General features: G+C 37.8%; 10 protein-coding genes across 13 annotated transcripts; 1 reads left to right on the top strand and 9 right to left on the bottom strand.

The window, feature by feature from the left end:
• Positions 1–3766: 3766 nt before the first annotated feature.
• Positions 3767–10945, bottom strand: LOC143884892 (floral homeotic protein AGAMOUS-like). The gene is made up of 2 exons (XM_077388737.1): positions 10722–10945; positions 3767–4981 (listed from the first exon to the last, which is right to left on the bottom strand). The coding sequence occupies exons 1-2, from the start codon at positions 10771–10773 to the stop codon at positions 4062–4064; spliced, it is 972 nt and encodes a 323-aa protein (XP_077244852.1). The 5' UTR covers positions 10774–10945; the 3' UTR covers positions 3767–4061.
• Positions 10946–15769: 4824 nt separating this feature from the next.
• LOC143884891 (floral homeotic protein AGAMOUS-like) lies at positions 15770–22948 on the bottom strand. Its single transcript, XM_077388736.1, has 2 exons — positions 22725–22948; positions 15770–16984 (listed from the first exon to the last, which is right to left on the bottom strand). The coding sequence occupies exons 1-2, from the start codon at positions 22774–22776 to the stop codon at positions 16065–16067; spliced, it is 972 nt and encodes a 323-aa protein (XP_077244851.1). The 5' UTR covers positions 22777–22948; the 3' UTR covers positions 15770–16064.
• Positions 22949–27770: 4822 nt separating this feature from the next.
• LOC143884889 (agamous-like MADS-box protein AGL11) lies at positions 27771–35859 on the bottom strand. The gene is made up of 2 exons (XM_077388733.1): positions 35702–35859; positions 27771–28985 (listed from the first exon to the last, which is right to left on the bottom strand). The coding sequence occupies exon 2, from the start codon at positions 28972–28974 to the stop codon at positions 28066–28068; it is 909 nt and encodes a 302-aa protein (XP_077244848.1). The 5' UTR covers positions 28975–28985; positions 35702–35859; the 3' UTR covers positions 27771–28065.
• LOC143884890 (cyclin-U4-1-like) lies at positions 32133–48990 on the bottom strand. 2 transcript variants are annotated; one of them, XM_077388735.1, is made up of 2 exons: positions 48614–48990; positions 32133–32633 (listed from the first exon to the last, which is right to left on the bottom strand). In XM_077388735.1, the coding sequence occupies exons 1-2, from the start codon at positions 48949–48951 to the stop codon at positions 32393–32395; spliced, it is 579 nt and encodes a 192-aa protein (XP_077244850.1). In that variant the 5' UTR covers positions 48952–48990; the 3' UTR covers positions 32133–32392. The 2 variants fall into 2 exon arrangements, with proteins under 2 accessions (XP_077244850.1, XP_077244849.1); XM_077388734.1 differs by lacking the exon at positions 32133–32633 and adding an exon at positions 46246–46803.
• Positions 36670–41245, bottom strand: LOC143883455 (MADS-box protein FBP24-like). The gene is made up of 2 exons (XM_077386806.1): positions 41147–41245; positions 36670–37869 (listed from the first exon to the last, which is right to left on the bottom strand). Exon 2 carries the CDS (start codon positions 37856–37858, stop codon positions 36950–36952), a length of 909 nt encoding a protein of 302 aa, XP_077242921.1. The 5' UTR covers positions 37859–37869; positions 41147–41245; the 3' UTR covers positions 36670–36949.
• A 5830-nt stretch (positions 48991–54820) lies between the features above and the next one.
• On the bottom strand, positions 54821–60397 carry LOC143884887 (Tetratricopeptide repeat (TPR)-like superfamily protein). Of its 2 annotated transcripts, none has more exons than XM_077388730.1 (2): positions 59923–60397; positions 54821–56799 (listed from the first exon to the last, which is right to left on the bottom strand). In XM_077388730.1, the coding sequence occupies exons 1-2, from the start codon at positions 60304–60306 to the stop codon at positions 55540–55542; spliced, it is 1644 nt and encodes a 547-aa protein (XP_077244845.1). In that variant the 5' UTR covers positions 60307–60397; the 3' UTR covers positions 54821–55539. The 2 variants fall into 2 exon arrangements, with proteins under 2 accessions (XP_077244845.1, XP_077244846.1); XM_077388731.1 differs by lacking the exon at positions 59923–60397 and adding an exon at positions 57810–58735.
• Positions 60398–61480: 1083 nt separating this feature from the next.
• LOC143884888 (GATA transcription factor 27-like) lies at positions 61481–71405 on the bottom strand. Its single transcript, XM_077388732.1, has 9 exons — positions 71292–71405; positions 70935–70993; positions 66951–67316; positions 63798–64173; positions 63479–63566; positions 63181–63284; positions 62819–63005; positions 62560–62671; positions 61481–62022 (listed from the first exon to the last, which is right to left on the bottom strand). The coding sequence occupies exons 2-9, from the start codon at positions 70972–70974 to the stop codon at positions 61742–61744; spliced, it is 1554 nt and encodes a 517-aa protein (XP_077244847.1). The 5' UTR covers positions 70975–70993; positions 71292–71405; the 3' UTR covers positions 61481–61741.
• Positions 71406–78699: 7294 nt separating this feature from the next.
• Positions 78700–83318, top strand: LOC143884886 (nucleoside diphosphate kinase 1-like). The gene is made up of 4 exons (XM_077388728.1): positions 78700–78834; positions 80666–80714; positions 80828–81059; positions 83022–83318. Exons 1-4 carry the CDS (start codon positions 78784–78786, stop codon positions 83134–83136), a joined length of 447 nt encoding a protein of 148 aa, XP_077244843.1. The 5' UTR covers positions 78700–78783; the 3' UTR covers positions 83137–83318.
• A 3964-nt stretch (positions 83319–87282) lies between these two features.
• On the bottom strand, positions 87283–93448 carry LOC143884885 (bax inhibitor 1-like). Its single transcript, XM_077388727.1, has 6 exons — positions 93241–93448; positions 92327–92470; positions 92130–92221; positions 88031–88217; positions 87754–87909; positions 87283–87579 (listed from the first exon to the last, which is right to left on the bottom strand). Exons 1-6 carry the CDS (start codon positions 93355–93357, stop codon positions 87526–87528), a joined length of 750 nt encoding a protein of 249 aa, XP_077244842.1. The 5' UTR covers positions 93358–93448; the 3' UTR covers positions 87283–87525.
• A 2600-nt stretch (positions 93449–96048) lies between these two features.
• Positions 96049–112347, bottom strand: LOC143884883 (vesicle-associated protein 2-1-like). 2 transcript variants are annotated; one of them, XM_077388726.1, is made up of 9 exons: positions 112139–112347; positions 111963–112039; positions 110874–110944; positions 110683–110764; positions 110441–110556; positions 110174–110326; positions 110017–110043; positions 98267–98341; positions 96049–96514 (listed from the first exon to the last, which is right to left on the bottom strand). In XM_077388726.1, exons 2-9 carry the CDS (start codon positions 112012–112014, stop codon positions 96380–96382), a joined length of 711 nt encoding a protein of 236 aa, XP_077244841.1. In that variant the 5' UTR covers positions 112015–112039; positions 112139–112347; the 3' UTR covers positions 96049–96379. The 2 variants fall into 2 exon arrangements, with proteins under 2 accessions (XP_077244841.1, XP_077244840.1); XM_077388725.1 differs by having other exon boundaries at positions 112145–112345.
• Positions 112348–114507: the final 2160 nt, after the last annotated feature.

Below are 114507 nucleotides of genomic sequence, written 5' to 3'. Positions count from 1 at the left end.
ATCTTAGGACCATTTGAAGCTTAGGAAAGTGATGGTGGGTTTAGAGTTTAAAGGAGGGGTTTGAATTTAAAATAGGAGGGAAGTAGACCAAAATTCCCTTAGGCACAAAATTACATATTTTGTCCTCACTACCTCTTTCAAAAATAAAATAAAATAAAATCAAGATAAACAAAATTGCTTCCAAAAAATGCACTTTAAAATTTAAACATGCTAGACTCAAAATTAAACGTAAATTTGGGTCAGTATTTGGTTTTGGGCTCAGAATTGGTTCTCAAAATCCAAAATAAATAGTTTCTAAGAGTTTTTATTTGGCGTTCACACGTGCACACAAGTATTTTAAAGCAAAGGGTAAATTACTGTTACGTGCTATAGTGTTGAAAAAATGAACAAAAAATGTTAGTTGTTTCAAAAACCCTTATAAATGTTAATTTTAAAGAAAAAGGGAATTCAAGGACAAAAAAACCCCTTTGATACCCTTTAGCATTCGTTTTACTTTTTACATTTACCTTTTACCTTCTTGAAAGCATACGAGGAAGATGGTTTTTCGGTGAAATCTTCTCTTCTAAAGGCAGTACAATCTCTCTCTCTCTCTCTCTCTCTCTCTCTCTCTCTCTCTCTCTCTCTCTCTCTCTCTCTCAATGTTGAAGGGAAGTAATGGAATAAATTAGGGTTGCATAAATTTATCTTCCATTACAGTTAGGGTTTCCCTCTTACTGTTGAAAAACGGTTTGGAGCTCTCCCTCCCTCTCAATCTTGAAGCCAAAAAACCTAGTTGAAGCCAAAAATAGTTACTTGAAGCGAAAACAGTGTAATCGAAGCAAAAAAACGGACTAGTTGAAGCCAAAAATACGTTGCTTGAAGCCAAAAAATAAGTTTCGGACTACTTTTTATTTTGGCTTCGAATACTTATTATTGGCTTCGACTAACTTGTTTTTTGCTTCAAGTAACTTTTTTTTGGCTTCGACTAGGTTTTTTGGCTTCAAGTAAATTTTTTTTTGGCTTTAAGTAAACTTTTGGCTTCGAGTCAGCTTTTTTAGATTCAAGTAAATTTTTGTTTGGCTTCGACTAGCATTTTTTGGCTTCAACTATCATTTTTGGCTTCGAGTAACTTTTTTTGGCTTCGACTGTCATTTTTGGCTTCAAATAACTTACAGTTTGCTTCGAGTACCTAGTTTTGCCTTCGACTATGAATTTTTACTTCTTATTTTCGCTTTCAGTGACCCATTTTAGATTCAGATAACATGCCTCTTTTGGCTTCGACTAATCACTTTTTGGCTTTGACTAATCGATTATGAATCGAGTTACATATTTTTAGCTTCAAGTAACCTATTTTTTGGCTTCGAATGACCTGTGCGAGTACCATTTTGGCTTCCACTACCCTTTTGGCCAATGAGAGCTCTTTGGGTAACTTATTTTGGCTACAACCACCTATTTTTGGCTTCGATTAACTTTTTTTTGGATTCGAGTAATATAGATTTTTTGCTTCGACTATTTTGGATTCGAGTGACATATGTTGCCTTTGATTAAACTATTTTAGCCCTAAGCAAGAAAATTTGGAATTCAACTAATCTATTTTTGAATGGATTAACAACTATTTTTTCTTCCAATAAGTAAATTTGCCTGGAAGTAACCTAAGTGTAAATTTGTTACAGGTTTGATAGGTGTGGAAAATGGTAAATGGCTTCTTTTATATTGCACTATTACAGGTTTGACTCGAAGCCAAAAAAAGTTACTCGAAGCTAAAAATAATAATTTACTTGAAGCCAAAAAAAATTTACTTGAAGTCAAAAAAGGTAGTCGAAGCCCAAAAAAGGTGACTTGAAGCTAAAAATATATATAAGTCGAATCCAATAATAATAACTCCAAGCGAGAAAAAAAAAAGTAGCCCGATGCTAATTTTTGGCTTAGAGCAACTTATTTTTGATTTCAAGTAGTACTCTTTCGCTTCGATTACGCTATTTTTGGCTTCGAGTAACTATTTTTGGCTTCAACCATTATTTTTTTCACTTCGATTACACTCTTTTGGCTTTGATTACCTATTCTCTTTTGGAGAATGAGAGGGAGAGAGAGCTACAAACCGTTTTTCAACAGCAAGAGGGAAACCCTAATTTTAATGGAAGATTGGAGGAGGAAGAGGCATAGAAAGCAACCCTAGTGTTTATAAAATGAGCAATGATAGGTACAAGGGAGCCCTTGCATAAAGAGCTAAAAAGGGCTCTTCATTGAATCCACGTCATTTTCAGTTATAATTTAAAATTGGTTGAAAAAGTAAAATCAGTTACATTTGATGACGTGGATCCAATCCGCCCTTTTTTGGCTCTTTATGCAAGGGCTCCCTTGTATCTATCATTGCTCTTATAAAATAAATTTCCATTACTTCCCTTAAAAAAGTAACAGAGAGAGAGAGAGAGAGCTTGTATCGGAGAAGATTTCGCCGGAGAGGAGAATATCTCGCCGGAGAGAAGAAGAAAACGTTGGAAAATCCTCTTTCTCGTTTGCTAAAGTAAAAGGTAAAGGTAAAATGTAAAATGAAAGGTTAAAGCTTGAAGGTATTAAAGGGGAATTTTCGTCCTTGAGTTCCTCTTTTCTTTAAAAATAACATTTATAAGGGTTTTTGAAACAACCAACATTTTTTGGTCATTTTTTCAACACTACAACACGTAACAGTAATTTACCCTAAAGCAAATGTTGTGGGGCACATATTATTCGATGATCCAATTCTTCATTTGTCGGGCACCAACTTAAATACTCAAAAATCATCTCCATCCTAACCCTCTGATCTGTGGAGGGACGGTGACACAATATAAAAAGCTTAACAGATCGGAGGGTTAGGATAATTATATGGAGGATTATCAGGAAACAACCTATGTGAGTTGGTGCCACTATTTTTTTATGTGAGAGATCTAATTCGGGAATCACCATAAATTAAGGTTGATTTAGAGGGACATCACCATAAATTAAGGTCCCTCTAAGTAAAAGTCGAATAGGGTTGGTTCAAGTTATCTTTTATCATGTGTCAAAAGGTAAGAAATTTTAAAAATAATTTTCCTTTTCAAACATTTCCAAAAATTCTTGCAATCCAAATGGGAAGTTTGCTTGTCGAGAATTCAAAATACATGAAAAGTGGATTTTAATGCTGGTATTCCATAGCCTCTTGATTTTACAAACTTTGGGACTTGTGTTGACTGCATTAAAGGAAAGCAAAATAATTAGAAATTATAGATATGAGGGGTCATTTGCAACTCTTTGTGTGAATGGTCAGAGGTATTTCATGTTCATTATCATTTAATATCCATTGGCATAACATTTACCGGATCAAAATCCGCGGCTAGATGTGTCCTCTTTTCCCCGGGAAAAGGTATGATTTTTACGGTGGTCCAAACCGCTGCTAGAACTACATTTAATTTTTTTTTTATTGTTTTTCTTTAAAAAAAAAAAAAAAAAGGTCTTAACAGGTAGACATTCATGATCGCTGGACCGCCAGGCAATTTCGTGGAAAGCCATTTTGCATCTCATATTAAGTAAACAAACAACCCAATGCATTAAATGAATAAGACAAAATCTGCTAAAAGGTGAGCCTGTGTGGCTGTCCTCTCCTGCAAAAGTGAGCTGCGAAATGGCTTTCCACAAAATTGCCTAGTAAATCACTAACAATAAATAGTATTGCAACTAAACCTTCTATTTAGAAACTGCTAGTCAAAGTAATAATCAATATAGCAAAAGAGGGGGAGAGCCCTTGAGTAAATCCCTAATAATAATCAATATGGATTTGGAACCCTGCTCTTTATTTCACACTTTTCTAACTAGCTAGCAGCCTCTACAAGGTAAATAGAATAGTATACCACCGAGAGAGGTGTGGCATTAAAAAAGACAAGGCCAATATCAATTTACAGAATTAAACCCTATTATAATGAGAGTCAGGGTTGCCTTAATAATCAAAATATCAAATTCCTAAACATTCCTTCCATAAAATAGAACGAACCCATGTACATAAAATCCTGCATTAATAGTTAAAAACGTGGCTCTATAGTAAAATTATCAAATCCTCAACTCTACCTTCCTCACGGGTTAATGTAAGAATCAGGATCCAACGAAGCCGAAGAAAAAGCCCCCATATTATTAAAAAAGGGTAGAGAATTCATGGCTTCATGAGGGTTCCTGACATGGCAAAATTCTCCCCTTTTATGAAGCAAGTTGTTGTAAGTAATTTCCTCATTATCCCACATCCCAAGTGGAGGCATTGGCAATGGAGGACAATTGTTATAATGAGTGAAGTGGCCATAACTTGACATGTTTCCCATCAATCTGCTCGCATCGAAGACAGACGAATTGTAAGAATAATCCAATGGAATGTATTGTTGATCCGATGGTTTGTAAGAAATGGGGAATGGTTGATTCAGAAATTCACACAACTCAGTGTTGTTCCAGTCCATATTCATGTAATGCAAGTGATTTTGGTTTGGCTGTGAATAAATCTCAATCTCTTTCCCTTTCATGCTATTTTGTACCTTAATCAATTCCAATCTGTTATTCACAATCTCCAATTTCGAGTCCAATTTGCGCAATAATTCTCTCAATTGTTGGTTTTGCAACCCATTTAATCGATTGTCCCAAGATGGGAAGAGCAATTCAGCATTTTGTCTTTGCCTTTGATCGAGCTCGTGTTCCATCTTCTTCTTTTTGTCCTCTAAAAAGCTTGAGAGATCGAGCTTTCTTCGATCTTGATCTTCTTTGCTGAGACCTCTATAGAGGTTGATAATTTTGCAAACTTCGTCTCGATTTTTAGGATATGTTTCAGTCTCGAAAGGTTGATTGCCTTCCGGTCCGAAACATATTAAGCACACATCGACGCCGCATAGAGTTGCAAGCTCATAAGTTTTCTTGATGAGCCCTTTTCTTCTCTTCTTGAATGTCTCATTGCGAGATCTCTCACGATTGATCGGTTTTATGGGAAGTTTGGCACGGCCCATGTTATAATGATCTACAGGAGAAAAAAAAGAAAGCAAGATCAAACCGTCAAAACAACTGTGAAAATCACTATTAACTACTCAATCAAATTACCTAGTCAGTGTTTGGATGCAGATAGTTACCTACTAGATTAGTGCTATAAGTAGTCAATAGGGAGGAGACAAACATTTGATTTACCTTGTACAGTAGTGATAAGTAATGTTTGGTTGCAAACCTCGTATAGCAGTGGGAGAAGGTGACATTACCAGTATAGAAAGAGAAGAGAAGAACGGGGGGGGGGGGAGAGAGAGATTTACCAAGCCACATTCTTTATTTTTTGAGAAATTTGGCTTGGAAAGTATAAGGAGCTGACATTGATGCCACGTCACCAGACAAGAAGTTATTAACTCTGACACTTGTTTGATAGTCTCTAGGGATTTCGATGCTAAATTGGCAACCAAACACTATAAAGTTACCAAAAGGTTCATTGTTTTTTCTTGGGAAATACTTGAGGATGCTAGACATGTGGCAACCAAACAGGCAGGTCATGGGTCAAAACCTGGCAACTCCTTAATATAAAAAATTCATGTGTATGGCCAACCCAAAAGGGGGGCCACATGTACAGTAACCTCAAAAAATAGGGATCACACGGGAAGTGTTGAAATATAAATTATTATACAATACCAACTCTAAAAGCTTAAGCTTTTGGGGTAATTGGTTGTTTCACAGTCAGATCAGATAAAAATTGGCATTTTAAAATTTAGCAAGATGTTATAATAAGCCATGTAGTTAATGAACTAAATACTTAAAAAAATCTCTGATTATGATCTGAAAAAATCAGATATATCATTTGATTTCTGTTAACAAAATTGAATCATTCTTCGATTTGAGGAGTAAAAACGACAAAAACAATGGATGGAGCCACGAATTCCTCTAGTGTGGGCGAATAATGGTTGTCATATAGTAATTAATATTTTTTTATAAAGCAAAACGAAAAAAAGATAGATTATACAGGCAAAGATAAACACAACAAAACCATAATCATATATAACTCAAACTCGACAGAACAGAAGAGATTTTAAATTCTGAATTGCTTATCTATTAAATTTTGGAAAAACTTAGGCAAATGATAAATGCGCCCCATCACTTGGGACACCCACCAGGAATGTATCAATGACTGCAGAGGGGATGATGTACTTCACGTAGAAGGATTCAACGGATTTGATTGCCATGTACACTGCAGTTGGGTGCCCATTGTGATTATTTTGAGCCCAATAATTGATTTTGGACCCATATAAGATTTTTGTCACTGTATGGATCTGATTTTTTGTATGGATCATCAATTATTGGGCTCAAAATAATCACAATGGGCTTCCACAATCCCAAACGAACAGGGCCTTAAATTGGAAGCTGAATTATTATTTTTTGATTGGCAGACGCTGAAATTGATATGATCAATTGAGTAAATGGATTACATGCATCTAATTAGTGCAATTAGCATGTAATATTTCTATTTTTATATCTAAGATTGATTCAAAATCGATTAGATTTATTTCTAATTTTATATATAAGATCCATTCAAAATAGATTAGATTTAAATATATTGAAGATCTTAAAAAGATTCAAATTGACGTAATAAATATGACAGGTTACTATTCTTAGAAGATTTTCTAATTTTTCTGCATATCCATGCTCGACCTTTTTAGAAGGTTATTGTAATTATCAGAAAATCACACAACATCAATCCTTATTTATTCATGTTTTCATGAGCCAAAACCCAAAAAAGAGCAGCAGTGAATTCGTGAATCTAAGGTATGTTTTGTTCTCTTTCCTTTCTGTATTTCAGTTCTTGTTTGGAAAAGATGACTTGGGTTGCTTTCTTTAATTCAGTTCATGTTAGGGAAGAGTTTAGAACGGGTAATTTGTTTATTTAAGTTACTGTTTAGAAAAGATGGGATGGATTGCTTTCTTTGTCTGTTTCAGTCCCTATTAGAAAAGATGAGATGGTTTGCTGTTACACAGGTCGTTTTTCCATTAAAAGAGAGAGAGAGAGAGAGAGGTGAAAAAAAGGGATAAAAACATAAGTTTTAAGATAGTTGTTGATGCATACTGGTGCGTACTTCTTGGTTGTCTGATTTGTTTGCTACAATAGACTCGTCTCCATTCTTGTTCTCAACATTAATAAATGATTTCAATCCCATTTTTTTTCTGTTTTCTCTTGGTATTTTGATGGGTGTTTTCTTTTTAGTTCTCAAAGTCTATTATAATCATCAAAATCCAACTCACATTCCTCATTTCGTTTTTAGCAATTTGGTAGTTTCTGTTTGATTTTTCTTCATTTTGGTTGTAATGGTTGGGATTTTGATTACTGATTTTGATTTGGAGGAGGAGCTGTCATAGATCTAGTTGAATTCAATAATGCTCCGTTTCTTTTGACGTAAAAATGGATGTAAATTTTGTTTTATGCTGTAAGAATGAACATAAAACAAATTTTACATAGAAAGAAACGGAGCCTGGTTTTTTTTTTTTGCTGCGCTTTGTTCCTTTGTCTTCTTCCTTTCTGTATGTGTTGCTGAAAGATTTATTTCAATGCCAATATTGTTTGCTGCCTCGTTAGAGAGTGTTACGGTGCTGAGTGGTGGTCTGCTTAGGTATGGGGCTGGGCGGGACCGAGCCTGGTATGGGTCATGTTTAAAGGCTTAGCTTAGCATGTTCCATCTAGGCCCTTTAAACCTGTCCCATACCAGGCTGGATCCCACCCAGTCACTTACCTAGATGGACCCTCACTCAAGACCGTAACAGCATGTATCAAACCCACAAATTCCAAATCGAATGTTTTTTTTTTATTGAAACCCAGTTTCTTGTTTTCGATCCTTGATTATTTGATCTATAAATCTTAATGAGCAAAAGCACAGGATGTATCAAAGCCACAAATTCCAAATCTAATGTTTTTTTATTGAACTCCAATGTCTTGTTTTCTGACCTTGATTATTTGACCTTCATTTGTCTGATCTTAAGTTTTGGGAAATGATAAATGCACCCCTTTTCATCACAAAGGACACCCAACTGCAGTGTACATGGCAATCAAATCCGTTGAATCCTTCTACGTGAAGTACATTATCCCCTCTGCAGTCATTGATACATTCCTGGTGGGTGTCCCAAGTGATGGGGCGCATTTATCATTTGCCTAAGTTTTTCCAAAATTTAATAGATAAGCAATTCAGAATTTAAAATCTCTTCTGTTCTGTCGAGTTTGAGTTATATATGATTATGGTTTTGTTTTGTTTATCTTTGCCTGTATAATCTATCTTTTTTTCGTTTTGCTTTATAAAAAAATATTAATTACTATATGACAACCACTATTCGCCCACACTAGAGGAATTCGTGGCTCCATCCATTGTTTTTGTCGTTTTTACTCCTCAAATCGAAGAATGATTCAATTTTGTTAACAGAAATCAAATGATATATCTGATTTTTTCGGATCATAATCAGAGATTTTTTTAATTATTTAGTTCATTAACTGCACTTAGGGTTGTTGAAGAAGGCCGAGGACTTTCTTGCCCACGTGCGTGAAATAGGAGGCAAGCCGAACCCAAACACATGGGAAATCCTAGCAGAAGGGTACATTAGAGACCAGCAAATTTCCAATGCCTTGTCTTGTATGAAGGAAGCTGCCACCATCAAGAGATTGGAGATCTGGCGACCAAGACCCGCAAATATAGCTTCCTTTCTGGCGCTTTGTGAGGAGCAAGCTGACATGGAAAGTGTGGATATGATATTGGAGGTCCTTGAGAAGGGGAGATGCCTCGACATAGAGCCATACAAGTCATTGATTAAAACACACGTCAGAGGCGATATGAAAGCTGAAAGATTCGAGTCGTCCATAGATAGAGATGAGATTGATGGTGATGATGAAACTGAAATGCTTCTCAACCAAACCCATTGGGTACCAGATGCCCCCACATGCTAGTGTTTCTCGTCTTCTCTGGTAGGTTTTAGGACCATATTCCCATATGGGTCACTGAAGTTCAACTCACACGTGCTCTTCTATACTGTGAGAATCTCCAGATATTGATTGAAGTTGAAAATGACAGAGATATCCAACAACTACAAGGAATGTGGCATTTGGCTACTAATCGTTATTGCAATACTTACACAGGAAGAAGACCCCCAAAAAAAAAAGAATAAAAAAAACTCCTGTAACTGATTTACAGTGACCTCAATATTATCTGGTTCAAGAACATCTGTTAAGGTGAGTTCCTTCTAAAAAAAATTCTCTTGAGATGCGTCTGCGTTTATGTGATTTTATAGGTGGCTTAGGGCAATGCAAATATAGTGATAAAGCACTGTAAGTAGAGATCACTAATCACTAGTGACAAAGAATAAAATGGAGTTGCTGTTCTTAGAAAAAAAAAGGGGGGGTTCAAGAGAAGACATCTAAGGCTGTCTACTTCAGGGAAATGTCAAAAACGATATGAACCCTGTAAATTGCCAGAAGAGTTCAAGGGCAAAAAAGAAAACCCCATCTTCTCTTACAAATCAAATGTCTCTTTCATTATCTTCAGATCTTCAGTGGGAGGCCTATTTTGTTTATTTTTTCTTAGTTACAAGTATCTGTCATTTTCTATGGGATATGAATATATTATCATTTTCTATGAGATATAGATATTTTTTACTGTGCCACTCTAAAATCTCTAATAGTCCCGAAAAGTCCACGCAAATGTAGCTGTCTTGCTTGTGCTTTAAAGGGCAAGCTTACATAGAGGCATCCTAGAAAGATATGTTAGAGCTGCTATGACTCTCGAAGGCTTGGTCTTTCACATGGTAAAGAGATGATTGATAGGGATGAAGAAAGTGAAATGGCTGTGAACCAGAACTATGGAAGTCTTTGATATTCTTTTGCTGTTTCTAAATGTGGAACCAAACCCAAATGGGTCCATTTAACCACATTTGCTTGGATTCTTAGTCTCTTGGGTTGGTTTTTCCGGACCATAAGCCCATGAGGGACGTTGAATCTCACGAGCATTACTGGATTGTTTGAATTGCCATTAATGGGAGTTTCAAATGACTTAGGTTTAACTACTACTAAGAAACCTGGCATTTTGGGATTTCAGATTAAGGAACTTGCATGTGCATTCTGGTAAGTGAGTTTTACTGCCCAAAGGGCTTTTCTCATGTGTTGGGTCTCATATTGGCCACTCCCAATTTGGAACCATCGGAACCTTCTGTCACCTTGTAATATTAAAGATAAATTTCAATTTCACATTTGTGAGAAATTAGGGATTTTGTAGCAGCTCCTTAACATCCCCATCTCTAAGCGCATTGGGTTTTCTATTCTTATACTTAATTGGATCTCCATTGTTTTCCAAACTTAGTTTCCACGAAGATTCGTCCTTACAATCATCGTCACTGAGAGAATCAGCATAATTGGTAATACACGGAGTCTGAGTTTCCATTTTTTTTTTTTTGTTTGTTTCAAATCAAACAAAGACAAGAGAAAAAGAAACAGATGCAGGAATCAAACAATAAAGTAATAGCAAAAAAGCATACAGTCTGTGACAACAAAAACCCTAGAATGGAATAAAATCGGATCTAACAAAAATATTTCCTATCCATGGAGAAATGGTTCCGAATTCAACAGAAACTAACAACAAAACAGATTTACAAGAAAAAAGGAGAATAGAAGAAGAGATCTTAGGGTTTGGAGATTAGGATTCGAATGAGAAAAACAAATGAGAGAGAGAAAAGAAACCCTAGGGTTTGGAGAAGCAGACCTGTTCTGGTGGGAAAATCCCCGCTTGGATTTCGAAGTTCGTCCCGTGTCATTGCAAATCCAAATTCTTCGGCAAATTCAGATTCCTTTTCTGGCCGTTTGTATCATATTCTTCATCCTATAAAATCTCTATCTATATATAGATTTTGGGAGGTTGTTTTTAGTTTTCCCTCCGTCGCGACTAATTACGTTGCAGACAATATACGCTACATACGCATCTCTAATGGGCGACGCCTCCTTTTCAGCGTGATTTGACGTCAAAAAGCATTAAAGTCTGGCCACAACTCACGTTAGGTGCGTGGCTGGGTGGCATAATCTTACATGCGGGGCGAAAAAATGAAATATAGATAACTTATCCAAGGATAGCTAATCCTGGGATTTGTCAAATCCCCAATCCTATTCCCACAATACCTCAAACCCAAGTCTTAGTTTAAGCTCATTAGGTTCCCTTGCATTAGTTCTAAGTTCATTCAAGCACCAGCATTCTATACATGTAGGAACTAGCTCTCACTAGCTCTTAGCACCCAGAATATCCAATCTCAATTCTCAGGCATAGTCAAACACTCAAACCACACTCAGGCACTTAGGTCTCTTGTTAGACTGTTAGGCATTCTAGGTAGGCATCTTAGGACCATTTGAAGCTTAGTAAAGTGATGGTGGGTTTAGAGTTTAAAGGAGGGGTTTGAATTTAAAATAGGAGGGAAGTAGACAAAAATTCCCTTAGGCACAAAATTACATATTTTGTCCTCACTACCTCTTTCAAAAATAAAATAAAATAAAATCAAGATAAACAAAATTAGCTTCCAAAAAATGCACTTTAAAATTTAAACATGTTGGACTCAAAATTAAACGTAAATTTGGGCCAGTATTTGGTTTTGGGCTCACAATTGGTTCTCAAAATCCAAAATAAATAGTGTCTAAGAGTTTTTATTTGGCGTTCACACGTGCACACAAGTATTTTAATGCAAAGGGTAAATTACTATTACGTGCTATAGTGTTGAAAAAATGACCAAAAAATGTTAGTTGTTTCAAAAACCCTTATAAATGTTATTTTTAAAGAAAAAGGGAATTCAAGGACAAAAAAACCCCTTTGATACCCTTTAGCATTCGTTTTACTTTTTACATTTACCTTTTACCTTCTTGAAAGCATACGAGGAAGATGGTTTTCCGGTGAAATCTTCTCTACTAAAGTCGGTACAAGCTCTCTCTCTCTCTCTCTCTCTCTCTCTCTCTCTCTCTCTCTCTCATTGTTGAAGGGAAGTAATGGAATAAATTAGGGTTGCATAAATTTATCTTCCATTACAGTTAGGGTTTCCCTCTTACTGTTGAAAAACGGTTTGGAGCTCTCCCTCCCTCTCAATCTTGAAGCCAAAAATAGTTACTTGAAGCGAAAACAGTGTAATCGAAGCAAAAAAACGGACTAGTTGAAGCCAAAAATACGTTGCTTGAAGCCAAAAAATAAGTTTCGGACTACTTTTTATTTTGGCTTCGAATACTTATTATTGGCTTCGACTAACTTGTTTTTTGCTTCAAGTAACTTTTTTTTGGCTTCGACTAGGTTTTCTGGCTTCAAGTAAATTTTTTTTGGCTTTAAGTAAACTTTTGGCTTCGAGTCAGCTTTTTTAGCTTCAAGTAAATTTTTGTTTGGCTTCGACTAGCATTTTTTGGCTTCAACTATCATTTTTGGCTTCGAGTAACTTTTTTTGGCTTCGACTGTCATTTTTGGCTTCAAATAACTGACAGTTTGCTTCGAGTACCTAGTTTTGCCTTCGACTACAAATTTTTACTTCTTATTTTAGCTTTCAGTGACCCATTTTAGATTCGGATAACATGCCTCTTTTGGCTTCGACTAATCACTTTTTGGCTTTGACTAATCGATTATGAATCGAGTTACATATTTTTAGCTTCAAGTAACCTATTTTTTGGCTTCGAATGACCTGTGCGAGTACCATTTTGGCTTCCACTACCCTTTTGGCCAATGAGAGCTCTATGGGTAACTTATTTTGGCTACAACCACCTATTTTTGGCTTCGACTAACTTTTTTTTGGATTCGAGTAATATAGATTTTTCGCTTCGACTATTTTGGATTCGAGTGACATATGTTGCCTTTGATTAAACTATTTTAGCCCTAAGCAAGAAAATTTGGAATTCAACTAATCTATTTTTGAATGGATTAACAACTATTTTCTCTTCCAATAAGTAAATTTGCCTGGAAGTAACCTAAGTGTAAATTTGTTACAGGTTTGATAGGTGTGGAAAATGGTAAATGGCTTCTTTTATATTGCACTATTACAGGTTTGACTCGAAGCCAAAAAAAGTTACTCGAAGCTAAAAATAATAATTTACTTGAAGCGAAAAAAATTTTACTTGAAGTCAAAAAAGGTAGTCGAAGCCCAAAAAAGGTGACTTGAAGCTAAAAATATATATAAGTGGAATCCAATAATAATAACTCGAAGCGAGAAAAAAAAAGTAGCCCGATGCTAATTTTTGGCTTAGAGCAACTTATTTATGACTTCAAGTAGTACTCTTTCGCTTCGATTACGCTATTTTTAGCTTCAAGTAACTTATTTTTAGGCTTCGAATGACGTGTGCAAGTACCATTTTGGCTTCCACTACCCTTTTGGCCAATGAGAGCTCTTTGGGTAACTTATTTTGGCTACAACCACCTATTTTTTGCTTCGATTAACTTTTTTTTGGATTCGAGTAATATAGATTTTTTGCTTCGACTCACTATTTTGGATTCGAGTGACATATGTTGCCTTTGATTAAACTATTTTGGCCCTAAGCAAGAAAATTTGGAATTCAACTAATCTATTTTGAAATGGATTAACAACTATTTTCTCTTCCAATAAGTAAATTTGCCTGGGAGTAACCTAAGTGTAAATTTGTTACAGGTTTGATAGGTGTGGAAAATGGTAAATGGCTTCTTTTATATTACACTATTACAGGTTTGACTCGATGCCAAAAAAAGTTACTCGAAGCCAAAAAAAGTTACTCGAAGCTAAAAATAATAAGTTACTTGAAGCCAAAAAAATTTACTTGAAGCAAAAAAAATTTTACTTGAAGCCAAAAGAGGTAGTCAAAGCCCAAAAAAGCTGACTTGAAGCTAAAAAAAAAAAAAAAGTCGAAGCCAATAATAATAACTCGAAGCGAAAATAAAAATTAGCCCAATGCTAATTTTTGGCTTCAAGCAACTTATTTTTGACTTCGAGTAGTACTTTTTCGCTTCGATTACGCTATTTTTGGCTTCGAGTAACTATTTTTGGCTTCAACAATTATTTTTTTCGCTTCGATTATACTCTTTTGGCTTTGATTACCTATTCTCTTTTGGAGAATGAGAGGGAGAGAGAGCTCCAAACCGTTTTTCAATAGCAAGAGGGAAACCCTAATTTTAATGGAAGATTGGAGGAGGAAGAGGCATAGAAAGCAACCCTAGTGTTTATAAAATGAGCAATGATAGGTACAAGGGAGCCCATGCATAAAGAGCTAAAAAAGGGCTCTTCATTGGATCCACGTCATTTTCAGTTATAATTTAAAATTGGTTGAAAAAGTAAAGTCAGTTACATTTGATGACGTGGATCCAATCTAGAGCCCTTTTTTGGCTCTTTATGCAAGGGCTCCCTTGTATCTATCATTGCTCTTATAAAATAAATTTCCATTACTTCCCTTAAAAAAGTAACAGAGAGAGAGAGAGAGCTTGTATCGGAGAAGATTTCGCCGGAGAGGAGAATATCTCGCCGGAGAGAAGAAGAAAACGTTGGAAAATCCTCTTTCTCGTTTGCTAAAGTAAAAGGTAAAGGTAAAATGTAAAATGAAAGGTTAAAGCTTGAAGGTATTAAAGGGGAATTTTCGTCCTTGAGTTCCTCTTTTCTTTAAAAATAACATTTATAAGGGTTTTTGAAACAACCAACATTTTTTGGTCATTTTTTCAACACTACAACACGTAACAGTAATTTACCCTAAAGCAAATGTTGTGGGGCACATATTATTCGATGATCCAATTCTTCATTTGTCGGGCACCAACTTAAATACTCAAAAATCATCTCCATCCTAACCCTCTGATCTGTGGAGGGACGGTGACACAATATAAAAAGCTTAACAGATCGGAGGGTTAGGATAATTATATGGAGGATTATCAGGAAACAACCTATGTGAGTTGGTGCCACTATTTTTTTATGTGAGAGATCTAATTCGGGAATCACCATAAATTAAGGTTGATTTAGAGGGACATCACCATAAATTAAGGTCCCTCTAAGTAAAAGTCGAATAGGGTTGGTTCAAGTTATCTTTTATCAAGTGTCAAAAGGTAAGAAATTTTAAAAATAATTTTCCTTTTCAAACATTTCCAAAAATTCTTGCAATCCAAATGGGAAGTTTGCTTGTCGAGAATTCAAAATACATGAAAAGTGGATTTTAATGCTGGTATTCCATAGCCTCTTGATTTTACAAACTTTGGGACTTGTGTTGACTGCATTAAAGGAAAGCAAAATAATTAGAAATTATAGATATGAGGGGTCATTTGCAACTCTTTGTGTGAATGGTCAGAGGTATTTCATGTTCATTATCATTTAATATCCATTGGCATAACATTTACCGGATCAAAATCCGCGGCTAGATGTGTCCTCTTTTCCCCGGGAAAAGGTATGATTTTTACGGTGGTCCAAACCGCTGCTAGAACTACATTTAATTTTTTTTTTATTGTTTTTCTTTAAAAAAAAAAAAAAAAAGGTCTTAACAGGTAGACATTCATGATCGCTGGACCGCCAGGCAATTTCGTGGAAAGCCATTTTGCATCTCATATTAAGTAAACAAACAACCCAATGCATTAAATGAATAAGACAAAATCTGCTAAAAGGTGAGCCTGTGTGGCTGTCCTCTCCTGCAAAAGTGAGCTGCGAAATGGCTTTCCACAAAATTGCCTAGTAAATCACTAACAATAAATAGTATTGCAACTAAACCTTCTATTTAGAAACTGCTAGTCAAAGTAATAATCAATATAGCAAAAGAGGGGGAGAGCCCTTGAGTAAATCCCTAATAATAATCAATATGGATTTGGAACCCTGCTCTTTATTTCACACTTTTCTAACTAGCTAGCAGCCTCTACAAGGTAAATAGAATAGTATACCACCGAGAGAGGTGTGGCATTAAAAAAGACAAGGCCAATATCAATTTACAGAATTAAACCCTATTATAATGAGAGTCAGGGTTGCCTTAATAATCAAAATATCAAATTCCTAAACATTCCTTCCATAAAATAGAACGAACCCATGTACATAAAATCCTGCATTAATAGTTAAAAACGTGGCTCTATAGTAAAATTATCAAATCCTCAACTCTACCTTCCTCACGGGTTAATGTAAGAATCAGGATCCAACGAAGCCGAAGAAAAAGCCCCCATATTATTAAAAAAGGGTAGAGAATTCATGGCTTCATGAGGGTTCCTGACATGGCAAAATTCTCCCCTTTTATGAAGCAAGTTGTTGTAAGTAATTTCCTCATTATCCCACATCCCAAGTGGAGGCATTGGCAATGGAGGACAATTGTTATAATGAGTGAAGTGGCCATAACTTGACATGTTTCCCATCAATCTGCTCGCATCGAAGACAGACGAATTGTAAGAATAATCCAATGGAATGTATTGTTGATCCGATGGTTTGTAAGAAATGGGGAATGGTTGATTCAGAAATTCACACAACTCAGTGTTGTTCCAGTCCATATTCATGTAATGCAAGTGATTTTGGTTTGGCTGTGAATAAATCTCAATCTCTTTCCCTTTCATGCTATTTTGTACCTTAATCAATTCCAATCTGTTATTCACAATCTCCAATTTCGAGTCCAATTTGCGCAATAATTCTCTCAATTGTTGGTTTTGCAACCCATTTAATCGATTGTCCCAAGATGGGAAGAGCAATTCAGCATTTTGTCTTTGCCTTTGATCGAGCTCGTGTTCCATCTTCTTCTTTTTGTCCTCTAAAAAGCTTGAGAGATCGAGCTTTCTTCGATCTTGATCTTCTTTGCTGAGACCTCTATAGAGGTTGATAATTTTGCAAACTTCGTCTCGATTTTTAGGATATGTTTCAGTCTCGAAAGGTTGATTGCCTTCCGGTCCGAAACATATTAAGCACACATCGACGCCGCATAGAGTTGCAAGCTCATAAGTTTTCTTGATGAGCCCTTTTCTTCTCTTCTTGAATGTCTCATTGCGAGATCTCTCACGATTGATCGGTTTTATGGGAAGTTTGGCACGGCCCATGTTATAATGATCTACAGGAGAAAAAAAAGAAAGCAAGATCAAACCGTCAAAACAACTGTGAAAATCACTATTAACTACTCAATCAAATTACCTAGTCAGTGTTTGGATGCAGATAGTTACCTACTAGATTAGTGCTATAAGTAGTCAATAGGGAGGAGACAAACATTTGATTTACCTTGTACAGTAGTGATAAGTAATGTTTGGTTGCAAACCTCGTATAGCAGTGGGAGAAGGTGACATTACCAGTATAGAAAGAGAAGAGAAGAACGGGGGGGGGGGGAGAGAGAGATTTACCAAGCCACATTCTTTATTTTTTGAGAAATTTGGCTTGGAAAGTATAAGGAGCTGACATTGATGCCACGTCACCAGACAAGAAGTTATTAACTCTGACACTTGTTTGATAGTCTCTAGGGATTTCGATGCTAAATTGGCAACCAAACACTATAAAGTTACCAAAAGGTTCATTGTTTTTTCTTGGGAAATACTTGAGGATGCTAGACATGTGGCAACCAAACAGGCAGGTCATGGGTCAAAACCTGGCAACTCCTTAATATAAAAAATTCATGTGTATGGCCAACCCAAAAGGGGGGCCACATGTACAGTAACCTCAAAAAATAGGGATCACACGGGAAGTGTTGAAATATAAATTATTATACAATACCAACTCTAAAAGCTTAAGCTTTTGGGGTAATTGGTTGTTTCACAGTCAGATCAGATAAAAATTGGCATTTTAAAATTTAGCAAGATGTTATAATAAGCCATGTAGTTAATGAACTAAATACTTAAAAAAATCTCTGATTATGATCTGAAAAAATCAGATATATCATTTGATTTCTGTTAACAAAATTGAATCATTCTTCGATTTGAGGAGTAAAAACGACAAAAACAATGGATGGAGCCACGAATTCCTCTAGTGTGGGCGAATAATGGTTGTCATATAGTAATTAATATTTTTTTATAAAGCAAAACGAAAAAAAGATAGATTATACAGGCAAAGATAAACACAACAAAACCATAATCATATATAACTCAAACTCGACAGAACAGAAGAGATTTTAAATTCTGAATTGCTTATCTATTAAATTTTGGAAAAACTTAGGCAAATGATAAATGCGCCCCATCACTTGGGACACCCACCAGGAATGTATCAATGACTGCAGAGGGGATGATGTACTTCACGTAGAAGGATTCAACGGATTTGATTGCCATGTACACTGCAGTTGGGTGCCCATTGTGATTATTTTGAGCCCAATAATTGATTTTGGACCCATATAAGATTTTTGTCACTGTATGGATCTGATTTTTTGTATGGATCATCAATTATTGGGCTCAAAATAATCACAATGGGCTTCCACAATCCCAAACGAACAGGGCCTTAAATTGGAAGCTGAATTATTATTTTTTGATTGGCAGACGCTGAAATTGATATGATCAATTGAGTAAATGGATTACATGCATCTAATTAGTGCAATTAGCATGTAATATTTCTATTTTTATATCTAAGATTGATTCAAAATCGATTAGATTTATTTCTAATTTTATATATAAGATCCATTCAAAATAGATTAGATTTAAATATATTGAAGATCTTAAAAAGATTCAAATTGACGTAATAAATATGACAGGTTACTATTCTTAGAAGATTTTCTAATTTTTCTGCATATCCATGCTCGACCTTTTTAGAAGGTTATTGTAATTATCAGAAAATCACACAACATCAATCCTTATTTATTCATGTTTTCATGAGCCAAAACCCAAAAAAGAGCAGCAGTGAATTCGTGAATCTAAGGTATGTTTTGTTCTCTTTCCTTTCTGTATTTCAGTTCTTGTTTGGAAAAGATGACTTGGGTTGCTTTCTTTAATTCAGTTCATGTTAGGGAAGAGTTTAGAACGGGTAATTTGTTTATTTAAGTTACTGTTTAGAAAAGATGGGATGGATTGCTTTCTTTGTCTGTTTCAGTCCCTATTAGAAAAGATGAGATGGTTTGCTGTTACACAGGTCGTTTTTCCATTAAAAGAGAGAGAGAGAGAGAGAGGTGAAAAAAAGGGATAAAAACATAAGTTTTAAGATAGTTGTTGATGCATACTGGTGCGTACTTCTTGGTTGTCTGATTTGTTTGCTACAATAGACTCGTCTCCATTCTTGTTCTCAACATTAATAAATGATTTCAATCCCATTTTTTTTCTGTTTTCTCTTGGTATTTTGATGGGTGTTTTCTTTTTAGTTCTCAAAGTCTATTATAATCATCAAAATCCAACTCACATTCCTCATTTCGTTTTTAGCAATTTGGTAGTTTCTGTTTGATTTTTCTTCATTTTGGTTGTAATGGTTGGGATTTTGATTACTGATTTTGATTTGGAGGAGGAGCTGTCATAGATCTAGTTGAATTCAATAATGCTCCGTTTCTTTTGACGTAAAAATGGATGTAAATTTTGTTTTATGCTGTAAGAATGAACATAAAACAAATTTTACATAGAAAGAAACGGAGCCTGGTTTTTTTTTTTTGCTGCGCTTTGTTCCTTTGTCTTCTTCCTTTCTGTATGTGTTGCTGAAAGATTTATTTCAATGCCAATATTGTTTGCTGCCTCGTTAGAGAGTGTTACGGTGCTGAGTGGTGGTCTGCTTAGGTATGGGGCTGGGCGGGACCGAGCCTGGTATGGGTCATGTTTAAAGGCTTAGCTTAGCATGTTCCATCTAGGCCCTTTAAACCTGTCCCATACCAGGCTGGATCCCACCCAGTCACTTACCTAGATGGACCCTCACTCAAGACCGTAACAGCATGTATCAAACCCACAAATTCCAAATCGAATGTTTTTTTTTTATTGAAACCCAGTTTCTTGTTTTCGATCCTTGATTATTTGATCTATAAATCTTAATGAGCAAAAGCACAGGATGTATCAAAGCCACAAATTCCAAATCTAATGTTTTTTTATTGAACTCCAATGTCTTGTTTTCTGACCTTGATTATTTGACCTTCATTTGTCTGATCTTAAGTTTTGGGAAATGATAAATGCACCCCTTTTCATCACAAAGGACACCCAACTGCAGTGTACATGGCAATCAAATCCGTTGAATCCTTCTACGTGAAGTACATTATCCCCTCTGCAGTCATTGATACATTCCTGGTGGGTGTCCCAAGTGATGGGGCGCATTTATCATTTGCCTAAGTTTTTCCAAAATTTAATAGATAAGCAATTCAGAATTTAAAATCTCTTCTGTTCTGTCGAGTTTGAGTTATATATGATTATGGTTTTGTTTTGTTTATCTTTGCCTGTATAATCTATCTTTTTTTCGTTTTGCTTTATAAAAAAATATTAATTACTATATGACAACCACTATTCGCCCACACTAGAGGAATTCGTGGCTCCATCCATTGTTTTTGTCGTTTTTACTCCTCAAATCGAAGAATGATTCAATTTTGTTAACAGAAATCAAATGATATATCTGATTTTTTCGGATCATAATCAGAGATTTTTTTAATTATTTAGTTCATTAACTGCACTTAGGGTTGTTGAAGAAGGCCGAGGACTTTCTTGCCCACGTGCGTGAAATAGGAGGCAAGCCGAACCCAAACACATGGGAAATCCTAGCAGAAGGGTACATTAGAGACCAGCAAATTTCCAATGCCTTGTCTTGTATGAAGGAAGCTGCCACCATCAAGAGATTGGAGATCTGGCGACCAAGACCCGCAAATATAGCTTCCTTTCTGGCGCTTTGTGAGGAGCAAGCTGACATGGAAAGTGTGGATATGATATTGGAGGTCCTTGAGAAGGGGAGATGCCTCGACATAGAGCCATACAAGTCATTGATTAAAACACACGTCAGAGGCGATATGAAAGCTGAAAGATTCGAGTCGTCCATAGATAGAGATGAGATTGATGGTGATGATGAAACTGAAATGCTTCTCAACCAAACCCATTGGGTACCAGATGCCCCCACATGCTAGTGTTTCTCGTCTTCTCTGGTAGGTTTTAGGACCATATTCCCATATGGGTCACTGAAGTTCAACTCACACGTGCTCTTCTATACTGTGAGAATCTCCAGATATTGATTGAAGTTGAAAATGACAGAGATATCCAACAACTACAAGGAATGTGGCATTTGGCTACTAATCGTTATTGCAATACTTACACAGGAAGAAGACCCCCAAAAAAAAAAGAATAAAAAAAACTCCTGTAACTGATTTACAGTGACCTCAATATTATCTGGTTCAAGAACATCTGTTAAGGTGAGTTCCTTCTAAAAAAAATTCTCTTGAGATGCGTCTGCGTTTATGTGATTTTATAGGTGGCTTAGGGCAATGCAAATATAGTGATAAAGCACTGTAAGTAGAGATCACTAATCACTAGTGACAAAGAATAAAATGGAGTTGCTGTTCTTAGAAAAAAAAAGGGGGGGTTCAAGAGAAGACATCTAAGGCTGTCTACTTCAGGGAAATGTCAAAAACGATATGAACCCTGTAAATTGCCAGAAGAGTTCAAGGGCAAAAAAGAAAACCCCATCTTCTCTTACAAATCAAATGTCTCTTTCATTATCTTCAGATCTTCAGTGGGAGGCCTATTTTGTTTATTTTTTCTTAGTTACAAGTATCTGTCATTTTCTATGGGATATGAATATATTATCATTTTCTATGAGATATAGATATTTTTTACTGTGCCACTCTAAAATCTCTAATAGTCCCGAAAAGTCCACGCAAATGTAGCTGTCTTGCTTGTGCTTTAAAGGGCAAGCTTACATAGAGGCATCCTAGAAAGATATGTTAGAGCTGCTATGACTCTCGAAGGCTTGGTCTTTCACATGGTAAAGAGATGATTGATAGGGATGAAGAAAGTGAAATGGCTGTGAACCAGAACTATGGAAGTCTTTGATATTCTTTTGCTGTTTCTAAATGTGGAACCAAACCCAAATGGGTCCATTTAACCACATTTGCTTGGATTCTTAGTCTCTTGGGTTGGTTTTTCCGGACCATAAGCCCATGAGGGACGTTGAATCTCACGAGCATTACTGGATTGTTTGAATTGCCATTAATGGGAGTTTCAAATGACTTAGGTTTAACTACTACTAAGAAACCTGGCATTTTGGGATTTCAGATTAAGGAACTTGCATGTGCATTCTGGTAAGTGAGTTTTACTGCCCAAAGGGCTTTTCTCATGTGTTGGGTCTCATATTGGCCACTCCCAATTTGGAACCATCGGAACCTTCTGTCACCTTGTAATATTAAAGATAAATTTCAATTTCACATTTGTGAGAAATTAGGGATTTTGTAGCAGCTCCTTAACATCCCCATCTCTAAGCGCATTGGGTTTTCTATTCTTATACTTAATTGGATCTCCATTGTTTTCCAAACTTAGTTTCCACGAAGATTCGTCCTTACAATCATCGTCACTGAGAGAATCAGCATAATTGGTAATACACGGAGTCTGAGTTTCCATTTTTTTTTTTTTGTTTGTTTCAAATCAAACAAAGACAAGAGAAAAAGAAACAGATGCAGGAATCAAACAATAAAGTAATAGCAAAAAAGCATACAGTCTGTGACAACAAAAACCCTAGAATGGAATAAAATCGGATCTAACAAAAATATTTCCTATCCATGGAGAAATGGTTCCGAATTCAACAGAAACTAACAACAAAACAGATTTACAAGAAAAAAGGAGAATAGAAGAAGAGATCTTAGGGTTTGGAGATTAGGATTCGAATGAGAAAAACAAATGAGAGAGAGAAAAGAAACCCTAGGGTTTGGAGAAGCAGACCTGTTCTGGTGGGAAAATCCCCGCTTGGATTTCGAAGTTCGTCCCGTGTCATTGCAAATCCAAATTCTTCGGCAAATTCAGATTCCTTTTCTGGCCGTTTGTATCATATTCTTCATCCTATAAAATCTCTATCTATATATAGATTTTGGGAGGTTGTTTTTAGTTTTCCCTCCGTCGCGACTAATTACGTTGCAGACAATATACGCTACATACGCATCTCTAATGGGCGACGCCTCCTTTTCAGCGTGATTTGACGTCAAAAAGCATTAAAGTCTGGCCACAACTCACGTTAGGTGCGTGGCTGGGTGGCATAATCTTACATGCGGGGCGAAAAAATGAAATATAGATAACTTATCCAAGGATAGCTAATCCTGGGATTTGTCAAATCCCCAATCCTATTCCCACAATACCTCAAACCCAAGTCTTAGTTTAAGCTCATTAGGTTCCCTTGCATTAGTTCTAAGTTCATTCAAGCACCAGCATTCTATACATGTAGGAACTAGCTCTCACTAGCTCTTAGCACCCAGAATATCCAATCTCAATTCTCAGGCATAGTCAAACACTCAAACCACACTCAGGCACTTAGGTCTCTTGTTAGACTGTTAGGCATTCTAGGTAGGCATCTTAGGACCATTTGAAGCTTAGTAAAGTGATGGTGGGTTTAGAGTTTAAAGGAGGGGTTTGAATTTAAAATAGGAGGGAAGTAGACAAAAATTCCCTTAGGCACAAAATTACATATTTTGTCCTCACTACCTCTTTCAAAAATAAAATAAAATAAAATCAAGATAAACAAAATTAGCTTCCAAAAAATGCACTTTAAAATTTAAACATGTTGGACTCAAAATTAAACGTAAATTTGGGCCAGTATTTGGTTTTGGGCTCACAATTGGTTCTCAAAATCCAAAATAAATAGTGTCTAAGAGTTTTTATTTGGCGTTCACACGTGCACACAAGTATTTTAATGCAAAGGGTAAATTACTATTACGTGCTATAGTGTTGAAAAAATGACCAAAAAATGTTAGTTGTTTCAAAAACCCTTATAAATGTTATTTTTAAAGAAAAAGGGAATTCAAGGACAAAAAAACCCCTTTGATACCCTTTAGCATTCGTTTTACTTTTTACATTTACCTTTTACCTTCTTGAAAGCATACGAGGAAGATGGTTTTCCGGTGAAATCTTCTCTACTAAAGTCGGTACAAGCTCTCTCTCTCTCTCTCTCTCTCTCTCTCTCTCTCTCTCTCTCATTGTTGAAGGGAAGTAATGGAATAAATTAGGGTTGCATAAATTTATCTTCCATTACAGTTAGGGTTTCCCTCTTACTGTTGAAAAACGGTTTGGAGCTCTCCCTCCCTCTCAATCTTGAAGCCAAAAATAGTTACTTGAAGCGAAAACAGTGTAATCGAAGCAAAAAAACGGACTAGTTGAAGCCAAAAATACGTTGCTTGAAGCCAAAAAATAAGTTTCGGACTACTTTTTATTTTGGCTTCGAATACTTATTATTGGCTTCGACTAACTTGTTTTTTGCTTCAAGTAACTTTTTTTTGGCTTCGACTAGGTTTTCTGGCTTCAAGTAAATTTTTTTTGGCTTTAAGTAAACTTTTGGCTTCGAGTCAGCTTTTTTAGCTTCAAGTAAATTTTTGTTTGGCTTCGACTAGCATTTTTTGGCTTCAACTATCATTTTTGGCTTCGAGTAACTTTTTTTGGCTTCGACTGTCATTTTTGGCTTCAAATAACTGACAGTTTGCTTCGAGTACCTAGTTTTGCCTTCGACTACAAATTTTTACTTCTTATTTTAGCTTTCAGTGACCCATTTTAGATTCGGATAACATGCCTCTTTTGGCTTCGACTAATCACTTTTTGGCTTTGACTAATCGATTATGAATCGAGTTACATATTTTTAGCTTCAAGTAACCTATTTTTTGGCTTCGAATGACCTGTGCGAGTACCATTTTGGCTTCCACTACCCTTTTGGCCAATGAGAGCTCTATGGGTAACTTATTTTGGCTACAACCACCTATTTTTGGCTTCGACTAACTTTTTTTTGGATTCGAGTAATATAGATTTTTCGCTTCGACTATTTTGGATTCGAGTGACATATGTTGCCTTTGATTAAACTATTTTAGCCCTAAGCAAGAAAATTTGGAATTCAACTAATCTATTTTTGAATGGATTAACAACTATTTTCTCTTCCAATAAGTAAATTTGCCTGGAAGTAACCTAAGTGTAAATTTGTTACAGGTTTGATAGGTGTGGAAAATGGTAAATGGCTTCTTTTATATTGCACTATTACAGGTTTGACTCGAAGCCAAAAAAAGTTACTCGAAGCTAAAAATAATAATTTACTTGAAGCGAAAAAAATTTTACTTGAAGTCAAAAAAGGTAGTCGAAGCCCAAAAAAGGTGACTTGAAGCTAAAAATATATATAAGTGGAATCCAATAATAATAACTCGAAGCGAGAAAAAAAAAGTAGCCCGATGCTAATTTTTGGCTTAGAGCAACTTATTTATGACTTCAAGTAGTACTCTTTCGCTTCGATTACGCTATTTTTAGCTTCAAGTAACTTATTTTTAGGCTTCGAATGACGTGTGCAAGTACCATTTTGGCTTCCACTACCCTTTTGGCCAATGAGATCTCTTTGGGTAACTTATTTTGGCTACAACCACCTATTTTTTGCTTCGATTAACTTTTTTTTGGATTCGAGTAATATAGATTTTTTGCTTCGACTCACTATTTTGGATTCGAGTGACATATGTTGCCTTTGATTAAACTATTTTGGCCCTAAGCAAGAAAATTTGGAATTCAACTAATCTATTTTGAAATGGATTAACAACTATTTTCTCTTCCAATAAGTAAATTTGCCTGGGAGTAACCTAAGTGTAAATTTGTTACAGGTTTGATAGGTGTGGAAAATGGTAAATGGCTTCTTTTATATTACACTATTACAGGTTTGACTCGAAGCCAAAAAAAGTTACTCGAAGCCAAAAAAAGTTACTCGAAGCTAAAAATAATAAGTTACTTGAAGCCAAAAAAATTTACTTGAAGCAAAAAAAATTTTACTTGAAGCCAAAAGAGGTAGTCAAAGCCCAAAAAAGCTGACTTGAAGCTAAAAAAAAAAAAAAAGTCGAAGCCAATAATAATAACTCGAAGCGAAAATAAAAATTAGCCCAATGCTAATTTTTGGCTTCAAGCAACTTATTTTTGACTTCGAGTAGTACTTTTTCGCTTCGATTACGCTATTTTTGGCTTCGAGTAACTATTTTTGGCTTCAACAATTATTTTTTTCGCTTCGATTATACTCTTTTGGCTTTGATTACCTATTCTCTTTTGGAGAATGAGAGGGAGAGAGAGCTCCAAACCGTTTTTCAATAGCAAGAGGGAAACCCTAATTTTAATGGAAGATTGGAGGAGGAAGAGGCATAGAAAGCAACCCTAGTGTTTATAAAATGAGCAATGATAGGTACAAGGGAGCCCTTGCATAAAGAGCTAAAAAAGGGCTCTTCATTGGATCCACGTCATTTTCAGTTATAATTTAAAATTGGTTGAAAAAGTAAAGTCAGTTACATTTGATGACGTGGATCCAATCTAGAGCCCTTTTTTGGCTCTTTATGCAAGGGCTCCCTTGTATCTATCATTGCTCTTATAAAATAAATTTCCATTACTTCCCTTAAAAAAGTAACAGAGAGAGAGAGAGAGCTTGTATCGGAGAAGATTTCGCCGGAGAGGAGAATATCTCGCCGGAGAGAAGAAGAAAACGTTGGAAAATCCTCTTTCTCGTTTGCTAAAGTAAAAGGTAAAGGTAAAATGTAAAATGAAAGGTTAAAGCTTGAAGGTATTAAAGGGGAATTTTCGTCCTTGAGTTCCTCTTTTCTTTAAAAATAACATTTATAAGGGTTTTTGAAACAACCAACATTTTTTGGTCATTTTTTCAACACTACAACACGTAACAGTAATTTACCCTAAAGCAAATGTTGTGGGGCACATATTATTCGATGATCCAATTCTTCATTTGTCGGGCACCAACTTAAATACTCAAAAATCATCTCCATCCTAACCCTCTGATCTGTGGAGGGACGGTGACACAATATAAAAAGCTTAACAGATCGGAGGGTTAGGATAATTATATGGAGGATTATCAGGAAACAACCTATGTGAGTTGGTGCCACTATTTTTTTATGTGAGAGATCTAATTCGGGAATCACCATAAATTAAGGTTGATTTAGAGGGACATCACCATAAATTAAGGTCCCTCTAAGTAAAAGTCGAATAGGGTTGGTTCAAGTTATCTTTTATCAAGTGTCAAAAGGTAAGAAATTTTAAAAATAATTTTCCTTTTCAAACATTTCCAAAAATTCTTGCAATCCAAATGGGAAGTTTGCTTGTCGAGAATTCAAAATACATGAAAAGTGGATTTTAATGCTGGTATTCCATAGCCTCTTGATTTTACAAACTTTGGGACTTGTGTTGACTGCATTAAAGGAAAGCAAAATAATTAGAAATTATAGATATGAGGGGTCATTTGCAACTCTTTGTGTGAATGGTCAGAGGTATTTCATGTTCATTATCATTTAATATCCATTGGCATAACATTTACCGGATCAAAATCCGCGGCTAGATGTGTCCTCTTTTCCCCGGGAAAAGGTATGATTTTTACGGTGGTCCAAACCGCTGCTAGAACTACATTTAATTTTTTTTTTATTGTTTTTCTTTAAAAAAAAAAAAAAAAAGGTCTTAACAGGTAGACATTCATGATCGCTGGACCGCCAGGCAATTTCGTGGAAAGCCATTTTGCATCTCATATTAAGTAAACAAACAACCCAATGCATTAAATGAATAAGACAAAATCTGCTAAAAGGTGAGCCTGTGTGGCTGTCCTCTCCTGCAAAAGTGAGCTGCGAAATGGCTTTCCACAAAATTGCCTAGTAAATCACTAACAATAAATAGTATTGCAACTAAACCTTCTATTTAGAAACTGCTAGTCAAAGTAATAATCAATATAGCAAAAGAGGGGGAGAGCCCTTGAGTAAATCCCTAATAATAATCAATATGGATTTGGAACCCTGCTCTTTATTTCACACTTTTCTAACTAGCTAGCAGCCTCTACAAGGTAAATAGAATAGTATACCACCGAGAGAGGTGTGGCATTAAAAAAGACAAGGCCAATATCAATTTACAGAATTAAACCCTATTATAATGAGAGTCAGGGTTGCCTTAATAATCAAAATATCAAATTCCTAAACATTCCTTCCATAAAATAGAACGAACCCATGTACATAAAATCCTGCATTAATAGTTAAAAACGTGGCTCTATAGTAAAATTATCAAATCCTCAACTCTACCTTCCTCACGGGTTAATGTAAGAATCAGGATCCAACGAAGCCGAAGAAAAAGCCCCCATATTATTAAAAAAGGGTAGAGAATTCATGGCTTCATGAGGGTTCCTGACATGGCAAAATTCTCCCCTTTTATGAAGCAAGTTGTTGTAAGTAATTTCCTCATTATCCCACATCCCAAGTGGAGGCATTGGCAATGGAGGACAATTGTTATAATGAGTGAAGTGGCCATAACTTGACATGTTTCCCATCAATCTGCTCGCATCGAAGACAGACGAATTGTAAGAATAATCCAATGGAATGTATTGTTGATCCGACGGTTTGTAAGAAATGGGGAATGGTTGATTCGGAAATTCACACAACTCAGTGTTGTTCCAGTCCATATTCATGTAATGCAAGTGATTTTGGTTTGGCTGTGAATAAATCTCAATCTCTTTCCCTTTCATGCTATTTTGTACCTTAATCAATTCCAATCTGTTATTCACAATCTCCAATTTCGAGTCCAATTTGCTCAATAATTCTCTCAATTGTTGGTTTTGCAACCCATTTAATCGATTGTCCCAAGACGGGAAGAGCAATTCAGCATTTTGTCTTCGCCTTTGATCGAGCTCGCGTTCCATCTTCCTCTTTTTGTCCTCTAAAAAGCTTGAGAGATCGAGCTTTCTTCGATCTTGATCTTCTTTGCTGAGACCTCTATAGAGGTTGATAATTTTGCAAACTTCGTCTCGATTTTTAGGATATGTTTCAGTCTCGAAAGGTTGATTGCCTTCCGGTCCGAAACATATTAAGCACACATCGACACCGCATAGAGTTGCAAGCTCATAAGTTTTCTTGATGAGCCCTTTTCTTCTCTTCTTGAATGTCTCATTGCGAGATCTCTCACGATTGATCGGTTTTATGGGAAGTTTGGCACGGCCCATGTTATAATGATCTACAGGAGAGAAAAAAAAGATACCAAGATCAAACCTTCAAAACAACTGTGAAAATCACTATTACCTACTCAATCAAATTACCTAGTCAGTGTTTGGATGCAGGTAGCTACCTTGTAGATTAGTGCTATAAGTAGTCAACAGGGAAGAGACAAACATTTGATTTACCTAGGATTTACCTTGTACAGTAGTGATAAGTAATGTTTGGTTGCAAGCCTCGTATAGCAGTGGGAGAGGATGATATTACCAATATAAAAAGAGAAGAGAAGAAGGGGGGGGGGGGGGGGGAGAGAGAGAGATTTACCAAGCCACATTCTTTATTTTTTGAGAAATTTGGCTTGGAAAGTATAAGGAGCTGACATTGATGCCAGACAAGAAGTTATTACCTCTGAAACTTGTTTGATAGTCTCTAGGGATTTCGATGCTAAATTGGCAACCACACACTATAAAGTTACCAAAAGGTTCATTGTTTTTTCTTGGGAAATACTTGAGGATGCTAGACATGTGGCAACCAAACAGGCAGGTCATGGGTTCAAAACCTGGCAACTCCTTAATATAAAAAATTCATGTGTATGACCAACCCAAAAGGGGGGCCACATGTACAGTAACCTAAAAAAAGAGGGATCACACGGGAAGTGTTGAAATATAAATTATTATACAATACCAACTCTAAAAGCTTAAGCTTTTGGGGTAATTGGTTGTTTCACAGTCAGATCAGATAAAAAATTGGCATTTTAAAATTTAACAAGATGTTATAATAAGCCATGCAGTTAATGAACTAAATAATTAAAAAAATCTCTGATTATGATCCGAAAAAATCAGATATATCATTTGATTTCTGTTAACAAAATTGAATCATTCTTCGATTTGAGGAGTAAAAACGACAAAAACAATGGATGGAGCCACGAATTCCTCTAGTGTGGGCGAATAATGGTTGTCATATAGTAATAATATTTTTTTATAAAGCAAAACGAAAAAAAGATAGATTATACAGGCAAAGATAAACACAACAAAACCATAATCATATATAACTCAAACTCGACAGAACAGAAGAGATTTTAAATTCTGAATTGCTTATCTATTAAATTTTGGAAAAACTTAGGCAAATGATAAATGCGCCCCATCACTTGGGACACCCACCAGGAATGTATCAATGACTGCAGAGGGGATGATGTACTTCACGTAGAAGGATTCAACGGATTTGATTGCCATGTACACTGCAGTTGGGTGTCCTTTGTGATGAAAAGGGGTGCATTTATCATTTCCCAAAACTTAAGATCAGACAAATGAAGGTCAAATAATCAAGGTCAGAAAACAAGACATTGGAGTTCAATAAAAAAACATTAGATTTGGAATTTGTGGGTTTGATACATCCTGTGCTTTTGCTCATCAAGATTTATAGATCAAATAATCGAGGACCGAAAACAAGAAACTGGGTTTCAATAAAAAAAAACATTCGATTTGGAATTTGTGGGTTTGATACATGCTGTTACGGTCTTGAGTGGGGGTCCATCAAGGTAAGTGACTGGGTGGGACCCAGCCTGGTATCGGACAGGTTTAAAGAGCCTAGATGGAACATGCTAAGCTAAGCCTTTAAACATGACCCATACCAGGCTCGGTCCCGCCCAGCCCCATACCTAAGCAGACCACCACTCAGCACCGTAACACTCTCTAATGAGGCAGCAAACAATATTGGCATTGAAATAAATCTTTCAGCAACACATACAGAAAGGAAGAAGACAAAGGAACAAAGCGCAGCAAAAAAAAAAAACCAGGCTCCGTTTCTTTCTATGTAAAATTTGTTTTATGTTCATTCTTACAGCATAAAACAAATTTTACATCCATTTTTACGTCAAAAGAAACGTAGCATTATTGAATTCAACTAGATCTATGACAGCTCCTCCTCCAGATCAAAATCAGTAATCAAAATCCCAACCATTACAACCAAAATGAAGAAAAATCAAACAGAAACTACCAAATTGCTAAAAACGAAATGAGGAATGTGAGTTGGATTTTGATGATTATAATAGACTTTGAGAACTAAAAAGAAAACACCCATCAAAATACCAAGAGGCCATTTTGGGACAACCATGGATTCTAAGTTCTTTGTATAAGAACAGCTATACTATTCGAGCGCTTCAAAAGTTGGGGGATGGCACCATGGAAGGGAAAAGGGAAGATTCTCCAGCAAGAGTCCTTTTTAGCCACTATATGGAGACTACGAAAGGAAAGAAATGTAAGGATTTTCAAAGGTTATACGAAGGGAGGACAGTTTATCTTCAATAAAGCAATTGCTTTAACTATCTCGTGGGTGAAAACACTACCATCCTTTAGATTTGTTTGTGCATACGATCTATGGTATGGTTGGAGAGAGATATGTGGAGCGGATAGAAATGAGCCCAAAGTAATCATGGCTTGGGCGCCTCCTTCTCATGACATCCTAAAGTTGAATTTTGATGGATCTAGTATGGGCAATCGGGGCCCATAGGGTATTGATGGACTATTGAGGAACAATGAAGGAGGAATGATTTGGGCTTTTAGAGGACGCATTGGTGAAGCAGATGCAAATGAGGCGGAAGTTAGAGCAATCCATCAGGACATCATGTCCCTTCAAAATGTGGATTTAAACAAACTAGTGGTGGAAGGGGATTCACTAAATGTTATTAGATGGCTTTGTGGATCAAAAACAGTACCTTGGCGTTTTGTACCTTATTTTGATGAAATTAAGGATAATGTGGGGATGGCATCCATCTCTTATCCATCTCTTTTTAGCCAATGCTGAAGCAGAGAGACTTGCATGAGTTGGGTTGTTCAAAGGAAGCTAGGAAGGAACTCTCTGATTCTTTACCCCCACAGCTTTAATTAATTTGTTTTTTTTCTTTCTTTCTCTTCGGGTCTCTATTTGCTTTACTAGCCAATTTTCTGCAAAGGAATCTAGCGGCTCACTTTTGCGGGAGAGCACAGCCACATAGGTTCGCTTTTGCTGGAGAGAACAGCCACAAAGGCTCACTTTTAGATCTTGTCTTATTCATTTATTAGGTGCTTGGTCTCACCTGCGAAAGTGAGCTGTGAAATGGTTTTCTGCAAAATTGCCAAGCAAACCCACTAAACAAAAGGTACAAATTTTAGGAAAAATGGCACGAAAAGAGTGGGTCAGGAAGCAACAACAACATGTCCATCTGTAAACCAGAAGTCTCAATCTGTATTTACCACTGCTTAAGAAAAGGAAAAAAGGAAAAAAAAACAACAGAAACGAAAGAAGAGGAGAGGGGAGGAAGACAAGTTGGTTTAGTTGACAAGGTGTCATATATTTAAGTAAAAGGAGGAGAAGCTGAAGAAGTGATAAAAAAGGGTGGCCAGGCCATATAAGATTTTTGTCAAATAATAATCGTCTTCAAACGGCTAGTTGCTATGTCTGAGGGGTAGAATCGTCCTCAGAAAAGTTGCAATGTTGCATTAGAGATCTGTCTATGCTATTTAGAGGAGATTCAAGAAGCATCTCTCTTTGAAGATAGTTGCAGTAGGTGTGAAAGGTTGTGGGTGTCACATTTAAGTGGAAGCTCAGTCCGAATAAGAAATCCACTTCTAGAAAGTTAATCTCTATTGTGGTGATTCCTCCAACTTTGGCATAGTAGGCGTTGTTGTAAGACCTGCACATGAAAAAGGCCACACAGCCCTTAATAAGTGAATTATATTATTGAGTGGGTATTTTTATCTTTGTATGAGTTTTTGAAGTGTTTTGCCAACCATGGGAAGCTGTAGTAACAAACTAGAAATACTGCCAACTATAAGTTTGGCACTTTCACCTTTCCAATTTGTCTTATTTGATTTTTTTTATTTTTATTTTTTTTATGTTTTTTTTCTTCATTTTTATATACATGGTAAAATCCCTAATTTTAAGGGTGGCAATACCACAAGCCAAAAATGTAGAAGGAAAATTATGCTAGAAAATGTGATGATATTAAGTAAAAGGTAAATGGCATATTTTTAGTGGACTAAAATGCCGTTTGAATTAATGGTATTGACATCATTTTTTGTGTGACTCAATGCAAAATTTTCAAGTGAATAAGTGTGGAAGGGAGAAATGACAAGGAAAGGGTAAATGTCGGTTAGGGTCCCCCCTATTTTTTTTTTTTATAGGAACACCCACTTTAACATCTGTGTAAACTAAGAAGGGCGTGATAAGTGGTCTTGTTATGAGCAGTGATCTTTCAAAGACAGAAAATCTTAAGAAAATTTTCTCTTGAGTCTTTATAGTAGCATAGGTAAGAAAGAAGAGGTTTACCGCGTATGGAGCTGCTACAAATCAAGCTTCCCCAGCATTCTCAATTTGGGCTATTTCACAATGATTTGTTCTTTGGTCAGATTAGGAGATATTGATGGAGCGGAGATGATTTACAAAGAATGGTTGTCTGTGAAAACGAGCTATGATCCGAGAATATGCAACATTTTCATGGGTTGGTATGTTAGAGCAGGGTTGTTGAAGAAGGCCGAGGACTTTCTTGCCCACGTGCGTGAAATAGTAGGCAAGCCGAACCCAAACACATGGGAAATCCTAGCAGAAGGGTACATTAGAGACAAGCAAATTTCCAATGCCTTGTCTTGTATGAAGGAAGCTGCCACCATCAAGAGATCGGAGATCTGGCGACCAAGACCCGCAAATATAGCTTCCTTTCTGGCGCTTTGTGAGGAGCAAGCTGACATGGAAAGTGTGGATATGATATTGGAGGTCCTTGAGAAGGGGATATGCCTCGACATAGAGCCATACAAGTCATTGATTAAAACACACGTCAGAGGCGATATGAAAGCTGAAAGATTCGAGTCGTCCATAGATAGAGATGAGATTGATGGTGATGATGAAACTGAAATGCTTCTCAACCAAACCCATTGGGTACCAGATGCCCCCACATGCTAGTGTTTCTCGTCTTCTCTGGTAGGTTTTAGTACCATATTCCCATATGGGTCACTGAAGTTCAACTCACACGTGCTCTTCTATACTGTGAGAATCTCCAGATATTGATTGAAGTTGAAAATGACAGAGATATCCAACAACTACAAGGAATGTGGCATTTGGCTGCTAATCGTTATTGCAATACTTACACAGGAAGAAGACCCCCAAAAAAAAAAGAATAAAAAAAACTCCTGTAACTGATTTACAGTGACCTCAATATTATCTGGTTCAAGAACATCTGTTAAGGTGAGTTCCTTCTAAAAAAAATTCTCTTGAGATGCGTCTGCGTTTATGTGATTTTATAGGTGGCTTAGGGCAATGCAAATATAGTGATAAAGCACTGTAAGTAGAGATCACTAATCACTAGTGACAAAGAATAAAATGGAGTTGCTGTTCTTAGAAAAAAAAAGGGGGGGTTCAAGAGAAGACATCTAAGGCTGTCTACTTCAGGGAAATGTCAAAAACGATATGAACCCTGTAAATTGCCAGAAGAGTTCAAGGGCAAAAAAGAAAACCCCATCTTCTCTTACAAATCAAATGTCTCTTTCATTATCTTCAGATCTTCAGTGGGAGGCCTATTTTGTTTATTTTTTCTTAGTTACAAGTATCTGTCATTTTCTATGGGATATGAATATATTATCATTTTCTATGAGATATAGATATTTTTTACTGTGCCACTCTAAAATCTCTAATAGTCCCGAAAAGTCCACGCAAATGTAGCTGTCTTGCTTGTGCTTTAAAGGGCAAGCTTACATAGAGGCATCCTAGAAAGATATGTTAGAGCTGCTATGACTCTCGATGGCTTGGTCTTTCACATGGTAAAGAGATGATTGATAGGGATGAAGAAAGTGAAATGGCTGTGAACCAGAACTATGGAAGTCTTTGATATTCTTTTGCTGTTTCTAAATGTGGAACCAAACCCAAATGGGTCCATTTAACCACATTTGCTGGGATTCTTAGTCTCTTGGGTTGGTTTTTCTGGACCATAAGCCCATGAGGGACGTTGAATCTCACGAGCATTACTGGATTGTTTGAATTGCCATTAATGGGAGTTTCAAATGACTTAGGTTTAACTACTACTAAGAAACCTGGCATTTTGGGATTTCAGATTAAGGAACTTGCATGTGCATTCTGGTAAGTGAGTTTTACTGCCCAAAGGGCTTTTCTCATGTGTTGGGTCTCATATTGGCCACTCCCAATTTGGAACCATCGGAACCTTCTGTCACCTTGTAATATTAAAGATAAATTTCAATTTCACATTTGTGAGAAATTAGGGATTTTGTAGCAGCTCCTTAACATCCCCATCTCTAAGGGCATTGGGTTTTCTATTCTTATACTTAATTGGATCTCCATTGTTTTCCAAACTTAGTTTCCACGAAGATTCGTCCTTACAATCATCGTCACTGAGAGAATCAGCATAATTGGTAATACACGGAGTCTGAGTTTGCATTTTTTTTTTTGTTTGTTTCAAATCAAACAAAGACAAGAGAAAAAGAAACAGATGCAGGAATCAAACAATAAAGTAATAGCAAAAAAGCATACAGTCTGTGACAACAAAAACCCTAGAATGGAATAAAATCGGATCTAACAAAAATATTTCCTATCCATGGAGAAATGGTTCCGAATTCAACAGAAACTAACAACAAAACAGATTTACAAGAAAAAAGGAGAATAGAAGAAGAGATCTTAGGGTTTGGAGATTAGGATTCGAATGAGAAAAACAAATGAGAGAGAGGAAAAGAAACCCTAGGGTTTGGAGAAGCCGACCTGTTCTGGTGGGAAAATCCCCGCTTGGATTTCGAAGTTCGTCCCGTGTGAGAGATCTATTTGAGTTGGTGCCACTATTTTTTTATGTGAGAGATCTAATTTGGGAATCACCATAAATTAAGGTTGATTTAGAGGGACATCACCATAAATTAAGGTCCCTCTAAGTAAAAGTCGAATAGGGTTGGTTCAAGTTATCTTTTATCATGTGTCAAAAGGTAAGAAATTTTAAAAATAATTTTCCTTTTCAAACATTTCCAAAAATTCTTGCAATCCAAATGGGAAGTTTGCTTGTCGAGAATTCAAAATACATGAAAAGTGGATTTTAATGCTGGTATTCCATAGCCTCTTGATTTTACAAACTTTGGGACTTGTGTTGACTGCATTAAAGGAAAGCAAAAAAATTGGAAATTATAGATCTGAGGGGTCATTTGCAACTCTTTGTGTGAATGGTCAAAGGTATTTCATGTTCATTATCATTTAATATCCATTGGCATAACATTTACCGGATCAAAATCCGCGGCTAGATGTGTCCTCTTTTCCCCGGGAAAAGGTATGATTTTTACGGTGGTCCAAACCGCTGCTAGAACTACATTTAATTTTTTTATTGTTTTTCTTTAAGAAAAAAAAAAAGGGCCTTAACAGGTAGACATTCATGATCGCTGGACCGGCAGGCAATTTCGTGGAAAGCGATTTTGCATCTCATATTAAGGAAACAAACAACCCAATGCATTAAATGAATTAGACAAAATCTGCTAAAATGTGAGCCTGTGTGGCTGTCCTCTCCTGCAAAAGTGAGCTGCGAAATGGCTTTCCACAAAATTGCCTAGTAAATCCCTAATAATAAATAGTATTGCAACTAAACCTTCTATTTAGAAACTGCTAGTCAAAGTAATAATCAATATAGCAAAAGAGGGGGAGAGCCCTTGAGTAAATCCCTAATAATAATCAATATGGATTTGGAACCCTGCTCTTTATTTCACACTTTTCTAACTAGCTAGCAGCCTCTACAAGGTAAATAGAATAGTATACCACAGAGAGAGGTGTGGCATTAAAAAAAACAAGGCCAATATCAATTTACAGAATTAAACCCTATTATAATGAGAGTCAGAGTTGCCTTAATAATCAAAATATCAAATTCCTAAACATTCCTTCCATAAAATAGAACGAACCCATGTACATAAAATCCTGCACTAATAGTTAAAAACATGGCTCTATAGTAAAATTATCAAATCCTCAACTCTACCTTTCTCACGGGTTAATGTAAGAATCAGGATCCAACGAAGCCGAAGGAAAAGCCCCCATATTATTAAAAAAGGGTAGAGAATTCATGGCTTCATGAGGGTTCCTGACATGGCAAAATTCTCCCCTTTTATGAAGCAAGTTGTTGTAAGTAATTTCCTCATTATCCCACATCCCAAATGGAGGCATTGGCAATGGAGGACAATTGTTATAATGAGTGAAGTGGCCATAACTTGACATGTTTCCCATCAATCTGCTCGCATCGAAGACAGACGAATTGTAAGAATAATCCAATGGAATGTATTGTTGATCCGACGGTTTGTAAGAAATGGGGAATGGATGATTCAGAAATTCACACAACTCAGTGTTGTTCCAGTCCATATTCATGTAATGCAAGTGATTTTGGTTTGTCTTTGAATAAATCTCAATCTCTTTCCCTTTCATGCTATTTTGTACCTTAATCAATTCCAATCTGTTATTCACAATCTCCAATTTCGAGTCCAATTTGCTCAATAATTCCCTCAATTGTTGGTTTTGCAACCCATTTAATCGATTGTCCCAAGATGGGAAGAGCAATTCAGCATTTTGTCTTCGCCTCTGATCGAGCTCGCGTTCCTTCTTCCTCTTTTTGTCCTCTAAAAAGCTTGGGAGATCGAGCTTTCTTCGATCTTGATCTTCTTTGCTGAGACCTCTATAGAGGTTGATAATTTCGCCAACTTCGTCTCGATTTTTAGGATATGTTTCAGCCTCGAAAGGTTGATTGCCTTCCGGTCCGAAACATATTAAGCACACATCGACGCCGCATAGAGTTGCAAACTCGTAAGTTTTCTTGATGAGTCCTTTTCTTCTCTTCTTGAATGTCTCATTGCGAGATCTCTCACGATTGATCGGTTTTATGGGAAGTTTGGCACGGCCCATGTTATAATGATCTACAGGAGAAAAAAAGAAAGATAGCAAGATCAAACCTTCAAAACAACTGTGAAAATCACTATTACCTACTGAATCAAATTACCTAGTCAGTGTTTGGATGCAGGTAGTTACCTTGTAGATTAGTGCTATAAGTAGTCAATAGGGAGGAGACAAACATTTGATTTACCTAGGATTTACCTTGTACAGTAGTGATAAGTAATGTTTGGTTGCAAACCTCGTATAGCAGTGGGAGAGGGTGACATTACCAATATTGAAAGAGGAGAGAAGAGGAGGGGCGGGGGGGGGGGGGGGGAGAGTGAGAGAGAGAGAGATTTACCAAGCCACATTCTTTATTTTTTGAGAAATGTGGCTTGGAAAGTATAAGGAACTGACATTGATGCCACGTCACCAGACAAGAAGTTATTACCTCTGAAACTTGTTTGATAATCTCCAGGGATTTCGATGCTAAATTGGCAACCAAACACTATAAAGTTACCAAAAGGTTCATTGTTTTTCTTGGGAAATACCTGAGGATGCTAGACATGTGGCAACCAAACAGGCAGGTCATGTGTTCAAAACCTGGCAACTCCTTAGTATAAAAAATTCATGTGTATGACCGACCCAAAAGGGGGGCCACATGTACAGTAACCTCAAAAAAGAGGGATCACACGGGAAGTGTTGAAATATAAATGATTATACAATACCAACTCTAAAAGCTTAAGCTTTTGGGGTAATTGGTTGTTTCACAGTCAGATCATATAAAAAATTGGCATTTTAAAATTTAGCAAGATGTTATAATAAGCCATGCAATTAATGAACTAAATAATTAAAAAAAAACATTCGATTTGGAATTTGTGGGTTTGATACATGCTGTTACGGTCTTGAGTGGGGGTCCATCAAGGTAAGTGACTGGGTGGGACCCAGCCTGGTATCGGACAGGTTTAAAGAGCCTAGATGGAACATGCTAAGCTAAGCCTTTAAACATGACCCATACCAGGCTCGGTCCCGCCCAGCCCCATACCTAAGCAGACCACCACTCAGCACCGTAACACTATCTAATGAGGCAGCAAACAATATTGGCATTGAAATAAATCTTTCAACAACACATACAGAAAGGAAGAAGACAAAGGAACAAAGCGTAGCAAAAAAAAAAACCTGGCTCCGTTTCTTTCTATGTAAAATTTGTTTTATGTTCATTCTCATAGCATAAAACAAATTGCACAAACAAATCTAAAGGATGATAGTGTTTTCACCCACGAGATAGTTAAAGCAATTGCTTTATTGAAGATAAACTGTCCTCCCTTTGTATAACCTTTGAAAATCCTTACATTTCTTTCCTTCCATAGTCCCCATATAGTGGCTAAAAAGGACTCTTGCTGGAGAATCTTCCCTTTTCCCTTCCATGGTGCTATCCCCCAACTTTTGAAGAGCTCGAATAGTTTAGCTGTTCTTATACAAAGAACTTAGAATCCATGGTTGTCCCAAAATGGCCTTGTTTTTATAGTTTTGGTAACATGAAATAATTAGCAGATGGGGTTGAGCCTCTACCTCAGTTGGTAAAGACTATGCTTTTTCGCCCTGAGGTTGGGGAGGCCGGGGTTCCGATCCCATCTTGCCTATAAAAAAAAATGCAGACTGTGAAAGTTGGTAGTTGAGGGAATTTTATGTCATTGTCCCAAACTGCCGTTGTTTATAAAAACGAATTGGTTGTAAGACTTATTGCTTGGGAAGGATTTGAATCCAAGTCCATTTGGATTCGGACCCGCCAAGTTTCGCTATTTTTTCTCCGAATTAAAATATGTCGTACCTCGTTTTCTAATGTAGGACTAAACTTTTTGGGGGGAAAGAAAGCAAATTCAAATATTTGAACTTGGGTGGCAAAACTGTAAATAAGAGAAATCTTTAAAAAAAAAGCAAAGAGAATTTTGTATTAAAATGATCCACAAACAAAATGAGGAATGCTAGACTGAAGGGAGACCTCGCAAAAATGAGATGAAAGTGCTCTCCCATTGACGGCACGTCACCAAAGTGCATTTAACATTGGTTAACTTTTACATTTTTGAGTGATGTTCAGCTAATGGGGGAAGCCCTTTCATCTCATTTTTGCAAGGGCTCCCTTGCCAAGAATTCCTCCAACAAAATACAAACCTACGTATGGTTGCTCATTTTGGGGAGGGATTGGAGGAGTTTCAAATGCTTGAGATCTTCCAAAGATCTCTCCAAAGTATGTTTGGTTGTCATTTAGACCTTTGACCACTAGACAACTTCTAGACATTATTATTGCATTTTATCATAGGTGGCGCCTACGTGGCGATGAGTGGGGGTCCATCAAGGTAAGTGATTGGGTGGGACCCAACCTGGTCTGGGACAGGTTTAAAGGGCCTAGATGGAACATGATAAGCTAAGCCTTTAAACATGACCCATACCAGGCTCGGTCTCGCCCAGTCCCATACCTAAGCAGACCACCACTCAGCACCGTAACACTCTCTAATGAGGCAGCAAACAATATTGGCATTGAAATAAATCTTTCAGCAACACATACAGAAAGGAAGAAGACAAAGGAACAAAGCGCAGTAAAAAAAAAACCAGGCTTCGTTTCTTTCTATGTAAAATTTGTTTTATGTTCATTCTCACAGCATAAAAAAAATTTTACATCCATTTTTACGTCGAAAGAACCGGGGCATTCTTGAATTCAACTAGATCTATGACAGCTCCTCTTCCAAATCAAAATCAGTAATCAAAATCCCAACCATTACAACCAAAATGAAGAAAAATCAAACAGAAACTACCAAATTGCTAAAAACGAAATGAGGAATGTGAGTTGGATTTTGATGATTATAATAGACTTTGAGAACTAAAAAGAAAACACCCATCAAAATACCAAGAAAAAACAGAAAAAAAATGGCATTGAAATCATTTATTAATGTTGAGAACAAGAATGGAGACGAGGCCATTATCAATATGTATCAAACAAATCAGACAACCAAGAGGTACGCACCAATATGCATCAACAACTATCTTAAAATTTATGTTTTTATCCCTTTTTTTCACCTCTCTCTCTCTCTCTCTCTCTCTCTCTCTCTCTCTCTTTTAATGGAAAAACCATCTCATCTTTTCTAATAGGGACTGGAACAAACAAAGAAAGCAATCCATCCTATCTTTTCCAAACAGTAACTTAAATAAACAAATTACCCGTTCTAAACTCTTCCCTAACATGAACTGAATTAAAGAAAGCAACCCATGTCATCTTTTCGAAACAAGAACTGAAATAAACAAAGGAAAGAGAACAAAACATACCTTAGATTCACGAATTCACTGCTGCTCTTTTTTGGGTTTTGGCTCATGAAAACATGAATAAATAAGGATTGATGTTGTGTGATTTTCCGATAATTACAATAACCTTCTAAAAAGTTCGAGTACAGATATGCAGAAAAATTAGAAAATCTTGTAAGAATAGTAACCTGACATATTTATTACATCAATTAGAATCTTTTTAAGATCTTCAATATATTTAAATCTAATCTATTTTGAATGGGTCTTGTATATAAAATTAGAAATAAATCTAATCCATTTTGAATGAATCTTATATATAAAAATAGAAGTATTACATTCTAATTGCATTGATTAGATGCATGTAATCAATTTACTCAATTGATCATATCAATTTCAGCTTCTGCCAATCAAAAAATAATAATTCAGCTTCCAATTTAAGGCCCTGTTCGTTTGGGATTGTGGAAGCCGATTGTGATTATTTTGAGCCCAATAATTGATTTTGGACCCACAATCAGTTGTCATAATTTTAAACGAACATGGCCGAATTTTGAGTACAATAATCACAATCAGCTGTCACAATTCCAAACGAACAGCTTACAGCGCTAAGATTATGAAAACCGATTGTGAGGGCTAAACTGATTATTGGACTCAAATTTAAACGTGATTTTGAGTCTAATAATCAGTTTGGGACACAATAGTTTGTTATGATCTCAATCGAACAGGCCTTTAGTCTCGTGATGATCACCAGATTAACAGTTTTAATTACACTGGAGCCCAATGTGGGTCCCACAAACGACAAAATGCTCTCACATGTATGGATTATTATATGGTGGCCGAGAGTGAAGTTCAGTATATTTTCAAAAAGTTCAGTGGGGCCACTTCAGAGGATGATCAAAACCGTTCGTTTGTTACACCACAATGTAAGTAGGCTGTACCCCCAGCATATCAACTCCATAGGATGATTCTAACCCTCCAATCTATGTGAGGTTTCTATAATGTGTACTCCCTGTAGAGATCGAAGGTTTAGGATCATCCTATGGAGATGATATGCGGGGTACAATGTATTTACGTGGTGGATCATCTTTTGAAGTAGAGCCCACTGTACTTTTTCAAAAAATACTGGACTTCACGCTCGTCCACCATATAATAATGGTATTTTAGTAATTTTACTCTAGGGATTTGCTAGGGACCATCGCAGAATGCGCATTTCGCGGCTGGCTGTTGCATGTAAGGGCGCAACTCGGGGCCGGGTTGGGTCGGATTGAGGCCAACCCTAACCCAACCCGAGATAGCATTCCCTCAACCCTAACCCGACCCTCGGGTTGAGAATTGTCAACCCTAACCCAACCCCCCTCCAAATTGGGTCGGTTTGACTCGGGTTGGTTTCGGGTTCATCTAGGGCCAAACAGAAAAGTACAAGAAAAAAAAACATAATCCTAAGAAAATCATGATACAATTAGAGGACAGAGGTCGGGTCGGGTTGCCAAGGCCTCAACTCTAACCCAACCTGAAATTAAATCGGTTTGGCTTTTTCCAACCCTAACCCAACCCAACTCGGGAAAATGCCAACCCAAGCCAAGCCAAAATCGGGTTGAACCCGACCCAAGTTGCACCCCTAGTTGCATGTGAGGGCAGCCACACAGGCTCACTTTTCAACAGGTTTTGTCGTATTTGTTTAATTCATCCAAAGTGGCCGCTCTCACATGCAAAAGCCAGCCGCAAAATGTCTTTCCACGATGGTCCCTAGCAAATCCCTTTATTATAATAGGTTTATTATAAGTTGTTGCTCTTATAAGTTCCAAACCGTCCATATGATGGGCCATAATGTAAATAGGTTGTTCCTTAAAAATCATTTCTATAGGATGATCCAAACCCTCAGCGTATTATGGAAACTTCTATAGATCGGAGGGCTAGGATCATAATATGGAAATGATTTTCTTGGGACACAGCCTATTTACGTTGGGTTCCATCACATGGATGGTTTGGATAGTCCTATGATGTGGTCCGTACAGTGCTTTCTGAAAAATAGGGGACTATAAGGGCTTACACCATATAAAATCTCATACTTAAGCTCTGTTTGGTTGCTTGTAGATGGCTGGGAGATTAGGAGAAGAAGAAGTCAAAGAGAAATAGACAAGCATGGAAGATGAGGAGAAGATTAGGAGGAAGATTTGTGAGTAGTATTTGGTTGCGCGAGAAGATTAGCAGAAGATGTAGGGTGTTGTTATCAAAATAGAAAGGGTGGAATAGAGAGAAAGAATAAGACAAGAATCTTCTCTGAATTCCCCACACAAATTTCACCATTTTGGTGAAAAGATGGGAGAAGATTATGGGGGCATCTTCGCCAAGTAGGTGCCACCTAGGATAAAGTGCAATAATAATGTCTAGAAGTTGTCTAGTGGTCAACAGTCTAAATGACAACCAAACATGCTTTGGGGAGATCTTTCGAAGATCTCAAGCATTTGAAACTCCTACAATCCCTCCAAAATGAGCAACCATGCGTATGTTTTTATTTTGTTGGAGGAATTCTTGGCTGAAGGGAGCCCTTGCAAAAATAAGATGAAAGGGCTCCCCCATTAGATGAACATCACTCAAAAATGTAATAGTCGACCAAAGTTAAATGCACTTTGGTGACGTGCAGCCAATAGGGGAGCCCTTTCATCTCATTTTTGCAAGGACTCCCTTCAGTCTAGCATTCCTTATTTTGTTGGTGGATCATTTTAATACAAAATTCTCTTTTGGTTTTTTTGAAAGATTTCTCTTATTTACAGTTTTGCCACCCAAATTTAAATATTTGAATTTGTTTTCTTTCCCCTCAAAAAGTTTAGTCCTACAATGGAAAATGAGGTACGGCGTATTTTAATTTGGAGAAAAAATAGCGAAACTTGGCAGGTCGGAATCCAAATGGTCTCGGATTCAAATCCTTCCCAAGTATAAGTCTTCGGGCTACAACCAATTCGTCTTTCTAAACAACGGCAGTTTGGAACAATGACATAAAACTCCCTCAACTACCGACTTTCACAGTCTGCATTTTTTTTTTATAGGCAAGATGGAATTTCACCCCGGCCTCCCCAACCTCAGGGTGAAAAAGCATAGTATTTACCAACTGAGGTAGAGGCTCAACCCCATGTGCTAATTATTTCAGAAAAATGAGTCTTTCTTGGCTACTCTCGCACACAGAAAGGGTATAAGTATTACAATCCTACCCTTCAACGATCCTTTGTCTATACTGACGTCACCTTCTTTTGATGACACCTCATATTTTTCTGACTGTGACACTGATCCTTTTCCTACATCTGGTTTGCCTCTCCCTATACCTGTTTATGTTGGGAATAAAAATTTGTAGTAGGTTAGCCCTAATTGGGGTTTCTAGTAAAATGGGGTTTTTTCTTTGTAAAAGAGGGTTTCTAATTGGGATTTTTCACCCAAATTTGTTGAAAAGACATGCAAGTTGGATCGGAAGGTGCAAATCTGCCATGGAAAATGCAACTTGTTGGATCGTGCTTTTATTTGAGTTTTGATGATCATTTTCTCTTCTAATTCTTCTTCTGTAAGAGACCTTCAGAGTTGGACTTTTCATATCATTTTCTACAAGAGAACTTTAGAATGGCTGGTCGAGTTGTGATTAATGGAGGTAAATCAATGTTCTTGAGTTGCTTGTTGAAATTCAAGAGAATTGAACTCTAGATCCGTGAGTTTTGCAAATATCTCTCAGATCTGGAACTCGATCCCTAATTTCTTGATCGATGTGGAAAAGTCACAATATGTAGAATTTGTGTCAATACTCCCCTTCTCTCTTCCCTCCACTACCTCAACTTATCACCATTAAACTCTTTCATGATAACATTTTCTTTGGAAAGGTCAAATTGTTCTAATTGGAAGTTCCTAGGGCATGCTTGATCATCTTGAGAATTAGTCATACCCCCTAAAGAAATTGTAAGGTAGAGAGGAACAATGGACAGAGTGGAAGGGATTCAAGCTCCCGCTGGTTTACATAATCCAAAATATGATTCTTAGTACACCACGGAGAAATTGATAGTTGCGTGCATTCTTTCCAACTTACCCAAGCCAAGAGCCAACTTATGAACAAAGCAAACACACCCAAAGACTCATGGAGGTAATGGAAAGGGCTGTTACCAAACTATAAAAACAAGGCCATTTTGGGACAACCATGGATTCTAAGTTCTTTGTATAAGAACAGCTAAACTATTCAAGCTCTTCAAAAGTTGGGGGATGGCCCCATGAAAGGGAAAAGGAAGATTCTCCAGCGAGCGTCCTTTTTAGCCACTATATGGGTACTATGGAAGGAAAGAAATGCAAGGATTTTCAAAGGTTATGCATTTGGAGGATAGTATATCTTCAATAAAGCAATTGCTTTAGGTATCTCCTGGGTGAAAACACTACCATCCTTTAGATTTGTTTGTGCATGCGATCTATGGTATGGTTGGAGAGAGATATGTGGAGCGGATAGAAGTGAGCCCAAAGTAATCACGGCTTGGGCGCCTCCTTCTCATGGCATCCTAAAGTTGAATTTTGATGGATCTAGTATGGGCAATCGGGGCTCATAGGGTGTTGGTGGACTATTGAGGAACGGTGAAGGAGGAATGATTGGGGCTTTTAGAGGATGCTTAGAGGATGCATTGGTGAAGCAGATGCAAATGAGGCGGAAGTTAGAGCAATCCATCACGACATCATGTCCCTTCAAAATGTGGATTTAAACAAACTAGTGGTGGAAGGGGATTCACTAAATGTTATTAGATGGCTTTGTGGATCAAAAACAGTACCTTGGCGTTTTGCACCTTATTTTGATGAAATTAAGGATAGGGTGGGGATGGCATCCATCTCTTTTTCACATGTTAGGCTCTCTGCCAATGCTGAAGCAGAGAGACTTGCATGAGTTGGGTTGTTCAAAGAAAGCTTGGAAGGAACTCTCTGATTCTTTACCCCCATAGCTTTAATTAATTTGTTTTTTTTCTTTCTTTCTCTTCAGGTCTCTATTTGCTTTACTAGCCAATTTTCTGCACAGGCATCTAGCGGCTCACTTTTGCGGGAGAGCACAGCCACATAGGTTCGCTTTTGCTGGAGAGAACAGCCACAAAGGCTCACTTTTAGATCTTGTCTTATTCATTTATGAGGTGCTTGTTAAGGTACAAATTTTAGGGAAAATGGCACGAAAAGAGTGGGTCAGGAAGCAACAAGAACATGTCCATCTGTAAACCAGAAGTCTCAATCTGTATTTACGACTGCTTAAGAAAAAGAAAAAAGGAAAAATAAACAACAGAAAAGAAAGAAGAGGAGAGGGGAGGAAGACAAGTTGGTTTAGTTGACAAGGTGTCATATATTTAAGTAAAAAGAGGAGAAGCTGAAGAAGTGATAAAAAAGGGTGGCCAGGCCATATAAGATTTTTGTCAAATAATAATAGTCTTCAAACGGCTAGTTGCTGTGTCTGAGGAGTAGAATCGTCCTCAGAAAAGTTGCAATGTAACATTAGAGATCTGTCTATGCTATTTAGAGGAGATTCAAGAAGCATCTCTCTTTGAAGATAGTTGCAGTAGGTGTGAAAGGTTGTGGGTCTCACATTTAAGTGGAAGCTCAGTCCGAATAAGAAATCCACTTCTAGAATGTTCATCTCTATTGTGGTGATTCCTCCAACTTTGGCATAGTAGGCGTTGTTGTAAGACCTGCACATGAAAAAGGCCACACAACCCTTAATAAATGAATTATATTATTGAGTGGGTATTTTTATCTTTGTATGAGTTTTTGAAGTGTTTTGCCAAGCATGGGAAGCTGTAGTAACAAACTAGAAATACTGCCAACTATAAGTTTGGCACTTTCACCTTTCCAATTTGTCTTATTTGATTTTTTTTATTTTTTTTTTCTTCATTTTTATATACATGGTAAAATCCCTAATTTTAAGGGTGGCAATACCACAAGCCAAAAATGTAGAAGGAAAAAATTATGCTAGAAAATGTGATGATATTAAGTAAAAGGTAAATGGCATATTTTTAGTGGACTAAAATGCCTTTTGAATTAATGGTATTGACATCATTTTTTGTGTGACTCGATGCAAAATTTTCAAGGGAATAAGTGTGGAAGGGAGAAATGACAAGGGTAAATTCGGTTAAGGGTCCCCCCTTCTTTTCTTTTCTTTTTTATAGGAACACCCACTTTAACATGTGTGTAAACTAAGAAGGGCGTGATAAGCGGTCTTGTTATGAGCAGTGATCTTTCAAAGACAGAAAATCTTAAGAAAATTTTGGAATTATGACCATTCCTAAAGCAGAAATTTCACAAGAAAAAGTTAAAGAAAGTGAACAGAATAAGAAGCTGTAAACAGCTAACAGAGAAGTTTTAAACTCACATTCACACCCCTTGTTCTATATCATTTTCCTTATTCTTAACTTCCATCTAGCTGTCAACTTCAAATGCAAGACTATCAAAGTTAAAGAGTGGTGTACTTCCATAAAAAAAACAAGAGAGTACGCAAATATAAGCTCCCTTCCAGAGAAGCGCTTTTAAGAAAACTCAAGAGAAATGACAAGCAAAACCAAGAAGAAAACTTCCTAAATGGGGTAGGGATACCCTATGTCATTACAAAAAAAAAAGAATGGAAAAGAAAAAATAATAGAAAGAAAGAAAAATACCCATTTAGGAAGTTCTCTACTTCTTTTGAGATTTTTAGAAACACGGAACAACGAAAAAGAGAAGCAAAAACCCTAGAAATGGACCAAGAAAGTGAGAACCTTATGAAACTCTTACCGGAATATAAAAACCATGAAGGATTCAAAATAAAAAATAAAAAACAATGTTAGAGGATTTTGGGAAATGATATCAGCACTGCAATATTTTGATAATTCTGTGGTCCTAGATTGTTTTTTCTTTTTTAATAGGTTTGTAGGAGCTTTCCCGAACTGTAATAACCTTTTGACAGCCCTTTAAATACTAAAAGACAAAAAAGCAACGGCGGAAATATCAAAACATGGCAGTGCTGATATCATTTCCCAGTATTTTTTATCTCTTTATAAACTTGAAATACCAAGAAGGGTCCCCTGTTCCCACATTAACCATGGAAATTCAAGTTATGATACTTAAGAGAAGAAATAAATTAAAATACTAAGATTTTTCAAGAACCCCATGAACCAAAACAAGAATTGAAGATTTGGGTACCCACTCTGAAATCACCAGCTACATCAGAAAATAACCCAAATAAAACAAACCCAGAGACTGAAATACCAAAATAAAAAAAAAGGAAAGAAAGGAAAAACAAGGCAAATGATATCGGCACTACCATGTGTTAATAATTACACTAACTCATATTGTCTTTTCTGTTTTAAACAGCTGTCAAAGGGTATTACAGTTCCCTAAAAGCTCTCAGAAGCCAATTAAAGCATAAAAGACAAACCTTAGTTTGTGCAATTATTAAAACATTGGCGTGTCTGCCAATTAAGTTAGAAAATGTAAAACCCATTTTAGAAAATCACTGATACTCACATATCATCCATGAATTTGGCAGATACCATGATGCTGGTGATGAGGAGCCGATGAATGCTGAACGAATTGATCACCACCGTTGGATTTCGCTCCGCAAATCGATCCAGATAAACATAAGAAACAACAAAGCAAGATGGGCTGCAATTCGCGTATTTGAATATCCTTTCCAAGTAGGTTTGGATTGAGATGGTGGGCCTGGTTAGGCCATGGAAGACAGAGATACTCTGCGTTTCTGACCGTTGGATCAAATCGTTCGTATCAGTGACCCTCTGTAGTAGAGAAGAGAGGAAGCTTATGACCTTTGGTATCATAAAATGAGCATTTTCAAGCTCTGCCATTGACGCCTGTAGAATAAGCTCTTAGAGCTCTGAAACTACATGTGCTATTAAAAACTGGGCTCAGATATAAGAACGGGCAATATACCCCAAATACCTAAGGACTTCAATATTACATACTTGTCCCTCAGCATTTGATTATTATTAAACAAAGCTAGATTCTAGTCTTAGTACTGATAATGATAATCCTGTCTAGTTGTTTTTTTTTTCCCTGGAATGTAAATTCACGGAAAATTAAAAATACGGTGCCTGTTAGGGTCCTTCCTAAGTCCTAACATACACCCTGTGGGCCCTTTCTGTGATCAAATCCGTTGGTCTGTGTATCTACTATCTATCACAAAAAACCCAATTACCAAACACTTTATAGTAAGGGATTTGCTAGGAAATTTGACACTTTATAGTAAGGGATTTGCTAGGAAATTTGACTTTTGCACGAGAGAACAGCCACACAGGCTCACTTTTCAGCACATTTTGTCTTTCCAGAATAATAATGTGAAAAATGTGAAATATACAGGATAATGTTAGAGTATGAAGATCCCACCGTTGGATCATCTTGATGGAAGATTAGGAAAGTTGATTGGATGGAGCAAACTTAATAAATTAGGATTTAAGATTTGATTTGATTTGGTGGTAAATTGAGGTAGGTAAGCTTATTAGGTAACTAGATTAGATTTAAATTATCTCTTTCTCTTCTCACTTAATCTCTTTCCATGTTTATTATATTCTTCTTTATATGTTCATCATGTAAGTGCTCTATATAAGCACCATCGATTCTCTTTGTAATGTATCCAAGTTTAGTGAAATTACTAGAAAATTTTATAGATAATGTCATCAGATGAATGATATAGATCATTTGAAGACAATTTTCTAAATATTTAGGATTTGTATTACAAAGTGTTGGTTATTGGATTTTTTGTGGCATCGTTACCAACTCTATTAGACATTTTAATTATTTACTATTGAAGGATTAGACGATCCTAATGAGAAAAGGAAAATAATATAGACCGATGAGCCAATTTTGTGATCAAACCATTCATTTGATGCCCCTTCAATATATGGGTCGCTCGAATTCAAATAGAAAAAAAACCCAATACGTTGTGTTCTTCATAAGTTTTCATTTTCGGCTTTTGTAGAGTGGGCGAAACAGGCGAAACAAAATCAAGTGGAGCGATTCCTAGTTGCTCCAAAATGTGCAGAAGTGCTGCGGGGAACGGAAATGATAAGTTCACCCCTATTTTATTTTAGACACCATTAATTTACAGAAAAATTTCAATGGCTGGAATTTTCAGTGAGATTTTGTTGGCACATTGAGCACCAAAAATAATTAATTTTAATTATTACAATAATTGTTTTTTTATTTTTTAGAGGAAAGTGTTCCTGAGCTATAGCTTATCTAAGCTTATCTAAGTTATAGCTCAAAAACACATTTGTGGCCCCACATTTTTTGGGGGATCCTAAGCATTCATTTGGAATGCCCTTCTATGGATAGGATGTGTACTAAAAACCAGCACTATAGGATCATCCTAACCCAATCAAAGGTGGAGTGAAAAATGAACAGACACTTTGTGTCTATGTTTCTGCCCATTTTTTGCCTCAACATATGGCCGGGTTATTATAATAATTGTTTTTTTTTTTTTTTATCCTATTTTTTTTAGAAATGGTTATTGGGAGGGGTGGTTGTGAATTGGTTATTGGGTAACCAACCTAATTATTGTAATTTTTTTACCTTGACGCCTAAGAAAAGATTTACTAAAGGTCACATTAATGATAGAGGGGTAAATTCGGAATTTTAAAACTTAAGAAGGCCATAATGAGAAGAAAAAGGACGATAACTTTACAGCAAAAGGTTAATCTGTACTGGGACAATAACATGCTGGCAATGTACACATCATCCTCCTTACCGTCTTTGTCGGCGTGATTTTGATTAAATGTTTTGAATCCCCAAATTACCCCTCTTACTATCAATTTATTACAAAAACACCTTGCTTTGACCAAAATAGAAATCTTCTAATTGGTGTTTGCATTTTGTATGTTTGGAAAGTACGTTAGCCGGATAAGTACAAGTGGGGCCAACAATAGCCGACAAAGTTCGGCATTAGTCGATCCTGACCGTTGATTTATGGGTTTTAAATAAATAGGTAGGGAATAAAAATGCAACGGTCCACATTCAACGAAAGAAATTTCTAAGTACAAAAGAGCAAGGATAGCAGAAAAGGAGATATTTTTGGACATAATGGATGGATGAGATCCACTTTCAGTCAATCCATTCACTATATTGGGCCCCACCGTAATGACCTAAAAATCCTGTTCTCTGGAGTCTAGACTATCCTGACCGTTTGTTCAACTGCCTGACAAATGAACATGGGGGTCCACATTCAATGGCAGGAAAGATTCATTGGCTTATAAAAAATATTAGGGGTCTTGCGTGCTCATCAAAACATATAGTAGTATGTTTAATGGGAAGTTGAATGAGAAGTTCGACCCTATTTTTTACTTGGGACAGTCCTCTCTAGTGTAAAAGAGTAGTCATAAATACACTAGAAGGAGCTGTCCCAAGTTACTTACCATATGGGAAAACCTGAGTGGCCCTAGAGGCTAGGGCTGCAACTCGGGTCGGGCGGGTCGGGTTTTGGAGAACCCAACCCTACCCGAGAAATATCTCGGGTCGGGTTTTTTTCCAGAAAACCCACGATTCCCAAACCCGGCCCTACCCATGATAAATCTCGGGTCGGGTCGGGTTTTTTCACGTTGACGCAATTTTTTAAGGAAAATTCTTATTTGGCAAGGCAACTCAACTCATAGAAGCAGAAATTACACTTCATTACACTTGAATCAAACAATGATGTAATTACACTCACATTACACTTGAATCAAACAATGTTGTAATCAAACAATGTTGTAATTACAATCAAACAATGCTGAATCAAACACTTGAATCAACTCAATTCATAGATGCAGAAATTACACTCACATACAATAACAGTGGGTGCGTGGGTTTTCACTTTTAACTTTTAACTAACAATAGAAAAAAATGTACATACTATAACTTATGTAACTCGGGTCGGGTCGGGTCGGGTCGGGCCCTTCAAACCCGGCTCGACCCGAGATTCATGCGGGCTTTTGAATGCTCAACCCGGCTCGACCCGAAACCCATGAAACCTGAACCCAACCCAGGCTATTTTCGGGTCGGGTCGATGCGGGTCGGGTAAAACCCGGCTCGAGTTGCAGCCCTACTAGAGGCTATGTTTATCCAAGAACAAATGTCGGTGTGAAGAGAGAATTAATATAAAGTAGATTCGAGAATAAAATAAAGCCCGGAATGCATATACCATGGTGAACAGCTGTTAACGTGCTCGGATGAAATCACGAGAAAGGGAATTCAGAACAGCGTGAGACACTAAATTGAATTGGAAATGTCAAAGAGGAGAGGAATTTAAGTAAATTAAACCAAAACATATGGGCCTTTCAGGAAACGAATTGTGCAAGCCACTGGCCTAGCTGTTAAACGTGCTAAGATGAAGTCACGAGCACGAGCAGAAGTTTGGTGTGGGATAGAGAATGAGATCCTGGAATTTGCTAGGTAATTTAAGCCCTGTTTGGATTGCGAGAAAAACTTTTCTTAAGAAAAAAATTTCTTAGGATTTTTTTTTTCTTTCAACGAGTCAAAGGACGATGATATGATTATGGCTAATTTAGATGGATATTTCGAATTAGCTTCCCCGATCGTATTTCTCCCGAGATGAAAGAAAAGATAGGCAATCTGTCTTTTCAGAGTTATCGCCCTGGCCCTAAGGATTTCTCTTGTGCTGCAACCTAAGTTTGATCTTTTATAGGAAACCGGCCCGGTGCTCGTTTGAGCGCGTGTGAACCAACGCAACAAACAATGAAAGGATGCCTCCCTGATTAATAGGGACCTATGCCGATTTTGGCGGACCGTGCACCAACCCGGTGAACTCATCCCGTTCCGATATGCTCATGCAGTTCCGACGTGCCAGAGGCAGGACAACAACAATTCCAGGAGACAGGCATCCAACAAGTACTATATTAATAAAGGCGTTTATGGGCTGTTAGGTCTAAAATTGGTAACAGGTTATGGTAGGGCTGGAAGGGCTGATCTGACAAGCCACAACTGAAGGGCTAGTGGAGTCCTGCGCTGCACAAGGGCACAGATAAGAAGACAAAAGGTCAGAGGACCAACCCGGAGTGTTGCTCCGGACGGGCGCTTCGACACTCAAGTCAGTATGAGCAAGAGTGCAGAGCAATGTCAGAGCAAAAGCTTAGGGTTTTGATTTTCAGATCCCTCACCTTAGCACAAGTGAAGGCTATTTATAGTGATTCTGACCCACCTGTCCAGGACAGGTGGTAGTTCTGAGCCACCTGTCCAGGACAGGTGGTGGCCTCTGTATGGACCAGGTCTCATACCTAGGAGGGGCAGGTGGAAGTCTCTGATTGGTCCAGGTGTCACACCTAGCAGGGACAGGTGTTGGCTTTGCAGCGGTTCCTGTGAGGGCCACGTGTCAACAGCCAATTGGTTGCTGAGTTTAGACCTCATCAGTGCTGAGTTCGGACCCCATCAGGGGCCCTATTAGATAGCATTTAGAAATATTTTGTCTTTCCAAATATTTCCAAAAAATTCCTACCGGATCCAAAGAGGGGAAAGCCATTTCGTAGCTCACTTTTTACGGGAGACAACAGCCACCTCAGATGAATTAAATGAATATGACAAAATCTGCTACATGGTAATTAGGTTTTCATTTTCCTGATTTTAAGTTGCTTTTCGTGCTCTCCTCCCACCCTCTCAAGTCTCTTCATCTTCAGCCCATCTACCACAACGAGCCCTACAAATATTCCATGGAGTACTTTTTTCATTTGGCCAAACATGGCCTAAGTTTGCAATGTCTGGGCAAGCTCTGTCACTCCGGAATTATATTAAAATTAATTTTACATAGAAAACCATAGAAAGTAGAGAAACATTTCATTGGTTGCAGCCACCAATTGTTCAACGAACTTAAAAAATAAAATATAAATAATTTAATGATATGTTGCACTTCGGAAACTAGATAGATACACTGGTTTGTATCTACCCAAGTAGTTCTCTCACAGAAGACAGTTCCAGAGATAAAGAATCTAAACATGTTCAGGTAGAATAATTCTAAAGGTATGAACTCTGTCCATCCTGTAAGCCTTCATCTAAAAAGATTAGTATGACAATTAATCATAAGCCCTTTCCTAACATACAATTAATGGGCCCCACATGTGCCACGTGGTTGTGATCCATTCCGTTGATCAGGCAGGAATCATCCTTGATCGATGATTCTTGTCTCTTGATCCCTCAAGCCTCATTTGAGATCCTCCAAGTAAATCTAAAATTACATGTAGTCTTATATGCAAATAATGGTAGTAAAACTCACTTACCAGAATGCACATGCAAGTTCCTTAATCTGAAATCCCAAAATGCCATGTTTCTTAGTAGTAGTTAAACTTAAGTCATTTGAAACTCCCATTAATGGCAATTCAAACAATCCAGTAATGCTCGTGAGATTCAACGTCCCTCATGAGCTTATGGTCCAGAAAAACCAACCCAAGAGACTAAGAATCCAAGCAAATGTGGTTAAATGGACCCATTTGGGTTTGGTTCCACATTTAGAAACAGCAAAAGAATATCAAAGACTTCCATAGTTCTGGTTCACAGCCATTTCACTTTCTTCATCCCTATCAATCATCTCTTTACCATGTGAAAGACCAAGCCTTCGAGAGTCATAGCAGCTCTAACATATCTTTCTAGGATGCCTCTATGTAAGCTTGCCCTTTAAAGCACAAGCAAGACAGCTACATTTGCGTGGACTTTTCGGGATTGTTAGAGATTTTAGAGTGGCACAGTAAAAAATATCTATATCTCATAGAAAATGATAATATATTCATATCCCATAGAAAATGACAGATACTTGTAACTAAGAAAAAATAAACAAAATAGGCCTCCCACTGAAGATCTGAAGATAATGAAAGAGACATTTGATTTGTAAGAGAAGATGGGATTTTCTTTTTTGCCCTTGAACTCTTCTGGCAATTTACAGGGTTCATATCGTTTTTGACATTTCCCTGAAGTAGACAGCCTTAGATGTCTTCTCTTGAACCCCCTCTTTTTGTTCTAAGAACAGCAACTCCATTTTATTCTTTGTCACTAGTGATTAGTGATCTCTACTTACAGTGCTTTATCACTATATTTGCATTGCCCTAACCCCTAAGCCACCTATAAAATCACATAAACGCAGACGCATCTCAAGAGAATTTTTTTTAGAAGGAACTCACCTTAACAGATGCTCTTGAACCAGATAATATTGAGGTCACTGTAAATCAGTTACAGGAGTTTTTTTTGTTCTTTTTTTTTTTGGGGTCTTCTTCCTGTGTAAGTATTGCAATAACGATTAGCAGCCAAATGCCACATTCCTTGTAGTTGTTGGATATCTCTGTCATTTTCAACTTCAATCAATATCTGGAGATTCTCACAGTATAGAAGAGCACGTGTGAGTTGAACTTCAGTGACCCATATGGGAATATGGTACTAAAACCTACCAGAGAAGACGAGAAACACTAGCATGTGGGGGCATCTGGTACCCAATGGGTTTGGTTGAGAAGCATTTCAGTTTCATCATCACCATCAATCTCATCTTTATCTATGGACGACTCGAATCTTTCAGCTTTCATATCGCCTCCGACGTGTGTTTTAATCAACGACTTGTATGGCTCTATGTCGAGGCATCTCCCCTTCTCAAGGACCTCCAATATCATATCCACACTTTCCATGTCAGCTTGCTCCTCACAAAGCGCCAGAAAGGAAGCTATATTTGCGGGTCTTGGTCGCCAGATCTCCGATCTCTTGATGGTGGCAGCTTCCTTCATACAAGACAAGGCATTGGAAATTTGCTTGTCTCTAATGTACCCTTCTGCTAGGATTTCCCATGTGTTTGGGTTCGGCTTGCCTCCTATTTCACGCACGTGGGCAAGAAAGTCCTCGGCCTTCTTCAACAACCCTGCTCTAACATACCAACCCATGAAAATGTTGCATATTCTCGGATCATAGCTCGTTTTCACAGACAACCATTCTTTGTAAATCATCTCCGCTCCATCAATATCTCCTAATCTGACCAAAGAAGAAATCATTGAGAAATAGCCCAAATTGAGAATGCTGGGGAAGCTTGATTTGTAGCAGCTCCATACGCGGTAAACCTCTTCTTTCTTACCTATGCTACTATAAAGACTGAGGAGAAAATTGTAAGGTATTCGATCACGACCTGTGAGTCTAAGCTCAACGTCCTTCAAGCAATTTTTGGCCTTCTCAAAATGCCCTAGTTTGATGTACATGGAAGCCAGAGTACTATAAGTAGTCCAGTTTGCATTAATACTGTTGTCCTGTGTCATACTTTCAACAACCTGTTCCATCTGCTCTGTATCTCCCATAGCTCCACAAGTTGTTATCCAGATATTGTAGGAATATATATCGAACGGTACATTGTTCTTCTTCATCTCAAAGATCATCAAAATGACTTTTTTGTATTCCTTAATTTTCATATAGAGAGACATTATCACATTGTAAGGAAGTGCATGATTCGCATAACCTCCATTCCTCATTTTTTCAACAACGGCCTCTGCCTTTTCTGTCATTGTTGCCTGGACATAGGCATTCAGAAGAGCACCATAGGTACGCATATCCTTTGAGGCCTCTGGAAGCCCTGAGAAGTAGTCTTCGGCATTTGAAATGCCATTCACTTTAGATATCAGATCTAAGTGGATAGCAATGTCACTGGAGGTAAGCTTAAATCTTTCTCCTTGGTCAATCATCCATTCATACACCTGAGAAAAAGCACACAAATTTAACCAAGAATGTCCATTGCATAAGCCAATGGCCAAACAAATTGTATAAGGAGCCTCGATCAAATGCATACACTGGTAAAGGAATAGCCTGAGAGAAAACTAGTTGTAGATCCTTTCCTTCAAATAGCATTTCTTAAAATTGTTTTCCTTTTTTCTGAACTCTGCCACAGATTTTCTAGGTTGTTTCTGCTATCATTAATTGTCATTATATGTGATACTAAAATTAAACAAAGACAGCCAATTAATATCATTTGCTTCTTTTATCATTTAACATTGCATGCAATCAGGAAGTGTTCAATTTCTTTATCGTTGGTGCAGTTCAGTAAGAAAAAAATAAAATAATATTAGAGAACCCAAAAGAAGAATATTAAAAATTCCTGCTATAGAAGAAATGCCCCAGAAATGCACAAGTAATATAAAAGACCAGCACTAGCACTTACTAGTTAAATCTCCAATAAGTGGAACACAAATACTAAACCACTAACCATGAAAATAACACTGTACGTACCAAGTAGGTCAAGTAAAATACAGCGAGTGGACCAAAGAATTGTTAAGTTGAACGTCTTCTTGTTGTTGTCTTTTTGTTTTGTTTTTTTTTTTTTTAAATTGACATTTATTATTCCAAGAAAGGGCCAAATAAGGGACAAGCCGTCCCCTAACAGGCTACAACAGTAGGTCAAGTAAAATAACACTATGTTCGTACCAAGTAGGTCAAGTAAAATACAGCGAGTGGACCAAAGAATTGTTAAGTTGAACGTCTTCTTGTTGTTGTTTTTTTGTTTTGTTTTATTTTTTTTTAAAATTGACATTTATTATTCCAAGAAAGGGCCAAATAAGGGACAAGTCGTCCCCTAACAGGCTACAACAGTACCGTTCCCCCCAACAAATAGTAGAGTTAGCTTACATATCCATTATATTTTACCCATCCCCATTCCCCATTACATTACCCAAAAGCCTAACTTGAATCGAAACCAACAAAAAGTGCCTACTTTGTGGGCCCCACTAAGTCGGGATACGTGTCTGCCATGCCACACAGACTCCACCTCATTCCAACTGGCAAATTCAAATTTCAAAAAACCCGCTCGAAAACCCCGATCTTCGGCGGCCTCCGCCTCGCACCACCACCAAGCTCCGGTGAGCCCCATTAAATTTGGCCTATCTTCCGCCATCCTCGCCATTACCTACTTCCACTAGCCCCAAAAATCAGAATTCGGCCCCAGGCCACATCCCACGACATTTATCCGAAACCCACGGCCTCCGACAACCAGATCCGGTGACTCCATTGCCAAATCCGGCAACCCACAGCATCACACTACCTCCACGGCCTACAGCTCCGGCAACCCTCGGCCTCCATGGTCTCCCACAACCTCCACAATTCCATATCCGAAAACCCACGAGCCTTCCATGACCTCCACAACCTTCCACGGCACCAGATCCAGCCTCCTCGGCAGAACCACAGCTCCAGATCCGGCCTCCACAGCTCCAGATCCGGCCTCCACGAAGGAGCCACGGCCTACAGCTCCGGCAACCCTCGGCCTCCATGGTCTCCCACAACCTCCACAATTCCATATCCGAAAACCCACGAGCCTTCCATGACCTCCACAACCTTCCACGGCACCAGATCCAGCCTCCTCGGCAGAACCACAACTCCAGATCCGGCCTCCACAGCTCCAGATCCGGCCTCCACGAAGGAGCCACGGCCTTTCACAGCACCAGCACATCACGACTAGGAGCCTTCAATCAAGAGAGAGAGAGAGAGAGAGAGAGGGGAGAGATCAGAGGGAGAGGGATCAGAGAGATCAAAGAGAGATAGAGACGAAAGAGAGAGGGTAAGATCAGAGAGAGATTGGTGAGAGAAAGGGCTAGAGAGACGCAAAAACCCAGCCTCCCCGGCCAGATCCGGTCAGCCAGCGGCCTTTCTCCCGGCGCCTCCTCCCGAATCCATTCTGAGAGAGAGAGAGAGAGAGAGAGAGAGAGAGAGAGAGAGAGAGAGAGAGAGAGAGAGAGAGAAGAGAAGAGAAGAGAAGAGAAGACCGACTCCCCTCCCTAAAGCTTTCGTCGCCCTAGGGAGGGAGCCGCGAGTCGACAAAATGATTTGGGAAATGGTCCAACGTCTTGTTGTTGTATGGTTGTTTTTATTCTTTCTCATTACTTCATCCAAGAAAAAGAAGGAAATTAAAAAAAAATGATGGAATCAATGGTTCCGAAGCTTTATTTCTCAGTCAAAGTTGTCTAGATGCAGGCGATATCCAAAAGGGGAAAGAGAAATCTAGAGTGAGAGAAAGGAGGAGCTGTTCGCAGCAAAGATAAAGAAAGAAAAGAAAATAGAATCAAGATAAAAAAAAGGAAACGATATCAAGAAAGAAATCAAGATCAAGAAAGAAGAAAGACATTGGTAGAAGCAGATACCTTATGAACGCAATTGTGTGGGTGAGGGAGAGGAGTAGAAGGGGGTAGCGTATGAACCCAACTATGGTTGGGGAGGGTGGAGCGAGAGAGAGGAATAGAAGGGGGCGGCGTATGAACCCAACTGTGGTTGGGGGAGGTGGGGTGAGAAAGAGGAGAAGGATAAATGAAAAGGATGAGAGAAGGGTGAAGGACAAGAAGAGGGGTAAGGAAAGTGTGGGGAGAAAAAAAGAGAATGAGATGATAAAAGAACAAAAGAAAGATAAAGAGTTTAGGGGTAGGAGACTAACCTAGTATATAAAGCATCACATCCAATCAATATAAGAAAACATCAATTTTCATTCATATCCAATTGTTTTCAGAGCCAATAGGCCTTTCATATTTATTGACTATGCAAGTCATGAAAATTTTAAAAAAAACACACACACACACATAATCGTTGCTGCAGATCAACCCCTAGCCTAATTGGGACTCCTATACTTAAATTAGTGAAATAAAACTATTACATGGATGCAGAGATGATATTAAAAAGTACATAGTTTTCATAGTTGATGAAGCCAATAAAGAAAAGTACATAATTTTCATTTCATAATTGAGGAAGCTAATAAAGAAAAGAACTTAACAAAACCCTAAAATGCAATCACCAAAATAAAAAAAATTAAAAAAAAAAATCCAGTAAAAGAAGGAGCAACAGACCTCAAGAGCAAGCTTGAATCGCCGAAACTTCCTCAGCTCCCTAACGATGCGGCAAAGATCCCACTTCCTGAGCTTTCTCCCCTCTTCTTCCCATCGATTCAAAATAGTGGAAGAACCGAGACTAGGATCTTCCATCAATGAGATCCTACGGTAGAGTGAGCTCCATTTCAGGATCGGACGGTTCTCGTAATCCAATGTTCCGTAGTTATGAACTTGGGAGATCGAACAGACTATCGAGTTCTCTCGGTTCCGATTTGTTCTAAGAATTACTACGGGGCTTTGACGAAACCCTAGAAGCAGCGCTCGTGAATAATAAGAGGTCGAGGAGAGAGTGAGGGTTTGAAGAGGACGAGGAGGAGAAAAAATGGAGGTATGAATCTGCATTTTGTGGGATTCAGAGAAGAAAATTAGGGTTTCTGAGTGAAGAGAGGGATTTTTAGGTTCGCCTCCATGAGAGAGAGAGAGATTTTGGTTTCTCTGTTTATTTAGTAGAGAGATAAGTGGACATGAGAAGCCTAATCCGGGCCCACTTACTCTTAGGAAGATCTGAACTGTCTGATCTATGACTTCCAAATGGACGGTTGTTTTCATTTCAAATTTAATGATCGGAAAGTGGGCCAGGCCAAGCTTCATGTTAATGAGCTTCCCCTAATAACACTTGATTTCTCCTCCTTGGATGCTTTACTCGAGTTGGGTCCGGTCCGGCCCGGCCCGGTCCACGAAGATGTCTCAATTAGCTAGAAATGGCAGGCCACTAAAATCGACGTACTAACAATACCTTTGTGTGACCCCTTAAATGATTTAAAATCTTATATATGAAAGTTTATTTGGGGGGATTTACTAGTCAATTCGGCAGAAAGTCATTTCGCGGCTCACTTTTGCAGGAGAGAACACAGCCACCTCTGTTGAATTAAATGAATAAGACAAAATTGCGGCTCACTTATATGCTTATAGCTATTAAGTACCTTACATTTTATTTCCTGAAATAAATTAAGGGTTGATTTCTCAGCTAACTTGGGTCGGAAATTTCTGCGTGAATATGACATTAGAAATCAAATTTCTCCGCGAATCTGACATTAGATATTGTTTGATCCACAAGTGTTTTTGTTTACTGAATATCAGCCATCCATCGACATTTCTTTAATTATTGTTGTGATTGATTAGATCGCTGAGATCAATCCATCATCTTGATTTCTAGGCCAATGTTACATCTCAAAGCTGTTTCAGCCATTGGATCTTATTCGAGAACAGCAACCCATTTAGAGAGAGAAACCAATCAGCTGATCCAATGGCTGAAACGTGTTTGAGAACAAGTCAAGGATGCTAGTCACTGAATGTTTCAGAAGGATTGAATAGTCCAGTACTGATCTTAGGCTTGATGGATATTTGAAGGTTATGTGATCTACAAACCAACCCACCCTGTCTTGCCTTCTTATCCCTGTATTGAGTATATGCACCCCATCATCCCTGTATTCATATTGGTTTCATTTGTACAGAAACCTTTGCTTCTTCAACAATAAGAATGTATCCAAGAAGACCTCAAGCAAAATCCATAATATGAAGCAATATAAAGTAAATCTTAGTTTATTTGCAAAGCAACAACTAACATACTTGCATACATTTTCAACTCCCTCTCAATCAGTTGTAAAATCGACTTCTGTCGCACCTATGAGCTACAATATAACTTGTATCATCCTATACAAAAAACCAACCACATTCAACCCTGAAAATGTCAGATCAAAACAGGTCACCATACTCAAACGTATCAAAGAGAATAACCCATAAAAACATATTAAAGGGAATTGCTTGAGGGAGTTTTCTATTTCCAAAGATGGGTGTGTAGAAGCTCGGCCTCTGGGAATGAGGAATTTGAAGGCACATCAAACAAGAGATCTTGATCAGAACTTTCATCGGTGAATTGCAAAGAATCCAGCATCATGGAGCCTGTGTCTGGTGGAAAGGCAAACAGGCTACTTGGACTAAAGCAAGACACTTCATTGTCCATGCCCACGGTGCCATACGTTGCTCTTATTTCATTGTCCATTGACCCGTACTTACGCACTCTTTTGGGGCTTTTCATCATGCCTTTTGGCTCCGGAACTTAAAATATCAATCAAAATCAGTAACACCATATTTTGACAAAGAAAATTGGGAAAAAATAAGAAAAAGAAGCACGCATTGGGTGTTCTAAGTTCTAAGATGACAACAAGCAGTGAGCTATACAGATGAGTGAAGATATTGCAACAAAGAATAACATGTGATCTAAGTCACAAATTTCGTTCTCGGGAATTTCTCAGCAAGGAAAAATCTCGGGATACATTAAATTTGTTTTATTTTTTCGGGTGTGTATCAGGAAAGGGCGATAAAAAAATTATTTAAAAATATATCAATTAGGAAAAATAAAAAATATTGTTAAAATACTGTAAAAATATCGTGATATTATCACGGTAAAAGAAAATATCGCTATATTTTTAAAATTCTAGGGATTATTTCGGGATTTTGTAGTTTTATCAAAATGTCGCGATAAAATCGCTATATTTTAAAATATTGCAGGTATTTTTGGCATAGCATGTGATATGCATATCTGTTACTTCCATCAAGCTTATCTGTATAGCAGAAAACTGGAAATTGACTAACCTGGAAAGTTCTCATTTTGGCAGTCACGAGGTTTCTTGGATGGTTTCAAGTTACCAGACCCAAGGAAACTATGTCCTACGCTTCCTTCTTTAATTTGTTTATGTTTTATATCCTAAAGGATATGAAACAAAATTTCAGTTAGAAATTGGACCATGTTGTAATTCCATTCCAAGAAATACAATCCACTGTAATTGAACACTTCAATATTTTAACATCAAAACTTATGGAATGTAGAAAAAAAAGGGTCATCAGATCTTACCTTGAGCCGATTATAATGTTCTACCCATTTGGATTTGGTCAAATTAAGTAATGCAAGCCTCTTTAAAGTCCGACACTCCTCGGCTTTTACTCCAGAATAAGAGAGATCAAAGATGCCCTCCAAAAGTAGTTGCTGAAAGGACGACAAGGCCTCCAGAAATTGAGGACTTTCAAACATGCTTGTAAGGCTGCACAGGAGACAAAAGGGCATCATATTCTAAACAGAATCGATACACATATAGAAATAAAGTCATAGCTAAGAAGAAATCATGTTAGTTATTCTTTACTACATAAATCATAAACGTAATCATGAAGAACAAATATAACAACCTATTTCCATTAAAAAAAAACAAATATAACAACCTGTCAGGAAATTTCGTAGCATCGATTGAAGGTAAATATTTCATCAACTGCTGTTGTTCTTCATTTGTCAGATGTCTCATGAACGCCTCAAAGCTAACGACATCCTACTCCAACATTTACTCCAACCATGTGAGTTATTTGGTAATATCAGGAACAACAAAAACAAATAAAAATGCCCACTCGACTAACACTTACAGATAATTAAGTCATGATACACTAAATTAGATTTGAAATAAGTTTGCTGGGAAAACTAATCAAATGCCATCAAATGAAAATATTAACATAATTGAGATCTTACTCTCAAATCTGTGGATGTTAGGGGTGAATTGCTATTTCTCAGCACACGAAACTTCTCTTGGGAAAACTTGTCCCTGTGAATCACAACCCTGTGAATCACAAATGGAAATGTTAAGCCATAGGAATCAATCTACTAACACTTCACCCAGAGAAACCAAGCACTCCTGATTATAAAGAGGAAATCCCAATATCACATTGTGAAATCAAGGAAACAAAGGAAATGCATCCAATGAAAGATGGGCTCAAATGCAATTAAATTCTGACTTCTTTGTGCATATGCCAAGTTATTTTTAACTTGAGATTAATAAATTTGAAAGCACCTTTTTGTACTCTCTTCTGCTCCTTGTCCTGCAGTTTTCTTATCTTTTTCATTGCAAACATTTGTAAGACTTCTTTGTACATACGCTTTGCTATCTATGGGGAGGGAGCTTGCCTCTGATTCCTCCTCTCGGGCGGTTGAATTTGGATGCCTAATGAGTACACCTCCATGGCCTATCTCAACAGAGCCCATTGGGATTTCACTTTCAAAAAGCAAGTCTTCTTCTGAGGATCCTGAAAGGAAAGGCAGTTGTTGCTCGTGCAAAATGCAATGTAGATCTTTTGTGAGCTTTTCGATAGAAGACGGCTTTGAGCGGCTAACACATGACCTCTTCTTTGAAGGCACAAGTGAGTCCCAGACATGCGACTGGGCTGAACCTGAATACAAGTGAAATGGAGATAGATCATTTAATATAAAATTCAAATGAATTTGGAATCAATTAATGGAGAAAACAATTCTATATTCTATACAACGAAGGAGCACCACATTCTGAACAGTCTTAAGCTTGAAAGTTGTAATGCATCACCTACACACACAAAAAAACGCTATTGATTGGTGGGCAGAAAGTTAATTGAAGGATGAAATCTTCCCCTACAGATCAAACCAAGGTTTTGAAACGGTCCTCAAATCTAACACATAAGAAACTCCTTAAATTAACTAAAGGAGAAGGACCAGGACTATCTTTCAGATAATTTAGGCAGACCAATGTAATAAGGAATTTAAGGACAGTTGTTTTTTTTTTTTTCAGAAACTTGACATGGTGGAGACAAATTTGACACGGTTCTAAATAGAATGTAGTGTTGGGAATAAGTTGCACTTCATGCACTTTCTTTTATTATTCATATCCTGGGTAGAATATGTTGTGTTTCTGTTGTGTACCTTATATAGGGCCATTCATGCAAGGATCTAGCCCAAGTAGTTGTATAAATTGTGATTATGAAAAGGAGGACCATTGGACATAGTGTCTTTTCTTTCAGGTTAGGAATAAAATGGCAATTCTGGTTCATACATAGACATGAGAGAAAAAAATCTCTAATTGCTTTTCAGTAACAAGTTACAGAAGAAAACTTTGTAAAGGAACATCGGCACAATTATTGACATAGTTTCGTTTTGCCTAGTACAGGCAAAATGTTTTGTGATAACAGGAAAACCGGTACAAAAACCAGGAGCGAAACGTCCTGGTCAGAATTTCGTTGTGTACCAGTTCATTTCGTTTTGTTTTGTCAATATCATGTTTCTTCTGAAGTCGATTTTTAAAAAAAAATTATAGAAAAGCACCCCAATGTCTATATTTTAGTTTTTGGCCTTATTTTTTTACCGTTTTATAGCTTTTGAAGGGTATTTTGTGCCTTTTTTTGCTCCTCCCCTTAAACAAATGAGGGTTATGAAAAGCCATCAAATCCCCTATTTTTTCCATTTCATAGAGAGATTTAGGGTTTTAGAGAGCTTTTGTCCCTATAGTTTCTTTTTGTGATTTTTCACTAACTATTCACTAGAATCAAAATCCATCACTTATGGTGGTTTTCTTTCATCAAAACGAAGCTAATGGTGATGGATTGATTTGTGACTGTGCACTCTTTCACTCTCTCTCCTCTTCTTCCTAAACAATATTAGAGGCTCCGTCCCCAGACCCCTCGAGGTAGGGGCGCACTGCCCTCCTGCAACCCCCAACCCAGCTCATTGCGAAGCTGGACCCGTGTAGCTTCCACAAGATGTATAATCCAAACCTGATGATCAATCTCCGACATAACACAAGGCACTTGCAGAACAACACTACTTTTTAAGTTTTATTTGAATTGTTTCAGGTTTGGGTGATAATATCTGATCTATGAGAAATGTGAAGAATTCAACCTTCATTTTTATTTGTAATCTTTATAATAAGCACTTAGCATTTGTTATGATTAAATTTTTTTAGTTTCATTGACGTATTGTAATCATTTTGATACTTCAAGTAATAAAATGTGTCTTTTTGTTAAATTTGGTTGATATAATGGTTTCTTATATTTTTCTAGCAATTTTTTATATTTTGAACTTTTCAATTTTTAACTTTTTTAAGAAAAAAAATCTTCGGTCGTAGCATATTTTCCAAAACGGAACATCGAAACGGACAAAACACTAGTACATCCCGTCCCACTGACCAAAATGGAATGCCAAACAAAACGATATCCATAACTATGAATTAGAGTGATGCAAAGGAGTCTTCTTCTTCTTCAAATTTTTATATCGCACGCACGTATATTTGTCAATGCAAATTAGCTATAACATCAACAAATAGGCATGTTATTGCACTATTTAAAAACATACGGCGTCAATCAACAAATCTCCCTACCCGACTCAATTTTCCTTGACCGAGTTCGAGTTTTTCCCTAAGTCAATCAAAAAAATCCCTTGGCTTACCCGAGTTAGTGAAAAATTGACCGTGTCAATCACCGACTCACCCATGTTAATTCATTTCTACCTTGAACAAGTTCTCGTCTAAGTCCAAGTTTTTAAACACTGTTATTGTCATTGACCAAAATTTGGGATATCCTCTCAAAAGAAAATAAACTTCGAACTGGAGAGATTTCATAATAGGCAATGGTATAATTTTAAATAGAGTTAATTTGAAAGACACATTAGAACGCATCTATGCTGAGGTGGAATCAACCACTATCTTTTCTTTATGCTAGGAAAAAAATATGAAAAGACTGAAATCTCAGATGTCACATTGCTAATGCCATTTCAACCCATTATGACATTCCTGAATGAAGTTAAATGCTAATAAAGATAATAATAATAATAATGAAAATGAAATGCATGGACAGAGAATATGCCATTCGACAATCCAGATCAAGACTACATCAAATAGCATTACGGTTTTAAATAGGAGTTATAGTTTGAGTTTCTCTCAAAAGTTAAGTATAGGAGAAGGAACCCAGCGATCATGTTTAAAATACAGGATATCTTAATTTTAGAAAGATTTTTGCGACATCAAAATACTGAAATGGATGATATATTAGACAAAATCGAACCCTTCAAGGGATTCTGCCAATACTGAGATAACTCCGGCACAGCCTTTCAACATTAAAAAAAAAAAAAAAAAAGACTTGAAGAATAAAACTATAAGGAAAATCAAACAAGAGAAATTTAGATAATCTTTGATTGGATTGTGAACCTGTCAAATCACTTGCATCTGTGCTTCCAAAATGGGCACAGCTCTCAGAGTATGATATTGCTGATCCAGAGCTAGATCTATTGCTTGTATCCTCATCCAACGGTTTTCGGAAGTTCTGGTCGTAATCTCGAGCTTCCCCTTTGACTTCTACATTATCATTGTAGTGCTTTCTTTTGTGCAATTTCTGCTCTATGGTCTTGATGGATATACTTTTTACTTTGGGAACTTTGTAGTCCACCGAACCAAGGTCTGCACGGGCATGTAGTGGAGTGTAGTTTGCAAGAGTACCCTTTGTTCTCCATCTAGACCCGCATGCGTTGCACAGAACTGGCTTATCTGGTGGCCCATTTCGCCATAGAGGAGTGCCTATAGCATTATGAAAACATTAAACACACACCCAGAAGCATGCTACTTAAAATGTAAAATCCAACAAACATAAGAGAGAACGAAAAAAAGCTCAACAAAATTGTCATCTAATCCCATTTCATCAAATCAAAAAATTGAGGTCCACAATGACCTAATGTATGTTTGCAATGTAGAACTCAAATGAGAGGAAATTACATGCTTGCACGGCCATAGGTAACTTATTATAGTCTAATTTCTATATTTATGGGAAGATGAAGTATCTTATTTTTATCTTTCAAGTAGTAACAACCATAAAAGTAGAAACGTCTTGGGCAACAAAACTGCAACCGGACACTACAAACCTGGCAAGTAATCTAATGAAGGCAATACATGAAATTTGACTACGAGACCATCTAGCATTAAACTCTAGCTCCGGCCTAGGAATCGCTTCTATTCACTGCTTAGTTATCATTGAGGCATAAAAAGTGGGTATTTAGATAGTTTGTGAGTGAAGTCCAAAGAGGCCCAGTTTATTAGTAGCCATATCTCTAATATACACTCGCCAATAAGCTTAGAACCTCATACTGCATTAGCGAAAATATAGGGGAGATTTATTGGAATTGACAGCATGTCGAGACTAATGAAACATCGGATAGGATTAAACCATAGTTATAACTCTGATCATTTTTATAAAAGGAATCAGAGAAAACATCAAGGTCCCAAAGAAGCACGTGGATCTATATTAAGTAGATGACATGATATCCAGTCTCTAAAATGGCTATTGATTGTTTCTTGCTCATTTATTAGATGAGGGAAGAGACCAGACAGACAAAACCCGACAATGAAGAGAAAATCATCAAGCTAAATAACCTTGTCATCATTAGATTAAGTGAAGTGATCCATTGGTGAGTGAATGTATAAAAGGTGACAGTGATGACCCAAATGTTGTATATGATCTGATTAGTGATCATGAATTTATTATTAAGATGGCATGGAGTATCCATGGACTAACCAATGCCATGACATACATGAGGCTGGCAACAATTAGTTAAATTAGGTCGAAGTTCACGGAAGCGTGCTAAATATTTCCCATGAGGCAAGTGGCATATTTACATTTTCGAGTATAAAAGTTGCCCGGGTCCATATGAAGCTCATGCTAGAAATGCCATTGCTGATGATGAAATAGAAATCAGTACCAATAATGACAATGTCATCCCTATAAACCAAAGAAATTGTTTAAGTGTTCGAGTGAACAACAAGAGTCTGAAGGATTTCATTGGAACCCAAACAAAATATAGGTCTACTGAAATTTATGTTTCAAATAGTGTCATGTCATGTAGCATGATTCAAGCAAGCCAATGCGGGACACATGATGAGTCGAGAAAATAGTATCCCTTCACATGCCATGACTATTGGCATGGTATATATGTAGTGCCCATATAGAAAAACATGAGGGATTAAGCTCCATATGGCACAGCCTGATGTATGGCGAGTCAGTTTGGTGTTTTAAAACATAAATGAAATATTTGGGTTGCGACATACCCTCTTGTGGACCCTTGCCATTCTTTGTCATGCAAACTAAAACAAAAAATGAATGTCGAATATAATTGTATAAATGTGTGTATTTGAAATACATGTTGGTGTTGTAAACTTCTTATGCGTCATTTCCAATAAAACAAAATACACGATTAAATGGGTCATGGCACCCATGATGATGGCATGGACAAAATGTCAAACAAAGCAATATGCTATTCCAAACCTCATCCCAGAGCTCCAAGCACATGGATTCTCGATGAGGGTATAAGATCTTCAATAAACGGCTAGCAAGATGCTCACTTGATACAACAAATTCCAATGACATTTTCATGTTAAGCTGTTAAAAAGGGGGAATTACTTGACATCAATAAGAATGATGACGGCATGAGCCCAGTATCCTCAAAATGGGACAAAATTGAAAATTCTATGGTTAATCATGCCAAACTCTTGGAGGTATCTTTTGGTTAAACATGTTCCAGGTAGCATTAAGCTGGCACAACTAACTCCAGCTTAGTTTTTTTACGTCTGATTGCAGCCCATTGGTTTCTTAGCAAAAGATCGGGGCCCTAATTCAGCGCATTACTGAGCCTAAGCTCAGCAAATAAGCATGAAAAGGGCCTTTGTATAGGACACTTAATGAATGAGGGAGACATGTATAGTGAAAAGGAACCAAGAATCAAAGGATTCATAAAAGACAAATTGTGAAGGAGAGATACCCATGGTGGAGAGTGATGGTTGATGAGGATCAACATGTTAGGAAGGAACTAGTAAAGAGTCGGGAAGTTTGTGAAATGAAGAGTGAGCCAACAATATCCAAGGAAGTGGAAGGTATAAGCGACAGGGTCCAACAATATCTGGAGCTATGAGTAATGAGCAAAGCTTATTGAAAATAGGAGAGAAGAAGAGATTCAAGAGAAGGTAACAGCTAAGGGGGAAACACTGAGCACATCACAACACAAGAAGTGAGCAAAAGTTTCAAGAAGATGATTAATGTCTAACCAATCTATGGAGCGACAATTTCTTCTACTCCTAGTAGCTTTTTTGTACCTTAGCATTTCTCCTATTACAGAGTCCGTTTTTGCTACTGTGATGGTTATGCATTGGCATTGAACTTTGCAACTTGGTCCACACCATGTTTATCTTCATAAGCCAAAACAAATGCCCAGAGGATGAGATAGAAAGATATTTGAGAGACGATTATTCCAACTAATTTGACAGGAATAGCATCTTTAACTCGAAAATAGATGAAATAATCTGGAGCCAGATTGACCTCAGTTGCCAACTTGGCATAATAGCCTGAAAACATTACATAGGAAGAACAACTAGAAGCATATATTGAATATGACATTGGAAGATACAAAGAATATATGTGTGAACAAATACAAGAAAAGCACAATCAGATCCTTTGAGCCAACAAACAACTGCCCCAACCCACTGAATCTTACAATGATTTCTGATATGGGTACGGTCAGAATACCTTCAGTATAACTGAACCATAAATTTTGTTCTTCAAGAAACACATGACAGAAAGAAGATAAAAAGGAAAGGGAGAAAGGCTGAGCTTTTTTTATAGGGCTATCAATTATCACACCACCGAAAAACCTTGAAACATATGGAAATCACAACATACTCTTTTGGAACACAGTTCACCAGTGTATACTGAATCAAACAGAAGCATAAAAAAACTAACCAGATATCCAAAAGAACATATACACCAAATAAATAATTATAACTCAATGAAATCAAAGAGAGTACAATGACCCTCTATAATCTTTTCAGCCTTCAATAAAATTCATAAACAAGTAGAAATTCAGATGAAATGAAAAGACTAGAGAAACATATAAACAAGTGAATTTTTTTTCTTAGTTCCATGTTCAATTAATCCAGTTATCATTGAAACACACCAGGGAATTGGGAATCTTGCTCAAGATATTACTGATTAATGTTAAAGCCCACTGATCTAGAAGAATGAAAAAAAAAAACAGAAGAATATAGAAAGGAAGAGAAAAACTACAGATTTTCTTAAATATTTAAGATAAACAAAGCCATGAAAAATGAATAAAGACTCACTAACAAAGCCATGAAAAATGAATAAGGACTCACTTGTAACTCCACAATGATAACAAGGACCTTGCTTTCCCATGCCTCTCTCACTCCTTAATCTTGAACAAAAAATAGAGAAAAAAAAAAAAGAAAAAGAAAACAAAGAGGAGGATAAAATGGGAAAATAAAGAACAGTGACTTCTTGATAGAAATTCAAGAAAAAAATTGCACGAATGGGTTTGTTTTATACAACCACTTTTAAGCAATATTATGGGCTGGCGAAAGATTCTTTGCAGACTCAAAAAGAGTAGCAGAATTTAAAGCCCAAGAACCCAAAAAGAGCTTATATCCTAGTCTTAGGAAAATCACAAAAATAGATGAATAGACTAAACATTTACAGATTGAAATAGGTTTTACATTGGGTTTTGTAGAATCCAATGAAAGAAAGAAAACCCTTCAAGGAAACAAATTCTTGGTGGAGAAATGAAGGTGAATATGAAGGGCGTTTGTTTGTCCTCTGGTATATAGAGTAAATGTTCAACTTTCTTTGCTCTTTCTTATGAAATTAATATATAAACATTTTTTTAAGGCTGCTGATACTGGTACTACCATGTTTTAATAATTGCACTAACTCATCTTGTCTTTTATTTTTTAAACAGTTGTCGAAGGTTATTACAGTTCCCAAACAGCTCTCATAAGCTAATTAAAAAGAAAAGACAAGCTGGGTTTGTGCTGTTATTAAATTAAAACATGGTAGTGCCAATATCATTAGGATTTTTTAAATGTGATAGAAGGAAGGTAGATGAATATTATTACATATACCTTGTTGACCCTCGACCTTTCTAATTCTGATAATTTTCAAAACCCAAAAAAGAGTCATGAAAAAAAAAAAGAAAAAAAAAAGAAAGGGGAAGAAAGAAACAAGAGAAGGTGTTGTTTTTATCTTCCTTTAATATTTTAATTCTCTCTTGGTGTTTGTAAATGTAGTAAATACAAATATGCAAGAAGCATGAAAAAAGAAAGAGAGGAAAACACAGAGAAATTATTTGGTGTAAGGCCTTACAACAATAAGGCCTTTGTACGGTGGAAGTACCACCCTTGACATTTGGATCAAATATCAAGGGCGGTACCCCTACCGTATTGTTGTAAGGCCTTACACCATATAAAATCTCGGAAAACAAAAACTTAAAACATTTCTTTTTTAAATTTCCTTTTTTTTAGTTTTTTTTTTTTTTTTTTTTCCGTTGTGTTTGTGTTGTTTGCTTGTGGGTGGAGAAAAAAATAGACCTTGTGATGAATAAATAAAATATAAGAGAACAACTATGGAGAAAGTCACTTTCACCATCTTTCACCATCGATGGTAAAGGGCAATATTGGGATCAATGGAGCACGGGAGTGTGTATGTGAAATCTAGACCGCTGATCTTGTAGAACATAATGAAGCGCTCCATCCTGAACGGACATCCCATGCATAAGATCAAGTACTACAAAAAATCGGTGGCTTTAGTCGTGTTCTGTTCCCATTCGTGTGCTCATTAGTGGAAATTGGTGGAAATTGGATAGTGGGAATCTTCCGAAACGGATCAGAGTCGCTTCGAAAAATCTCATTATTTGTATCTTTAGACACAAGAAAATCAGAAAGGAGATAAATGGGTGGAACGGACCCTGTTGTTGAACATCATTTTTAGATATTTTTGGGATTTCTCATTTACCACATTGAAGAAGGGCCGGAGAAAGGTTGAACATGACCTTAGTTTTTATTGGTGGAATCCCAAGCGAGTCTTCGGTCGCTCAAGTTTTTCTTAACGGTATTTGGTCAGAATTATGGTTGTCGTTCAGATCAATGGATCTAATCAGGTAAATTAGGCAGAAGTGGGGCCCAATAAGTGCCTTTTTAGGAAAGAGCATAAAGGTAAGTTTCCTTTTTAGCATTTCCCATAGAGAGAGAGAGTCACTTTTACAATCCTTCCTAAAAGGCATTTATCAGGCCCCCACTTCTGCCCTAATTACATGATCATGATCAGATCCATTGATCCAGACAACGACTATAAGTCCAGCTAAATGCCATTAAGAACACCTTGATTGGATGATCCTAGGCTCTTGATCTATCAAGCCTTCTTTTAGGGTTCCTTAAGAAAGATCTAAGCCCTTCATTTTTGTAGTTCTTTATCTTATGCGTGGGACGTCTGTTCCCAAGGCTATCTGGGTCACCTTGTGAGATTCTACAAAATCAATGGTCTCAATTTTACATACATACTCACTATGGTCCCTTGTAGGACCTAAAAATTGCCTTTCACCACTGGCTGACAAAATGACTTTTTGCATAGTCGAAAGTCACTTTTTTTTATCAATGGTAGAAGTAAATTTTTGGATCCCACAAGGGTGAAATAAATATTGTTGATCTTTTAGAACATCACGAGGCAATTATCATGGTCTTGGTGCCCAAATTGACTACAAAAATCAAATGTTTAGCTTTGCTTTTCAAACATAAGTAAGCTTGATGGATCAAGGGGCCTACGATTATGAGATCAAGGTATTTTCAACGGTATTTAACAGGTCTTATCGATGTCGATCCGATCAGCACATGGCTTTCTTTTTACAGTATATTTAGCAGGAGAAAGATGAGAATTGTAGTAAAATTATAAAGGGATTTTTGGCAAAAGAAGTCTTCTACTTTACTTTATTTTCAAAAATGATCTTCTAGTTTGACAATTTACAAATAGAGTCGTCACATAATACATTTGAGTGAATTTTACTAATGAATCTGATCATGCCATCAATTTGTGACCAAAATATCCATGGTAGATTATTTTAGCTTTTAAAAAGGTCAAATGTCCCTCTATTTGAAAAGACGAAAATTATATTGTAAAAATACCAAAATACCCATGATGCTCGGTGATATGTTTCGATAGAGGGTCCCCACCAACTCAACTCAAACCCATGCATCAGGCGGGGTCCACCATTTCACCTCATGTTTTAAGGGGGTAGGTCCCAAGATCTCCACCCGAACCCTTGCATAGGGTGGGGCTCACCATTTTACACCTCATGTTTTGATGCGTGGGGGCCATTATTTTACACCCATGTGCGTGGCCAAGAATGCTAGTATATATCGAAATGATATTCGGGTACCCTTGATTTTATATCCTCTACACCCTATGCTTTACATTTTTCTAATTAGCTTTTACGGTTGTTACACTTTGCAAAATACTCTCAAGTCTCAATAAACAGTTTAAAAATTGCAAAGTAAAAAAACACGAGCTATAATGGTGGGCCCCACCCTATGCATGGCTCAGGTGGAGATCGTGAGACCTACCCCATCAAAACTTGAGGTATTATGGTAGGCCCCACCTGATGCATGGGTTTGAGTTGACTTGGTGAGAGCCACCGCTGCCACCCTATCAAAATACATCACGGAGCGTCACGGGCATTTTAGTCTTTTTAGAAGGTAATTTTCGTTTTTTCACATGTAAGGACATTTTGGTCTTTTTATGAGTTAAAAATCTACCACAGATTGTATTTTGGTCACCATTTGTTGGCATGACTGGATTTGCAAAATTCACTCGAATGTGTTGACTCCATTTGTACATTGTCAAACTAGAAGGCTGTTTTTGTAAAAAAAAAGAAGAAAAAGTAGAAGGCTTCTTTTGCAAAAATTCCAATTATAAATTGTAAGATGACTAACAGAATGACAAATATACCCTTCGTCTATTTTATTTTTATTTTCGAAGCACCCATCATGTTCATCATGCCTCCACTACTTTCTTATTTTGATGGGGGAGAGGGCGACTTCCCCATTACAATCCATGTGCCCCAACAAGCACATCGCACAGCTTGGACTCAAAACACCCTCAATTAAATATATGGAATTGGAATTGGAATTGGAATTGGAATTGGATCCCAAGGTCATGGTATTAGTAAATTAGAAATGGCAGTGGTCGTTTTATATTGGAAGGCAAATAAGGTGTATGGGAATGGACCTTAGGAATTGGATCCCAAGGTGATGGTGTATTTGTAAATTGGAGTCATAAAGCTACATTAAAAGAGTTTGGGCTCGTTTAACTTAATTAAGACTTGAAGATGCGTAGGGACTCCATCTGTTTTGTATCAAGATCTAGGCCTTGTGTTTAACAATTCAGTCATGGTTTAACAATTACTTCATCGACTTGTTCCAAGGAGTCATGGTTTAACAATTCCCTCTTTCGTCACTGACTCTGCCCAATAATGGGTGCAAACACCTTGGAACTTATTTTCTGGTAGCTATCTACATAAGTGACTGACTCATTCTATTTTCTCTCTCTCTTTCTTATTTTTAATATTTGTGTCTTCCACCTCATGATCATTCTTCATACCAATTTGTCCCAATACGTGAAAATCATTCCACAAGGATCATCCCAACTAATCTACCTTTTCCATTTATCTACCACCATCCAAAATCTCTCTCTCTCTCTCTCTCTCTCTCTCTCTCTCTCTCTCTCTCTCTCTCTCTCTCTCTCTCAGACACACACAGTAGTTACAGTTTGGACCCGTTCATAATGAGTATGCAGATGATCATTGCCGTCAATTCTAACAACTAATTGCCCGTTCATAATGAGTACGCAGATGATCATCGCCGTCAATTCTAACAACCAATTTTTGAGTTCCACATTTCCACACAATAGAGACCCTTAACATTGTAGACCATAGTGAGGGGACCGACAGGTCTCTAGCTACATGTTCAATGCACATCCCAAGCGTAAGATAAACGGTTGCAAAAATCAAAGGTTAAGTTTTCTTGGGGGAACACTGACCAAGTTTTAATGGATCATGGGCTTAAGGATCCTCCAAACTATGTGTTCTCAATAGCATTTGGCTGAACCCGTACGTAGGGGTGTAAACGAGCCGAGCCGAGCCGAGCTTGGCCAGACTCGGCTCGGCTCGGCTCGGTCAGGCTCGCGAGCCTTACCGAGCTCGGGTTATATTATGTTCACACCCCTCATCTTCCCTTGACAGCCCTACTAGTGTAATTTGACTACTTTTTTTACACTATGGGGAATGGTCCAAGTAACAAATGGGGTTCCAAAAATGAAGTGACATATTTTGCCCCCCCCCTTTCACTCCATGGACAACCCTTTTAATGTATATATTAATATATAATATATATATTTAAATATATTAAATTCTTAACGAGCCTTAACGAGCCGAGCCGAGCCGAGCCTGGCCTAACTCGGGCTCGGCTCGTTAAGGATTCGAGCCAAGCTCGAGCGAGCTTCCGAGCCCGAGCCAAAATTGACACCCTTACCCGTACGGGTGTGGCTCTTTGACTTAAAGTCATGGGTATGCTCCCCATTGAAACGAGTTCAATACCCGGGGTTACCCGATGTGCATGGTTTACGGGTGACTGCGTGCATAGAATTGTCCCGCCCTATAAATTGGAGTGGGGATACCCTTATTCATAAAAAAAAAAGGCGTGATGATAAATTAACACCCCCTGTAAGATAATTTGCACCCCTTATAATGTGAATTGTGGCATACTTTAAAGCTTTTTGCACCCATGTAAGATAATTCGCACCCCTTATAATGTGAATTGTGGCATACTTTATCGCTTTTTGACGTCAAATCACGTTGAAAGGGGTGCGATTTATCATCTCCCCAAAAAATAGCATTTTGGGTTTGGTCGCTTGTGGGACCAACTGATGACATGCCTGCCTAGGGGTGTAAACGAGCCGAGCCGAGCCGAGCTCGGCCAGGCTCGGGCTCGGTCAGGCTCGCGAGCCTTACCGAGCTCTGGTTATATTATGTTCACACCCCCTCATCTTTCCTGGGCAGCCCTACTAGTGTAATTTGACTACTTTTTTTACACTATGGGGGGTGGTCCTAGTAACAAATGGGGTTCCAAAAATGAAGTGACATATTTTGCCCCCCTTTCACTCCCTGGACAACCCTTTTAATGTATAAATTAATATATAATATATATATTTAAATATATTAAATTCTTAACGAGCCGAGCCTGGTGTCCCCATTAGTGCACTAGAAGACTCCTTTCTTTTTATATATATATGATGCAGGGTGTCCCCACCCCCTTCAAGAGTAGGACTATTTCCCTACGGATGCACGCAGTGGCCCACACACCACGTGCATCAGGATAAGTCCCGGGGGATTTGAACACTCGTCACCAGGGAGCAAGCCCGTGAATTATGCCGAAGAGCCAACACCCGTTTGAGCACTAGAAAGCTCCATTGAAATGACGGAAAAACCTCAATGATGGTGGTCCACTGTGCACTAGACAAAGCTAGTGCATAAAAAGGTGTTGGGAACTTGGGATTGGTCTAATGACTTTCAAGGCTCTCTTATAGGATCCTCAAATCACGCTTTGCCATGTGGCAATTGGCTAAGATTTTTGTAAATGGGTATTAGTCAAAGAATTGGCTTTATCTTAGTTACTTTTTTTTGGCTTTTTCCCTTAAATTAAAATGGCAAAACTAGCCTCCCTTTGCCATGTGGCGGGTAGGGATATGATTGGTTCCACTCTTGATTAGGCAAATTGTCTTTCTTAGAAGAACCCTAAAAAGGCTTGATGGATCAAGAGCCTAGGGAGCTTACCTACAAAAATAAAGGATCAAGAGCCTAGATCATCTATCAAAGTGTATCCAATAGCATTTGGGGTAGGGATGGCAATGGTTCGGTTTCGGTTCGGTTTGACCCCCGAACTGAATGGAAACCGGTTTCGGTTCAGTTCCACCAATTTTGCCACCCCTTACTCATAATCATTGGAAATATTCGGTTTCTGTTTGATACCCAAACCGAACCAAACGGAAATTTGAATCGGTTTGATTTAACCACACTGAAACCAAATTTTCGGCTCGGTTCCGATTCGGTTCAGCCAATTTTGCCACCCCTAATTTGGGAGGCTGTCCCAAGTAAAAAACGGGGTGAATATATCATTTCCCTAAATAATACCCGTGTCATGAGTCTTCACGCAAGGTATGCGTATTGCTCTCTAATGCGCACGTTAGAACAACACTACAACACGAGGCGGGCCTATTAGGCCTGCACACGGTTCGGTTTAGGGGGATTTCTGGAACCGAACCGAACCGATGCCATCGGTTTGGAAGAATTCCAAACCGTAACCGAACCGTTTGAGGGGTAGAACCGAACTGTTTGGGGGGTAGAACCGAACCGAACCGAACCAAACCGGTTTTGACCGGATCGGTTCGGGTCGGTTCACGGTTTATCCGAATTCAAAACACAAGGCAAAAAGGGCTGCAAATGTGACAAATCCAAATCAAAATCTTCTTGGAACCAAACAATTTTCTGAACAGTGTAAATGTAAAGGGCTGCAATGCATAGTTTTTAGCGTTAAATTCATGATATTTTATATTTTTCGCCCCTTTATTTAGTTGGGACACCCATTTGGTCCTCTTTCTAGTCAAAGATACACTAGATTTGGGTGTGCCAAGTAAAGAAAAGGGGCTGATATATGTGTATTTTTCGCCCCTTTACTTACTTGGACACCCATTTGGTCCTCTTTCCGGTCATAGATATTAGATATACTAGATTTGGGTGTGCCAAGTAAAGAAAATGGGCTGATATATATGATTAAATAAATAAAACAAAAATGGCAAAAATGCCATCGGTTCGGTTCGGTTTTTCGGTTCAAAATTTTTTTAAACCATGACCGAACCGATCCAATCGGTTTATGAATAATGGAAACCGCGACCGAACCATTGGCACTAAAAACCGAACCGAACCGAAATGCCCGGTTCGGTTCGGTTTATCGGTTTAGACGGTTAAATGTGCAGCCCTAGGTTATATGAAGTGAAACAACAGATATTAGGGTTTTTCTATATAAACTATATAAGCGACTCAACCCCCATTTTAGTTCTCCTTCTGTGAAACAAATCTAGGGTTTGGGACGAACTTGAGGTGGAGCGATGGAGCAGACCTTTATCATGATCAAGCCCGATGGAGTTCAACGTGGCCTGGTAAGATTCCTTATTCTTCACTACTTCTTATCTGTTTTTTTTTTTTTTTTTGTCATTATTTGGGAACTAGGGTTTCTTTTGCTGGTTTTCAGTGATAGTTTGTTTTGAATATCCTATTTTGTTACATTTCCGCTTTCTCTTCTCCAATTCGTGTTGACTATTCGTTACTTTGATAGATCTGGTGTACTTTTTGAATTATATGTGGATTTGTCTGTTCAATTGGATGAAAACGTTCTAATTAACGATATTTTTTCCATTCTCAGCCATGAAAAATCTCTTTTTTTAGGTGAGGTATTAAGCTGTTATTCAGTCTGGATCCTGGATTTATAGTTTATTTCTTTTCTAGGCCGTTTTGATTCAATAGATTTTTATAATCCATGACTGTAAAATCCCGGAATCCCGGATTTTACAAGTTAAAACCTAGATTTTTAAAGCTACAATCTGGATTTTACCAGACTGAGTTGAGTCCAATAATAGGTTTTGGGTTTACAATCAGTTGTCATAATCTGAAACGAACAGGACCTGAGTGGTATCACGCTTTATTTGCACATTCAAAATCCAGGCTTTAGGATTTAAAATCTAGGTTTTAGCTTCAAAATTCTAGTTCTTAGCTTGTACAATCCAGGATTTTACAATCATGGATTATAAAATCCATGTATCCAAACGGCTAGTTCGTGTTTTGTTATTTTTACTCTTCTTTTACTTTGGCTTTTGAATACTTGTTAGTATTGAGATAATTGTGGAACGTTGTAGCTAAGGCATTTTCTTCCTCTGCTTTCAAATAATTATTGAGATTTTCAGTGTAGTAGCTAAGGGTGGGACTCTGATTGGGTTGGGATGGGGCCAACCCGACTCGACCCGAGGAACCCTTTTTTTTTTTCCAACCCGAACCCAACCCGACCTGATTTCCAACCCGATGCGGTTCAACCCGACCCTCCCGACCCGAGTTCAACCGAATTTTTAAGTTTACAGAAAAAAATGGTAAAAAATGTCGATTTTCAATTAGGTCGGGCCGCCCAAACTCTCAACCCGATCCCAACCCAACCCAAACTCAACCCAAGTTGGGAAAATTCTACACAAACTGGAACCCAACCTGACCCAACTTTTTTAGGGTTGAACCTGACCGACCTGAGTTGCATCCCTCTAGTAGTAGCAGCGTAGAGCTGTTGTTGCGTAGTTGTTTTTGTTTTCCTTGTTAGTGGAATTAGGTAGGCTCTGGTTAATCTTTGAAGCAGTGTTGTTATGGTTTTATTATATTCAATCAGTTTTTGGGTTCTCTGTTGGATTGGCGATATGAAATCACCACACTTGTTAATCTTGGGATTAACTTCTTTATCAAGGGGCATTCTTGGAATGTGTTTTATAAGTTCACTAAAGAGGGTTTTTATCTTTAGTTGGGGAATTATTCTCAAGGACAAGTTAGAGCTCTTTCTCTACAAGAAAAGAGTGTTTCTCTATCTAAGGGTTTTCTTCTTCTCTTGCAAGAGCTTTGATCCAAGGTTATTGGGTTTCTTTTAAAAGTGTTTTTCGGGTTGTGAAGACATTGTGAAGGGGTAGTTGAGTTTTTGCTTGGGTTGCAAGAAGAGGGTGTTGGTGGGTTTTTTTCACCATTGTTGGAGAGGTAAGGGTTTTTACCCTTGTTTGTATTTTCCTATCCTTGAACAATATCATTTTTTTCATCACGATGTTACTTGTTTTCTATTCACTAAAAACTTATGAGAAGGTCAGATGGATGCACTATTATAATAGATAATATTAGGATATCATGAAGAGAAAATTGAACTATTAATTTGCTATTTATTCAGTTTGAGAGATTTGTGTTGATTTTCAGGTGGGTGAGATTATTAGTAGGTTTGAGAAGAAAGGTTTCTATCTGAAAGGTATTCACTTTTGATTTTTTATTTGCACGCTTATTTATCATTTCTGTCTTTTACTTTTTTTTTTCTTTTTATTAAGCTGTTGTTTGTTTGGTTCTGCGTTGGTTTGAATTTAGGCATGAAGCTTATTACTGTGGACCGTCCTTTTGCTGAGAAGCACTACGCAGACCTGTCTGCTAAACCCTTTTTCAGTGGGCTGGTTGATTACATTATATCTGGCCCGGTGGTTGCAATGGTTTGGGAGGGTAAGAATGTTGTTGTGACTGGTCGGAAGATCATTGGAGCCACAAACCCCTCAGATTCCGCCCCAGGCACCATTCGTGGGGACTTGGCAGTTGAGATTGGCAGGTAACTTGTGTTATTATCCATTAACTTTTTTTGAGCGACGTTTATCAACAATAGCTTCTTTCTAATTCATGTATGATATGGGATGTCCGTTTACAGCCTCTTTGAATACCTCTTAAATAAGAACCAATTTGGTGGCATCCAATGATGCCCTTAGTCTCTTCTTTGATACCAATGGATGGATGTTCCAACTTGTATGTGATACGATCAAAGAACTTGTGGGAACAGAAACGAAGACAGAATCTTGTAAACAATGTTGAAAAACTCCTTTCTACATGGAAATCCATCAGCAGATTTTCGAGTTTGACTTGTTGATGTTTTCAAAACGCAATGACCTAACCGAGTTTTCTAACAAACTGATTAAAGTCACCAATTCAATTAGACAAACAATGGAAAAAGGGAAAATTGATGCAAAAAGGAAAACAGTAATTTGTAAAGAAATTATTGGGACACTTTATATGAATTTAATGTTTATATACAATTATACATGCATTAAGTCATTTGGGTTTGGGCTTCACACTGTTCCATTTGAAGGATTTTCCAGTCTGAGAAGATGGATTGGGAGTGGATAGTGGAGATATGTGAGGGTTTGGTCTGTTTTTTTTATGGGTAAGAGGGTTTGGTCATTTGGTATCAGGAGCATGGTAGATAAGCAAAGAGATTGGAAGCATAATGTAAATGGATTTTTCAGTTTTCTCTAGATAGCAAACGTATTGACTGGGAAAGGTCTGAGAAGGAATGTAGAATAACCAATCCTGTCACTGAAATGAAATACAAGTAGAAACTAAGTTGAAAAAATAGATAGTGAGAGGGCTAAGAAAGTTTATGTTTCCTCCAATGAATAACTGGAGTTGAAAAGTGGCAGAGTCAATGATTCACAAGGTCTGTTTTCTCAAATGTGGTTTAAATCGTCTCTTTATTTTTTTTACTCACTCTTTTCTTGGCTCAACCTAGTGACCTAGCTTCAGATGCCACTCTCATGTTAGTATCTCACTTCCTATATGCTTCCGGAAATTTAGCTTATAGATCGAGTTTGTTGCCACTCGTGCTGCCGGCTACTTCTGCTAGCTACATAAATTGTGTGAATTTTGTCTGTACTGCCCTCTTTTTTAATCTGTTCTGAGCATTCTCTAGTGTTCATACTTTCTTTTATGTTTCAATAAATGCTGTATCTTAGATGCATATCATACCAATTCTATACTCTGTCAATGATGTAAGACATGTAAGATTTCTTCATAAATATTCTAAAATGTTATACACGCTTCTCAATGTGTCATCTCTAATTTGTTTGAACCAACGTTCTTTAAGGTGGTAGGCATTTTTTTTTTCCTGGTATTAGCTCTATTATATCTGTACCATTAAAACAAGCTCTATTATATCTGCAAATATAACCTTAAAGATCATTTTAAACCAATTAAATAGATTGGGTCAGCTTGTAAGTTGCTACCTGTGGGCACTGGCGCCTGGGAATCAAATTATGGTATCCAAAGATTAGTGAGATTACAACAATAATCATAACCATCCATCAAAGAATCAACTAAATTTATAAAACCATTACATTCAAGAAGATTTTTTTAGAGTGTTTTCTTTTTTTTCTGTTAATGGCTCTTTTTAGCTTCTCTTCGTCAGAAAATAAAAAGAATTACCAAAGAATTTTTTTCAGTCTCATGTTTTGCACTGATGAAATGTCCTGAAGCCTGGTCTAATGACTATGAAAGGGCTTTCAGAAGACAAAAACCAGGAAAATGAGTTGAAAAAGTTTTGGAAAAGAGGGGTTTCTTAACCAAAATAGATTAAGATCTTCCTAGATTTTTTGTGTGTCTGTGTGCACCCTGGTCTGGATGTGGTGCAAGCTTGTTAGGGTTTTATGCCTAGTGCTTGTTTTTTGGTGTCATCTTCTTTGGTAGAGCAATGGAATGGTTTGTGTCAAATGCTTGTATTCCGATCCTTTTTTTTCTCGTGCAGGAATATCATCCACGGTAGTGATTCTGTGGAGAGTGCTAGGAAAGAGATTGCTTTGTGGTTCCCAGATGGCCCTGTAGAGTGGCAGAGCAGCCTCCATCCCTGGATTTATGAGTAAACAACCACTGGTGTGGCCTTTGTTCATCAGTGCTAGCTTCTTTTATTTTCTAGATTTCATGGAACTTAAATTTTGACTGTCCTAATGTATCTGCATCTGTTACTGCTCCTGTTGCATCTTGCTGTATCGGGGTGTGATATAATACTCTTACCATAATCAAATACTGCAACCTCTCTTTGATAGATTTTCTTCCATCCTATGTTTGTATTCTAGACAAGTTTTTTCTGCTTGAAAGATCAAATTCGGATTCAAATTCAGGATCTGATTAAGTGGAATGAAATTTTAAAATGGATGTGAAGAATTTGGGTTGCGTTGGGTTGAGCTTTCGCTAAAAAATGAATTGAAAGCAACCCAAATTCCGACCCAATTTTATGGTAAATGCTCAACTAAAATTCCCAAAAATCAACCTGAGTTGGTCCCTTGATTCTAACCATTGTGCAATTTCTCAGCATTCCATTTAAGGTTAGGGGTTATGATCTTGATTGGAGAGAGCTTCCTGTTCTTTTAAGTGATACCAATTGTCAATTTTTGGCTACCCATGTTATTGACATTTAATTATCCCTATAAACCTTCTTAATACAACAAACTGCGTGGTAATTTTTGCAAGGTAATTATTTATTTGAATTACGATTCTTATGAAACACTAGAAAATAGCCGATAAAACTGAGAGAATACATTCCAACTTCACACTTCAAATTTCAGGATACCACTGTGTTTTGCCCCAAAATTCAATTTAAAGTTAATACGTCCCTAGGATTAGATGAACCACCTCTTCCTTCGGTTCTTACTACCTTTAAGGAAATAAAAGGACTTCAAATATTTAAAATGCAAACAGTAACAGACAAAAAATTCCCCTGCAAAAAGAGAGCATAGAAATTAGCCTGTACTGTGTAGAAGTATATTCCTGACCTGTACTGTGTTCCAACAACTATGATGCAGTGTGAGAAAGAAGACCTCAGAGCGAATAGGCAGTCCAACAGCTTGAGAAACAGAAAAATATTTACAGAGGGCATAGGTCTTCGTGATGGTGTTGAGATGATGTGTGGGGAAATGAAAGGCATCTTCTCATGGGTGCTCTCCAATGCATTAATGGATTGCTCAAGTGCCAGACTCAAGCACCATCAGAGTAATTCACTCTTTAAATATTTTTTTGCCTAGGTGCTAGTACCAAGCGAGCAGAATTAGATAAGTTTAATCATGAGTTTGCAAACTACACTTGGTGCTAGGGTTTGGAAACCCCATAATTTAAAGAAGACAATTGTGAAAGTGGAAAAGAAAACAATGACATGAAGGAACTCCTGCAGCAGTTGCTGGGACTTCAAATGTCCCCATCAGAAATTGTAGTATGCCGCCATCATTGTGAGCTTTGCTCCATCCGCCCTTTCTGTTAATAAAGTAGTGAGAATGGTTCTGATGGCGTATCTTTATTACTTTTACTCAGGCATGAAAATAATGCAAAAAACTAATCATAAGCCTACAACTAATGTCTAATGAAGCAACAAAACTATTCTTGAAATCTATTACAACCTGATAACTAACGATTAGGTGAATGTGGATTATACAATTATATAGCATTTTAGAAAGATAGTGCAATCTTGACATCATAATAGATTATGAGATCAACACAATGCAGCTGCACAAAATGTTCGTGTGAATTCAACACATGCTCTGTATCCATGACATATTAATGGATGCACGTAATCTAGTCACCATGATATAAAGTTAAAACCCTAGCACTAGAGACATACCATCCACAACCTAAAACCAAAAAAACCATAACATTAGAAACACTTTGCAACAAAAAACCGGAATGCCCCTACTTCCTACCCTCTTTAACAATTGCATTTCCTCCCCTTACACTACTAGATTAGCTTCCACTTGAAGCCAAGGTTTTAAATTTCAACCGAAATCCAAAATTTCGGGTTTCGGTGGAGAATGAAACCAAAATCGATAATACCCGAAAGGGTAGTTTATTTCGGCCGAAATTTCAGTTTTTTCGGTCGAAGTTTCGTTTATCAAGGGATTTCACCCCAAAATCTCTAAATTTGATAATTATTTAGGGGTCGTTTGGATACACGGATTTTAGAAATTGGGATTTCTTCAAAATTGTAGCTAAGAGAGAACAGAAGAAGCTGACCAACCATCGTTTTTTACTTCTCGCCCTTCTTTCCGTCAGCAGGAGAGTAGCAGATCCTCCTATATTTTTAGGTTTTAGAAATCTCAGGTGCAGGAGAGATTTCTAAAACCTGGTTTTTTTACTTAAAATCCAAAAAACACTGTCAGGACAGCTTACGGCAACTTGATCATGAACCCTGTTTTACACTGTTTTCAAACAAAAAATCTGGATTCTAAAATCCGGGTATTCATGACAGCATACGAATACCCGGATGGGTGTTTACCCTTTCTTTGTTTCTATTTTTTAGCGTGGTGGGATCATGTAAGAGACTTCACGTTATCGTCATATGCAGGCCGGTGGTTCCCTGGCCTGCATATGACGCTTTTGTTTGTTTGTATTTATATAACAGTAAAAGGGATTGCTAGGAAAGTAGTCAGAAAGTCATTATTTTGTGGCTGATTTTTCCTAAAAGAGAATTTCTATTTTGTGATCACATCCTTCGAAAAGGAAACGTTCGGTGAGTTGTTTTAAATAAGCAGGCGAGTTCACAGAATACCTCTCCAAGTGAGAACTGATAAAAAATTTAAAAAGCAAGAAAAACTCGATCGGATAGAGACATAGTATATATACATATTAGGGCTGCACATTTAACCGCCTAAACCGATAAACCGAACCGAACCAACTGTTTTGGTTTTCCATAAACCGTTTGGATCGGTTCGGTCACGGTCTAGGAAAATTTTCAAACAGAAAAACCGAACCGAACCGATGGTATTTTTGCTATTTTTTTATTTTTTGTTATAAATCATATATATATATATATATATCAATTTTCTTTACTTGGCACACCCAAATCTAATGTATTTAACTGGAAAGAGAAGAGACCGACCAAAATGGGTGGTTCCAAGTAAATAAATGGGCGGAAATATAACACCAAAGACCAAAAGAATAACTTATTACACGCTGAAAACTGAAAAGGGATAACCTCATAACCCTAGCTGACAGATTTTTCTCTCAAATTTCTACTCTATCTCCACTCTCTCTGGACCAAAACGGAAAAACCCTAGCCTAAGAAAGATTTTGTGCTTTTGATTCGGGAAAGAAGGATTTTGTGCATTTGATTCAGTAGCTGCACATTCAATCTGCAAAACGGCAAAACACTAGCATTTGATTCGGATTTTCTCTCAAATCTCTACTATTTGAGGGATGCTTGAATATGCATCCCTTTTTCTTTGAGGTATGCTTGAATATATCATTACCCCCTAAATCGTGTAAACTGAAGTAAAATTTCGTCAAAAATGTTTTTTCCTGTAATCCAAACAGGGCATAAAAGTAGCAGCAATCCAACTCAAGGAAATCGGATAAACCGTGAACCGAGCCGAACCGATCCGGTCAAGATCGGTTTAGTTCGGTTCGGTTCAAGAAATCCCCCAAAACCAAACCAGACCGAACCATGTGCAGCCCTAATACATACATATACTAGTATGCAGGACCCATGCTATGCATGGGTGTAAACTAATGGGCCCCCATCATATGGGTACATAGCATGGGTGTAAACTAATGGGCCCCCATCATATGGGTACATGAGCTGTAAAATGGTGGGCCCGTGCTATGCATGGGTTTAAAGTGGTGATACCCAAATAATAAAAAATGATACGCAAAAGGTGGGCCCTATCTACTAAAGGAGGCCATATAAGATGGTAGGCCCATGCCGTGCATGGGTGGGCCCTATCCACGCATAATATGTTGTTCCTCTTAAGGTCACCCGAATTCATAAATATTTGTAAAGGAGCCCGTATTTGTAATATCCTCAAAAAAAAAATATCCAGGACAAGTATATTGTCATATTAGTATACCTCTTTTCTTTGTAGTTTTTTCCGTTAGTGTCATATACAGGTACCCTTTTCCCGTAATTGGACTTTGTCCACTTTTCCACTTGTTTTTTAATTACAAACGCATAAAGGAGGAGGGGGATAGGATTGAAATTATGTGGCTTTAATTGGTGCCTTTGTAATTCTCAAGTGAGCATTAAATGCTAAAAGAGAGAGCCACCATTATAGGTGGAAAAAAATTTCCCAAATTCTTCGGCAAACAGTCATCGAATCCTCCTCCTGGAAACAACTAGCACATAAAATACAAGTAGATTCACACTGCTAACACCAACTTGTTTTTCTCCCCACAAATACTAAAAACAAAGAAAAAGTGAAAATATCACATAGGACGGATAGATTGTAGAGCAAGAGAGACAGAGAGAGCTTAGTGTTAAGACACTGCCTTCAAGTCCTCCTTTTCCTCTTCTCCTTCTCAGACTTCTCGCTCGCGTTCTTTGTCTGCACCAAAATAGAAAGACTCAGTATATCTTGCCAATCCATGTTATAAACCGCTACTAAAACGATTAAGAAAAACAAAGTTACAGTTAAACAAAGCGGTAACCAGTATGTCCTACTGAATAATAAGTTGTTAAAATTGAAGAAATAGGTAGGCGTGTTGATAGGTAGACTGACCATGATAATAAGAATTCGGACAAAGACAGCGACGAAATCAGTGAAAAGGGTTAAGGAATGCTTCACATAGTCCAGATCCCCATGGTGTGCCTTCTCGATGATCTCTTGCGTGTCCACGACCATGTACCCTAAGAACACCAGTAGCCCAAAATAGAGCTGCACCCAAAATACAGAACTTTGTTAATCCAGGTAAAAAATCCTTTTAAGAATCACTGCTAGCTTCCTCCAAGTCTTCTTAGACAGAGGATGCCCGTTGTCCTTGAGAATAGAAAATTACCTCAAACTTGAACATGGCAGTAGAACCACCAAAGATGGAGGAAGCAAACTGCAACCAGAAGAGGATGGAGAGGCCAGAAGAGAGTAGACCTCCTAGGTATAGGTACTCTCGGCGCTTTGCCACTGTAGCTGCAGCTGAGAAACACCCAAAGGCCACAGCAGTCCCCACAAATGCGCTTACAAGAATTCTGCAGTTTCAGAGGCGAAGGTATAACACTCTTCACAGCATGCAAGTCTAAAATCCAAACTACACATAAGCAAGTAGGATGTTTAGACCCTGTTTGTATTGGATTTTGAGAATGGGTTGAGTGCCAAACTGATTATGAGCTCAAAATCAATTCTCAAAAATCTAAAACAAACAGGGCCTTAGGAAACAGCTAGAAAGGCGAAGTTGATAATCGTATCAATGTACATTCAGATGCACTCATGTGCCTCAAGTGCTCCAACATATAGGAATCTCAGCATGGAAATACTGGGACGATGACACCACATATAAGTGTGCCAATGAGCAAGACCGCTAGAGAAGATTAGAAATGGACACCCTATATAAATCTTTTTTTCTTTTTTCCCGTTCAGTTTGGTCTGATTGAAGCAAATTACGGTAACATAGTTGATTTGATTTCCAATAACTCCTAGACAGCCACGACTGTTGAGACCAGAAAATATAATGCAGATATGCACAAAAATGAGAAACCAACAAAAAAACTACTAAAATTCCCTCAAATAGGTCCAACCAAGCGTGAGAAGCAACAGGTTCCAGATGGCAAAAACCAGGAATATACTCAGAAGGGCTATGGCATATAACATACATTTACACCCACATTTTGCAGATCACTGGGCAAAGAATATGGTGATCACACTGTATCCCCCTAAAAGGGGGATCATGTCTGCATAGTCCCTGTCAAGACTAAGAATCTGAGGTGAAATGGATTCATCACCACAATTGAAGGGTGGTTGCATGGATAGTGGCCCATGAAAGCTTCTATGCCTTTATTAGTGCATATGGAAGGAATTGCAATAAAATGGCTGTATTTGAAGGAGACACAACCAGTCAAGTAGTGCAAATGAAAAAGAATCTTGATCTTACAAACCAGAGGAAAACATCAAGCTCTCAGGGATCTCATGAGACCTCTGACACATCTTTCTTGAGTGCTCCTCTCTAGGTAGAAGGCTCAAATATAGAGAATCTAACTCATGAAAAGCTATTAAACCACAAAGATGATGCATGGATAGCGAGAAATCCGTGGAACATGAGTAGACTACAAGGATCACCAATTTTTAGGTAAAAGGAGAGACTCCGCACAACGAAAGTACAGCACAGAGATTTTTTTCCCTGAATGGTAAGTGACACAGTGCATGAATAGGATGACATTTGTGATGTTCAAATTAGATTGGAAGGTTCACCAATTTATTAATAAAAGAGAAACTTGGCACTGATAAATATGAAAGGGGGACTGCTAATGTAGGAGACAACTAGGACTGAAAGTTGGACAGAACTTTCTCAAGGGTATACTTGATAAAGCCCATGTCCAAAATTTAAAACCAAACCCAACCCAAACACAAGCTGAGTTCAAGAGACTGCACCCAAACCCAGACCCAAGCCCGCTTCTCCTAAATTTAGGTAGCAAGAATAACTTAGGGTATGTTCGGCAACCATTAAATAACCGCATTCTCCTCTTTTTTTAGGCGTTAAGAATATGAAAGCGCAAAAGTATCTCAAAAAGTCGTGTTCGGCAATCCGGCCCACTAAGCCCGTTTCTAAACTTTTGCCTTCTTTTTAGGCTAAAAGCAAGGATTCTTTGGAGCGACTAATAGTCGTTTCTAAGATTCTCATCAATCTGTTTCTCGCCCGTTTAATTGGGCGAGAATGAGAAGCCTTGCCGAACACGCCCTTAGCTTTTGAAGTAAGTTTTTGGGGAAGCGAGCTTCTCATCTAACTAAGAAGCTTCTGGAAACTATGGAAAAATCAATATAGATTGGACCTCCCTCCCAAATTAAGGCTAGGCAGCAAGGCCTAATCTCCGCAATATGTGAACATATGTACAATGATTTTGAACTTCTATTCCCTCGAGTGTTGAGTCACAATGGGCTATACACATAGAAGCCGTTACGCATATCCAATGAGTGAACATATGTACAATGATTTTGAACTTCTATTCCCTCGAGTGTTGAGTCACATTGGGCTATACATATAGAAGCCGTTACGCATATCCAATGAGTGAACATTGTTTCATGTACCCTGTTTGTTAGGGTTTCTTGTCACATATGTAAGCTGACATTACTAACAGACTGTCTGGAGTTTGTTTCACCAATGATTCTAAGAGTTCTAGTGAAAGTGATAATCCCCTTTAGGTTTCCTTGTTTGTTTGGGCTTCTTGTGCTATATACATGGAATAAAATAGCACCAGCATATGCAAGTAACAAGCATTCATTTAAATATTTCCATGGCATCTAACAGTAATAAACATGTAGGTTGGCATTTCACATATATCTCACAGGTTTGTTCAACTCGTGGGAGCATTCACCGTTGCTATATAGCTTTTCTGCTCCTTGAAACTATTGTTTTCTCTACATGTCCTGTCTATTCAATGTATGACTTATAATAGTAGTTCGGACTCAAAGTTGTGGCCATATATAGGTAATAAAGCTGATACACTAGAATCATTAATAAAATAGGCTTTCATTGCAAGAAAATCTTATCGTGAATAAGTGAGGGGCAAAAGGAGAGAGTGGTGGTGTTTGGCTGACTACAGATGCATGATTTTACACACAGAGGCACTGAGATCATTTGCTGCTTGGCGAAGTAGGGGTGTGGGGCAGAGGAGAAGAGGAAGGTTAAAGGAATGAGTAGCGGAGTTGCAATTGAGTTCAATTTTGAGATTCCATCATTGTTTCAATGGTTGAGAGAGAGAGAGAGAGAGAGAGAGAGAGAGAGAGATCCTCAATCAATCTAATAAGGAAGATAATGAATCTATTTTTAAAAGGTTGCAAGGTTCTTAAGGATTAAGGATGATTACGCACAAATTCTGAGGTAGAGAGAGAGAGAGAGAGAGAGAGAGAGAGATCCTCAATCAATCTAATAAGGAAGATAATGAATCTATTTTTTAAAGGTTGCAAGGTTCTTAAGGATTAAGGATGATTACACACAAATTCTGAGGTCCTGAAGAGAAAGAATGCATCAATTATCAAAGCAGTCTACGCTATAAATAATGGGGAAACCCAGGTAACTCAAAACTTCTAGAGTGAATTGACACCATCATGTTCTGATAATAATAGAAGAATATCTATTAGTGGCCAATGATTCCGTACAAGGTCTAGAAGAGAGTGCATCAATTATCAAAGCAGCAAACTATACTATAAATAATGGGGAAACCAGGGTGACTCAAACTTCTAGAGTGAACATCAATTATCAAATCGGCAAACTATACTATAAATAATGGGGAAACCAGGGTGACTCAAACTTCTAGAGTGAATGACACCACCATGTTCATATAATGACGGAAGAATATGTTAGTGGGCATACGTGTTTTTAGCTCTTGGAGCACAAAAAATGATGAGCCTACAAAATTACACCAATTTTCATCCACTATTACACAGTTCGGTCATCTAAAAATCACTATGTCCATGTCTCTTCCAGTAGCAGGAAAAAAAAATTAGGTTGGTCATTACTCATTGTGATATCATATTTCTTGTAAATGAAAAAATCAGGAAGAATGTGATTGGAAAAAAATCATCCGAATGAAAAAATTAGAATTTCATAGGAGCGAGAGGAGAAATGTCAATCCAAAGAAGCCAGGAAGGGAAAGTAGGTGCACGAAGCAACAAAAGAATATGTAGCTGTAGCTCTACACAGGGATGCTATCGGTTAGATTCATACATAATCAACTGATTGACCATCAAGCCAGACAATATAAACAGCGATTGGTTCAAATACAAAAAGGGAACAATTGTGAATCATTTGCTCATACATTGTTTATTCCAGAAAGTTCTTAAAACAACTAAAAACGATTAGAATTGAGACAATCGTTCTGAAAAAATATAAATGCAAAATATTCTAAGAAAAAAATGGGGAAAGAAATAACGAAAAAAAAGTAACATACCTTGGGTCAAACTGGATAACTAAATCTATCAAAGGACCCACAGAAGCCCCTTCAAAGAGAGAAGTTGCCATCAATAGACCCACTCTTTTCCTCTGTTCCCCAAAAAAAAAAGAAAACGGTAAAAGATAAAAACATATTGTTCAAAATTTGATTCTACATTGAGGAAAAAAGAAGAATCCAGATAGAAGGGAATGTACCTCTTGATATGGAGAGGTCGACAGTAGCCATATAATGCTTCCCATGCATCCGACGGTCGTGAGAAAGCCCCCAATGTTCCAAAGTATATGCAGGAAAACTCCTACGCCAGATGCCACCAGAGCGCAACATAACGTAAGATAAACCTGCCAGAAAAAAAAAAAAAAAAAAAACAACCCTAGAAATTCAGATTCCGCACAAGAACCATCTCAGAGGAGAAATCAATACTGCAAAAAAGTTTACAGATCTGGCATAAAATGCCAGAATGAACTAAGTCCCTCATCTGGACACAATCATCGCCTCAATAAAACCTATTCCTCCGAAATGTGTAGGTCGAAGCCGAAATTTACAAGATCTCACAAAATTGCAAAATTTTCACGAAATTTCAACAGAAATTTTGCTTTCACGCTACAACCTATTTACAATATTTCCACACAAATTCAAGAAACCGAAATATTTCCACCAAATTTTACAGATCTCGGCCAAAATTTCCACCAAAACCGAAATATTTCGATTTCCATGAAGGCCGAAACCGAAACCTAAATTCAAAATTTTGTTTGTGTGAGAATCCTGCAAATTAACGGTATTTGGCACAATAAATCGATAGATCCGATCAATCAAAAGCAAGAATCTGGTCAAAGGAAATAACAGACGCCAAAGAAAAGGAATATCGCCAAAAAAAAATCGAAAGACTCAAATCCGAGCAATCAAAAGCAAGAATCCAGTGAAAGGAAATAACAGACGCCAGAGAAAAGGAATTTCGCCCTAGAAAAAAAAAAGAAAAAAAGATCTAGGCTAATCAACAAGATCTAACACAAGAAAACGCATATAAAAGAACAGATCGTGGAGCAAAATCAATATAGACGGAAAGGAAAGGAAAAAACAGATCTAGAAAGAAAAAGTGAGGGAATTTCACCTTTTTGAGATGGTTCTGAACGACGGGAGAAATCTGCCTGAAATTTTTAAGAGAATCGGAGCTCCAACTCCTTCCGTAAGGAGATTGCGGTTGGAAAAACGACGAGAAAGTCTCCATCAACAAGACGAGAGAAACGAGATTGAGAAAGGTGAGATGATTTTCCACAGCGATTAACGAATATTGACGTGAGTTAAAAGGATAGAGAGAAAGGCTTATTTATAGGGTTTCAAAGAGGCCTGTTTCGAGGTAGTTTCTAGAGCGAGAAAGAATATTAATTCTCAAGATAACCCTTATCTCATTACTTACTTACTAAGCTACCCTTCCTCTAACTACGCGTGGTGGCTGTTTTAACATATGGTCGTGTAGATATCAATCCCTTAGATTTTATGTTAAAATTATAAGTTCAATTTAGGCAGATCATATAGGCCCAACAATGTTTTTGATAATGGCACGAAAATACGACAACTGTTGCAAATGGGTTTTAGGGTTGAGAGGGAGAGAGAGATTTATTTGAATATTTTTTTTAACTATTTTTTTGTTATTTTATATCTTAATGATTTGCTAGGCAATTTCGCGGAAAGTCATTTTGCAGCTGGCTTTTGCATATGAGAACATCTTCAGAGGAGACTTTTTGGCCATCTGATGGCGGGCTATTCACACGTGTAAAAGCCAGCCGGGTAATGGCTTTCTGTGAAATTGCCTAGCAAATCCCTATATCTTATTTACCAAAAAATATGTTCATATTTAGCCACCGAGTAAAAAGGGATTTGCTATGGACCATCGCAGAAAGGCATTTCGCGGCTGGCTGTTACATGCCACAAGGCTCCCTTAACACTTTTCAGCAGATTTTGTCCTATCCATTTAATTGATTTGAGGGGGGTTCTCTCACATGCAACAGCCCGGCCGCAAAATGCCTTCTGGGATGGTCCCTAGAAAGTCCGAAGTAAAAAATATAAAAGGTATTAATCTCTGGTTTTTGTTGCAACAAAGCATTTGTGAGAATTAATAGATATTAAATATTAGTTAATGAGAATTTAAATCGCCTTGAAAGAAGTAGAAACCAAAACCTAACGGCAAATGTCGTTTTGGGGAATTTGGGTACTATTGTGGGTGTTTTGGGAAGCAAAGCAACTTTCTTGAAAGTTCTAGGTGATTCATGCGTAAATACTCCGTGACAAGCCAACAGCTGCATACCATTATCCTCTCTAAAAAGAGGAGTTTTTATATGATACCCGACCGACAAATTAACAAGGGTCTTTGATTTTTGATCTGTCAGCAAATTAAAAATCAAGAATCTAGCTCTTGTAAATCTCACAGCTCTTGTAAATCTCACGGTCGGGAACCATATAAAAACTCTAGAAGAAACTACTAAAGATTATACTATCAACAACCTTTAGATGAGAACTTGTAGCTCAATCGAACGGTACCAAATGCCACGAACACGTGGCTTGGTCCCATCTAAAATTGCTTAACATTTAAATGTGCCTGCATATGGATGAGGACAAGCCAAGAAGACAAAACAAATCAAATATTGATTTATTCAAGAGTTAATACTTCATCACGAAGGCAACTACAGATGACTTTCCATTCTAAAAAGAAGGTGCTAGAGAAAATCGTCACGACCGTTAGTTGAGAACATGTAGGTCAATCGAACTGTAGCAATTGCTGCAACCTCATCTATTCACTATCAACAAATTCCACGCCATATAAAGGCCACTGATATTTGCACTACCATGTTTTAATAACTGCACGAACTCAACTTGTCTTTTCTTTCTTAGTTGGCTTTTTAAGCATAATTTCGGTGTTCACCGAAACCGGTTGAAATTCAGTAGAAGCTCATGAAATATCAGTTTTTTGTCCCGAAATTTCAGCCAAAATCACCGACCAAAATTTTGTAAAGATATAAAAATTAGTATTTTATTGAAAGTTCAACCGAAATTGCCCAAATTTCGGCGATTTCTGTTTCGAATTCGGTGTGGACCAAAATCCGAAATTTCCAGTCAAAATTTAAAACTATGCTTCTAAGAACTTATTGGGAACTTCAACATCGAGAAAACCTTGGACAGATTTGCTAGGGAATTTCGGGGAAAGGCACTTCGGCTGACTTTTGCATTAGACAAAAAAGCACATCCGGGAATAAGACAAGATCTGTCGAAAAGCCAGCCAAAATGGGGTTGCACCCCTACTTTCAGCTAAATTTCCTAGCAAATCCGTGGAAAGCGTAGGTGGCCCTAATTCGCTCCCTGTTCTTCCCCCGGGCCACCCCCACCAGTGTATTTATGACTCCTCTCTTTCGACACGACAGATAATAGGGTTTGAAAGTTGACGATAGAAATGCCACGGATGGCACCGGAAGAAGGGGACAGAAGAGATTTGACGAGAAATACCGTGGCAGATGCTTCAACCGAATGGGGTTTGTTAAGATCGAGTATGGAGAACATCAGAACAAACCGTTACTTTATAAAAGTTCAGCTCATTAGATAAACAACAGATTGTTTCTAATTCTATTTATACTTCTCAAAAATAAAATGAAAAACAGTTTTAAGTAAGCTTATTACGGTTCCCAAAATGCCCTTGCAAACTAATTTAAAAGGAAAAGAAAAGCTGTGTTTGTGCAATTTTATTAAAGAAAGGTTGTGCTGATATCATTTCCTCTGAAGAAAAAATTGTAACATGGCCATTGAAAAATAACTGTTTTTTCTAAGCACGATAACTATTACTGGATTTTGACATGTTAACGTTAGCTTGAGACTTTTGAAACCAATTGTAAAATTTAGAGGCTTAATAGATGAATACAAAAAATGCATGTGATCAGAAGGTACAGGAGGTTATACACTCTTTTATAGCTTTCTTCTAAGGACTAATTTACATTAGGAGTGACAAAAATACAGAAGCAAATCCATACCCTCTCAAGAGTCAAGTTTCCAAGGAAAGAACAGCAAAATCCCAGATATTCAGAAGAAAAAAAAAGCAAAGAAAATCCGCTCATTCCTAGCCAGATAGTAATTTTGCAGAGCCAACTAATCGAGAATGAACACGAATTAGCAACACAAATGATATTAAAGAAAAGGTATTAACAATACATGGGGACTGGACAAGATAATTATCTTCAAAGGAGTTCTTCTCGAAGTGTGAGGAGTCACTCGTTGGACGGTCCGGACAATGCAAGGTTTAAGAGGAAGCCAACCATAACACCAATAATACCGACAAAGGCGGCAAACACTAAGGAGAAGCCAGCATCGCTTCTGCGGTTTTTGCGTCTCCTCAGCATCTCCTGAAATAATTGCACCAAGAAATTGTCACAAATAACTCTGTGGTAAGAAAAAAATGATCGAGTTCATTTATCCAAGGAGATCTTAAATCCAAAACATAATATGCCTGAAAATGTAATATGGATGCTAGATATTTTGAAAAGTTTCTCTATACTATTTATAGAAGGGAAGGGGTCTAATCTGATTACAAGTTGTTTTTTTTTTTTTTTTGAATGGAATATTTACCAGAATTTGTATGCTAATATTTACAGGAATAATCCATTGTATGTGGATATATATAGTGTTATCCATGTAGGGTAGAATGGTCAACAACCTGAATTTTGCTAGATCATGATCTATCCATAATCATTTTGCTAAACATATACATTAACCTTGATATTATGACGCATCTGTACGGATGTGTGGTTTTCAAGGTTTTATGGGGGCAAATGACTCAAACAGCTTGTAATGTTGTTACTAGTGGTTTCAAGTATCGGTCTGATGCAGTCAGGAATAGGGAGTCCTACAAATTAATACAGAAACTTCCGGGAGGTACTAATATCTGTTCTAACTTTTAAGCAATCTATAGCTTGTCTCAAAGATCTTTTCAAGATCTACAACAACATTTCTGCGGAATTTTGACAGATTTCATTATCTTGAGGCTCAAAATGTGGAAAATTTTCAGTGATGAAAATTATGAGGAGTTTTAAATAGTGACATCAGTAAAGGGGCAACGATCTTCATCCATGTCCACCCAGTCTTCTCAAAATTTCAACGACAAGCAGAGAAATCATATTTTTCTGGTGTTGATACTAAAATATCAACAATCAGAACTTCAGTGGTCCATAAGTTACTTTTTTTTGCTTGTCCAGTCAAGAAGATTTTATGAGAATTGAACATTTTCACATAGGAGATGTAAAACAGATATTGGACATTCTACTGAAACTTTTTTTTTTTTTTTTTAACGGCCATTCTACTGAAACATTTCGCAATTAATTTACCTACGAGTCTGAAATTTATTGGCAAGGAAATTTAATTATGTCCACTGATCTAGCTCTTCAACAGAGTCATTTCATTTATTTCCATGTGTTTTAAGGTCAACATGCTAATTGTGAGAGGATTCTTACATATAAATATAAATATTTCAAATTTCATTTTATTTACTTTATACATGTTCAATGGATTAAACACAACCTACAGTATAGAAATTTAAATTTCCCAACTAAGTTTGTCATGAAACAGATGATTTTCAGGGACTAGATATTGAATTATACAGAACCACCGGAAAGTAACTTCACTACTAATTATGCCTGAAAAACACATCAATAGGTATAAAAGGATTCACAATTTGATTATCATCACTCTAGGCTTGTGATAGCAGAACATGCACTTGTACCATGACGATGCGAAACAAAATTTTATTTTTTTTTTCGAATGATAATGTGAAACAAATGATGTAATGACAAATTATCATGACATTGAAAGTATAAAGCATATGGCTGTTAACTGCAATGTTGAAGGTTCAAGCCCTTAGTGTTTCAAATGCAACTTTTGTGTATAATTGAGGGTGTGGTTCAAACCAATGTTACCTACCGAAAGAAAAAATAATAATAATAATTGAGGGGGAGAAGCACAAAATATATTATTCGTTCAAAACAAATAGGAAAGTAAAGAAATATTGCAAAGAGATGGAAGATGCACACATTCAGTACGCTAAATTGAGAAGAACAGACACAACAGTGCAAGTTCCAAGTTACAAGATAATGCAGTTATACCAGTTCCTGTTGTAATAGCTGATTTTGTTGAAGCACAGACTCCCTTTCCTCCTTTACACACTGCAATGCTCGGATCTACACCGGCAAAAGATAATCAAGAAACATTATAAATGCATGAAATTTTTTACCATTAAAAAAAAGAGAGAGAAATTATAAATGCGAAACACACCCAACCACAAAAGTATGAAGTGGACCAATTCAACTCATACAAAGAGGATATAACCCCAATTCGCTCTTCTATAAAATCTCCTACTGTAAGTCCTGGAGAAAAGCAAGCGCAATATGTGTGAACACTATGCTTGCAAGAGTTACATTTTATGGCTAATTTATGGTGGGCCTCGTATGAAATCTGATGGTTTGGATTATCTGATGAGTGAGATTTCACATAATGGCACATACATAATAGGGAATTGGATGGATGATCTATATTCCTGGACTGGTCAGTCACATATACAGCTGTAAAAGGTAGGAAGGCCTGGTGTAGTTATAAAGGAGAGCTTTCATGGGAAATGTATCTTCTCCTTTTTAGGCATGACACAACCTCTCTTCTTAAGGTAACAATGAAATCTTATATGGTTAGTGGTCAAATATCACTGTTTTTTTTAATGTCAAATGGTGGAATGGTACTTAGTATTATTTTGAAACGATGGAGGAAAGCAAGCGCAATATGTGCGAACACTATGCTTGCAAGAGTTACATTTTATGGCTAATTTATGGTGGGCCTCGTATGAAATCTGATGGTTTGGATTATCTGATGAGTGAGATTTCACATAATGGCACATACATAATAGGGAATTGGATGGATGATCTATATTCCCGGACTGGTCAGCCACATATACAGCTGTAAAAGGTAGGAAGGCCTGGTGTAGTTATAAAGGAGAGTTTTCATGGGAAATGTATCTTCTCCTTTTTAGGCATGACACAACCTCTCTTCTTAAGGTAACAATGAAATCTTATATGGTTAGTGGTCAAATATCACTGTTTTTTTTAATGTCAAATGGTGGAATGGTACTCAGTATTATTTTGAAACGATGGAGAAAGTTTTATTAAAAAATATAAAGATTACAATATAGATATAAACAGAAGCACAGATTTACAACAAGGGGCAGAAATTTCCCAACTAGAAGCCCCTCTCTCCTCACACCACCCTTAGCCAACGTATCCGTGATTTCATTGTCGGTATGGAGAATATTGAGAGAAAGAAAGCGAAAGGGACTGACATAAGTGCGAGATCTCGTTGATGATGTTTGCCAATTTCCATGGGCCCGGGGATTGCTTTTTCACCCATGAGATAAGATTAGATGAGTCACCTTGATGCTCATCACCGGACAACCCATATATCACCCAAAATCCGGTCCTACATCACACCTTCCACTAATAATCTACCCTCTAAATCTGCGTACACACTCTCAAACCAGTTAGTACAGCTTTAATGCTTTGTTTGAGCCAATAAAAAAAAATGCTTCCTTTGAGTCAGTCCTACTGATTGGACCAGAGAACAAACGAATAATGTCCCGAGTAATTCCTAAAGACACCGCCAATACCCATCGGGCCCGGGCTACCAAGAAGAGCGTCGTAGAAGTATATTTTGAAGACATTTGGCAGAGGGGGTCTCCACTTGTCCGACTTCTTACCCTTCCCCACTATCCCCTACGAACTCTCCCCACTTGTGGTGGGGGTCTTGAAGAATGTAACCCTTTAATTTCTTTTATATGCCATAGCACACCGCCCAACAAAAACCTTGGTGGTGTGCATATCTCCATATATTAATCCAAATAAAAGGAGATTGGGCCCCAACCAAATAATGAAAGAAGACTGGACTGAGAACAAACCTTTGGGAACCGGGTAGTGAACACAAAACCCTCTTCAAGGATTCTGAGAAGGGATACAAAGTCTTTGCACGTTAAAACCACCTATACCCCCAACCTCTCAAAACAATCCATGATGTGACCCCCCTTCTCACTAACTTATAAAGACTCGGATAGGCATGACACAAAAGGTACGCTACACAATCACCATGCCTAATGAATGACTTAAAAGACTCTGACTCCACAAACCAACTACCATTCCATTGAGCCTTTATCACGAGCTAAATCTCTCATCTACCACCCACCCCACTCCTACCCATACTTGCCCATGATCATAGATCTCCAAAGGGAATTCCATTCTTCTCCAAGTCTCCAAAACCATGTTCCTAATAGTGCTCGATTTCTTTTTGTGATTTTTCTAATACCAAGACCCCCTTCCGACTTAGATTCACAAACATTCTCCAATTTTACTAAATGCTTCAACCTTTTACCTTCCTCTTTTTCTTCCCGTAGGAAGTCACGTTGAAACTTCTCAACATGCTTTGCCACCGCCACCATCATCTTGAATAGAGACTTGGATAGGAAGTCTTTGCACGTAAAAACCACCTATACTCCCAACCTCTCAAAACAATCCATGATGTGACCCCCCTTCTCACTAACTTATAAAGACTCGGATAGGCATGACACAAAAGGGACGCTACACAATCACCATGCTTAATGAATGACTTAAAAGACTCTGACTCCACGAACCAACTACCATTCCAATGAGCCTTTATCACGAGCTAAATCTCTCATCTACCACCCACCCCACTCCTACCCATACTTGCCCATGACCATAGATCTCCAAAGGGAATTCCATTCTTCTCCAAGTCTCCAAAACCATGTTCCTAGTAGTGCTCGATTTCTTTTTGTGATTTTTCTAATAACTAGACCCCCTTCCGACTTAGATTTACAAACATTCTCCAATTTTACTAAATGCTTCAACCTTTTACCTTCCTCTTTTTCTTCCCGTAGGAAGTCACGTTGAAACTTCTCAACATGCTTTGCCACCGCCACCATCATCTTGAATAGAGACATGAAGTATGTGGTAAGATTGGAAAATACCGCTTCTATTAGTGTGATCTACCCCCAAATGATAGATAAGATTTCTTCCAATGCGATAACTTTTTCTCCAATCTTTCAATAACTGGATCCCATAGAAACTTTAGAGGGGATGCCAAAATCGGGAGAAAACCCCAAATAAGGGAATGGTACTATGCTAATCATACAACCAAAAGCCTCTAGCAATTCATTCACTCTTCCCTCCTTAAGTTAAACCCCTCCCAAAAAAAAAACATTTCCGACCATTTATTTTTAAACTCAATGCCTCCCCAATCCCCCAAAGGACACATCTTGGATTCCTAATTTGTTGGATGGAATCATCACAAGGATGATAGTGTAATTCGCAAATTGTAAGTGGGTGATTTAAAATCCAATCCACTCCATCGAGAACCCCTGCTATAGCTCAGTGAAGAAACCAACATCTTTACGGCTTATCAATATGGAGAAATTTGGGAAAGACATACATCTCATCATCCATAGCTTCCCAAAGACCATTCTACCCAACAAATAGTCTAAGAAGTTCCAACTAAGTATTTCACTTTCTCCATGTTCACCTTGCAAATCACACCCAGCCTCCTTTCTTCCTTGAATTTAAGCATTCAAATGAGAACCCTGTGAAGAATTTGCCAGCCTTCTAAAAAAAACTCCTTGATTTGCTGACACCACCTCACCCATCACCCCTTGCAATCTTTTTGTCAATATTTTTCCTCTAACTTTCAGGGCTACTAAGCTTAAGGGCCTCCAATTCCAAAGCTCCATCCTTTTGAGGTATAAGGAAACTGAAAGTAGCACAAAATTCCCTTCTACACTGACTCGTCTTAAAGAAATTTGATAGCATCTTAAGAACAACTTTAACCATTTCCCAACTCTCTTGAAAAAAGCAAAAGCAAAATCGTTCGACCTACGTGCCTTATCTTTATCCAAATCAACAACCCCCCCTCTCTCTCAAAGTGTCTTTCAATTGCATCTACACTTCCCTCTCCTATTCTAGCAAATTGTTTGTAATCCAAAGTATGATGCCCCATTCTCTCCCTAGAGTATAATTTTGTATAGGATTCAACAATTTCTTCCTCCACCTTTTTTGAAGTCTTCTTCAAGCCTTCCTCTAAGCACAAGACACTGGTTTGGTTATTTCCTTTTCTCGCACTCTCCATATGGAGAAAAAAGGATGTATTCTGATCTCTATCCTTACGCCAAAAAAATGATGTATTCTGATCTCTCTCCTTCTGCCAAATTGTTCTAGAGACCGTTGTCTCCAAGCTATTTCTTCCCCTCACAAAACCTCTTCATATTCTCTCTGAAGGTCCACCCTCTTGACCCATTCTGCTTCTGATAATCTTCTATCTTTCTCTGCCTTTTTCAATCTGCCCCAGCTCACCAAGTAATAGCCCTTTTTCTCTAGCCACATTTTGAACTTCATTTTTGTCCATTCCTTGATATTGATTTTCAAAGCTTTGAGCTTGCAAAATAGCCCTCTCTCCCCCTACTCGGTTTCAAGGAGAAGAAGAGAATGGTTCAAGGTAGCAGGTGGGAAAGAGAATACGCAAAGTCCTTTAAAATGATCTTCCCACACTTTGCATACCAAGAATCTATCAAGTCTGCCAACATGGGGTTGATTCTATTACTTGAGTAAGTAAAACAAAATCTATTTAAGGGAATGTCCATCAGTCCATCCCGTTTGATGAAGTTCAAAACTTGTTTCATGCCTTGTTGTTCCCACTCTTCTCATGAGGAGAATAAAACAGTTTTGAAGTCTCCATCTATGCACCACAGGAGAGCTCACTTTCATTTCAGATCATCCAGGTTCTTCCACAGCCATTTCCTTCTCCTTGGGTTAGTGGGGCCATAAATCGCAGTCAAGACACATTTAAAATTGACGACAATCTAACTGAGTGTGAACTCCCCTTTCAACATCTCCCATCTGATGGCCACCTCTTTATCCCACACTAAAATGATACTGCCAGCAGACACTTTGCTGGAACCATGTCCCAGTAGAAGTCCCCGCTTCCCCATAGTATCATGCCATCATTTTTCCTCTGCATCTTTAATTCCTGGATAAAGCGGAAAACTGATTTTCCTGCGAACAACAAACTCCTTAATGGCTCTCTTTTTGTCATTTGAGCCAATACCCAACATTCAAGGATAAAAGCTTTATTAATTATTTGCTTCAGCCCGGCCCTTCACCCTTTCCCTCCCTTTTATCCTTTCGAGCGGTTATTGTTTCTGTTGCCTGAAAAACTCAAATTTCTAAGTGCCATGGGATTTTCTTGCAACTCATTTCTTCTTCAGTAAATGAACAATCCAAGGATCCGCCCATATCCATAGCTTCATAAGAGATTGTAATATCGATTCAGTTCTCAGATTCCTCGTCTGATGTGGATTCAATGGTTGGCAATGACACCTCGGCCATTACAATTCTCACCCATCCCTTCTTTCAATCATATCTTCCATCTACCATCGTCGTCCATTCATACTGATCTCAGGGGCTATATTTGCATATTCACTCTTACTGTTTCTTCTTGGCTCCCGGAAATTTCCCCTCCTTTAGTTGTGTTATGGTTTTCTTTCATCCTAACTCTACCGTCATCAAGATTTTCTTTGGAATTAGGGTCACAACCAAGCGAATAAATTCCTTTGACAATGATTCAGAGCCTCCCTCCTCATCCCGTAATTCATGAGATTCACCTTTTATCTCTCTTCCACGTCAATTTTATATGTCCTCGCCGTCTACCTGTCCACCAACCATCTCCCCCTTTGATTCCATTCAAATTGGAAAAGGAAAGAGAAGAGGAATAGGGTGTGATACCTAGGGATGCAACTTGGGTTGGGTTGGGTTGAGATTTGGCTAAAAAATGAATTGGAATCATCCCACACACGACTTGATTTTATGGTAAAAGCTCAACCCGAATTCCCAAAAATTGACCAGAGTTACACCCCCAGCAAAACCATAAAAATCAGAATTTTTATGATTTCTGGTCCCTTGACGACATGGTTCATTTCTTTGATCATTGCTTCCTCCACCTCCCATCGAATAGCAGATGAAATGGATTGCTCAAACAATTTGTTGGAAATTGTCAACCAAAAGAATCCTAAGATGGACCTCGCCTATCAATTATGACGGTTCTCTTTCTATCATCGACGGGATCTCTCCATTTGAGTTGAGATCTCAGTCCTCTAGTTCATCGATCCTTTGTTATGCCGATCCTGTGTTCTGCCCCACATACCAATTGGTCGTATGCCTTGAAGTTGCGTCTGTTCATAGACCCTGGCCCCAATACTGATGCTGAGACCATATTGAATCTCCTCTCTTTCATTGTTGAAAGTTCGCCTAAGGCCCTCCTGCATTTGTATGTCAATCGGCTCGTCATTAGCCTCCCCAAAATTTCCATTTTGAAGGTGGTCGCTCATGGAATTACGGCCTTGAAGCCCCTCTCCTCTTGATATCTTATTTGAATTCTCCTTGAGCCCTATCTCCCTTTTGTGCTCGGGCCAGGGTACCTCACAATGAACCCCCCTCATTTATGTAAATTAAAAATGACGACTCTAACTCTTTACAATCCCTAAAAGTACACCCTTGTCCCTCTGCTTTCCCCTTCCTCACTCTATCCCTTAACTAATCCTTAATTCCCATTAGTTCATCATGCAAAAGAGCTGGTATGCCCTTCTAATTCCTATACTGCCCATCATGCCTCGCCTTTCACCTGATAAGTCATGGGATTGACTGAATTCCCTAATTAGGTTGACATTTGTACCCCCACCTCGTCTCCTACCTATTGTCCTGGGGGTGGGTGCTAGCCAGTGTTTTAAATCGCGGATGCGGCGCGGAACGCGGCCGAAGAAAAAACCTAGTCAACTCAGCATGACGCAGTCGTGTACTCGGTTGGCACGATTGAGTACATAATTCAGGCGAGTCAAAGGAGTTTTTATTGAATCTGTAGGGCAAAACGGGGAACGCAGTGGCAAGGCAATAGGGAGTTGACTTAGGGGAGTCCATGATGACGCGGGAGAGTTTTAAAACTATGGTGCTAGCTATTGTCTCCTACACAAAATTACAACTTAGTCCTAGTGCAAGCTCAATAGTGGCATGATGTTGATTATTGGCATCCGATCATCTTCTTTGTGGTCCCTCCATCTATTTGTAGGCCTCCGCCACTCAACCTCGGTATTGACTGTATCGTTGATCATCATGTGGGTCCCTCTTTTGTCTTCACCCTACATCACCAAACAAGGATGATTTTTTGATCTCGACATTCCAATGAGAACATCAACAACGGACCTACTCACATAATAGCATCCAAAAATTTTCTCCATCTCCCCCCACACATCGATTGAATGCAAATGGTTACCGATCAAGAGTTCGATTGAGGTGGCCGGAAACTTCCTCTTGTCTCCACCCTAACTCTGCCATATTCCACACCTCTGCTCTCTCCGATTTGGGGTCAATCTCCAAAACCAGTCCAAGTCATCCTCCTAGAGCATTGATTGTCTCCATCCCCAATCATAAAGTGGGATGTCATATATCCAAACCTAGAAGTTTTAAATGTCACCCTTTGGCTTTGCATTCCAGCCGTAAAAGTGGTGAATGAAGACATGACCATGGAACTAACCTACTTTGAAGCATGAGTGGCTTCAGATGTAGCGACTGAAATTGAATAGAAATTGTTCTCCTCTCATATATGTCATCTTTGGCCATAGAAATTGTTTTCCTCCCATAAATGTCATCTTTGGCCATAGAAATTGTTTTCCTCCCATAAATGTCATCTTTGGCTAGGTTCCCATGAACCATTGATGCTGAATCCATTTAGCCGTGTGTTCAATCTTCCATTCCCCTTTGATTGCATAGCCCTGGAGGAAAGACCACCTTCTTTCGACAGTTTCCTCAACCTCCAATAAGCAATTCCCATCCTTTGATGTTTGCGTGCTCGTGGAAGGTGATTCATCCAATGTGATCACTTGGGTTGCTGGTTCTTCTTTGACTCGTGGCAGCTCTCCAGTGTTACCAATGAGACTAGGAACACCATTTGTTTGCATCATGACCCGCGGAACTTTCGTCACTCCAGTGCTAATGTTTTGGTGGGTTCATTAGCAAAAAAGGATGTCTCTAAGACTGATTTGTATATGGGACAATCTCTGCCCCCATTGTAATTGCTACAGTTGTTAATAATATTTACCATTTCTCAAAAAAATCCATGTTTTTCCTTCCAATGACCATGTTTCTATCGACGTATGTCTTTCAGTTGATCAATGGAACCCTAAGCCCTCCGGGCAATTACCAATCCAACCTATCTGTAGTAAGGGCGTAGATGTCTGCCTTCTCTGAGGTTGAAGATTTGGTCTGTTACCACTTTTTGATTGCCTCCTACCATGAAGCACGATTTGCAGGGCCTCCGGGGCTGAAGTAATCAGTAGCACTACATTTCGAAGGACACAACGAAATAAATAGATCAGAATGTTCATTACAGCACTTTGAGGCAGATGGTTGTGCAGACTGCAATCTTCAGGACTATTTGGTCTTTCAGGTTTCAGGTATTGATGCCAATTATGTTGGAAGACATGCCGTTTTCAAAGAGATCCAGAACCATATATGCGACAAAAATGGTAGCCTACCAAACTTCTGTCTCTGCTAAAGATGTAAAGTTAGGAAAAGAACTTGAGATTTTGGTACAATAGGTTGTAATGAGATGTTTCAGTAGCAGGTACTGTTTCATATATCTTTTGGTCAGCTGAGGATTCAAGTGAGAGAGTAGTTGATTGGGTGAGAAGTGATTTGCATGCCATGATACAAGGGGAATACGTAAGGAGGGCCTAAAAGATTGTATTCCTCTTTTAGGAATAACTTGACCTCATCAGCTATCCAATTTCATCAATCCAGTACCCACCAACTCAACCAACGGAATGGAAGACTAGGTCATTTTTTATATTTATTTTTTGAAATGGATGAAAGACTAGGACAGAAATTACCAATCTCACTAAAAATCTGGAAACTGAGCCATGATTTTTATTTTTATTTTTGAAAATTAAACTGAGCCATGATTGCGCTTACAAAATAATCAAATTCTGGGATGTTTGGTGGTGGCATAATGAGGGTTGAGTTAAGTAGAACTTCTGACATTTTTCATAGAAAACAATAAATTTTCAAGATTTAACAAAAAATCAACAAACAACAAATCAGAATTCCCAAAAACAACCAGTCATCTCTTTGTTTTTGAAATGGAACAACCAGTCATCTCTCAACTCCTAGGTGTGATAAAGTGGCTCTAAACTCTAAAGACCCTCCTATTAAAAAAAAAGCATCGAAAGACCCACATAACACTCCTCAAGGAAAAAAGAATACAATCAATTTAAAGAAAATAAACTTATACTTCAGTTATAAAAGTTGATAAAATATGTCAATATCTTATGTGCTGAAAGCCTGAAAACCTATGAGTGAATGTACAATTCGAATAATCCATGTGATTAAGTATGATCCAGGTGGAGATTTTTTGGGGAACCTGAATCTAGTCTACAGACTCAAATCATGGACATTAGACCTCAATTTGAATATTGACATAAGATTCTGAAATCAAGTAATTCCATCAACCCATCCTTTGTAGCATAGAGATAAATACATAATGGTTGTCTAGGCAAATAGAAGACCCAAAAAGTAGGTAAATTATTTGTTCAAAGCATCATGCTGGGACAGGTGCCATACATCTGGCTGGATGTTCCAATGAAAGGCTCTTGAGTTGGAAACAGATTTAGGCCCGCAGGAGAATGCTCTTGGATGGCAGATGGAATCAATGTTTAAAAATGTGAATGCGGCACGGAACGCGACCGAAGAAAATCCTAGTTGACTCGGCATGAAGCGGTCGAGTACTCGCTTGACACGGTCATAATTCCGGAGAGTCAAAGGAGTTTTTATACACTCTGTAGGTCAAAACATGGAATGCGGCCGCAAAACGTGGAACACGGCCAAGGTAAAAGGGAGTCGACTCGGGGGAATCCACGATGACGCGGGGGAGTTTTAAAACTATGGGTGGATTTAGACCCTCTGAAGAATGCTCTTGAATGGCAGACAAATTTAAGCCCTAAGGACAAAGTGTTTATTCTATGATTGGTTGAAGAGACTATTCTCAAGATCAGGTTTGAGTTTTAAGTCTCCCTTGTGAAACTATGAAAGTGAAGTACTTTAAAATCACACGAGAATGACTCTAGCGTCTGCGGGTGGTCTTCTTTGGATGAGCTTGGGTTCCAAAGTCTCACTAGTTGGATAGACATTATTTATTTTTATTTTTTTTAGTTTTTTTGAAAGGGAAATATTATGAGATTTATGGAGAGATTTAAATCTGGCATTCGTTTCAGAGTAGGCTTTGGGACACAGATTCACTTCGTACAGGATTTATGATGTGGATAGCGGCCTCAAATGACAGATTATCCTGGTCACTACAGAGTAGATGCCGACATATGGGTGTGTAGGTGAGGCGTTTGACTGACATGGGGGTAAGGTGGTTTGGATAGTTCAGTTTAGGAGAAATTTCTTTGATTAAGAGCTTTACACAGTGGACGCATTTATGAAGAGAATGGATTTGATGAAGACAGGATGAGAACAAATAAGTTTCAGGATGAGAACAAATAAGTTTCAATGGGAAGTACTAAATACCAATGGCAAGTTCACAGTCAGTCATTCTTTGGTTAGTTGGCCCCACCCCAGCTTCTCCTTCTCTAGCCAAGTGAGTGTAAAAGTATCCTGCTCAATGCCACATTTGTAATTTTTGTTGGACTGCATCTCCGGACAAGGTACCTATGATTGACCATTTGCGTAATCATGAGAAGATCATTATCAATAGATGTTGAAAATATCGTGTGGCAGAGGTGGTAGACCATCTCTTCATCAAGATATGGTTCTTCATTCTTGGTTTTTTGGGTTGGTTTGGGCCTTCCCAAAGCATATCGTGGGCCTTTCTTAGGCTTGTGCTATCGCATTGTGGCCCATAGGGATAAAATTCTCAAGAGCAAATCTCTCTCTCAGAGGTTTTGTGGTTGAATCAGAGTGGTTGAATCAGACAGAGAGAAATGTCAGGATTTTCAAGGGGTCCAATAGAGAGGTGCTTAGTATCTAACAACAAGTTCTCTCTTTTCGTGGTTCGATGGGTTGCAATTCTCCCCAAGTTTAGAGGTTTCTCAGTCTTCGATTCGCTTCTCGTAGCATGTGATCCATTTAAGCGTGATCCCTATCTGGCCCCCTCTTAGCCCTGGGTTTGTTAAGCTGAACTTTGATGGTTCCAATTTAGGAAACTCCGGCACTGTTGGTATAAGTGACTTTCTTCGTACCCCTGAGTCTTGAGTCTTGTCAGTTGGACATGTTCTAGTCAGGTCACGAGACTTATTCGAATAAGGTGGAAGTTCTTACTCTTTTGAGTGGGATTCGTCCAGTGAGCTCTACCCTCCTTGACACCCTGAGAGTGTTGTGAGATGGACATACTTGGGTATGATTGGCAAAACTGATTCAAGTGAGGCAAAAGTTCTTGCTCTTTCGAGTGAGACTCTCTTGGTGGACCCCTCCCTCCTTTAAACCCTGGTGGTTTAAGGGGACTTGCTCGATGTCATTTTTTGGGTGAAAAAGGGTAAAGGGTTTCCTTGGAGATCTGTCGATGCCATGTAGGAGATCTTGGATATGACGGAGGAGGAGCATGCGATGTCTTTCCAGTAAACTCATAATTGACAAGCAATTTCAACAACTTTAATGAACTATTCCATAATAGAGAAAATATAACGAATTGAACTATAGCCAACAGGAAAAAAAACAAGAAAATATTAACTCTATAAAGAGGTAAGGAGAGACAAAAATGAACTGTTACTCACTTCTTCAATGCTTGCATTGTTGTCCGTCTGCCAAATAAAACACTTAGAAGTTACTTCAAGATATCGTCCAAAATATCATAAGAAAAAATGTAATAGAGTGAGACATCTCCACATCTATAAGACAAAGTAAGATGATATAAGAAGTTAAGAATATTACAGAAGTATTGTCAGAACTTTGATTTGAGCTACTCAACATTGATGCACTAACTAAAGGTTCTGATTCTGAGTCTCCATTATCAGAATGGACAGGAGCTGTATAAACAACCCTAAGCTTGCACTCCTCTATTATTCTATCACCATCTTTACTAAACTGTACAAAATAATATAATCATTTTCTATCACTGACCTGCAAAAAAGAAAGAAAAAAAGGGATACCATCTAGGTAGTGACAAAAGATGTTACGCCCCTAAGTAATAAATCATACAATTTCTTGCGGGATCTCATCGATGTCTGTACTTGGAGGCACTTTTGTACTCTGCAGGAGAAACTTATCTTTGCATTGCATATCAGGGGGATAATCAAGTTGTGCTTGGAGGGTGACTTCAAATCAGAGAAGAAAACAAAATTAAAAGCAGTACTGATATGAAGAAACCACCTTTGTTTTCAGAAAGTTGATAAGAAGAAACTACATTTACTAAAATATGCATCAGCGAACTAAAATGGCACCTGTTACAACACATGAATCCGAAGGTTGTAGGATTCCAGTGTTCGGTCTGACAAAGTACTTCTTGGGTGAAGTGGTTTTGACCTGATCAAAGGAAAAGCATCCCAATCATAAAAATAGGTCATCTTTCTATAATAGCCCAGTAGGAACTTTATCAGCAAAAACAGATGCAAGGGTTCAGGAGAGGGTGTACCTTAAAGGCAACATGATGTTCGGTGTTGTTCACTACTTTGAGATCGCAATAGCATTGTTTCCCCAACTCAACTGGCCATGGAAATGCCCTTGATCGTAAGTTACATAATTCCACTAAAAATAAGCATCACAAAAGAAGAGAGCACACAAGAATAGGTAGCAAAAGCTCTTCACTTTAAAAGGAAAAAACCTCGGAGCACTCATTTGCATTCAACACAGTTGCCCACATGGCAATCAAGGAAAGACTCGATTAACTCTTGTTGGGTAGCTGCTTTCGAACCATGATCAAGCTTTCAAAAATTAGTTTACACTTATGAAGGGATGGTGAAACTCATAGGTCAATTGGCTGACTTATTACAAAAGTGGGTGTTAGGACTGTGCCCAAACCATGCTCAGCCATGTTTCACTTCAGTAGGTGAATTTTTAACCATTGATGAAAACATATTTGTTCCCCAAATATCCATTTGTACATTTTATAGAATTTTTATATTGAGCCTGCACTATCATGTGTGGCACCCCGTTTAAGCACATGAACATGCGAACACCATTTTAGACTGCACATTGCAGAATATCTGTGTTTTTAGTGTCCACAACCTGGGTTTCCCAAGGTTGTCATGCCTGATATTATGCATAGGATAATACCACCCAGTATTATATTAACTAACAGGTTTTGGTAGGACAATCATTAAATTGCATTGGAAACATAATTTTACAAGCTTTTTGATAGTGTTTTGCGATCTGTACAAATGTTTTAAGACTTTTCATTTAAAACATGTGTAAAATTATGTTTCCGATGCACCTTAAGGGCACTTGTTAGCAAAATCCTTAACTAAAAGGCCAAAACAACAGTATTATAATGTTCCTGGGATTCATACAAAACTACTCTATTGCCTCAATCAAAATTCAGGCACTGAATGCAATGGGAGCATCAATTATTCCCACTAATCGATAAAATTCGATGAATTACCACAGAAAGGCATAGAAACAACTACAGATCAAGCTTTTCAATTACCGTCTTGGGCGCATCAGGTCAATGTACATGAATCGAAACAAAATCAAATAAAATTTCAACAATGAAACAATGGCTTACCTTGAAACGTGAGCTCTTCCGGATAATAAGAGATCAGCTGGCCACTACTCATGACTCAAAGCTAAGACCTTCCAAACCTAAAACCGAGAAATAAACCCTAGATCAAGAACAGTAGCTCAAACAAGCGGAAAAAAAAAAACGAAGAGATAAGGGAAATTCGGGATCAAAAAGCTCACGCATACAGATTTCGATGTCAATTTCCTCGCGGAAATCGGAAGAATCAGAGGCTTAAATCGGTCGGATCTGAGAAAGGAGATCTAGGGTTTTGGTTCGTGCACAAAAAGAAGAAAATTGAGAGAGAGATAAAGAGGGCTTTGATTTTCTGATCGCTTGCACAGTGTCTTGTTTTCGTCGCCTTTGAATGCGAAAGCGAGGGCGACGTTTTGTCAGTGAGAGCAGAGTTCAAGCGACACAGCCGGGTACGGACGCGTGGCGTCCAACGATAGGTGGTTCCAAAGCTAGTGGGGGTATATGATTGCCAGTCTGGAAGTGGGTCCAGTGTAACATAGTCTCTGACTGTCTGGGGAATGGGGATTATGGTTTTAAATTTCGGTTTCGGTATAGGTTTCGGACCTCACCGAAACCGAAATTTCGGCCCGATGACATATTATAAATAATATTTTATTTATCACAAAATTTATGTTGAAATTTCGGAAAAATAATAAAAAAATTTAAAAATGAGATTTTTGATCGGATTTCCTAAAATTTCGGACGAACCACTTCTTGTATTCAAAACCCAACAACTCCTTATATTAAAAATCCATATGTATGGCTAACCCCAAAAATAAGGGCCACGCGTGAGGGGAGTGTTGAAGTATAAATGATTAAACAATGCCAATTCTAACAGTTTAAGCTCTTAGGGAAATTGGTTGTTTTACAGTTATTAAATTGTAGTTGATTTAAGGAATAATACGGCTTACCAGATTGCTGTTGAGGAATAGAAAAACAAACAAACAACGTTAATAAAACATTTTCGATGCGGCGAGATGAGGCACGGACTATGTCGCTCTCTTTAAGGTGAATTTGCACCTCTGCGGAAACTAATTCCGATGCAGCAGATTACTAGCCGCAATCACCTCATGATACAACAGCCCAATGCACCGTCGATTTCCAAGAACTGCACAATCAAAGATATTCGAACCACCCAAACACTCCAATCACCCAACAAAATGCATAAAATTGAAAGAAGAAGAGAGAAAACTTCGTTTACAGAAAGATAATGAAAAGCGAAACAGTAAACTTCTGTAAGGGTTTTTCGTTGTATATGAAAGTATAGAAAACTTCCTCTTTTATAAACCAAAACATATTTGTTCAACATATCCTTTAATGTATTAAAGGCGCCATTTAAGAAAATAGCCGTTCAAAATAATACGTTACAGATGTGAAAAGTCACATCCTTACAACCACAACGTTCAGGAACGCCGCAGTTATTCGAAAAATAACGACGGCGTTATTTACCCAGTTATTCGACGTTCCAGTAAGCCGGCCTACCTAATCGATAACGACGAAGGTAAAGGGAAGTTAAACAAACAAAAAATAAAATAAAATACAAGGGAAGGAAAAACCTTGACTCACACGCGCAGCTAGCTGCGCAGGATGGCGTGCATGTGTGGTATAGTCAAAAACCCACCGGGTCCACTATGTGGACCATGCGCGTAGGCCCCCTTTTTCCTCTTCTCATTCACAAAGCTAAAGAAGTGAAAAGCTATATAAACACATGAAGCTTTTCTCCACTTTCCAATACGGGACTATTTGCTTTTGTGAAGAAAGTGAGCAAACTCATTTTTCAAAACCAAAGTGGGTTCTTTTTGTAAACAAAACAACATTGTAAAATACCAACAAGGGCCACTTTTATATTAAAATATCAACATAAATTAGACCGCTTAATCCACTTGAATTGGCCGGTTTGGTTTTTACCCCCTTTACATTTACATTTCACACGAAATAAATATTGTTTATTTCATTATAACGTGGTAAAAGGGTTTTATTTCCCCCCTTCTATGTCCTCTTATTGTAATTATTTTTTTCTGATTAAGGAGCCTTCCCAGGCTCCTGGATAAATTTCTAGATAAATTCCGATTTTTTGAAAAATGGCTGTTCGTTTACATACTAAGGCCCTTTTCAACGTTATTTGGAGTCCAATAATCGGTTGGGCCCACGATTGGATGCAACATTCTAAAACGGACAGGGACTAAACTTATCCTCTTAATCACTTCATATCAAGTTTAATTTGGAGTGAAAGCTTCCTCTGTATTTCATGTAGTAGAACAAAGAGGTATGCTAGACTCAAGGATGCCCATTGCAAAAACAGTTGAAAGGGCGTTCTTCCCACTGGCTACCCGTGAAGTTGATGATAATTAAATGCACTCCTGTCACATGCAGCCAATGGGGGCTCCCTTTCAACTGTTTTTGGCAAGGCACCCCTGCGTTTAGCATTCCTCTAAAAAAATATTACAAAACAGAAACAGATAGCTATGTAATATTTTGAAGAGGAATGCTAGATTCACAGGCGCCCCTTATAAAAAAAAAGGGGGTAAAGGGCGCC

This window comes from Tasmannia lanceolata, unplaced genomic scaffold (assembly GCF_043159265.1).
Source record: "Tasmannia lanceolata isolate RefF3 unplaced genomic scaffold, GAP_Taslan_0.1 ptg000008l, whole genome shotgun sequence".
NCBI classification, from domain to species: Eukaryota; Viridiplantae; Streptophyta; class Magnoliopsida; order Canellales; family Winteraceae; genus Tasmannia; species Tasmannia lanceolata.
The sequence above is the reverse complement of the archived record's forward strand: the minus strand, read 5'-3'. Positions and strand labels throughout refer to the sequence as shown.

Bases quoted from the DNA above. Each gene is read 5' to 3' on its own strand.
- LOC143884886 (XM_077388728.1), top strand. From the start codon at position 78,784: ATGGAGCAGACCTTTATCATGATCAAGCCCGATGGAGTTCAACGTGGC. The intron at 78,835-80,665 runs GTAAGATTCCTT...GTTGATTTTCAG, and splicing joins ATGGAGTTCAACGTGGCCTG to GTGGGTGAGATTATTAGTAG. The intron at 81,060-83,021 runs GTAACTTGTGTT...TTTCTCGTGCAG, and splicing joins TTGGCAGTTGAGATTGGCAG to GAATATCATCCACGGTAGTG.
- LOC143883455 (XM_077386806.1), bottom strand. From the start codon at position 37,858: ATGGGCCGTGCCAAACTTCCCATAAAACCGATCAATCGTGAGAGATCT.
- LOC143884885 (XM_077388727.1), bottom strand. From the start codon at position 93,357: ATGGAGACTTTCTCGTCGTTTTTCCAACCGCAATCTCCTTACGGAAGG. The intron at 88,218-92,129 runs GTATGTTACTTT...CTGAAACTGCAG, and splicing joins GTTATCCAGTTTGACCCAAG to AATTCTTGTAAGCGCATTTG. The intron at 87,910-88,030 runs GTAATTTTCTAT...TTTTGGGTGCAG, and splicing joins CTGCCATGTTCAAGTTTGAG to CTCTATTTTGGGCTACTGGT.
- LOC143884892 (XM_077388737.1), bottom strand. From the start codon at position 10,773: ATGACACGGGACGAACTTCGAAATCCAAGCGGGGATTTTCCCACCAGA. The intron at 4,982-10,721 runs GTCTGCTTCTCC...TTTCTCCTGTAG, and splicing joins GGATTTTCCCACCAGAACAG to ATCATTATAACATGGGCCGT.
- LOC143884888 (XM_077388732.1), bottom strand. From the start codon at position 70,974: ATGGGAAAGCAAGGTCCTTGTTATCATTGTGGAGTTACAA. The intron at 63,285-63,478 runs GTAAGATCTCAA...ATGTTGGAGTAG, and splicing joins TAACATCCACAGATTTGAGA to GATGTCGTTAGCTTTGAGGC. The intron at 62,023-62,559 runs GTTAGTCAATTT...TGATATTTTAAG, and splicing joins CCAAAATGAGAACTTTCCAG to TTCCGGAGCCAAAAGGCATG.
- LOC143884883 (XM_077388726.1), bottom strand. From the start codon at position 112,014: ATGAGTAGTGGCCAGCTGATCTCTTATTATCCGGAAGAGCTCACGTTT. The intron at 110,557-110,682 runs GTGCCATTTTAG...TCTGATTTGAAG, and splicing joins GGATTCATGTGTTGTAACAG to TCACCCTCCAAGCACAACTT. The intron at 110,044-110,173 runs GTAATATTCTTA...TTTATTTGGCAG, and splicing joins AAAGTTCTGACAATACTTCT to ACGGACAACAATGCAAGCAT.
- LOC143884889 (XM_077388733.1), bottom strand. From the start codon at position 28,974: ATGGGCCGTGCCAAACTTCCCATAAAACCGATCAATCGTGAGAGATCT.
- LOC143884890 (XM_077388734.1), bottom strand. From the start codon at position 48,951: ATGGCAGAGCTTGAAAATGCTCATTTTATGATACCAAAGGTCATAAGC. The intron at 46,804-48,613 runs GTGAGTATCAGT...TTTCATGTGCAG, and splicing joins GCCAAATTCATGGATGATAT to GTCTTACAACAACGCCTACT.
- LOC143884891 (XM_077388736.1), bottom strand. From the start codon at position 22,776: ATGACACGGGACGAACTTCGAAATCCAAGCGGGGATTTTCCCACCAGA. The intron at 16,985-22,724 runs GTCTGCTTCTCC...TTTCTCCTGTAG, and splicing joins GGATTTTCCCACCAGAACAG to ATCATTATAACATGGGCCGT.
- LOC143884887 (XM_077388730.1), bottom strand. From the start codon at position 60,306: ATGCAGATTCATACCTCCATTTTTTCTCCTCCTCGTCCTCTTCAAACC. The intron at 56,800-59,922 runs GTCTGTTGCTCC...GCTTTTTCTCAG, and splicing joins GATTCAAGCTTGCTCTTGAG to GTGTATGAATGGATGATTGA.